Source organism: Pongo abelii, chromosome 14 (assembly GCF_028885655.2).
Source record: "Pongo abelii isolate AG06213 chromosome 14, NHGRI_mPonAbe1-v2.0_pri, whole genome shotgun sequence".
In the NCBI taxonomy this organism is placed as follows: domain Eukaryota; kingdom Metazoa; phylum Chordata; class Mammalia; order Primates; family Hominidae; genus Pongo; species Pongo abelii.
The window spans coordinates 1168776-1312954 of NC_071999.2; positions in this window are offsets into that span (position 1 = coordinate 1168776).

A 144179-nucleotide genomic window follows, 5' to 3' on the forward strand; every position below is an offset into this window, starting at 1 on the left:
GGCTGCAGGGACACGGGCGGGCGGGCGGGCGGGCGGCCGGGCGACGGTGGAGCGGAGGCGCAGAGGAGGCGAGCCGCCGCCGGAGGGATGGCGGGCCCGGACGCTGCGCGGGCCCGGTGTTTCGCGGGAAGGGGGTCTCCACCCAGCCCAGGGGAAGACTCATTTTCCGGGGGTAGGGATTGGGGGGTGGGGGTGGCGAGGGGTCGGTCAGGCCGTGGCGGAAAGGCATGAGAGCTCTGCCCGGGCTGCTCCCAGAGCCTAGGCGGCTGCCCGCGAACCCGCGCGTGCGCAGCAGACGGCCCACCTGCTGGTACCTGGGCCGGCGCTGGGATCCCCGGGATGCCCAGGAAAGAATGGCATCTCTCCGCTCTGTGGAGTGTCTCACCGGGCCTAGACCTGGAAGGCAGGAATCGCAGGCGGGTCGGCCCGGAGGGAAGACACGCCCATCCACGCCGACCCAGGTGTTCCCCGCGAAAGAGAGGCCACCGGCCACCGCCCTGCACCGACCCCGTCCCAGCCCCGCGTCCTTTTAAAGCTCCTCCAGCAGAGCCCGGTATTCTTCCTCGCTGAGGGGTGGTTCCAGCGAGGCGGCCTCTTCCGTGGCCTCCAGCTCCCCAGGGGCCTCCGTTTCTAGGAAAGGCTGCGCCCGCTGCAGAAACTCCGGGCTCGCCAGGAGCTCATCCAGCAGGCGTAGGGGAGTGCAGACGAGCGCTCCGGCTCCTGGAGGAGCCGCGCCTTGGGGGGCGCCCGGATGGCTTGCACCTGCCACTGCCGCGCGGAGGCCTCCGGGGGCGCGGGCTGGGGAGGTGGGGCTTCCCCGGCTTGGGGTTCCCACGCAGCCCCGGCGACCTGGGGACCCTGGCCCCAGCCCCAACACGGACTCCCCTGGGACGCGAGGGGAGGGAAATGCAGGGGGTATTTCAGAATTCAGTCTTCCTCACAGAATCGCAAAGTTCACGTTTCACAACCATAAAGAAACTATTTACGCTAAAAATGAGACTTTTTATGAAGTTGCACTTAGAAAACTTCAATGTCTGAGAAAAAAATATCTCTAACGCACAGGGAAACTGGTGGTTTATCCAATACTCTGAAAATAAAATGGGCTGGGTGAGGGGAATATGAAAATATTATTTCAATTTCATCTCATTTTATTTATTTATGTACTTATTGATTTATTTTTGAGACAGAGTGTCCCTCTGTCCCTCAGGCTGGATTACAGTGTCCTGAGCTCAGCTCACTGCAGCCTCCGCATCCTGGGCTCAAGGCATTCTCCTGCCTCAGCCTCCAGAGTAGCTGGGACTAAATGAGCACGCCACCACGCCAGGCAAATTTTTGTCTTTTTTTTTTAAAGTGTAGAGGAGGTTTCACCATTTGGGCCAGGGTGGTCTTCAACTGCCGACTTCAGGTGATCGGCCCCAACTTGCCTTCCCAAAGTGAAGGGACTATAGGCATGAGCCACTGCGCCCAGACTATGATAGTTTCACACTGAAGCCTGAAGCTGCTCTGCCTTAGGATTTTTCCTGAGTTTTACTTTCTTGTCATGATGAGTTGCTAGTTCATGTTTTCCCTTGTTTCTTTTCGAAAGGCATTACTGATGAGATTATGGCTTTCTCACAAAGAATACCACTTTGCTGAAACTATATTGAAATCAGGAGTACCTTATGTTTCCGATACTTATCAAGCACAATATTTGAACACGGCGTGGTAGGTGAAAGTGTAGGAAGCAGAATTTGGCAATCCCCATTTTTTTTCAATTTCGACGGTTTCAGGTTTTTGGTTTCAGCCAAACTGAAGAATGTCCTTATGAGCTGTCAATTCACAGGCCGTTACAGACAATTTTTGAAACTACATCACGGTGTAATTTAAGGAGTACGATTCTAAAGAAATTTGAACAATCTGGTGGTATTGCTAACACCAAACAAGGTTGTTCAGCTCTTTCATCTTTAAAAACAAACAAACAGAAACATGATGTGGAATTCTCTCATTTTACCAAACAGCCGTACGCTCCCTTGAATATGTGACTATGAAACCCAAGTAATTGGAAGAAGAAAAATAAAGGAAACACCTCATCAGTCTCATTAATAGTTTTGTTGAGAATAGTTTATTTTTGAAAAACTGCTGGCTATGTCTTGATATTTTTAGACACGGCTAAAGCTGAAATTGCATGAATCCTCTCTCTAACATTCATGCTACTAAAGAAACTTTTCCCAAGATTTGACTGCATTCATTTCATAAAAGCCCTGTCCTCTTCTCCCCTATATATCTATATTAGCACTCTGCCTTCTACCCTCTTCCATAGGAAACACAAATCCGTCAATTGATCACTTAAGCCTTTCCAGTTTGGGTACAACATTTTCTGTAGTTGTACTCCTGAGATTTGTCCTTTATACTTCTAAAGACTAGACCCTAGATAATACATGCTTGGGAATAGTGGAGCTAGCTTGCTTAAACTTTATTTAGGCGTATGCTAATTACTTGTGGGGGGCAAAGGCAGGCAGTGAGGATGTTAAGCTTATCCCAAAATAGTCAATTTTGGAAAAGACACAAGTACAGGCCGGGCGTGGTGGCTCAGACCTGTAATCCCGGCACCTTGGGAGGCCGAGGCGGCCGGTCACGAGGTCAGGAGATCGACACCATCCTGGCTAACACGGTGAAACCCCGTCTCTGGTAAACATACACAAATTAGCCGGGCGTGGTGGCAGGCGCTTGTAGTCTCAGCTACTCGGGAGGCTGAGGCAGGAGAAGAGCACGAACCCGGGAGGCGGAGCTGGCAGTGAGCCGAGATTGCGCCACTGCACTCCGGCCTGGGAGGCAGAGTGGGATTCTGCCTCAAAAAAGAAAGAAAAAAAACATCTTCATATATATGAATGTGTGTGTGTGTGTGTGTGTCTGTGTGTGTGTGTGTACTCAGGTACACTCACTTTACTTCTGAGTTATCTCGTCACCACTTAACCAGCACCAATCAGAGACCACATTTTTCTAGGCAGTCTCCAAATGTACATTACAAATAGTAACGTACTTTAAGGATAGTAATGAAGCTCCGGGAAAAATTGCTTGTCTGCACCTCAGCAGACCAACCTGCCTGGGCCAGCTTCTCTCTTCCTCTACTCTTCCGAAAGTGCTAGACCTGCAACATCTGACAGAATACAGCTTCCATGACTCCTCAGTGCCATGGAAATGGAACGAGCTGAGAGCAATCTAAAGACTGGGAGATATTAGGTCTCTTGGATCTTACTTCTTTTGGTTGCTCGAGCACTTTAATTCCCGAGAGAGCCCTCCCATCTCCATCAGTTCTTCCAGGAACCTGTACCCTCCTTGTGTCTCTAAGATACGCTGGTCTAACTTGTTACATGCCTTTACAAGAAAGTTGGTAAAAATAAAAGGAAAGCTGAACAACGTCACAATATGGAGGTATGAAACAGAATTTCCCCATACTTGGTAAATTTTAGAAATTTGTGTAATACCCGAAGGCAGATTCCATGTACAATAAGTCCTAGTTTAAGAACAAGAGCTGAGGGTATGAGGAAATAAAACTATATTTTCCGGGAGTATCTCTGGCTTCAGGAAGAAAGAGCACATGTTACTCTCCATTCAATATTAGGGCTGAACTATGGGGTCTTTTCGATCCTTTTTGCTTACCCTCTGCGATTCAGGGGGCACATGGCAAAGGTAAACAGACTGAAACAGCACCGTGGATAGCTGTGAGCTGTGCTGGGAAGATTCACGGTGATTCCATAATAAATCTCAGGTCTTTCTTCTGTAACAAAAAATTCCTCTTTTCCATCATCAAGGTAAAGCCGAGTATGTACAAGTAGAGTATGCGATAACTTTGTCACTCGTGACGAACCTAGTCGGTCCGATACTTTAACAACTTCTCCAATGTCTCTGCACTCAGGTTGGATATTCTGAGTGGGTCATCGGTAGAATGAATGAAATCAAGAATACTCTAAAGCAATGTTTGGAAGTCAATTTCAGTGTCTCCGGAAGCACTGGGAAAATCACCATGTGTAACGAACGTGAAGTATCCACAGGCTCTCTCTGTGTCTTTGAAACTGCCCATGTGTTCATTAGAAACGGCGGCTTGAGGAAAGGTGGTTTTGGAATTGGTTTCCCTCTAGTCTTACGTGATGCATCTCTACTATATTGCATTATAATAGAGCAAAGGGTCACTTGCTGACATAAAGCACAGGAGGCAGGAATGGAAGAGTCAACTTAGAGAAAAAAAGTGCTTTTCGGTTTTATTTTCATTTCTGCAGTTTGGAAAACAGTTTAACAGTTTAACAGATTTTGTGGCGGCTCACAAAAATACATATGAGCGTTGAAAATGTACAGAAGAACAACAATTGGGAGACATTTCCGGAAGCTTCAGTTTCTGAAACCCAGACATGAGCCTACAAGCTAAGACACGGCTACACCAGGCTTCAGCGTGAAACCATACAACTCCTGGGAAGGGCTTCCCTCTCTGAACGCAGCTACCTGTCCACAGGATGCTCTAGGCCCAGGCACCTTTATTCTTCCAACTAGAGAGACATAGAAAGATGCCTCCATATCCCATGAAGATGCCCAAGCATTTGGCCAAGGCTCCTATGAAACAGTCTGCTGTCTTCATCCAGGTAAGGGCAACTTCACATTTTCAGACACTAAGGTCGTGGGTAAATCCAGGGTGGACTGAGAGGCGGAAGCTCCAGCAAACACAGTCCTGTGGCTGGAAGATGAATGCAGTACTTATTCCTGCACCAACAGACCCTTGCCTCTGGCCTTGGGCCTAGAGCATGATTTTTTGGTAGTTGCTGTTGGGGAAGAGGCCCTTGGGCTTTAACCTGCGGACAGCCTCCCTTAAATGCTTGGGCTGCAGCGGGGGCGTTTCTCCCCACATCTCACACACGTCCAGGGCCTCTTCCACCACCTCTCCAACAAAGACCTTGGCGATTCCAGCCATGGCAATGGCGGCGTTCTCAGACACCGAACTGCCGGTGATAGACTTCATCAGACCTGCCATGCGTGCTTTTGGGAAAGCTGACCGGCGACACACTTCGTAGCGGGCCAGCTGCTCCTCAGACATGGCAGACAGCAGGGCTGTCATCCTCTGAGCCTCCTCTGCATCCACGGTGGGCTTCCTCTCCTTCTTTCCTTTGGTATGTCTTTTCCGTCTTTTGGCGGCAGGAGGAGCTGAGGCTGAGGCCTCCTTGTCCCCTTCTGTGAGGTCCATGACATCCTCACTCCTGAGCTCACCTCCCTGATCCCTGGGTTCTTCCAAGTTCCCACCTAGGTCCTCAGGGATTCCATCCTTCTTGCTGCCCTTCAGACCTCGGGGCATGGCGAACATCTCAGCAGACACACCTGTTTGCCTGCCCGTCTCCACGGGTGAGATTCAAGTCTGCCCCGTGACAGCAGCTGTAGAGGCAGAAGTTCTGGCTGGGGTGGTTTGATTACGGATCTGCAGCGAGAACCTTTCGAAGATTTTAGCTGCCGTGTTTCTGCTGAGCCACTTTAGCCATAACTGGACACAGCTCCCTGCCTCCCCTTCCCACACACAAACACACACGCTGAATTTTCTCACTTCCACAATGTGAAGAAACTTGTGGATGGAGAGTATATTAGTTTTACATCAATGCAGAATAAATTCTCACAAGTTTTGGACACTTAAAACAAACCCCAGCTCAGAGGTCAGAAGTTCTACCAGTCCAAGTGACTGCCACCTGCTCAGAGCCACACGAGGGACCTCCGGGATGGGTCTGGCTGTGTGGTCGCTGCCTTCACCTGAGAAGGGTCTGGCTTCGATCTGACTCGAGGTGGTGGCAGAATTCAATGCCTTCGGGTTGTGAGCCCCAGGCCCACTTGTCTGTTCTGCCTGCTGCCGTGAGGACGCTCTCGGCTCCTGCAAGTGTTGCCCAGGTCTGGGCTGTGAGGCTCCCTGGGTCTGCACGGCCAGTGCCGGGGAATCTCCCACAGGGCAATGTCATCTCAGGGAGCTCCAGTGCTCCCTTATAAAGAGCTCGGATGATTGAACTAGACCCAGCCCTTAGCAGCTATTGGCTCAGGATATCCCTAAGGAAATCAGGGATTTGGGCGGGCTCATCAATTCACGCTTCCGCCCACCCCCAAGGGAGGGGCAGACACAGGGCGAGTCTCCGAGGGGCGGGAAATGCAGGGGGTATTTCAGAATTCAGTCTTCCTCACAGAATCGCAAAGTTCACGTTTCACAACCATAAAGAAACTATTTACGCTAAAAATGAGACTTTTTAAGAAGTTGCACTTAGAAAACTTCAATGTCTGAGAAAAAAATATCCCTAACGCACAGGGAAACAGGTGGCTTATCCAATACTCTGGAAATAAAATGGGCTGGGTGAGGGGAATATGAAAATATTATTTCAATTTCATCTCATTTTATTTATTTATTTATGTACTTATTGATTTATTTTTGAGACAGAGTCTCCCTCTGTCCCTCAGGCTGGATTACAGTGTCCTGAGCTCAGCTCACTGCAGCCTCCGCATCCTGGGCCCAAGGCATTCTCCTGCCTCAGCCTCCAGAGTAGCTGGGACTAAATGAGTACGCCACCACGCCAGGCAAATTTTTGTCTTTTTTATAAAGTGTAGAGGAGGTTTCACCATTTGGGCCAGGGTGGTCTTCAACTGCCAACTTCAGATGATCTGCCCCAACTTGCCTTCCAAAGTGAAGGGACTATAGGCGTGAGCCACTGCGCCCAGACTATGATAGTTTCACACTGAGGCCTGAAGCTGCTCTGCCTTAGGATTTTTCCTGAGTTTTACGTTCTTGTCATGATGAGTTGCTGGTTCATATTTTCCGTTGGATCTTTTCGAAAGGGATTACTGATGAGATTATGGCTTTCTCACAAAGAATACCACTTTGGTGAAACTATACTGAAATCAGGAGTACCTTATGTTTCCGATACTTATCAAGCACAATATTTGAACACGGCGTGGTAGGTGAAAGTGTAGGAAGCAGAATTTGGCAAACCCCATTTTTTTTCAATTTCGACGGTTTCAGGTTTTTGGTTTCAGCCAAACTGAAGAATGTCCTAATGAGCTGTCAATTCACAGGCCATTACAGACAATTTTTGAAACTACATCACACTGTAATTTAAGGAGTACGATTCTAAAGAAATTTGAACAATCTGGTGGTATTGCTAACACCAAACAAGGTTGTTCAGCTCTTTCATCTTTAAAAACAAACAAACAAAAACATGATGTGGAATTCTCTCATTTTACCAAACAGCCGTACGCTCCCTTGAATATGTGACTATGAAACCCAAGTAATTGGAAGAAAAAAAATAAAGGAAACACCTCATCAGTCTCATTAATAGTTTTGTTGAGAATAGTTTATTTTTCAAAAACTGCTGGCTATGTCTTGATATTTTTAGACACGGCTAAAGTTGAAATTGCATGAATCCTCTCTCTAACATTCATGCTACTTAAGAATCTTTTCCCAAGATTTGACTGCATTCATTTCATAAAAGCCCTGTCCTCTTCTCCCCTATATATCTATATTAGCACTCTGCCTTCTACCCTCTTCCATAGGAAACACAAATCCGTCAATTGATCACTTAAGCCTTTCCAGTATGGGTACAACATTTTCTGTAGTTGTACTCCTGAGATTTGTCCTTTATACTTCTAAAGACTAGACCCTAGATAATACATGCTTGGGAATAGTGGAGCTAGCTTGCTTAAACTTTATTTAGGCGTATGCTAATTACTTGTGGGGGGCAAAGGCAGGCAGTGAGGATGTTAAGCTTATCCCAAAATAGTCAATTTTGGAAAAGACACAAGTACAGGCCGCGAGCGGTGGCTCAGACCTGAAATCCCAGCACCTTGGGAGGTCTTCTCGCAGAAGGCCAGAGCGAGACCCCGGGGAAAAGATGCATCCCAGGCGTGATGGCCTGACGATGGCTTCCTGTGTCCCGCAACATGGGGAGTCTGCAGTGTGGCCGGTTTGGAAACTGGCAAGGAGAGCGAAGAGACAACATGCTGGTCTTCCACCCTTCCCTGGATGCCCGTGGGTGCCCGCAGAGCTCCGGAAGCAAACAGTCAACATGCTCAGCCTTTCGGGGGCCGGAGAGACGTGAGCAACATGCCCCCTTGCAGAGGGCACAGCAGCGTGGAATCCCAAATCACGCTTCAGTCATCCTGAGGGTGGCTCCTCTGTGGTCGGGGCTGTCGGCCTGGCGCTCCGTTGCGAGGCTCAGCCTGGGGATGTGCGGTCTGTGAACCACGCGGTTGAAAACCCGAAGGCAACACGGGTCCCGGTCTTTTGTCTCTGAGGAAGCCGCCCGTTCCTTGGGCCACGGAATCGGGGCCAATGGGTGCCCCGCCGGCCCGACGCGGCGGCCGTGGGCCCAGCCCTCAGCCCGCGCCGGGCGCTTACCCTTTTCCCGGAGCGCGGGGGTCCCGTTGCTCCCGGAGGCCAAAGACCGTTTATTCTCTCTGCCTTCCTCCCTCTGTCCCTGGCTCCCTCCCGCCCGCCCTCTGTCCCTGCGTCGCTCTGTCTATCCCTCCGTTCCTAACTGCCTCCCTCTCTCTCCCTCCCTCCCTCCCTCCCAACTTCCCTCCGCCCATCCTTCGGCCCCTCTGGGTCTCCCGTTCGTCTCTCCATCTCTGCCCGCCTTCCCTCCCGCCTGGAACGGTCGGCATCGCCGGCGTGCGCGGGGCCTGGGGTCTGCGTTCAGCCGCCAGGCGCTCTACGGTGGCAGCTGGGAGGCTGCAGGGACACGGGCGGGCGGGCGGGCGGGCGGCCGGGCGACGGTGGAGCGGAGGCGCAGAGGAGGCGAGCCGCCGCCGGAGGGATGGCGGGCCCGGACGCTGCGCGGGCCCGGTGTTTCGCGGGAAGGGGGTCTCCACCCAGCCCAGGGGAAGACTCATTTTCCGGGGGTAGGGATTGGGGGGTGGGGGTGGCGAGGGGTCGGTCAGGCCGTGGCGGAAAGGCATGAGAGCTCTGCCCGGGCTGCTCCCAGAGCCTAGGCGGCTGCCCGCGAACCCGCGCGTGCGCAGCAGACGGCCCACCTGCTGGTACCTGGGCCGGCGCTGGGATCCCCGGGATGCCCAGGAAAGAATGGCATCTCTCCGCTCTGTGGAGTGTCTCACCGGGCCTAGACCTGGAAGGCAGGAATCGCAGGCGGGTCGGCCCGGAGGGAAGACACGCCCATCCACGCCGACCCAGGTGTTCCCCGCGAAAGAGAGGCCACCGGCCACCGCCCTGCACCGACCCCGTCCCAGCCCCGCGTCCTTTTAAAGCTCCTCCAGCAGAGCCCGGTATTCTTCCTCGCTGAGGGGTGGTTCCAGCGAGGCGGCCTCTTCCGTGGCCTCCAGCTCCCCAGGGGCCTCCGTTTCTAGGAAAGGCTGCGCCCGCTGCAGAAACTCCGGGCTCGCCAGGAGCTCATCCAGCAGGCGTAGGGGAGTGCAGACGAGCGCTCCGGCTCCTGGAGGAGCCGCGCCTGGGGGGGCGCCCGGATGGCTTGCACCTGCCACTGCCGCGCGGAGGCCTCCGGGGGCGCGGGCTGGGGAGGTGGGGCTTCCCCGGCTTGGGGTTCCCACGCAGCCCCGGCGACCTGGGGACCCTGGCCCCAGCCCCAACACGGACTCCCCTGGGACGCGAGGGGAGGGAAATGCAGGGGGTATTTCAGAATTCAGTCTTCCTCACAGAATCGCAAAGTTCACGTTTCACAACCATAAAGAAACTATTTACGCTAAAAATGAGACTTTTTATGAAGTTGCACTTAGAAAACTTCAATGTCTGAGAAAAAAATATCTCTAACGCACAGAGAAACTGGTGGTTTATCCAATACTCTGAAAATAAAATGGGCTGGGTGAGGGGAATATGAAAATATTATTTCAATTTCATCTCATTTTATTTATTTATGTACTTATTGATTTATTTTTGAGACAGAGTGTCCCTCTGTCCCTCAGGCTGGATTACAGTGTCCTGAGCTCAGCTCACTGCAGCCTCCGCATCCTGGGCTCAAGGCATTCTCCTGCCTCAGCCTCCAGAGTAGCTGGGACTAAATGAGCACGCCACCACGCCAGGCAAATTTTTGTCTTTTTTTTTTAAAGTGTAGAGGAGGTTTCACCATTTGGGCCAGGGTGGTCTTCAACTGCCGACTTCAGGTGATCGGCCCCAACTTGCCTTCCCAAAGTGAAGGGACTATAGGCATGAGCCACTGCGCCCAGACTATGATAGTTTCACACTGAAGCCTGAAGCTGCTCTGCCTTAGGATTTTTCCTGAGTTTTACTTTCTTGTCATGATGAGTTGCTAGTTCATGTTTTCCCTTGTTTCTTTTCGAAAGGCATTACTGATGAGATTATGGCTTTCTCACAAAGAATACCACTTTGGTGAAACTATATTGAAATCAGGAGTACCTTATGTTTCCGATACTTATCAAGCACAATATTTGAACACGGCGTGGTAGGTGAAAGTGTAGGAAGCAGAATTTGGCAATCCCCATTTTTTTTCAATTTCGACGGTTTCAGGTTTTTGGTTTCAGCCAAACTGAAGAATGTCCTTATGAGCTGTCAATTCACAGGCCGTTACAGACAATTTTTGAAACTACATCACGGTGTAATTTAAGGAGTACGATTCTAAAGAAATTTGAACAATCTGGTGGTATTGCTAACACCAAACAAGGTTGTTCAGCTCTTTCATCTTTAAAAACAAACAAACAGAAACATGATGTGGAATTCTCTCATTTTACCAAACAGCCGTACGCTCCCTTGAATATGTGACTATGAAACCCAAGTAATTGGAAGAAGAAAAATAAAGGAAACACCTCATCAGTCTCATTAATAGTTTTGTTGAGAATAGTTTATTTTTGAAAAACTGCTGGCTATGTCTTGATATTTTTAGACACGGCTAAAGCTGAAATTGCATGAATCCTCTCTCTAACATTCATGCTACTAAAGAAACTTTTCCCAAGATTTGACTGCATTCATTTCATAAAAGCCCTGTCCTCTTCTCCCCTATATATCTATATTAGCACTCTGCCTTCTACCCTCTTCCATAGGAAACACAAATCCGTCAATTGATCACTTAAGCCTTTCCAGTTTGGGTACAACATTTTCTGTAGTTGTACTCCTGAGATTTGTCCTTTATACTTCTAAAGACTAGACCCTAGATAATACATGCTTGGGAATAGTGGAGCTAGCTTGCTTAAACTTTATTTAGGCGTATGCTAATTACTTGTGGGGGGCAAAGGCAGGCAGTGAGGATGTTAAGCTTATCCCAAAATAGTCAATTTTGGAAAAGACACAAGTACAGGCCGGGCGTGGTGGCTCAGACCTGTAATCCCGGCACCTTGGGAGGCCGAGGCGGCCGGTCACGAGGTCAGGAGATCGACACCATCCTGGCTAACACGGTGAAACCCCGTCTCTGCTAAACATACACAAATTAGCCGGGCGTGGTGGCAGGCGCTTGTAGTCTCAGCTACTCGGGAGGCTGAGGCAGGAGAAGAGCACGAACCCGGGAGGCGGAGCTGGCAGTGAGCCGAGATTGCGCCACTGCACTCCGGCCTGGGCGGCAGAGTGGGATTCTGCCTCAAAAAAGAAAGAAAAAAAACATCTTCATATATATGAATGTGTGTGTGTGTGTGTGTGTGTGTCTGTGTGTGTGTGTGTACTCAGGTACACTCACTTTACTTCTGAGTTATCTCGTCACCACTTAACCAGCACCAATCAGAGACCACATTTTTCTAGGCAGTCTCCAAATGTACATTACAAATAGTAACGTACTTTAAGGATAGTAATGAAGCTCCGGGAAAAATTGCTTGTCTGCACCTCAGCAGACCAACCTGCCTGGGCCAGCTTCTCTCTTCCTCTACTCTTCAGAAAGTGCTAGACCTGCAACATCTGACAGAATACAGCTTCCATGACTCCTCAGTGCCATGGAAATGGAACGAGCTGAGAGCAATCTAAAGACTGGGAGATATTAGGTCTCTTGGATCTTACTTCTTTTGGTTGCTCGAGCACTTTAATTCCCGAGAGAGCCCTCCCATCTCCATCAGTTCTTCCAGGAACCTGTACCCTCCTTGTGTCTCTAAGATACGCTGGTCTAACTTGTTACATGCCTTTACAAGAAAGTTGGTAAAAATAAAAGGAAAGCTGAACAACGTCACAATATGGAGGTATGAAACAGAATTTCCCCATACTTGGTAAAGTTTAGAAATTTGTGTAATACCCGAAGGCAGATTCCATGTACAATAAGTCCTAGTTTAAGAACAAGAGCTGAGGGTATGAGGAAATAAAACTATATTTTCCGGGAGTATCTCTGGCTTCAGGAAGAAAGAGCACATGTTACTCTCCATTCAATATTAGGGCTGAACTATGGGGTCTTTTCGATCCTTTTTGCTTACCCTCTGCGATTCAGGGGGCACATGGCAAAGGTAAACAGACTGAAACAGCACCGTGGATAGCTGTGAGCTGTGCTGGGAAGATTCACGGTGATTCCATAATAAATCTCAGGTCTTTCTTCTGTAACAAAAAATTCCTCTTTTCCATCATCAAGGTAAAGCCGAGTATGTACAAGTAGAGTATGCGATAACTTTGTCACTCGTGACGAACCTAGTCGGTCCGATACTTTAACAACTTCTCCAATGTCTCTGCACTCAGGTTGGATATTCTGAGTGGGTCATCGGTAGAATGAATGAAATCAAGAATACTCTATAGCAATGTTTGGAAGTCAATTTCAGTGTCTCCGGAAGCACTGGGAAAATCACCATGTGTAACGAACGTGAAGTATCCACAGGCTCTCTCTGTGTCTTTGAAACTGCCCATGTGTTCATTAGAAACGGCGGCTTGAGGAAAGGTGGTTTTGGAATTGGTTTCCCTCTAGTCTTACGTGATGCATCTCTACTATATTGCATTATAATAGAGCAAAGGGTCACTTGCTGACATAAAGCACAGGAGGCCGGAATGGAAGAGTCAACTTAGAGAAAAAAAGTGCTTTTCGGTTTTATTTTCTTTTCTGCAGTTTGGAAAACAGTTTAACAGTTTAACTGATTTTGTGGCGGCTCACAAAAATACATATGAGCGTTGAAAATGTACAGAAGAACAACAATTGGGAGACATTTCCGGAAGCTTCAGTTTCTGAAACCCAGACACGAGCCTACAAGCTAAGACACGGCTACACCAGGCTTCAGCGTGAAACCATACAACTCCTGGGAAGGGCTGCCCTCTCTGAACGCAGCTACCTGTCCACAGGATGCTCTAGGCCCAGGCACCTTTATTCTTCCAACTAGAGAGACATAGAAAGATGCCTCCATATCCCATGAAGATGCCCAAGCATTTGGCCAAGGCTCCTATGAAACAGTCTGCTGTCTTCATCCAGGTAAGGGCAACTTCACATTTTCAGACACTAAGGTCGTGGGCAAATCCAGGGTGGACTGAGAGGCGGAAGCTCCAGCAAACAGAGTCCTGTGGCTGGAAGATGAATGCAGTACTTATTCCTGCACCAACAGACCCTTGCCTCTGGCCTTGGGCCTAGAGCATGATTTTTTGGTAGTTGCTGTTGGGGAAGAGGCCCTTGGGCTTTAACCTGCGGACAGCCTCCCTTAAATGCTTGGGCTGCAGCGGGGGCGTTTCTCCCCACATCTCACACACGTCCAGGGCCTCTTCCACCACCTCTCCAACAAAGACCTTGGCGATTCCAGCCATGGCAATGGCGGCGTTCTCAGACACCGAACTGCCGGTGATAGACTTCATCAGACCTGCCATGCGTGCTTTTGGGAAAGCTGACCGGCGACACACTTCGTAGCGGGCCAGCTGCTCCTCAGACATGGCAGACAGCAGGGCTGTCATCCTCTGAGCCTCCTCTGCATCCACGGTGGGCTTCCTCTCCTTCTTTCCTTTGGTATGTCTTTTCCGTCTTTTGGCGGCAGGAGGAGCTGAGGCTGAGGCCTCCTTGTCCCCTTCTGTGAGGTCCATGACATCCTCACTCCTGAGCTCACCTCCCTGATCCCTGGGTTCTTCCAAGTTCCCACCTAGGTCCTCAGGGATTCCATCCTTCTTGCTGCCCTTCAGACCTTGGGGCATGGCGAACATCTCAGCAGACACACCTGTTTGCCTGCCCGTCTCCACGGGTGAGATTCAAGTCTGCCCCGTGACAGCAGCTGTAGAGGCAGAAGTTCTGGCTGGGGTGGTTTGATTACGGATCTGCAGCGAGAACCTTTCGAAGATTTTAGCTGCCGTGTTTCTGCTGAGCCACTTTAGCCATAACTGGACACAGCTCCCTGCCTCCCCTTCCCACACACAAACACACACGCTGAATTTTCTCACTTCCACAATGTGAAGAAACTTGTGGATGGAGAGTATATTAGTTTTACATCAATGCAGAATAAATTCTCACAAGTTTTGGACACTTAAAACAAACCCCAGCTCAGAGGTCAGAAGTTCTACCAGTCCAAGTGACTGCCACCTGCTCAGAGCCACACGAGGGACCTCCGGGATGGGTCTGGCTGTGTGGTCGCTGCCTTCACCTGAGAAGGGTCTGGCTTCGATCTGACTCGAGGTGGTGGCAGAATTCAATGCCTTCGGGTTGTGAGCCCCAGGCCCACTTGTCTGTTCTGCCTGCTGCCGTGAGGACGCTCTCGGCTCCTGCAAGTGTTGCCCAGGTCTGGGCTGTGAGGCTCCCTGGGTCTGCACGGCCAGTGCCGGGGAATCTCCCACAGGGCAATGTCATCTCAGGGAGCTCCAGTGCTCCCTTATAAAGAGCTCGGATGATTGAACTAGACCCAGCCCTTAGCAGCTATTGGCTCAGGATATCCCTAAGGAAATCAGGGATTTGGGCGGGCTCATCAATTCACGCTTCCGCCCACCCCCAAGGGAGGGGCAGACACAGGGCGAGTCTCCGAGGGGCGGGAAATGCAGGGGGTATTTCAGAATTCAGTCTTCCTCACAGAATCGCAAAGTTCACGTTTCACAACCATAAAGAAACTATTTACGCTAAAAATGAGACTTTTTAAGAAGTTGCACTTAGAAAACTTCAATGTCTGAGAAAAAAATATCCCTAACGCACAGGGAAACAGGTGGCTTATCCAATACTCTGGAAATAAAATGGGCTGGGTGAGGGGAATATGAAAATATTATTTCAATTTCATCTCATTTTATTTATTTATTTATGTACTTATTGATTTATTTTTGAGACAGAGTCTCCCTCTGTCCCTCAGGCTGGATTACAGTGTCCTGAGCTCAGCTCACTGCAGCCTCCGCATCCTGGGCCCAAGGCATTCTCCTGCCTCAGCCTCCAGAGTAGCTGGGACTAAATGAGTACGCCACCACGCCAGGCAAATTTTTGTCTTTTTTATAAAGTGTAGAGGAGGTTTCACCATTTGGGCCAGGGTGGTCTTCAACTGCCAACTTCAGATGATCTGCCCCAACTTGCCTTCCAAAGTGAAGGGACTATAGGCGTGAGCCACTGCGCCCAGACTATGATAGTTTCACACTGAGGCCTGAAGCTGCTCTGCCTTAGGATTTTTCCTGAGTTTTACGTTCTTGTCATGATGAGTTGCTAGTTCATATTTTCCGTTGGATCTTTTCGAAAGGGATTACTGATGAGATTATGGCTTTCTCACAAAGAATACCACTTTGGTGAAACTATACTGAAATCAGGAGTACCTTATGTTTCCGATACTTATCAAGCACAATATTTGAACACGGCGTGGTAGGTGAAAGTGTAGGAAGCAGAATTTGGCAAACCCCATTTTTTTTCAATTTCGACGGTTTCAGGTTTTTGGTTTCAGCCAAACTGAAGAATGTCCTAATGAGCTGTCAATTCACAGGCCATTACAGACAATTTTTGAAACTACATCACACTGTAATTTAAGGAGTACGATTCTAAAGAAATTTGAACAATCTGGTGGTATTGCTAACACCAAACAAGGTTGTTCAGCTCTTTCATCTTTAAAAACAAACAAACAAAAACATGATGTGGAATTCTCTCATTTTACCAAACAGCCGTACGCTCCCTTGAATATGTGACTATGAAACCCAAGTAATTGGAAGAAAAAAAATAAAGGAAACACCTCATCAGTCTCATTAATAGTTTTGTTGAGAATAGTTTATTTTTCAAAAACTGCTGGCTATGTCTTGATATTTTTAGACACGGCTAAAGTTGAAATTGCATGAATCCTCTCTCTAACATTCATGCTACTTAAGAATCTTTTCCCAAGATTTGACTGCATTCATTTCATAAAAGCCCTGTCCTCTTCTCCCCTATATATCTATATTAGCACTCTGCCTTCTACCCTCTTCCATAGGAAACACAAATCCGTCAATTGATCACTTAAGCCTTTCCAGTATGGGTACAACATTTTCTGTAGTTGTACTCCTGAGATTTGTCCTTTATACTTCTAAAGACTAGACCCTAGATAATACATGCTTGGGAATAGTGGAGCTAGCTTGCTTAAACTTTATTTAGGCGTATGCTAATTACTTGTGGGGGGCAAAGGCAGGCAGTGAGGATGTTAAGCTTATCCCAAAATAGTCAATTTTGGAAAAGACACAAGTACAGGCCGCGAGCGGTGGCTCAGACCTGAAATCCCAGCACCTTGGGAGGTCTTCTCGCAGAAGGCCAGAGCGAGACCCCGGGGAAAAGATGCATCCCAGGCGTGATGGCCTGACGATGGCTTCCTGTGTCCCGCAACATGGGGAGTCTGCAGTGTGGCCGGTTTGGAAACTGGCAAGGAGAGCGAAGAGACAACATGCTGGTCTTCCACCCTTCCCTGGATGCCCGTGGGTGCCCGCAGAGCTCCGGAAGCAAACAGTCAACATGCTCAGCCTTTCGGGGGCCGGAGAGACGTGAGCAACATGCCCCCTTGCAGAGGGCACAGCAGCGTGGAATCCCAAATCACGCTTCAGTCATCCTGAGGGTGGCTCCTCTGTGGTCGGGGCTGTCGGCCTGGCGCTCCGTTGCGAGGCTCAGCCTGGGGATGTGCGGTCTGTGAACCACGCGGTTGAAAACCCGAAGGCAACACGGGTCCCGGTCTTTTGTCTCTGAGGAAGCCGCCCGTTCCTTGGGCCACGGAATCGGGGCCAATGGGTGCCCCGCCGGCCCGACGCGGCGGCCGTGGGCCCAGCCCTCAGCCCGCGCCGGGCGCTTACCCTTTTCCCGGAGCGCGGGGGTCCCGTTGCTCCCGGAGGCCAAAGACCGTTTATTCTCTCTGCCTTCCTCCCTCTGTCCCTGGCTCCCTCCCGCCCGCCCTCTGTCCCTGCGTCGCTCTGTCTATCCCTCCGTTCCTAACTGCCTCCCTCTCTCTCCCTCCCTCCCTCCCTCCCAACTTCCCTCCGCCCATCCTTCGGCCCCTCTGGGTCTCCCGTTCGTCTCTCCATCTCTGCCCGCCTTCCCTCCCGCCTGGAACGGTCGGCATCGCCGGCGTGCGCGGGGCCTGGGGTCTGCGTTCAGCCGCCAGGCGCTCTACGGTGGCAGCTGGGAGGCTGCAGGGACACGGGCGGGCGGGCGGGCGGGCGGCCGGGCGACGGTGGAGCGGAGGCGCAGAGGAGGCGAGCCGCCGCCGGAGGGATGGCGGGCCCGGACGCTGCGCGGGCCCGGTGTTTCGCGGGAAGGGGGTCTCCACCCAGCCCAGGGGAAGACTCATTTTCCGGGGGTAGGGATTGGGGGGTGGGGGTGGCGAGGGGTCGGTCAGGCCGTGGCGGAAAGGCATGAGAGCTCTGCCCGGGCTGCTCCCAGAGCCTAGGCGGCTGCCCGCGAACCCGCGCGTGCGCAGCAGACGGCCCACCTGCTGGTACCTGGGCCGGCGCTGGGATCCCCGGGATGCCCAGGAAAGAATGGCATCTCTCCGCTCTGTGGAGTGTCTCACCGGGCCTAGACCTGGAAGGCAGGAATCGCAGGCGGGTCGGCCCGGAGGGAAGACACGCCCATCCACGCCGACCCAGGTGTTCCCCGCGAAAGAGAGGCCACCGGCCACCGCCCTGCACCGACCCCGTCCCAGCCCCGCGTCCTTTTAAAGCTCCTCCAGCAGAGCCCGGTATTCTTCCTCGCTGAGGGGTGGTTCCAGCGAGGCGGCCTCTTCCGTGGCCTCCAGCTCCCCAGGGGCCTCCGTTTCTAGGAAAGGCTGCGCCCGCTGCAGAAACTCCGGGCTCGCCAGGAGCTCATCCAGCAGGCGTAGGGGAGTGCAGACGAGCGCTCCGGCTCCTGGAGGAGCCGCGCCTGGGGGGGCGCCCGGATGGCTTGCACCTGCCACTGCCGCGCGGAGGCCTCCGGGGGCGCGGGCTGGGGAGGTGGGGCTTCCCCGGCTTGGGGTTCCCACGCAGCCCCGGCGACCTGGGGACCCTGGCCCCAGCCCCAACACGGACTCCCCTGGGACGCGAGGGGAGGGAAATGCAGGGGGTATTTCAGAATTCAGTCTTCCTCACAGAATCGCAAAGTTCACGTTTCACAACCATAAAGAAACTATTTACGCTAAAAATGAGACTTTTTATGAAGTTGCACTTAGAAAACTTCAATGTCTGAGAAAAAAATATCTCTAACGCACAGGGAAACTGGTGGTTTATCCAATACTCTGAAAATAAAATGGGCTGGGTGAGGGGAATATGAAAATATTATTTCAATTTCATCTCATTTTATTTATTTATGTACTTATTGATTTATTTTTGAGACAGAGTGTCCCTCTGTCCCTCAGGCTGGATTACAGTGTCCTGAGCTCAGCTCACTGCAGCCTCCGCATCCTGGGCTCAAGGCATTCTCCTGCCTCAGCCTCCAGAGTAGCTGGGACTAAATGAGCACGCCACCACGCCAGGCAAATTTTTGTCTTTTTTTTTTAAAGTGTAGAGGAGGTTTCACCATTTGGGCCAGGGTGGTCTTCAACTGCCGACTTCAGGTGATCGGCCCCAACTTGCCTTCCCAAAGTGAAGGGACTATAGGCATGAGCCACTGCGCCCAGACTATGATAGTTTCACACTGAAGCCTGAAGCTGCTCTGCCTTAGGATTTTTCCTGAGTTTTACTTTCTTGTCATGATGAGTTGCTAGTTCATGTTTTCCCTTGTTTCTTTTCGAAAGGCATTACTGATGAGATTATGGCTTTCTCACAAAGAATACCACTTTGGTGAAACTATATTGAAATCAGGAGTACCTTATGTTTCCGATACTTATCAAGCACAATATTTGAACACGGCGTGGTAGGTGAAAGTGTAGGAAGCAGAATTTGGCAATCCCCATTTTTTTTCAATTTCGACGGTTTCAGGTTTTTGGTTTCAGCCAAACTGAAGAATGTCCTTATGAGCTGTCAATTCACAGGCCGTTACAGACAATTTTTGAAACTACATCACGGTGTAATTTAAGGAGTACGATTCTAAAGAAATTTGAACAATCTGGTGGTATTGCTAACACCAAACAAGGTTGTTCAGCTCTTTCATCTTTAAAAACAAACAAACAGAAACATGATGTGGAATTCTCTCATTTTACCAAACAGCCGTACGCTCCCTTGAATATGTGACTATGAAACCCAAGTAATTGGAAGAAGAAAAATAAAGGAAACACCTCATCAGTCTCATTAATAGTTTTGTTGAGAATAGTTTATTTTTGAAAAACTGCTGGCTATGTCTTGATATTTTTAGACACGGCTAAAGCTGAAATTGCATGAATCCTCTCTCTAACATTCATGCTACTAAAGAAACTTTTCCCAAGATTTGACTGCATTCATTTCATAAAAGCCCTGTCCTCTTCTCCCCTATATATCTATATTAGCACTCTGCCTTCTACCCTCTTCCATAGGAAACACAAATCCGTCAATTGATCACTTAAGCCTTTCCAGTTTGGGTACAACATTTTCTGTAGTTGTACTCCTGAGATTTGTCCTTTATACTTCTAAAGACTAGACCCTAGATAATACATGCTTGGGAATAGTGGAGCTAGCTTGCTTAAACTTTATTTAGGCGTATGCTAATTACTTGTGGGGGGCAAAGGCAGGCAGTGAGGATGTTAAGCTTATCCCAAAATAGTCAATTTTGGAAAAGACACAAGTACAGGCCGGGCGTGGTGGCTCAGACCTGTAATCCCGGCACCTTGGGAGGCCGAGGCGGCCGGTCACGAGGTCAGGAGATCGACACCATCCTGGCTAACACGGTGAAACCCCGTCTCTGCTAAACATACACAAATTAGCCGGGCGTGGTGGCAGGCGCTTGTAGTCTCAGCTACTCGGGAGGCTGAGGCAGGAGAAGAGCACGAACCCGGGAGGCGGAGCTGGCAGTGAGCCGAGATTGCGCCACTGCACTCCGGCCTGGGCGGCAGAGTGGGATTCTGCCTCAAAAAAGAAAGAAAAAAAACATCTTCATATATATGAATGTGTGTGTGTGTGTGTGTGTGTGTCTGTGTGTGTGTGTGTACTCAGGTACACTCACTTTACTTCTGAGTTATCTCGTCACCACTTAACCAGCACCAATCAGAGACCACATTTTTCTAGGCAGTCTCCAAATGTACATTACAAATAGTAACGTACTTTAAGGATAGTAATGAAGCTCCGGGAAAAATTGCTTGTCTGCACCTCAGCAGACCAACCTGCCTGGGCCAGCTTCTCTCTTCCTCTACTCTTCAGAAAGTGCTAGACCTGCAACATCTGACAGAATACAGCTTCCATGACTCCTCAGTGCCATGGAAATGGAACGAGCTGAGAGCAATCTAAAGACTGGGAGATATTAGGTCTCTTGGATCTTACTTCTTTTGGTTGCTCGAGCACTTTAATTCCCGAGAGAGCCCTCCCATCTCCATCAGTTCTTCCAGGAACCTGTACCCTCCTTGTGTCTCTAAGATACGCTGGTCTAACTTGTTACATGCCTTTACAAGAAAGTTGGTAAAAATAAAAGGAAAGCTGAACAACGTCACAATATGGAGGTATGAAACAGAATTTCCCCATACTTGGTAAAGTTTAGAAATTTGTGTAATACCCGAAGGCAGATTCCATGTACAATAAGTCCTAGTTTAAGAACAAGAGCTGAGGGTATGAGGAAATAAAACTATATTTTCCGGGAGTATCTCTGGCTTCAGGAAGAAAGAGCACATGTTACTCTCCATTCAATATTAGGGCTGAACTATGGGGTCTTTTCGATCCTTTTTGCTTACCCTCTGCGATTCAGGGGGCACATGGCAAAGGTAAACAGACTGAAACAGCACCGTGGATAGCTGTGAGCTGTGCTGGGAAGATTCACGGTGATTCCATAATAAATCTCAGGTCTTTCTTCTGTAACAAAAAATTCCTCTTTTCCATCATCAAGGTAAAGCCGAGTATGTACAAGTAGAGTATGCGATAACTTTGTCACTCGTGACGAACCTAGTCGGTCCGATACTTTAACAACTTCTCCAATGTCTCTGCACTCAGGTTGGATATTCTGAGTGGGTCATCGGTAGAATGAATGAAATCAAGAATACTCTATAGCAATGTTTGGAAGTCAATTTCAGTGTCTCCGGAAGCACTGGGAAAATCACCATGTGTAACGAACGTGAAGTATCCACAGGCTCTCTCTGTGTCTTTGAAACTGCCCATGTGTTCATTAGAAACGGCGGCTTGAGGAAAGGTGGTTTTGGAATTGGTTTCCCTCTAGTCTTACGTGATGCATCTCTACTATATTGCATTATAATAGAGCAAAGGGTCACTTGCTGACATAAAGCACAGGAGGCCGGAATGGAAGAGTCAACTTAGAGAAAAAAAGTGCTTTTCGGTTTTATTTTCTTTTCTGCAGTTTGGAAAACAGTTTAACAGTTTAACTGATTTTGTGGCGGCTCACAAAAATACATATGAGCGTTGAAAATGTACAGAAGAACAACAATTGGGAGACATTTCCGGAAGCTTCAGTTTCTGAAACCCAGACACGAGCCTACAAGCTAAGACACGGCTACACCAGGCTTCAGCGTGAAACCATACAACTCCTGGGAAGGGCTTCCCTCTCTGAACGCAGCTACCTGTCCACAGGATGCTCTAGGCCCAGGCACCTTTATTCTTCCAACTAGAGAGACATAGAAAGATGCCTCCATATCCCATGAAGATGCCCAAGCATTTGGCCAAGGCTCCTATGAAACAGTCTGCTGTCTTCATCCAGGTAAGGGCAACTTCACATTTTCAGACACTAAGGTCGTGGGCAAATCCAGGGTGGACTGAGAGGCGGAAGCTCCAGCAAACACAGTCCTGTGGCTGGAAGATGAATGCAGTACTTATTCCTGCACCAACAGACCCTTGCCTCTGGCCTTGGGCCTAGAGCATGATTTTTTGGTAGTTGCTGTTGGGGAAGAGGCCCTTGGGCTTTAACCTGCGGACAGCCTCCCTTAAATGCTTGGGCTGCAGCGGGGGCGTTTCTCCCCACATCTCACACACGTCCAGGGCCTCTTCCACCACCTCTCCAACAAAGACCTTGGCGATTCCAGCCATGGCAATGGCGGCGTTCTCAGACACCGAACTGCCGGTGATAGACTTCATCAGACCTGCAATGCGTGCTTTTGGGAAAGCTGACCGGCGACACACTTCGTAGCGGGCCAGCTGCTCCTCAGACATGGCAGACAGCAGGGCTGTCATCCTCTGAGCCTCCTCTGCATCCACGGTGGGCTTCCTCTCCTTCTTTCCTTTGGTATGTCTTTTCCGTCTTTTGGCGGCAGGAGGAGCTGAGGCTGAGGCCTCCTTGTCCCCTTCTGTGAGGTCCATGACATCCTCACTCCTGAGCTCACCTCCCTGATCCCTGGGTTCTTCCAAGTTCCCACCTAGGTCCTCAGGGATTCCATCCTTCTTGCTGCCCTTCAGACCTCGGGGCATGGCGAACATCTCAGCAGACACACCTGTTTGCCTGCCCGTCTCCACGGGTGAGATTCAAGTCTGCCCCGTGACAGCAGCTGTAGAGGCAGAAGTTCTGGCTGGGGTGGTTTGATTACGGATCTGCAGCGAGAACCTTTCGAAGATTTTAGCTGCCGTGTTTCTGCTGAGCCACTTTAGCCATAACTGGACACAGCTCCCTGCCACCCCTTCCCACACACAAACACACACGCTGAATTTTCTCACTTCCACAATGTGAAGAAACTTGTGGATGGAGAGTATATTAGTTTTACATCAATGCAGAATAAATTCTCACAAGTTTTGGACACTTAAAACAAACCCCAGCTCAGAGGTCAGAAGTTCTACCAGTCCAAGTGACTGCCACCTGCTCAGAGCCACACGAGGGACCTCCGGGATGGGTCTGGCTGTGTGGTCGCTGCCTTCACCTGAGAAGGGTCTGGCTTCGATCTGACTCGAGGTGGTGGCAGAATTCAATGCCTTCGGGTTGTGAGCCCCAGGCCCACTTGTCTGTTCTGCCTGCTGCCGTGAGGACGCTCTCGGCTCCTGCAAGTGTTGCCCAGGTCTGGGCTGTGAGGCTCCCTGGGTCTGCGGGGCCAGTGCCGGGGAATCTCCCACAGGGCAATGTCATCTCAGGGAGCTCCAGTCCTCCCTTATAAAGAGCTCGGATGATTGAACTAGACCCAGCCCTTAGCAGCTATTGGCTCAGGATATCCCTAAGGAAATCAGGGATTTGGGCGGGCTCATCAATTCACGCTTCCGCCCACCCCCAAGGGAGGGGCAGACACAGGGCGAGTCTCCGAGGGGCGGGAAATGCAGGGGGTATTTCAGAATTCAGTCTTCCTCACAGAATCGCAAAGTTCACGTTTCACAACCATAAAGAAACTATTTACGCTAAAAATGAGACTTTTTAAGAAGTTGCACTTAGAAAACTTCAATGTCTGAGAAAAAAATATCCCTAACGCACAGGGAAACAGGTGGCTTATCCAATACTCTGGAAATAAAATGGGCTGGGTGAGGGGAATATGAAAATATTATTTCAATTTCATCTCATTTTATTTATTTATTTATGTACTTATTGATTTATTTTTGAGACAGAGTCTCCCTCTGTCCCTCAGGCTGGATTACAGTGTCCTGAGCTCAGCTCACTGCAGCCTCCGCATCCTGGGCCCAAGGCATTCTCCTGCCTCAGCCTCCAGAGTAGCTGGGACTAAATGAGTACGCCACCACGCCAGGCAAATTTTTGTCTTTTTTATAAAGTGTAGAGGAGGTTTCACCATTTGGGCCAGGGTGGTCTTCAACTGCCAACTTCAGATGATCTGCCCCAACCTGCCTTCCAAAGTGAAGGGACTATAGGCGTGAGCCACTGCGCCCAGACTATGATAGTTTCACACTGAGGCCTGAAGCTGCTCTGCCTTAGGATTTTTCCTGAGTTTTACGTTCTTGTCATGATGAGTTGCTAGTTCATATTTTCCGTTGGATCTTTTCGAAAGGGATTACTGATGAGATTATGGCTTTCTCACAAAGAATACCACTTTGGTGAAACTATACTGAAATCAGGAGTACCTTATGTTTCCGATACTTATCAAGCACAATATTTGAACACGGCGTGGTAGGTGAAAGTGTAGGAAGCAGAATTTGGCAAACCCCATTTTTTTTCAATTTCGACGGTTTCAGGTTTTTGGTTTCAGCCAAACTGAAGAATGTCCTCATGAGCTGTCAATTCACAGGCCATTACAGACAATTTTTGAAACTACATCACACTGTAATTTAAGGAGTACGATTCTAAAGAAATTTGAACAATCTGGTGGTATTGCTAACACCAAACAAGGTTGTTCAGCTCTTTCATCTTTAAAAACAAACAAACAAAAACATGATGTGGAATTCTCTCATTTTACCAAACAGCCGTACGCTCCCTTGAATATGTGACTATGAAACCCAAGTAATTGGAAGAAAAAAAATAAAGGAAACACCTCATCAGTCTCATTAATAGTTTTGTTGAGAATAGTTTATTTTTCAAAAACTGCTGGCTATGTCTTGATATTTTTAGACACGGCTAAAGTTGAAATTGCATGAATCCTCTCTCTAACATTCATGCTACTTAAGAATCTTTTCCCAAGATTTGACTGCATTCATTTCATAAAAGCCCTGTCCTCTTCTCCCCTATATATCTATATTAGCACTCTGCCTTCTACCCTCTTCCATAGGAAACACAAATCCGTCAATTGATCACTTAAGCCTTTCCAGTATGGGTACAACATTTTCTGTAGTTGTACTCCTGAGATTTGTCCTTTATACTTCTAAAGACTAGACCCTAGATAATACATGCTTGGGAATAGTGGAGCTAGCTTGCTTAAACTTTATTTAGGCGTATGCTAATTACTTGTGGGGGGCAAAGGCAGGCAGTGAGGATGTTACGCTTATCCCAAAATAGTCAATTTTGGAAAAGACACAAGTACAGGCCGCGAGCGGTGGCTCAGACCTGAAATCCCAGCACCTTGGGAGGTCTTCTCGCAGAAGGCCAGAGCGAGACCCCGGGGAGAAGATGCATCCCAGGCGTGATGGCCTGACGATGGCTTCCTGTGTCCCGCAACATGGGGAGTCTGCAGTGTGGCCGGTTTGGAAACTGGCAAGGAGAGCGAAGAGACAACATGCTGGTCTTCCACCCTTCCCTGGATGCCCGTGGGTGCCCGCAGAGCTCCGGAAGCAAACAGTCAACATGCTCAGCCTTTCGGGGGCCGGAGAGACGTGAGCAACATGCCCCCTTGCAGAGGGCACAGCAGCGTGGAATCCCAAATCACGCTTCAGTCATCCTGAGGGTGGCTCCTCTGTGGTCGGGGCTGTCGGCCTGGCGCTCCGTTGCGAGGCTCAGCCTGGGGATGTGCGGTCTGTGAACCACGCGGTTGAAAACCCGAAGGCAACACGGGTCCCGGTCTTTTGTCTCTGAGGAAGCCGCCCGTTCCTTGGGCCACGGAATCGGGGCCAATGGGTGCCCCGCCGGCCCGACGCGGCGGCCGTGGGCCCAGCCCTCAGCCCGCGCCGGGCGCTTACCCTTTTCCCGGAGCGCGGGGGTCCCGTTGCTCCCGGAGGCCAAAGACCGTTTATTCTCTCTGCCTTCCTCCCTCTGTCCCTGGCTCCCTCCCGCCCGCCCTCTGTCCCTGCGTCGCTCTGTCTATCCCTCCGTTCCTAACTGCCTCCCTCTCTCTCCCTCCCTCCCTCCCTCCCAACTTCCCTCCGCCCATCCTTCGGCCCCTCTGGGTCTCCCGTTCGTCTCTCCATCTCTGCCCGCCTTCCCTCCCGCCTGGAACGGTCGGCATCGCCGGCGTGCGCGGGGCCTGGGGTCTGCGTTCAGCCGCCAGGCGCTCCACGGTGGCAGCTGGGAGGCTGCAGGGACACGGGCGGGCGGGCGGGCGGGCGGCCGGGCGACGGTGGAGCGGAGGCGCAGAGGAGGCGAGCCGCCGCCGGAGGGATGGCGGGCCCGGACCCTGCGCGGGCCCGGTGTTTCGCGGGAAGGGGGTCTCCACCCAGCCCAGGGGAAGACTCATTTTCCGGGGGTAGGGATTGGGGGGTGGGGGTGGCGAGGGGTCGGTCAGGCCGTGGCGGAAAGGCATGAGAGCTCTGCCCGGGCTGCTCCCAGAGCCTAGGCGGCTGCCCGCGAACCCGCGCGTGCGCAGCAGACGGCCCACCTGCTGGTACCTGGGCCGGCGCTGGGATCCCCGGGATGCCCAGGAAAGAATGGCATCTCTCCGCTCTGTGGAGTGTCTCACCGGGCCTAGACCTGGAAGGCAGGAATCGCAGGCGGGTCGGCCCGGAGGGAAGACACGCCCATCCACGCCGACCCAGGTGTTCCCCGCGAAAGAGAGGCCACCGGCCACCGCCCTGCACCGACCCCGTCCCAGCCCCGCGTCCTTTTAAAGCTCCTCCAGCAGAGCCCGGTATTCTTCCTCGCTGAGGGGTGGTTCCAGCGAGGCGGCCTCTTCCGTGGCCTCCAGCTCCCCAGGGGCCTCCGTTTCTAGGAAAGGCTGCGCCCGCTGCAGAAACTCCGGGCTCGCCAGGAGCTCATCCAGCAGGCGTAGGGGAGTGCAGACGAGCGCTCCGGCTCCTGGAGGAGCCGCGCCTGGGGGGGCGCCCGGATGGCTTGCACCTGCCACTGCCGCGCGGAGGCCTCCGGGGGCGCGGGCTGGGGAGGTGGGGCTTCCCCGGCTTGGGGTTCCCACGCAGCCCCGGCGACCTGGGGACCCTGGCCCCAGCCCCAACACGGACTCCCCTGGGACGCGAGGGGAGGGAAATGCAGGGGGTATTTCAGAATTCAGTCTTCCTCACAGAATCGCAAAGTTCACGTTTCACAACCATAAAGAAACTATTTACGCTAAAAATGAGACTTTTTATGAAGTTGCACTTAGAAAACTTCAATGTCTGAGAAAAAAATATCTCTAACGCACAGGGAAACTGGTGGTTTATCCAATACTCTGAAAATAAAATGGGCTGGGTGAGGGGAATATGAAAATATTATTTCAATTTCATCTCATTTTATTTATTTATGTACTTATTGATTTATTTTTGAGACAGAGTGTCCCTCTGTCCCTCAGGCTGGATTACAGTGTCCTGAGCTCAGCTCACTGCAGCCTCCGCATCCTGGGCTCAAGGCATTCTCCTGCCTCAGCCTCCAGGGTAGCTGGGACTAAATGAGCACGCCACCACGCCAGGCAAATTTTTGTCTTTTTTTTTTAAAGTGTAGTGGAGGTTTCACCATTTGGGCCAGGGTGGTCTTCAACTGCCGACTTCAGGTGATCTGCCCCAACTTGCCTTCCCAAAGTGAAGGGACTATAGGCATGAGCCACTGCGCCCAGACTATGGTAGTTTCACACTGAAGCCTGAAGCTGCTCTGCCTTAGGATTTTTCCTGAGTTTTACTTTCTTTTCATGATGAGTTGCTAGTTCATGTTTTCCCTTGTTTCTTTTCGAAAGGCATTACTGATGAGATTATGGCTTTCTCACAAAGAATACCACTTTGGTGAAACTATATTGAAATCAGGAGTACCTTATGTTTCCGATACTTATCAAGCACAATATTTGAACACGGCGTGGTAGGTGAAAGTGTAGGAAGCAGAATTTGGCAATCCCCATATTTTTTCAATTTCGACGGTTTCAGGTTTTTGGTTTCAGCCAAACTGAAGAATGTCCTTATGAGCTGTCAATTCACAGGCCGTTACAGACAATATTTGAAACTACATCACGGTGTAATTTAAGGAGTACGATTCTAAAGAAATTTGAACAATCTGGTGGTATTGCTAACACCAAACAAGGTTGTTCAGCTCTTTCATCTTTAAAAACTAACAAACAAAAACATGATGTGGAATTCTCTCATTTTACCAAACAGCCGTACGCTCCCTTGAATATGTGACTATGAAACCCAAGTAATTGGAAGAAGAAAAATAAAGGAAACACCTCATCAGTCTCATTAATAGTTTTGTTGAGAATAGTTTATTTTTGAAAAACTGCTGGCTATGTCTTGATATTTTTAGACACGGCTAAAGCTGAAATTGCATGAATCCTCTCTCTAACATTCATGCTACTAAAGAAACTTTTCCCAAGATTTGACTGCATTCATTTCATAAAAGCCCTGTCCTCTTCTCCCCTATATATCTATATTAGCACTCTGCCTTCTACCCTCTTCCATAGGAAACACAAATCCGTCAATTGATCACTTAAGCCTTTCCAGTTTGGGTACAACATTTTCTGTAGTTGTACTCCTGAGATTTGTCCTTTATACTTCTAAAGACTAGACCCTAGATAATACATGCTTGGGAATAGTGGAGCTAGCTTGCTTAAACTTTATTTAGGCGTATGCTAATTACTTGTGGGGGGCAAAGGCAGGCAGTGAGGATGTTAAGCTTATCCCAAAATAGTCAATTTTGGAAAAGACACAAGTACAGGCCGGGCGTGGTGGCTCAGACCTGTAATCCCGGCACCTTGGGAGGCCGAGGCGGCCGGTCACGAGGTCAGGAGATCGACACCATCCTGGCTAACACGGTGAAACCCCGTCTCTGCTAAACATACACAAATTAGCCGGGCGTGGTGGCAGGCGCTTGTAGTCTCAGCTACTCGGGAGGCTGAGGCAGGAGAAGAGCACGAACCCGGGAGGCGGAGCTGGCAGTGAGCCGAGATTGCGCCACTGCACTCCGGCCTGGGCGGCAGAGTGGGATTCTGCCTCAAAAAAGAAAGAAAAAAAACATCTTCATATATATGAATGTGTGTGTGTGTGTGTGTGTGTGTCTGTGTGTGTGTGTGTACTCAGGTACACTCACTTTACTTCTGAGTTATCTCGTCACCACTTAACCAGCACCAATCAGAGACCACATTTTTCTAGGCAGTCTCCAAATGTACATTACAAATAGTAACGTACTTTAAGGATAGTAATGAAGCTCCGGGAAAAATTGCTTGTCTGCACCTCAGCAGACCAACCTGCCTGGGCCAGCTTCTCTCTTCCTCTACTCTTCAGAAAGTGCTAGACCTGCAACATCTGACAGAATACAGCTTCCATGACTCCTCAGTGCCATGGAAATGGAACGAGCTGAGAGCAATCTAAAGACTGGGAGATATTAGGTCTCTTGGATCTTACTTCTTTTGGTTGCTCGAGCACTTTAATTCCCGAGAGAGCCCTCCCATCTCCATCAGTTCTTCCAGGAACCTGTACCCTCCTTGTGTCTCTAAGATACGCTGGTCTAACTTGTTACATGCCTTTACAAGAAAGTTGGTAAAAATAAAAGGAAAGCTGAACAACGTCACAATATGGAGGTATGAAACAGAATTTCCCCATACTTGGTAAAGTTTAGAAATTTGTGTAATACCCGAAGGCAGATTCCATGTACAATAAGTCCTAGTTTAAGAACAAGAGCTGAGGGTATGAGGAAATAAAACTATATTTTCCGGGAGTATCTCTGGCTTCAGGAAGAAAGAGCACATGTTACTCTCCATTCAATATTAGGGCTGAACTATGGGGTCTTTTCGATCCTTTTTGCTTACCCTCTGCGATTCAGGGGGCACATGGCAAAGGTAAACAGACTGAAACAGCACCGTGGATAGCTGTGAGCTGTGCTGGGAAGATTCACGGTGATTCCATAATAAATCTCAGGTCTTTCTTCTGTAACAAAAAATTCCTCTTTTCCATCATCAAGGTAAAGCCGAGTATGTACAAGTAGAGTATGCGATAACTTTGTCACTCGTGACGAACCTAGTCGGTCCGATACTTTAACAACTTCTCCAATGTCTCTGCACTCAGGTTGGATATTCTGAGTGGGTCATCGGTAGAATGAATGAAATCAAGAATACTCTATAGCAATGTTTGGAAGTCAATTTCAGTGTCTCCGGAAGCACTGGGAAAATCACCATGTGTAACGAACGTGAAGTATCCACAGGCTCTCTCTGTGTCTTTGAAACTGCCCATGTGTTCATTAGAAACGGCGGCTTGAGGAAAGGTGGTTTTGGAATTGGTTTCCCTCTAGTCTTACGTGATGCATCTCTACTATATTGCATTATAATAAAGCAAAGGGTCACTTGCTGACATAAAGCACAGGAGGCAGGAATGGAAGAGTCAACTTAGAGAAAAAAAGTGCTTTTCGGTTTTATTTTCATTTCTGCAGTTTGGAAAACAGTTTAACAGTTTAACTGATTTTGTGGCGGCTCACAAAAATACATATGAGCGTTGAAAATGTACAGAAGAACAACAATTGGGAGACATTTCCGGAAGCTTCAGTTTCTGAAACCCAGACACGAGCCTACAAGCTAAGACACGGCTACACCAGGCTTCAGCGTGAAACCATACAACTCCTGGGAAGGGCTGCCCTCTCTGAACGCAGCTACCTGTCCACAGGATGCTCTAGGCCCAGGCACCTTTATTCTTCCAACTAGAGAGACATAGAAAGATGCCTCCATATCCCATGAAGATGCCCAAGCATTTGGCCAAGGCTCCTATGAAACAGTCTGCTGTCTTCATCCAGGTAAGGGCAACTTCACATTTTCAGACACTAAGGTCGTGGGCAAATCCAGGGTGGACTGAGAGGCGGAAGCTCCAGCAAACAGAGTCCTGTGGCTGGAAGATGAATGCAGTACTTATTCCTGCACCAACAGACCCTTGCCTCTGGCCTTGGGCCTAGAGCATGATTTTTTGGTAGTTGCTGTTGGGGAAGAGGCCCTTGGGCTTTAACCTGCGGACAGCCTCCCTTAAATGCTTGGGCTGCAGCGGGGGCGTTTCTCCCCACATCTCACACACGTCCAGGGCCTCTTCCACCACCTCTCCAACAAAGACCTTGGCGATTCCAGCCATGGCAATGGCGGCGTTCTCAGACACCGAACTGCCGGTGATAGACTTCATCAGACCTGCCATGCGTGCTTTTGGGAAAGCTGACCGGCGACACACTTCGTAGCGGGCCAGCTGCTCCTCAGACATGGCAGACAGCAGGGCTGTCATCCTCTGAGCCTCCTCTGCATCCACGGTGGGCTTCCTCTCCTTCTTTCCTTTGGTATGTCTTTTCCGTCTTTTGGCGGCAGGAGGAGCTGAGGCTGAGGCCTCCTTGTCCCCTTCTGTGAGGTCCATGACATCCTCACTCCTGAGCTCACCTCCCTGATCCCTGGGTTCTTCCAAGTTCCCACCTAGGTCCTCAGGGATTCCATCCTTCTTGCTGCCCTTCAGACCTCGGGGCATGGCGAACATCTCAGCAGACACACCTGTTTGCCTGCCCGTCTCCACGGGTGAGATTCAAGTCTGCCCCGTGACAGCAGCTGTAGAGGCAGAAGTTCTGGCTGGGGTGGTTTGATTACGGATCTGCAGCGAGAACCTTTCGAAGATTTTAGCTGCCGTGTTTCTGCTGAGCCACTTTAGCCATAACTGGACACAGCTCCCTGCCTCCCCTTCCCACACACAAACACACACGCTGAATTTTCTCACTTCCACAATGTGAAGAAACTTGTGGATGGAGAGTATATTAGTTTTACATCAATGCAGAATAAATTCTCACAAGTTTTGGACACTTAAAACAAACCCCAGCTCAGAGGTCAGAAGTTCTACCAGTCCAAGTGACTGCCACCTGCTCAGAGCCACACGAGGGACCTCCGGGATGGGTCTGGCTGTGTGGTCGCTGCCTTCACCTGAGAAGGGTCTGGCTTCGATCTGACTCGAGGTGGTGGCAGAATTCAATGCCTTCGGGTTGTGAGCCCCAGGCCCACTTGTCTGTTCTGCCTGCTGCCGTGAGGACGCTCTCGGCTCCTGCAAGTGTTGCCCAGGTCTGGGCTGTGAGGCTCCCTGGGTCTGCACGGCCAGTGCCGGGGAATCTCCCACAGGGCAATGTCATCTCAGGGAGCTCCAGTGCTCCCTTATAAAGAGCTCGGATGATTGAACTAGACCCAGCCCTTAGCAGCTATTGGCTCAGGATATCCCTAAGGAAATCAGGGATTTGGGCGGGCTCATCAATTCACGCTTCCGCCCACCCCCAAGGGAGGGGCAGACACAGGGCGAGTCTCCGAGGGGCGGGAAATGCAGGGGGTATTTCAGAATTCAGTCTTCCTCACAGAATCGCAAAGTTCACGTTTCACAACCATAAAGAAACTATTTACGCTAAAAATGAGACTTTTTAAGAAGTTGCACTTAGAAAACTTCAATGTCTGAGAAAAAAATATCCCTAACGCACAGGGAAACAGGTGGCTTATCCAATACTCTGGAAATAAAATGGGCTGGGTGAGGGGAATATGAAAATATTATTTCAATTTCATCTCATTTTATTTATTTATTTATGTACTTATTGATTTATTTTTGAGACAGAGTCTCCCTCTGTCCCTCAGGCTGGATTACAGTGTCCTGAGCTCAGCTCACTGCAGCCTCCGCATCCTGGGCCCAAGGCATTCTCCTGCCTCAGCCTCCAGAGTAGCTGGGACTAAATGAGTACGCCACCACGCCAGGCAAATTTTTGTCTTTTTTATAAAGTGTAGAGGAGGTTTCACCATTTGGGCCAGGGTGGTCTTCAACTGCCAACTTCAGATGATCTGCCCCAACTTGCCTTCCAAAGTGAAGGGACTATAGGCGTGAGCCACTGCGCCCAGACTATGATAGTTTCACACTGAGGCCTGAAGCTGCTCTGCCTTAGGATTTTTCCTGAGTTTTACGTTCTTGTCATGATGAGTTGCTAGTTCATATTTTCCGTTGGATCTTTTCGAAAGGGATTACTGATGAGATTATGGCTTTCTCACAAAGAATACCACTTTGGTGAAACTATACTGAAATCAGGAGTACCTTATGTTTCCGATACTTATCAAGCACAATATTTGAACACGGCGTGGTAGGTGAAAGTGTAGGAAGCAGAATTTGGCAAACCCCATTTTTTTTCAATTTCGACGGTTTCAGGTTTTTGGTTTCAGCCAAACTGAAGAATGTCCTAATGAGCTGTCAATTCACAGGCCATTACAGACAATTTTTGAAACTACATCACACTGTAATTTAAGGAGTACGATTCTAAAGAAATTTGAACAATCTGGTGGTATTGCTAACACCAAACAAGGTTGTTCAGCTCTTTCATCTTTAAAAACAAACAAACAAAAACATGATGTGGAATTCTCTCATTTTACCAAACAGCCGTACGCTCCCTTGAATATGTGACTATGAAACCCAAGTAATTGGAAGAAAAAAAATAAAGGAAACACCTCATCAGTCTCATTAATAGTTTTGTTGAGAATAGTTTATTTTTCAAAAACTGCTGGCTATGTCTTGATATTTTTAGACACGGCTAAAGTTGAAATTGCATGAATCCTCTCTCTAACATTCATGCTACTTAAGAATCTTTTCCCAAGATTTGACTGCATTCATTTCATAAAAGCCCTGTCCTCTTCTCCCCTATATATCTATATTAGCACTCTGCCTTCTACCCTCTTCCATAGGAAACACAAATCCGTCAATTGATCACTTAAGCCTTTCCAGTATGGGTACAACATTTTCTGTAGTTGTACTCCTGAGATTTGTCCTTTATACTTCTAAAGACTAGACCCTAGATAATACATGCTTGGGAATAGTGGAGCTAGCTTGCTTAAACTTTATTTAGGCGTATGCTAATTACTTGTGGGGGGCAAAGGCAGGCAGTGAGGATGTTAAGCTTATCCCAAAATAGTCAATTTTGGAAAAGACACAAGTACAGGCCGCGAGCGGTGGCTCAGACCTGAAATCCCAGCACCTTGGGAGGTCTTCTCGCAGAAGGCCAGAGCGAGACCCCGGGGAAAAGATGCATCCCAGGCGTGATGGCCTGACGATGGCTTCCTGTGTCCCGCAACATGGGGAGTCTGCAGTGTGGCCGGTTTGGAAACTGGCAAGGAGAGCGAAGAGACAACATGCTGGTCTTCCACCCTTCCCTGGATGCCCGTGGGTGCCCGCAGAGCTCCGGAAGCAAACAGTCAACATGCTCAGCCTTTCGGGGGCCGGAGAGACGTGAGCAACATGCCCCCTTGCAGAGGGCACAGCAGCGTGGAATCCCAAATCACGCTTCAGTCATCCTGAGGGTGGCTCCTCTGTGGTCGGGGCTGTCGGCCTGGCGCTCCGTTGCGAGGCTCAGCCTGGGGATGTGCGGTCTGTGAACCACGCGGTTGAAAACCCGAAGGCAACACGGGTCCCGGTCTTTTGTCTCTGAGGAAGCCGCCCGTTCCTTGGGCCACGGAATCGGGGCCAATGGGTGCCCCGCCGGCCCGACGCGGCGGCCGTGGGCCCAGCCCTCAGCCCGCGCCGGGCGCTTACCCTTTTCCCGGAGCGCGGGGGTCCCGTTGCTCCCGGAGGCCAAAGACCGTTTATTCTCTCTGCCTTCCTCCCTCTGTCCCTGGCTCCCTCCCGCCCGCCCTCTGTCCCTGCGTCGCTCTGTCTATCCCTCCGTTCCTAACTGCCTCCCTCTCTCTCCCTCCCTCCCTCCCTCCCAACTTCCCTCCGCCCATCCTTCGGCCCCTCTGGGTCTCCCGTTCGTCTCTCCATCTCTGCCCGCCTTCCCTCCCGCCTGGAACGGTCGGCATCGCCGGCGTGCGCGGGGCCTGGGGTCTGCGTTCAGCCGCCAGGCGCTCCACGGTGGCAGCTGGGAGGCTGCAGGGACACGGGCGGGCGGGCGGGCGGGCGGCCGGGCGACGGTGGAGCGGAGGCGCAGAGGAGGCGAGCCGCCGCCGGAGGGATGGCGGGCCCGGACGCTGCGCGGGCCCGGTGTTTCGCGGGAAGGGGGTCTCCACCCAGCCCAGGGGAAGACTCATTTTCCGGGGGTAGGGATTGGGGGGTGGGGGTGGCGAGGGGTCGGTCAGGCCGTGGCGGAAAGGCATGAGAGCTCTGCCCGGGCTGCTCCCAGAGCCTAGGCGGCTGCCCGCGAACCCGCGCGTGCGCAGCAGACGGCCCACCTGCTGGTACCTGGGCCGGCGCTGGGATCCCCGGGATGCCCAGGAAAGAATGGCATCTCTCCGCTCTGTGGAGTGTCTCACCGGGCCTAGACCTGGAAGGCAGGAATCGCAGGCGGGTCGGCCCGGAGGGAAGACACGCCCATCCACGCCGACCCAGGTGTTCCCCGCGAAAGAGAGGCCACCGGCCACCGCCCTGCACCGACCCCGTCCCAGCCCCGCGTCCTTTTAAAGCTCCTCCAGCAGAGCCCGGTATTCTTCCTCGCTGAGGGGTGGTTCCAGCGAGGCGGCCTCTTCCGTGGCCTCCAGCTCCCCAGGGGCCTCCGTTTCTAGGAAAGGCTGCGCCCGCTGCAGAAACTCCGGGCTCGCCAGGAGCTCATCCAGCAGGCGTAGGGGAGTGCAGACGAGCGCTCCGGCTCCTGGAGGAGCCGCGCCTGGGGGGGCGCCCGGATGGCTTGCACCTGCCACTGCCGCGCGGAGGCCTCCGGGGGCGCGGGCTGGGGAGGTGGGGCTTCCCCGGCTTGGGGTTCCCACGCAGCCCCGGCGACCTGGGGACCCTGGCCCCAGCCCCAACACGGACTCCCCTGGGACGCGAGGGGAGGGAAATGCAGGGGGTATTTCAGAATTCAGTCTTCCTCACAGAATCGCAAAGTTCACGTTTCACAACCATAAAGAAACTATTTACGCTAAAAATGAGACTTTTTATGAAGTTGCACTTAGAAAACTTCAATGTCTGAGAAAAAAATATCTCTAACGCACAGGGAAACTGGTGGTTTATCCAATACTCTGAAAATAAAATGGGCTGGGTGAGGGGAATATGAAAATATTATTTCAATTTCATCTCATTTTATTTATTTATGTACTTATTGATTTATTTTTGAGACAGAGTGTCCCTCTGTCCCTCAGGCTGGATTACAGTGTCCTGAGCTCAGCTCACTGCAGCCTCCGCATCCTGGGCTCAAGGCATTCTCCTGCCTCAGCCTCCAGAGTAGCTGGGACTAAATGAGCACGCCACCACGCCAGGCAAATTTTTGTCTTTTTTTTTTAAAGTGTAGAGGAGGTTTCACCATTTGGGCCAGGGTGGTCTTCAACTGCCGACTTCAGGTGATCGGCCCCAACTTGCCTTCCCAAAGTGAAGGGACTATAGGCATGAGCCACTGCGCCCAGACTATGATAGTTTCACACTGAAGCCTGAAGCTGCTCTGCCTTAGGATTTTTCCTGAGTTTTACTTTCTTGTCATGATGAGTTGCTAGTTCATGTTTTCCCTTGTTTCTTTTCGAAAGGCATTACTGATGAGATTATGGCTTTCTCACAAAGAATACCACTTTGGTGAAACTATATTGAAATCAGGAGTACCTTATGTTTCCGATACTTATCAAGCACAATATTTGAACACGGCGTGGTAGGTGAAAGTGTAGGAAGCAGAATTTGGCAATCCCCATTTTTTTTCAATTTCGACGGTTTCAGGTTTTTGGTTTCAGCCAAACTGAAGAATGTCCTTATGAGCTGTCAATTCACAGGCCGTTACAGACAATTTTTGAAACTACATCACGGTGTAATTTAAGGAGTACGATTCTAAAGAAATTTGAACAATCTGGTGGTATTGCTAACACCAAACAAGGTTGTTCAGCTCTTTCATCTTTAAAAACAAACAAACAAAAACATGATGTGGAATTCTCTCATTTTACCAAACAGCCGTACGCTCCCTTGAATATGTGACTATGAAACCCAAGTAATTGGAAGAAGAAAAATAAAGGAAACACCTCATCAGTCTCATTAATAGTTTTGTTGAGAATAGTTTATTTTTCAAAAACTGCTGTCTATGTCTTGATATTTTTAGACACGGCTAAAGCTGAAATTGCATGAATCCTCTCTCTAACATTCATGCTACTAAAGAAACTTTTCCCAAGATTTGACTGCATTCATTTCATAAAAGCCCTGTCCTCTTCTCCCCTATATATCTATATTAGCACTCTGCCTTCTACTCTCTTCCATAGGAAACACAAATCCGTCAATTGATCACTTAAGCCTTTCCAGTTTGGGTACAACATTTTCTGTAGTTGTACTCCTGAGATTTGTCCTTTATACTTCTAAAGACTAGACCCTAGATAATACATGCTTGGGAATAGTGGCGCTAGCTTGCTTAAACTTTATTTAGGCGTATGCTAATTACTTGTGGGGGGCAAAGGCAGGCAGTGAGGATGTTAAGCTTATCCCAAAATAGTCAATTTTGGAAAAGACACAAGTACAGGCCGGGCGTGGTGGCTCAGACCTGTAATCCCGGCACCTTGGGAGGCCGAGGCGGCCGGTCACGAGGTCAGGAGATCGACACCATCCTGGCTAACACGGTGAAACCCCGTCTCTGCTAAACATACACAAATTAGCCGGGCGTGGTGGCAGGCGCTTGTAGTCTCAGCTACTCGGGAGGCTGAGGCAGGAGAAGAGCACGAACCCGGGAGGCGGAGCTGGCAGTGAGCCGAGATTGCGCCACTGCACTCCGGCCTGGGCGGCAGAGTGGGATTCTGCCTCAAAAAAGAAAGAAAAAAAACATCTTCATATATATGAATGTGTGTGTGTGTGTGTGTGTGTGTGTCTGTGTGTGTGCGTGTACTCAGGTACACTCACTTTACTTCTGAGTTATCTCGTCACCACTTAACCAGCACCAATCAGAGACCACATTTTTCTAGGCAGTCTCCAAATGTACATTACAAATAGTAACGTACTTTAAGGATAGTAATGAAGCTCCGGGAAAAATTGCTTGTCTGCACCTCAGCAGACCAACCTGCCTGGGCCAGCTTCTCTCTTCCTCTACTCTTCAGAAAGTGCTAGACCTGCAACATCTGACAGAATACAGCTTCCATGACTCCTCAGTGCCATGGAAATGGAACGAGCTGAGAGCAATCTAAAGACTGGGAGATATTAGGTCTCTTGGATCTTACTTCTTTTGGTTGCTCGAGCACTTTAATTCCCGAGAGAGCCCTCCCATCTCCATCAGTTCTTCCAGGAACCTGTACCCTCCTTGTGTCTCTAAGATACGCTGGTCTAACTTGTTACATGCCTTTACAAGAAAGTTGGTAAAAATAAAAGGAAAGCTGAACAACGTCACAATATGGAGGTATGAAACAGAATTTCCCCATACTTGGTAAAGTTTAGAAATTTGTGTAATACCCGAAGGCAGATTCCATGTACAATAAGTCCTAGTTTAAGAACAAGAGCTGAGGGTATGAGGAAATAAAACTATATTTTCCGGGAGTATCTCTGGCTTCAGGAAGAAAGAGCACATGTTACTCTCCATTCAATATTAGGGCTGAACTATGGGGTCTTTTCGATCCTTTTTGCTTACCCTCTGCGATTCAGGGGGCACATGGCAAAGGTAAACAGACTGAAACAGCACCGTGGATAGCTGTGAGCTGTGCTGGGAAGATTCACGGTGATTCCATAATAAATCTCAGGTCTTTCTTCTGTAACAAAAAATTCCTCTTTTCCATCATCAAGGTAAAGCCGAGTATGTACAAGTAGAGTATGCGATAACTTTGTCACTCGTGACGAACCTAGTCGGTCCGATACTTTAACAACTTCTCCAATGTCTCTGCACTCAGGTTGGATATTCTGAGTGGGTCATCGGTAGAATGAATGAAATCAAGAATACTCTATAGCAATGTTTGGAAGTCAATTTCAGTGTCTCCGGAAGCACTGGGAAAATCACCATGTGTAACGAACGTGAAGTATCCACAGGCTCTCTCTGTGTCTTTGAAACTGCCCATGTGTTCATTAGAAACGGCGGCTTGAGGAAAGGTGGTTTTGGAATTGGTTTCCCTCTAGTCTTACGTGATGCATCTCTACTATATTGCATTATAATAGAGCAAAGGGTCACTTGCTGACATAAAGCACAGGAGGCCGGAATGGAAGAGTCAACTTAGAGAAAAAAAGTGCTTTTCGGTTTTATTTTCATTTCTGCAGTTTGGAAAACAGTTTAACAGTTTAACTGATTTTGTGGCGGCTCACAAAAATACATATGAGCGTTGAAAATGTACAGAAGAACAACAATTGGGAGACATTTCCGGAAGCTTCAGTTTCTGAAACCCAGACACGAGCCTACAAGCTAAGACACGGCTACACCAGGCTTCAGCGTGAAACCATACAACTCCTGGGAAGGGCTGCCCTCTCTGAACGCAGCTACCTGTCCACAGGATGCTCTAGGCCCAGGCACCTTTATTCTTCCAACTAGAGAGACATAGAAAGATGCCTCCATATCCCATGAAGATGCCCAAGCATTTGGCCAAGGCTCCTATGAAACAGTCTGCTGTCTTCATCCAGGTAAGGGCAACTTCACATTTTCAGACACTAAGGTCGTGGGCAAATCCAGGGTGGACTGAGAGGCGGAAGCTCCAGCAAACAGAGTCCTGTGGCTGGAAGATGAATGCAGTACTTATTCCTGCACCAACAGACCCTTGCCTCTGGCCTTGGGCCTAGAGCATGATTTTTTGGTAGTTGCTGTTGGGGAAGAGGCCCTTGGGCTTTAACCTGCGGACAGCCTCCCTTAAATGCTTGGGCTGCAGCGGGGGCGTTTCTCCCCACATCTCACACACGTCCAGGGCCTCTTCCACCACCTCTCCAACAAAGACCTTGGCGATTCCAGCCATGGCAATGGCGGCGTTCTCAGACACCGAACTGCCGGTGATAGACTTCATCAGACCTGCCATGCGTGCTTTTGGGAAAGCTGACCGGCGACACACTTCGTAGCGGGCCAGCTGCTCCTCAGACATGGCAGACAGCAGGGCTGTCATCCTCTGAGCCTCCTCTGCATCCACGGTGGGCTTCCTCTCCTTCTTTCCTTTGGTATGTCTTTTCCGTCTTTTGGCGGCAGGAGGAGCTGAGGCTGAGGCCTCCTTGTCCCCTTCTGTGAGGTCCATGACATCCTCACTCCTGAGCTCACCTCCCTGATCCCTGGGTTCTTCCAAGTTCCCACCTAGGTCCTCAGGGATTCCATCCTTCTTGCTGCCCTTCAGACCTCGGGGCATGGCGAACATCTCAGCAGACACACCTGTTTGCCTGCCCGTCTCCACGGGTGAGATTCAAGTCTGCCCCGTGACAGCAGCTGTAGAGGCAGAAGTTCTGGCTGGGGTGGTTTGATTACGGATCTGCAGCGAGAACCTTTCGAAGATTTTAGCTGCCGTGTTTCTGCTGAGCCACTTTAGCCATAACTGGACACAGCTCCCTGCCACCCCTTCCCACACACAAACACACACGCTGAATTTTCTCACTTCCACAATGTGAAGAAACTTGTGGATGGAGAGTATATTAGTTTTACATCAATGCAGAATAAATTCTCACAAGTTTTGGACACTTAAAACAAACCCCAGCTCAGAGGTCAGAAGTTCTACCAGTCCAAGTGACTGCCACCTGCTCAGAGCCACACGAGGGACCTCCGGGATGGGTCTGGCTGTGTGGTCGCTGCCTTCACCTGAGAAGGGTCTGGCTTCGATCTGACTCGAGGTGGTGGCAGAATTCAATGCCTTCGGGTTGTGAGCCCCAGGCCCACTTGTCTGTTCTGCCTGCTGCCGTGAGGACGCTCTCGGCTCCTGCAAGTGTTGCCCAGGTCTGGGCTGTGAGGCTCCCTGGGTCTGCGGGGCCAGTGCCGGGGAATCTCCCACAGGGCAATGTCATCTCAGGGAGCTCCAGTCCTCCCTTATAAAGAGCTCGGATGATTGAACTAGACCCAGCCCTTAGCAGCTATTGGCTCAGGATATCCCTAAGGAAATCAGGGATTTGGGCGGGCTCATCAATTCACGCTTCCGCCCACCCCCAAGGGAGGGGCAGACACAGGGCGAGTCTCCGAGGGGCGGGAAATGCAGGGGGTATTTCAGAATTCAGTCTTCCTCACAGAATCGCAAAGTTCACGTTTCACAACCATAAAGAAACTATTTACGCTAAAAATGAGACTTTTTAAGAAGTTGCACTTAGAAAACTTCAATGTCTGAGAAAAAAATATCCCTAACGCACAGGGAAACAGGTGGCTTATCCAATACTCTGGAAATAAAATGGGCTGGGTGAGGGGAATATGAAAATATTATTTCAATTTCATCTCATTTTATTTATTTATTTATGTACTTATTGATTTATTTTTGAGACAGAGTCTCCCTCTGTCCCTCAGGCTGGATTACAGTGTCCTGAGCTCAGCTCACTGCAGCCTCCGCATCCTGGGCCCAAGGCATTCTCCTGCCTCAGCCTCCAGAGTAGCTGGGACTAAATGAGTACGCCACCACGCCAGGCAAATTTTTGTCTTTTTTATAAAGTGTAGAGGAGGTTTCACCATTTGGGCCAGGGTGGTCTTCAACTGCCAACTTCAGATGATCTGCCCCAACTTGCCTTCCAAAGTGAAGGGACTATAGGCGTGAGCCACTGCGCCCAGACTATGATAGTTTCACACTGAGGCCTGAAGCTGCTCTGCCTTAGGATTTTTCCTGAGTTTTACGTTCTTGTCATGATGAGTTGCTAGTTCATATTTTCCGTTGGATCTTTTCGAAAGGGATTACTGATGAGATTATGGCTTTCTCACAAAGAATACCACTTTGGTGAAACTATACTGAAATCAGGAGTACCTTATGTTTCCGATACTTATCAAGCACAATATTTGAACACGGCGTGGTAGGTGAAAGTGTAGGAAGCAGAATTTGGCAAACCCCATTTTTTTTCAATTTCGACGGTTTCAGGTTTTTGGTTTCAGCCAAACTGAAGAATGTCCTCATGAGCTGTCAATTCACAGGCCATTACAGACAATTTTTGAAACTACATCACACTGTAATTTAAGGAGTACGATTCTAAAGAAATTTGAACAATCTGGTGGTATTGCTAACACCAAACAAGGTTGTTCAGCTCTTTCATCTTTAAAAACAAACAAACAAAAACATGATGTGGAATTCTCTCATTTTACCAAACAGCCGTACGCTCCCTTGAATATGTGACTATGAAACCCAAGTAATTGGAAGAAAAAAAATAAAGGAAACACCTCATCAGTCTCATTAATAGTTTTGTTGAGAATAGTTTATTTTTCAAAAACTGCTGGCTATGTCTTGATATTTTTAGACACGGCTAAAGTTGAAATTGCATGAATCCTCTCTCTAACATTCATGCTACTTAAGAATCTTTTCCCAAGATTTGACTGCATTCATTTCATAAAAGCCCTGTCCTCTTCTCCCCTATATATCTATATTAGCACTCTGCCTTCTACCCTCTTCCATAGGAAACACAAATCCGTCAATTGATCACTTAAGCCTTTCCAGTATGGGTACAACATTTTCTGTAGTTGTACTCCTGAGATTTGTCCTTTATACTTCTAAAGACTAGACCCTAGATAATACATGCTTGGGAATAGTGGAGCTAGCTTGCTTAAACTTTATTTAGGCGTATGCTAATTACTTGTGGGGGGCAAAGGCAGGCAGTGAGGATGTTAAGCTTATCCCAAAATAGTCAATTTTGGAAAAGACACAAGTACAGGCCGCGAGCGGTGGCTCAGACCTGAAATCCCAGCACCTTGGGAGGTCTTCTCGCAGAAGGCCAGAGCGAGACCCCGGGGAAAAGATGCATCCCAGGCGTGATGGCCTGACGATGGCTTCCTGTGTCCCGCAACATGGGGAGTCTGCAGTGTGGCCGGTTTGGAAACTGGCAAGGAGAGCGAAGAGACAACATGCTGGTCTTCCACCCTTCCCTGGATGCCCGTGGGTGCCCGCAGAGCTCCGGAAGCAAACAGTCAACATGCTCAGCCTTTCGGGGGCCGGAGAGACGTGAGCAACATGCCCCCTTGCAGAGGGCACAGCAGCGTGGAATCCCAAATCACGCTTCAGTCATCCTGAGGGTAGCTCCTCTGTGGTCGGGGCTGTCGGCCTGGCGCTCCGTTGCGAGGCTCAGCCTGGGGATGTGCGGTCTGTGAACCACGCGGTTGAAAACCCGAAGGCAACACGGGTCCCGGTCTTTTGTCTCTGAGGAAGCCGCCCGTTCCTTGGGCCACGGAATCGGGGCCAATGGGTGCCCCGCCGGCCCGACGCGGCGGCCGTGGGCCCAGCCCTCAGCCCGCGCCGGGCGCTTACCCTTTTCCCGGAGCGCGGGGGTCCCGTTGCTCCCGGAGGCCAAAGACCGTTTATTCTCTCTGCCTTCCTCCCTCTGTCCCTGGCTCCCTCCCGCCCGCCCTCTGTCCCTGCGTCGCTCTGTCTATCCCTCCGTTCCTAACTGCCTCCCTCTCTCTCCCTCCCTCCCTCCCTCCCAACTTCCCTCCGCCCATCCTTCGGCCCCTCTGGGTCTCCCGTTCGTCTCTCCATCTCTGCCCGCCTTCCCTCCCGCCTGGAACGGTCGGCATCGCCGGCGTGCGCGGGGCCTGGGGTCTGCGTTCAGCCGCCAGGCGCTCCACGGTGGCAGCTGGGAGGCTGCAGGGACACGGGCGGGCGGGCGGGCGGGCGGCCGGGCGACGGTGGAGCGGAGGCGCAGAGGAGGCGAGCCGCCGCCGGAGGGATGGCGGGCCCGGACGCTGCGCGGGCCCGGTGTTTCGCGGGAAGGGGGTCTCCACCCAGCCCAGGGGAAGACTCATTTTCCGGGGGTAGGGATTGGGGGGTGGGGGTGGCGAGGGGTCGGTCAGGCCGTGGCGGAAAGGCATGAGAGCTCTGCCCGGGCTGCTCCCAGAGCCTAGGCGGCTGCCCGCGAACCCGCGCGTGCGCAGCAGACGGCCCACCTGCTGGTACCTGGGCCGGCGCTGGGATCCCCGGGATGCCCAGGAAAGAATGGCATCTCTCCGCTCTGTGGAGTGTCTCACCGGGCCTAGACCTGGAAGGCAGGAATCGCAGGCGGGTCGGCCCGGAGGGAAGACACGCCCATCCACGCCGACCCAGGTGTTCCCCGCGAAAGAGAGGCCACCGGCCACCGCCCTGCACCGACCCCGTCCCAGCCCCGCGTCCTTTTAAAGCTCCTCCAGCAGAGCCCGGTATTCTTCCTCGCTGAGGGGTGGTTCCAGCGAGGCGGCCTCTTCCGTGGCCTCCAGCTCCCCAGGGGCCTCCGTTTCTAGGAAAGGCTGCGCCCGCTGCAGAAACTCTGGGCTCGCCAGGAGCTCATCCAGCAGGCGTAGGGGAGTGCAGACGAGCGCTCCGGCTCCTGGAGGAGCCGCGCCTGGGGGGGCGCCCGGATGGCTTGCACCTGCCACTGCCGCGCGGAGGCCTCCGGGGGCGCGGGCTGGGGAGGTGGGGCTTCCCCGGCTTGGGGTTCCCACGCAGCCCCGGCGACCTGGGGACCCTGGCCCCAGCCCCAACACGGACTCCCCTGGGACGCGAGGGGAGGGAAATGCAGGGGGTATTTCAGAATTCAGTCTTCCTCACAGAATCGCAAAGTTCACGTTTCACAACCATAAAGAAACTATTTACGCTAAAAATGAGACTTTTTATGAAGTTGCACTTAGAAAACTTCAATGTCTGAGAAAAAAATATCTCTAACGCACAGGGAAACTGGTGGTTTATCCAATACTCTGAAAATAAAATGGGCTGGGTGAGGGGAATATGAAAATATTATTTCAATTTCATCTCATTTTATTTATTTATGTACTTATTGATTTATTTTTGAGACAGAGTGTCCCTCTGTCCCTCAGGCTGGATTACAGTGTCCTGAGCTCAGCTCACTGCAGCCTCCGCATCCTGGGCTCAAGGCATTCTCCTGCCTCAGCCTCCAGAGTAGCTGGGACTAAATGAGCACGCCACCACGCCAGGCAAATTTTTGTCTTTTTTTTTTAAAGTGTAGAGGAGGTTTCACCATTTGGGCCAGGGTGGTCTTCAACTGCCGACTTCAGGTGATCGGCCCCAACTTGCCTTCCCAAAGTGAAGGGACTATAGGCATGAGCCACTGCGCCCAGACTATGATAGTTTCACACTGAAGCCTGAAGCTGCTCTGCCTTAGGATTTTTCCTGAGTTTTACTTTCTTGTCATGATGAGTTGCTAGTTCATGTTTTCCCTTGTTTCTTTTCGAAAGGCATTACTGATGAGATTATGGCTTTCTCACAAAGAATACCACTTTGGTGAAACTATATTGAAATCAGGAGTACCTTATGTTTCCGATACTTATCAAGCACAATATTTGAACAAGGCGTGGTAGGTGAAAGTGTAGGAAGCAGAATTTGGCAATCCCCATTTTTTTTCAATTTCGACGGTTTCAGGTTTTTGGTTTCAGCCAAACTGAAGAATGTCCTTATGAGCTGTCAATTCACAGGCCGTTACAGACAATTTTTGAAACTACATCACGGTGTAATTTAAGGAGTACGATTCTAAAGAAATTTGAACAATCTGGTGGTATTGCTAACACCAAACAAGGTTGTTCAGCTCTTTCATCTTTAAAAACAAACAAACAGAAACATGATGTGGAATTCTCTCATTTTACCAAACAGCCGTACGCTCCCTTGAATATGTGACTATGAAACCCAAGTAATTGGAAGAAGAAAAATAAAGGAAACACCTCATCAGTCTCATTAATAGTTTTGTTGAGAATAGTTTATTTTTGAAAAACTGCTGGCTATGTCTTGATATTTTTAGACACGGCTAAAGCTGAAATTGCATGAATCCTCTCTCTAACATTCATGCTACTAAAGAAACTTTTCCCAAGATTTGACTGCATTCATTTCATAAAAGCCCTGTCCTCTTCTCCCCTATATATCTATATTAGCACTCTGCCTTCTACCCTCTTCCATAGGAAACACAAATCCGTCAATTGATCACTTAAGCCTTTCCAGTTTGGGTACAACATTTTCTGTAGTTGTACTCCTGAGATTTGTCCTTTATACTTCTAAAGACTAGACCCTAGATAATACATGCTTGGGAATAGTGGAGCTAGCTTGCTTAAACTTTATTTAGGCGTATGCTAATTACTTGTGGGGGGCAAAGGCAGGCAGTGAGGATGTTAAGCTTATCCCAAAATAGTCAATTTTGGAAAAGACACAAGTACAGGCCGGGCGTGGTGGCTCAGACCTGTAATCCCGGCACCTTGGGAGGCCGAGGCGGCCGGTCACGAGTTCAGGAGATCGACACCATCCTGGCTAACACGGTGAAACCCCGTCTCTGGTAAACATACACAAATTAGCCGGGCGTGGTGGCAGGCGCTTGTAGTCTCAGCTACTCGGGAGGCTGAGGCAGGAGAAGAGCACGAACCCGGGAGGCGGAGCTGGCAGTGAGCCGAGATTGCGCCACTGCACTCCGGCCTGGGAGGCAGAGTGGGATTCTGCCTCAAAAAAGAAAGAAAAAAAACATCTTCATATATATGAATGTGTGTGTGTGTGTGTGTGTGTCTGTGTGTGTGTGTGTACTCAGGTACACTCACTTTACTTCTGAGTTATCTCGTCACCACTTAACCAGCACCAATCAGAGACCACATTTTTCTAGGCAGTCTCCAAATGTACATTACAAATAGTAACGTACTTTAAGGATAGTAATGAAGCTCCGGGAAAAATTGCTTGTCTGCACCTCAGCAGACCAACCTGCCTGGGCCAGCTTCTCTCTTCCTCTACTCTTCCGAAAGTGCTAGACCTGCAACATCTGACAGAATACAGCTTCCATGACTCCTCAGTGCCATGGAAATGGAACGAGCTGAGAGCAATCTAAAGACTGGGAGATATTAGGTCTCTTGGATCTTACTTCTTTTGGTTGCTCGAGCACTTTAATTCCCGAGAGAGCCCTCCCATCTCCATCAGTTCTTCCAGGAACCTGTACCCTCCTTGTGTCTCTAAGATACGCTGGTCTAACTTGTTACATGCCTTTACAAGAAAGTTGGTAAAAATAAAAGGAAAGCTGAACAACGTCACAATATGGAGGTATGAAACAGAATTTCCCCATACTTGGTAAAGTTTAGAAATTTGTGTAATACCCGAAGGCAGATTCCATGTACAAAAAGTCCTAGTTTAAGAACAAGAGCTGAGGGTATCAGGAAATAAAACTATATTTTCCGGGAGTATCTCTGGCTTCAGGAAGAAAGAGCACATGTTACTCTCCATTCAATATTAGGGCTGAACTATGGGGTCTTTTCGATCCTTTTTGCTTACCCTCTGCGATTCAGGGGGCACATGGCAAAGGTAAACAGACTGAAACAGCACCGTGGATAGCTGTGAGCTGTGCTGGGAAGATTCACGGTGATTCCATAATAAATCTCAGGTCTTTCTTCTGTAACAAAAAATTCCTCTTTTCCATCATCAAGGTAAAGCCGAGTATGTACAAGTAGAGTATGCGATAACTTTGTCACTCGTGACGAACCTAGTCGGTCCGATACTTTAACAACTTCTCCAATGTCTCTGCACTCAGGTTGGATATTCTGAGTGGGTCATCGGTAGAATGAATGAAATCAAGAATACTCTAAAGCAATGTTTGGAAGTCAATTTCAGTGTCTCCGGAAGCACTGGGAAAATCACCATGTGTAACGAACGTGAAGTATCCACAGGCTCTCTCTGTGTCTTTGAAACTGCCCATGTGTTCATTAGAAACGGCGGCTTGAGGAAAGGTGGTTTTGGAATTGGTTTCCCTCTAGTCTTACGTGATGCATCTCTACTATATTGCATTATAATAGAGCAAAGGGTCACTTGCTGACATAAAGCACAGGAGGCAGGAATGGAAGAGTCAACTTAGAGAAAAAAAGTGCTTTTCGGTTTTATTTTCATTTCTGCAGTTTGGAAAACAGTTTAACAGTTTAACAGATTTTGTGGCGGCTCACAAAAATACATATGAGCGTTGAAAATGTACAGAAGAACAACAATTGGGAGACATTTCCGGAAGCTTCAGTTTCTGAAACCCAGACATGAGCCTACAAGCTAAGACACGGCTACACCAGGCTTCAGCGTGAAACCATACAACTCCTGGGAAGGGCTTCCCTCTCTGAACGCAGCTACCTGTCCACAGGATGCTCTAGGCCCAGGCACCTTTATTCTTCCAACTAGAGAGACATAGAAAGATGCCTCCATATCCCATGAAGATGCCCAAGCATTTGGCCAAGGCTCCTATGAAACAGTCTGCTGTCTTCATCCAGGTAAGGGCAACTTCACATTTTCAGACACTAAGGTCGTGGGTAAATCCAGGGTGGACTGAGAGGCGGAAGCTCCAGCAAACACAGTCCTGTGGCTGGAAGATGAATGCAGTACTTATTCCTGCACCAACAGACCCTTGCCTCTGGCCTTGGGCCTAGAGCATGATTTTTTGGTAGTTGCTGTTGGGGAAGAGGCCCTTGGGCTTTAACCTGCGGACAGCCTCCCTTAAATGCTTGGGCTGCAGCGGGGGCGTTTCTCCCCACATCTCACACACGTCCAGGGCCTCTTCCACCACCTCTCCAACAAAGACCTTGGCGATTCCAGCCATGGCAATGGCGGCGTTCTCAGACACCGAACTGCCGGTGATAGACTTCATCAGACCTGCCATGCGTGCTTTTGGGAAAGCTGACCGGCGACACACTTCGTAGCGGGCCAGCTGCTCCTCAGACATGGCAGACAGCAGGGCTGTCATCCTCTGAGCCTCCTCTGCATCCACGGTGGGCTTCCTCTCCTTCTTTCCTTTGGTATGTCTTTTCCGTCTTTTGGCGGCAGGAGGAGCTGAGGCTGAGGCCTCCTTGTCCCCTTCTGTGAGGTCCATGACATCCTCACTCCTGAGCTCACCTCCCTGATCCCTGGGTTCTTCCAAGTTCCCACCTAGGTCCTCAGGGATTCCATCCTTCTTGCTGCCCTTCAGACCTCGGGGCATGGCGAACATCTCAGCAGACACACCTGTTTGCCTGCCCGTCTCCACGGGTGAGATTCAAGTCTGCCCCGTGACAGCAGCTGTAGAGGCAGAAGTTCTGGCTGGGGTGGTTTGATTACGGATCTGCAGCGAGAACCTTTCGAAGATTTTAGCTGCCGTGTTTCTGCTGAGCCACTTTAGCCATAACTGGACACAGCTCCCTGCCACCCCTTCCCACACACAAACACACACGCTGAATTTTCTCACTTCCACAATGTGAAGAAACTTGTGGATGGAGAGTATATTAGTTTTACATCAATGCAGAATAAATTCTCACAAGTTTTGGACACTTAAAACAAACCCCAGCTCAGAGGTCAGAAGTTCTACCAGTCCAAGTGACTGCCACCTGCTCAGAGCCACACGAGGGACCTCCGGGATGGGTCTGGCTGTGTGGTCGCTGCCTTCACCTGAGAAGGGTCTGGCTTCGATCTGACTCGAGGTGGTGGCAGAATTCAATGCCTTCGGGTTGTGAGCCCCAGGCCCACTTGTCTGTTCTGCCTGCTGCCGTGAGGACGCTCTCGGCTCCTGCAAGTGTTGCCCAGGTCTGGGCTGTGAGGCTCCCTGGGTCTGCACGGCCAGTGCCGGGGAATCTCCCACAGGGCAATGTCATCTCAGGGAGCTCCAGTCCTCCCTTATAAAGAGCTCGGATGATTGAACTAGACCCAGCCCTTAGCAGCTATTGGCTCAGGATATCCCTAAGGAAATCAGGGATTTGGGCGGGCTCATCAATTCACGCTTCCGCCCACCCCCAAGGGAGGGGCAGACACAGGGCGAGTCTCCGAGGGGCGGGAAATGCAGGGGGTATTTCAGAATTCAGTCTTCCTCACAGAATCGCAAAGTTCACGTTTCACAACCATAAAGAAACTATTTACGCTAAAAATGAGACTTTTTAAGAAGTTGCACTTAGAAAACTTCAATGTCTGAGAAAAAAATATCCCTAACGCACAGGGAAACAGGTGGCTTATCCAATACTCTGGAAATAAAATGGGCTGGGTGAGGGGAATATGAAAATATTATTTCAATTTCATCTCATTTTATTTATTTATTTATGTACTTATTGATTTATTTTTGAGACAGAGTCTCCCTCTGTCCCTCAGGCTGGATTACAGTGTCCTGAGCTCAGCTCACTGCAGCCTCCGCATCCTGGGCCCAAGGCATTCTCCTGCCTCAGCCTCCAGAGTAGCTGGGACTAAATGAGTACGCCACCACGCCAGGCAAATTTTTGTCTTTTTTATAAAGTGTAGAGGAGGTTTCACCATTTGGGCCAGGGTGGTCTTCAACTGCCAACTTCAGATGATCTGCCCCAACTTGCCTTCCAAAGTGAAGGGACTATAGGCGTGAGCCACTGCGCCCAGACTATGATAGTTTCACACTGAGGCCTGAAGCTGCTCTGCCTTAGGATTTTTCCTGAGTTTTACGTTCTTGTCATGATGAGTTGCTAGTTCATATTTTCCGTTGGATCTTTTCGAAAGGGATTACTGATGAGATTATGGCTTTCTCACAAAGAATACCACTTTGGTGAAACTATACTGAAATCAGGAGTACCTTATGTTTCCGATACTTATCAAGCACAATATTTGAACACGGCGTGGTAGGTGAAAGTGTAGGAAGCAGAATTTGGCAAACCCCATTTTTTTTCAATTTCGACGGTTTCAGGTTTTTGGTTTCAGCCAAACTGAAGAATGTCCTCATGAGCTGTCAATTCACAGGCCATTACAGACAATTTTTGAAACTACATCACACTGTAATTTAAGGAGTACGATTCTAAAGAAATTTGAACAATCTGGTGGTATTGCTAACACCAAACAAGGTTGTTCAGCTCTTTCATCTTTAAAAACAAACAAACAAAAACATGATGTGGAATTCTCTCATTTTACCAAACAGCCGTACGCTCCCTTGAATATGTGACTATGAAACCCAAGTAATTGGAAGAAAAAAAATAAAGGAAACACCTCATCAGTCTCATTAATAGTTTTGTTGAGAATAGTTTATTTTTCAAAAACTGCTGGCTATGTCTTGATATTTTTAGACACGGCTAAAGTTGAAATTGCATGAATCCTCTCTCTAACATTCATGCTACTTAAGAATCTTTTCCCAAGATTTGACTGCATTCATTTCATAAAAGCCCTGTCCTCTTCTCCCCTATATATCTATATTAGCACTCTGCCTTCTACCCTCTTCCATAGGAAACACAAATCCGTCAATTGATCACTTAAGCCTTTCCAGTATGGGTACAACATTTTCTGTAGTTGTACTCCTGAGATTTGTCCTTTATACTTCTAAAGACTAGACCCTAGATAATACATGCTTGGGAATAGTGGAGCTAGCTTGCTTAAACTTTATTTAGGCGTATGCTAATTACTTGTGGGGGGCAAAGGCAGGCAGTGAGGATGTTAAGCTTATCCCAAAATAGTCAATTTTGGAAAAGACACAAGTACAGGCCGCGAGCGGTGGCTCAGACCTGAAATCCCAGCACCTTGGGAGGTCTTCTCGCAGAAGGCCAGAGCGAGACCCCGGGGAAAAGATGCATCCCAGGCGTGATGGCCTGACGATGGCTTCCTGTGTCCCGCAACATGGGGAGTCTGCAGTGTGGCCGGTTTGGAAACTGGCAAGGAGAGCGAAGAGACAACATGCTGGTCTTCCACCCTTCCCTGGATGCCCGTGGGTGCCCGCAGAGCTCCGGAAGCAAACAGTCAACATGCTCAGCCTTTCGGGGGCCGGAGAGACGTGAGCAACATGCCCCCTTGCAGAGGGCACAGCAGCGTGGAATCCCAAATCACGCTTCAGTCATCCTGAGGGTGGCTCCTCTGTGGTCGGGGCTGTCGGCCTGGCGCTCCGTTGCGAGGCTCAGCCTGGGGATGTGCGGTCTGTGAACCACGCGGTTGAAAACCCGAAGGCAACACGGGTCCCGGTCTTTTGTCTCTGAGGAAGCCGCCCGTTCCTTGGGCCACGGAATCGGGGCCAATGGGTGCCCCGCCGGCCCGACGCGGCGGCCGTGGGCCCAGCCCTCAGCCCGCGCCGGGCGCTTACCCTTTTCCCGGAGCGCGGGGGTCCCGTTGCTCCCGGAGGCCAAAGACCGTTTATTCTCTCTGCCTTCCTCCCTCTGTCCCTGGCTCCCTCCCGCCCGCCCTCTGTCCCTGCGTCGCTCTGTCTATCCCTCCGTTCCTAACTGCCTCCCTCTCTCTCCCTCCCTCCCTCCCTCCCAACTTCCCTCCGCCCATCCTTCGGCCCCTCTGGGTCTCCCGTTCGTCTCTCCATCTCTGCCCGCCTTCCCTCCCGCCTGGAACGGTCGGCATCGCCGGCGTGCGCGGGGCCTGGGGTCTGCGTTCAGCCGCCAGGCGCTCCACGGTGGCAGCTGGGAGGCTGCAGGGACACGGGCGGGCGGGCGGGCGGGCGGCCGGGCGACGGTGGAGCGGAGGCGCAGAGGAGGCGAGCCGCCGCCGGAGGGATGGCGGGCCCGGACGCTGCGCGGGCCCGGTGTTTCGCGGGAAGGGGGTCTCCACCCAGCCCAGGGGAAGACTCATTTTCCGGGGGTAGGGATTGGGGGGTGGGGGTGGCGAGGGGTCGGTCAGGCCGTGGCGGAAAGGCATGAGAGCTCTGCCCGGGCTGCTCCCAGAGCCTAGGCGGCTGCCCGCGAACCCGCGCGTGCGCAGCAGACGGCCCACCTGCTGGTACCTGGGCCGGCGCTGGGATCCCCGGGATGCCCAGGAAAGAATGGCATCTCTCCGCTCTGTGGAGTGTCTCACCGGGCCTAGACCTGGAAGGCAGGAATCGCAGGCGGGTCGGCCCGGAGGGAAGACACGCCCATCCACGCCGACCCAGGTGTTCCCCGCGAAAGAGAGGCCACCGGCCACCGCCCTGCACCGACCCCGTCCCAGCCCCGCGTCCTTTTAAAGCTCCTCCAGCAGAGCCCGGTATTCTTCCTCGCTGAGGGGTGGTTCCAGCGAGGCGGCCTCTTCCGTGGCCTCCAGCTCCCCAGGGGCCTCCGTTTCTAGGAAAGGCTGCGCCCGCTGCAGAAACTCTGGGCTCGCCAGGAGCTCATCCAGCAGGCGTAGGGGAGTGCAGACGAGCGCTCCGGCTCCTGGAGGAGCCGCGCCTGGGGGGGCGCCCGGATGGCTTGCACCTGCCACTGCCGCGCGGAGGCCTCCGGGGGCGCGGGCTGGGGAGGTGGGGCTTCCCCGGCTTGGGGTTCCCACGCAGCCCCGGCGACCTGGGGACCCTGGCCCCAGCCCCAACACGGACTCCCCTGGGACGCGAGGGGAGGGAAATGCAGGGGGTATTTCAGAATTCAGTCTTCCTCACAGAATCGCAAAGTTCACGTTTCACAACCATAAAGAAACTATTTACGCTAAAAATGAGACTTTTTATGAAGTTGCACTTAGAAAACTTCAATGTCTGAGAAAAAAATATCTCTAACGCACAGGGAAACTGGTGGTTTATCCAATACTCTGAAAATAAAATGGGCTGGGTGAGGGGAATATGAAAATATTATTTCAATTTCATCTCATTTTATTTATTTATGTACTTATTGATTTATTTTTGAGACAGAGTGTCCCTCTGTCCCTCAGGCTGGATTACAGTGTCCTGAGCTCAGCTCACTGCAGCCTCCGCATCCTGGGCTCAAGGCATTCTCCTGCCTCAGCCTCCAGAGTAGCTGGGACTAAATGAGCACGCCACCACGCCAGGCAAATTTTTGTCTTTTTTTTTTAAAGTGTAGAGGAGGTTTCACCATTTGGGCCAGGGTGGTCTTCAACTGCCGACTTCAGGTGATCGGCCCCAACTTGCCTTCCCAAAGTGAAGGGACTATAGGCATGAGCCACTGCGCCCAGACTATGATAGTTTCACACTGAAGCCTGAAGCTGCTCTGCCTTAGGATTTTTCCTGAGTTTTACTTTCTTGTCATGATGAGTTGCTAGTTCATGTTTTCCCTTGTTTCTTTTCGAAAGGCATTACTGATGAGATTATGGCTTTCTCACAAAGAATACCACTTTGGTGAAACTATATTGAAATCAGGAGTACCTTATGTTTCCGATACTTATCAAGCACAATATTTGAACAAGGCGTGGTAGGTGAAAGTGTAGGAAGCAGAATTTGGCAATCCCCATTTTTTTTCAATTTCGACGGTTTCAGGTTTTTGGTTTCAGCCAAACTGAAGAATGTCCTTATGAGCTGTCAATTCACAGGCCGTTACAGACAATTTTTGAAACTACATCACGGTGTAATTTAAGGAGTACGATTCTAAAGAAATTTGAACAATCTGGTGGTATTGCTAACACCAAACAAGGTTGTTCAGCTCTTTCATCTTTAAAAACAAACAAACAGAAACATGATGTGGAATTCTCTCATTTTACCAAACAGCCGTACGCTCCCTTGAATATGTGACTATGAAACCCAAGTAATTGGAAGAAGAAAAATAAAGGAAACACCTCATCAGTCTCATTAATAGTTTTGTTGAGAATAGTTTATTTTTGAAAAACTGCTGGCTATGTCTTGATATTTTTAGACACGGCTAAAGCTGAAATTGCATGAATCCTCTCTCTAACATTCATGCTACTAAAGAAACTTTTCCCAAGATTTGACTGCATTCATTTCATAAAAGCCCTGTCCTCTTCTCCCCTATATATCTATATTAGCACTCTGCCTTCTACCCTCTTCCATAGGAAACACAAATCCGTCAATTGATCACTTAAGCCTTTCCAGTTTGGGTACAACATTTTCTGTAGTTGTACTCCTGAGATTTGTCCTTTATACTTCTAAAGACTAGACCCTAGATAATACATGCTTGGGAATAGTGGAGCTAGCTTGCTTAAACTTTATTTAGGCGTATGCTAATTACTTGTGGGGGGCAAAGGCAGGCAGTGAGGATGTTAAGCTTATCCCAAAATAGTCAATTTTGGAAAAGACACAAGTACAGGCCGGGCGTGGTGGCTCAGACCTGTAATCCCGGCACCTTGGGAGGCCGAGGCGGCCGGTCACGAGTTCAGGAGATCGACACCATCCTGGCTAACACGGTGAAACCCCGTCTCTGGTAAACATACACAAATTAGCCGGGCGTGGTGGCAGGCGCTTGTAGTCTCAGCTACTCGGGAGGCTGAGGCAGGAGAAGAGCACGAACCCGGGAGGCGGAGCTGGCAGTGAGCCGAGATTGCGCCACTGCACTCCGGCCTGGGAGGCAGAGTGGGATTCTGCCTCAAAAAAGAAAGAAAAAAAACATCTTCATATATATGAATGTGTGTGTGTGTGTGTGTGTGTCTGTGTGTGTGTGTGTACTCAGGTACACTCACTTTACTTCTGAGTTATCTCGTCACCACTTAACCAGCACCAATCAGAGACCACATTTTTCTAGGCAGTCTCCAAATGTACATTACAAATAGTAACGTACTTTAAGGATAGTAATGAAGCTCCGGGAAAAATTGCTTGTCTGCACCTCAGCAGACCAACCTGCCTGGGCCAGCTTCTCTCTTCCTCTACTCTTCCGAAAGTGCTAGACCTGCAACATCTGACAGAATACAGCTTCCATGACTCCTCAGTGCCATGGAAATGGAACGAGCTGAGAGCAATCTAAAGACTGGGAGATATTAGGTCTCTTGGATCTTACTTCTTTTGGTTGCTCGAGCACTTTAATTCCCGAGAGAGCCCTCCCATCTCCATCAGTTCTTCCAGGAACCTGTACCCTCCTTGTGTCTCTAAGATACGCTGGTCTAACTTGTTACATGCCTTTACAAGAAAGTTGGTAAAAATAAAAGGAAAGCTGAACAACGTCACAATATGGAGGTATGAAACAGAATTTCCCCATACTTGGTAAAGTTTAGAAATTTGTGTAATACCCGAAGGCAGATTCCATGTACAAAAAGTCCTAGTTTAAGAACAAGAGCTGAGGGTATCAGGAAATAAAACTATATTTTCCGGGAGTATCTCTGGCTTCAGGAAGAAAGAGCACATGTTACTCTCCATTCAATATTAGGGCTGAACTATGGGGTCTTTTCGATCCTTTTTGCTTACCCTCTGCGATTCAGGGGGCACATGGCAAAGGTAAACAGACTGAAACAGCACCGTGGATAGCTGTGAGCTGTGCTGGGAAGATTCACGGTGATTCCATAATAAATCTCAGGTCTTTCTTCTGTAACAAAAAATTCCTCTTTTCCATCATCAAGGTAAAGCCGAGTATGTACAAGTAGAGTATGCGATAACTTTGTCACTCGTGACGAACCTAGTCGGTCCGATACTTTAACAACTTCTCCAATGTCTCTGCACTCAGGTTGGATATTCTGAGTGGGTCATCGGTAGAATGAATGAAATCAAGAATACTCTAAAGCAATGTTTGGAAGTCAATTTCAGTGTCTCCGGAAGCACTGGGAAAATCACCATGTGTAACGAACGTGAAGTATCCACAGGCTCTCTCTGTGTCTTTGAAACTGCCCATGTGTTCATTAGAAACGGCGGCTTGAGGAAAGGTGGTTTTGGAATTGGTTTCCCTCTAGTCTTACGTGATGCATCTCTACTATATTGCATTATAATAGAGCAAAGGGTCACTTGCTGACATAAAGCACAGGAGGCAGGAATGGAAGAGTCAACTTAGAGAAAAAAAGTGCTTTTCGGTTTTATTTTCATTTCTGCAGTTTGGAAAACAGTTTAACAGTTTAACAGATTTTGTGGCGGCTCACAAAAATACATATGAGCGTTGAAAATGTACAGAAGAACAACAATTGGGAGACATTTCCGGAAGCTTCAGTTTCTGAAACCCAGACATGAGCCTACAAGCTAAGACACGGCTACACCAGGCTTCAGCGTGAAACCATACAACTCCTGGGAAGGGCTTCCCTCTCTGAACGCAGCTACCTGTCCACAGGATGCTCTAGGCCCAGGCACCTTTATTCTTCCAACTAGAGAGACATAGAAAGATGCCTCCATATCCCATGAAGATGCCCAAGCATTTGGCCAAGGCTCCTATGAAACAGTCTGCTGTCTTCATCCAGGTAAGGGCAACTTCACATTTTCAGACACTAAGGTCGTGGGTAAATCCAGGGTGGACTGAGAGGCGGAAGCTCCAGCAAACACAGTCCTGTGGCTGGAAGATGAATGCAGTACTTATTCCTGCACCAACAGACCCTTGCCTCTGGCCTTGGGCCTAGAGCATGATTTTTTGGTAGTTGCTGTTGGGGAAGAGGCCCTTGGGCTTTAACCTGCGGACAGCCTCCCTTAAATGCTTGGGCTGCAGCGGGGGCGTTTCTCCCCACATCTCACACACGTCCAGGGCCTCTTCCACCACCTCTCCAACAAAGACCTTGGCGATTCCAGCCATGGCAATGGCGGCGTTCTCAGACACCGAACTGCCGGTGATAGACTTCATCAGACCTGCCATGCGTGCTTTTGGGAAAGCTGACCGGCGACACACTTCGTAGCGGGCCAGCTGCTCCTCAGACATGGCAGACAGCAGGGCTGTCATCCTCTGAGCCTCCTCTGCATCCACGGTGGGCTTCCTCTCCTTCTTTCCTTTGGTATGTCTTTTCCGTCTTTTGGCGGCAGGAGGAGCTGAGGCTGAGGCCTCCTTGTCCCCTTCTGTGAGGTCCATGACATCCTCACTCCTGAGCTCACCTCCCTGATCCCTGGGTTCTTCCAAGTTCCCACCTAGGTCCTCAGGGATTCCATCCTTCTTGCTGCCCTTCAGACCTCGGGGCATGGCGAACATCTCAGCAGACACACCTGTTTGCCTGCCCGTCTCCACGGGTGAGATTCAAGTCTGCCCCGTGACAGCAGCTGTAGAGGCAGAAGTTCTGGCTGGGGTGGTTTGATTACGGATCTGCAGCGAGAACCTTTCGAAGATTTTAGCTGCCGTGTTTCTGCTGAGCCACTTTAGCCATAACTGGACACAGCTCCCTGCCTCCCCTTCCCACACACAAACACACACGCTGAATTTTCTCACTTCCACAATGTGAAGAAACTTGTGGATGGAGAGTATATTAGTTTTACATCAATGCAGAATAAATTCTCACAAGTTTTGGACACTTAAAACAAACCCCAGCTCAGAGGTCAGAAGTTCTACCAGTCCAAGTGACTGCCACCTGCTCAGAGCCACACGAGGGACCTCCGGGATGGGTCTGGCTGTGTGGTCGCTGCCTTCACCTGAGAAGGGTCTGGCTTCGATCTGACTCGAGGTGGTGGCAGAATTCAATGCCTTCGGGTTGTGAGCCCCAGGCCCACTTGTCTGTTCTGCCTGCTGCCGTGAGGACGCTCTCGGCTCCTGCAAGTGTTGCCCAGGTCTGGGCTGTGAGGCTCCCTGGGTCTGCACGGCCAGTGCCGGGGAATCTCCCACAGGGCAATGTCATCTCAGGGAGCTCCAGTGCTCCCTTATAAAGAGCTCGGATGATTGAACTAGACCCAGCCCTTAGCAGCTATTGGCTCAGGATATCCCTAAGGAAATCAGGGATTTGGGCGGGCTCATCAATTCACGCTTCCGCCCACCCCCAAGGGAGGGGCAGACACAGGGCGAGTCTCCGAGGGGCGGGAAATGCAGGGGGTATTTCAGAATTCAGTCTTCCTCACAGAATCGCAAAGTTCACGTTTCACAACCATAAAGAAACTATTTACGCTAAAAATGAGACTTTTTAAGAAGTTGCACTTAGAAAACTTCAATGTCTGAGAAAAAAATATCCCTAACGCACAGGGAAACAGGTGGCTTATCCAATACTCTGGAAATAAAATGGGCTGGGTGAGGGGAATATGAAAATATTATTTCAATTTCATCTCATTTTATTTATTTATTTATGTACTTATTGATTTATTTTTGAGACAGAGTCTCCCTCTGTCCCTCAGGCTGGATTACAGTGTCCTGAGCTCAGCTCACTGCAGCCTCCGCATCCTGGGCCCAAGGCATTCTCCTGCCTCAGCCTCCAGATTAGCTGGGACTAAATGAGTACGCCACCACGCCAGGCAAATTTTTGTCTTTTTTATAAAGTGTAGAGGAGGTTTCACCATTTGGGCCAGGGTGGTCTTCAACTGCCAACTTCAGATGATCTGCCCCATCTTGCCTTCCAAAGTGAAGGGACTATAGGCGTGAGCCACTGCGCCCAGACTATGATAGTTTCACACTGAGGCCTGAAGCTGCTCTGCCTTAGGATTTTTCCTGAGTTTTACGTTCTTGTCATGATGAGTTGCTGGTTCATATTTTCCGTTGGATCTTTTCGAAAGGGATTACTGATGAGATTATGGCTTTCTCACAAAGAATACCACTTTGGTGAAACTATACTGAAATCAGGAGTACCTTATGTTTCCGATACTTATCAAGCACAATATTTGAACACGGCGTGGTAGGTGAAAGTGTAGGAAGCAGAATTTGGCAAACCCCATTTTTTTTCAATTTCGACGGTTTCAGGTTTTTGGTTTCAGCCAAACTGAAGAATGTCCTAATGAGCTGTCAATTCACAGGCCATTACAGACAATTTTTGAAACTACATCACACTGTAATTTAAGGAGTACGATTCTAAAGAAATTTGAACAATCTGGTGGTATTGCTAACACCAAACAAGGTTGTTCAGCTCTTTCATCTTTAAAAACAAACAAACAAAAACATGATGTGGAATTCTCTCATTTTACCAAACAGCCGTACGCTCCCTTGAATATGTGACTATGAAACCCAAGTAATTGGAAGAAAAAAAATAAAGGAAACACCTCATCAGTCTCATTAATAGTTTTGTTGAGAATAGTTTATTTTTCAAAAACTGCTGGCTATGTCTTGATATTTTTAGACACGGCTAAAGTTGAAATTGCATGAATCCTCTCTCTAACATTCATGCTACTTAAGAATCTTTTCCCAAGATTTGACTGCATTCATTTCATAAAAGCCCTGTCCTCTTCTCCCCTATATATCTATATTAGCACTCTGCCTTCTACCCTCTTCCATAGGAAACACAAATCCGTCAATTGATCACTTAAGCCTTTCCAGTATGGGTACAACATTTTCTGTAGTTGTACTCCTGAGATTTGTCCTTTATACTTCTAAAGACTAGACCCTAGATAATACATGCTTGGGAATAGTGGAGCTAGCTTGCTTAAACTTTATTTAGGCGTATGCTAATTACTTGTGGGGGGCAAAGGCAGGCAGTGAGGATGTTAAGCTTATCCCAAAATAGTCAATTTTGGAAAAGACACAAGTACAGGCCGCGAGCGGTGGCTCAGACCTGAAATCCCAGCACCTTGGGAGGTCTTCTCGCAGAAGGCCAGAGCGAGACCCCGGGGAGAAGATGCATCCCAGGCGTGATGGCCTGACGATGGCTTCCTGTGTCCCGCAACATGGGGAGTCTGCAGTGTGGCCGGTTTGGAAACTGGCAAGGAGAGCGAAGAGACAACATGCTGGTCTTCCACCCTTCCCTGGATGCCCGTGGGTGCCCGCAGAGCTCCGGAAGCAAACAGTCAACATGCTCAGCCTTTCGGGGGCCGGAGAGACGTGAGCAACATGCCCCCTTGCAGAGGGCACAGCAGCGTGGAATCCCAAATCACGCTTCAGTCATCCTGAGGGTGGCTCCTCTGTGGTCGGGGCTGTCGGCCTGGCGCTCCGTTGCGAGGCTCAGCCTGGGGATGTGCGGTCTGTGAACCACGCGGTTGAAAACCCGAAGGCAACACGGGTCCCGGTCTTTTGTCTCTGAGGAAGCCGCCCGTTCCTTGGGCCACGGAATCGGGGCCAATGGGTGCCCCGCCGGCCCGACGCGGCGGCCGTGGGCCCAGCCCTCAGCCCGCGCCGGGCGCTTACCCTTTTCCCGGAGCGCGGGGGTCCCGTTGCTCCCGGAGGCCAAAGACCGTTTATTCTCTCTGCCTTCCTCCCTCTGTCCCTGGCTCCCTCCCGCCCGCCCTCTGTCCCTGCGTCGCTCTGTCTATCCCTCCGTTCCTAACTGCCTCCCTCTCTCTCCCTCCCTCCCTCCCTCCCAACTTCCCTCCGCCCATCCTTCGGCCCCTCTGGGTCTCCCGTTCGTCTCTCCATCTCTGCCCGCCTTCCCTCCCGCCTGGAACGGTCGGCATCGCCGGCGTGCGCGGGGCCTGGGGTCTGCGTTCAGCCGCCAGGCGCTCCACGGTGGCAGCTGGGAGGCTGCAGGGACACGGGCGGGCGGGCGGGCGGGCGGCCGGGCGACGGTGGAGCGGAGGCGCAGAGGAGGCGAGCCGCCGCCGGAGGGATGGCGGGCCCGGACGCTGCGCGGGCCCGGTGTTTCGCGGGAAGGGGGTCTCCACCCAGCCCAGGGGAAGACTCATTTTCCGGGGGTAGGGATTGGGGGGTGGGGGTGGCGAGGGGTCGGTCAGGCCGTGGCGGAAAGGCATGAGAGCTCTGCCCGGGCTGCTCCCAGAGCCTAGGCGGCTGCCCGCGAACCCGCGCGTGCGCAGCAGACGGCCCACCTGCTGGTACCTGGGCCGGCGCTGGGATCCCCGGGATGCCCAGGAAAGAATGGCATCTCTCCGCTCTGTGGAGTGTCTCACCGGGCCTAGACCTGGAAGGCAGGAATCGCAGGCGGGTCGGCCCGGAGGGAAGACACGCCCATCCACGCCGACCCAGGTGTTCCCCGCGAAAGAGAGGCCACCGGCCACCGCCCTGCACCGACCCCGTCCCAGCCCCGCGTCCTTTTAAAGCTCCTCCAGCAGAGCCCGGTATTCTTCCTCGCTGAGGGGTGGTTCCAGCGAGGCGGCCTCTTCCGTGGCCTCCAGCTCCCCAGGGGCCTCCGTTTCTAGGAAAGGCTGCGCCCGCTGCAGAAACTCCGGGCTCGCCAGGAGCTCATCCAGCAGGCGTAGGGGAGTGCAGACGAGCGCTCCGGCTCCTGGAGGAGCCGCGCCTGGGGGGGCGCCCGGATGGCTTGCACCTGCCACTGCCGCGCGGAGGCCTCCGGGGGCGCGGGCTGGGGAGGTGGGGCTTCCCCGGCTTGGGGTTCCCACGCAGCCCCGGCGACCTGGGGACCCTGGCCCCAGCCCCAACACGGACTCCCCTGGGACGCGAGGGGAGGGAAATGCAGGGGGTATTTCAGAATTCAGTCTTCCTCACAGAATCGCAAAGTTCACGTTTCACAACCATAAAGAAACTATTTACGCTAAAAATGAGACTTTTTATGAAGTTGCACTTAGAAAACTTCAATGTCTGAGAAAAAAATATCTCTAACGCACAGGGAAACTGGTGGTTTATCCAATACTCTGAAAATAAAATGGGCTGGGTGAGGGGAATATGAAAATATTATTTCAATTTCATCTCATTTTATTTATTTATGTACTTATTGATTTATTTTTGAGACAGAGTGTCCCTCTGTCCCTCAGGCTGGATTACAGTGTCCTGAGCTCAGCTCACTGCAGCCTCCGCATCCTGGGCTCAAGGCATTCTCCTGCCTCAGCCTCCAGAGTAGCTGGGACTAAATGAGCACGCCACCACGCCAGGCAAATTTTTGTCTTTTTTTTTTAAAGTGTAGAGGAGGTTTCACCATTTGGGCCAGGGTGGTCTTCAACTGCCGACTTCAGGTGATCGGCCCCAACTTGCCTTCCCAAAGTGAAGGGACTATAGGCATGAGCCACTGCGCCCAGACTATGATAGTTTCACACTGAAGCCTGAAGCTGCTCTGCCTTAGGATTTTTCCTGAGTTTTACTTTCTTGTCATGATGAGTTGCTAGTTCATGTTTTCCCTTGTTTCTTTTCGAAAGGCATTACTGATGAGATTATGGCTTTCTCACAAAGAATACCACTTTGGTGAAACTATATTGAAATCAGGAGTACCTTATGTTTCCGATACTTATCAAGCACAATATTTGAACACGGCGTGGTAGGTGAAAGTGTAGGAAGCAGAATTTGGCAATCCCCATTTTTTTTCAATTTCGACGGTTTCAGGTTTTTGGTTTCAGCCAAACTGAAGAATGTCCTTATGAGCTGTCAATTCACAGGCCGTTACAGACAATTTTTGAAACTACATCACGGTGTAATTTAAGGAGTACGATTCTAAAGAAATTTGAACAATCTGGTGGTATTGCTAACACCAAACAAGGTTGTTCAGCTCTTTCATCTTTAAAAACAAACAAACAGAAACATGATGTGGAATTCTCTCATTTTACCAAACAGCCGTACGCTCCCTTGAATATGTGACTATGAAACCCAAGTAATTGGAAGAAGAAAAATAAAGGAAACACCTCATCAGTCTCATTAATAGTTTTGTTGAGAATAGTTTATTTTTGAAAAACTGCTGGCTATGTCTTGATATTTTTAGACACGGCTAAAGCTGAAATTGCATGAATCCTCTCTCTAACATTCATGCTACTAAAGAAACTTTTCCCAAGATTTGACTGCATTCATTTCATAAAAGCCCTGTCCTCTTCTCCCCTATATATCTATATTAGCACTCTGCCTTCTACCCTCTTCCATAGGAAACACAAATCCGTCAATTGATCACTTAAGCCTTTCCAGTTTGGGTACAACATTTTCTGTAGTTGTACTCCTGAGATTTGTCCTTTATACTTCTAAAGACTAGACCCTAGATAATACATGCTTGGGAATAGTGGAGCTAGCTTGCTTAAACTTTATTTAGGCGTATGCTAATTACTTGTGGGGGGCAAAGGCAGGCAGTGAGGATGTTAAGCTTATCCCAAAATAGTCAATTTTGGAAAAGACACAAGTACAGGCCGGGCGTGGTGGCTCAGACCTGTAATCCCGGCACCTTGGGAGGCCGAGGCGGCCGGTCACGAGGTCAGGAGATCGACACCATCCTGGCTAACACGGTGAAACCCCGTCTCTGCTAAACATACACAAATTAGCCGGGCGTGGTGGCAGGCGCTTGTAGTCTCAGCTACTCGGGAGGCTGAGGCAGGAGAAGAGCACGAACCCGGGAGGCGGAGCTGGCAGTGAGCCGAGATTGCGCCACTGCACTCCGGCCTGGGCGGCAGAGTGGGATTCTGCCTCAAAAAAGAAAGAAAAAAAACATCTTCATATATATGAATGTGTGTGTGTGTGTGTGTGTGTGTGTCTGTGTGTGTGTGTGTACTCAGGTACACTCACTTTACTTCTGAGTTATCTCGTCACCACTTAACCAGCACCAATCAGAGACCACATTTTTCTAGGCAGTCTCCAAATGTACATTACAAATAGTAACGTACTTTAAGGATAGTAATGAAGCTCCGGGAAAAATTGCTTGTCTGCACCTCAGCAGACCAACCTGCCTGGGCCAGCTTCTCTCTTCCTCTACTCTTCAGAAAGTGCTAGACCTGCAACATCTGACAGAATACAGCTTCCATGACTCCTCAGTGCCATGGAAATGGAACGAGCTGAGAGCAATCTAAAGACTGGGAGATATTAGGTCTCTTGGATCTTACTTCTTTTGGTTGCTCGAGCACTTTAATTCCCGAGAGAGCCCTCCCATCTCCATCAGTTCTTCCAGGAACCTGTACCCTCCTTGTGTCTCTAAGATACGCTGGTCTAACTTGTTACATGCCTTTACAAGAAAGTTGGTAAAAATAAAAGGAAAGCTGAACAACGTCACAATATGGAGGTATGAAACAGAATTTCCCCATACTTGGTAAAGTTTAGAAATTTGTGTAATACCCGAAGGCAGATTCCATGTACAATAAGTCCTAGTTTAAGAACAAGAGCTGAGGGTATGAGGAAATAAAACTATATTTTCCGGGAGTATCTCTGGCTTCAGGAAGAAAGAGCACATGTTACTCTCCATTCAATATTAGGGCTGAACTATGGGGTCTTTTCGATCCTTTTGGCTTACCCTCTGCGATTCAGGGGGCACATGGCAAAGGTAAACAGACTGAAACAGCACCGTGGATAGCTGTGAGCTGTGCTGGGAAGATTCACGGTGATTCCATAATAAATCTCAGGTCTTTCTTCTGTAACAAAAAATTCCTCTTTTCCATCATCAAGGTAAAGCCGAGTATGTACAAGTAGAGTATGCCATAACTTTGTCACTCGTGACGAACCTAGTCGGTCCGATACTTTAACAACTTCTCCAATGTCTCTGCACTCAGGTTGGATATTCTGAGTGGGTCATCGGTAGAATGAATGAAATCAAGAATACTCTAAAGCAATGTTTGGAAGTCAATTTCAGTGTCTCCGGAAGCACTGGGAAAATCACCATGTGTAACGAACGTGAAGTATCCACAGGCTCTCTCTGTGTCTTTGAAACTGCCCATGTGTTCATTAGAAACGGCGGCTTGAGGAAAGGTGGTTTTGGAATTGGTTTCCCTCTAGTCTTACGTGATGCATCTCTACTATATTGCATTATAATAGAGCAAAGGGTCACTTGCTGACATAAAGCACAGGAGGCAGGAATGGAAGAGTCAACTTAGAGAAAAAAAGTGCTTTTCGGTTTTATTTTCATTTCTGCAGTTTGGAAAACAGTTTAACAGTTTAACTGATTTTGTGGCGGCTCACAAAAATACATATGAGCGTTGAAAATGTACAGAAGAACAACAATTGGGAGACATTTCCGGAAGCTTCAGTTTCTGAAACCCAGACACGAGCCTACAAGCTAAGACACGGCTACACCAGGCTTCAGCGTGAAACCATACAACTCCTGGGAAGGGCTGCCCTCTCTGAACGCAGCTACCTGTCCACAGGATGCTCTAGGCCCAGGCACCTTTATTCTTCCAACTAGAGAGACATAGAAAGATGCCTCCATATCCCATGAAGATGCCCAAGCATTTGGCCAAGGCTCCTATGAAACAGTCTGCTGTCTTCATCCAGGTAAGGGCAACTTCACATTTTCAGACACTAAGGTCGTGGGCAAATCCAGGGTGGACTGAGAGGCGGAAGCTCCAGCAAACACAGTCCTGTGGCTGGAAGATGAATGCAGTACTTATTCCTGCACCAACAGACCCTTGCCTCTGGCCTTGGGCCTAGAGCATGATTTTTTGGTAGTTGCTGTTGGGGAAGAGGCCCTTGGGCTTTAACCTGCGGACAGCCTCCCTTAAATGCTTGGGCTGCAGCGGGGGCGTTTCTCCCCACATCTCACACACGTCCAGGGCCTCTTCCACCACCTCTCCAACAAAGACCTTGGCGATTCCAGCCATGGCAATGGCGGCGTTCTCAGACACCGAACTGCCGGTGATAGACTTCATCAGACCTGCCATGCGTGCTTTTGGGAAAGCTGACCGGCGACACACTTCGTAGCGGGCCAGCTGCTCCTCAGACATGGCAGACAGCAGGGCTGTCATCCTCTGAGCCTCCTCTGCATCCACGGTGGGCTTCCTCTCCTTCTTTCCTTTAGTATGTCTTTTCCGTCTTTTGGCGGCAGGAGGAGGTGAGGCTGAGGCCTCCTTGTCCCCTTCTGTGAGGTCCATGACATCCTCACTCCTGAGCTCACCTCCCTGATCCCTGGGTTCTTCCAAGTTCCCACCTAGGTCCTCAGGGATTCCATCCTTCTTGCTGCCCTTCAGACCTCGGGGCATGGCGAACATCTCAGCAGACACACCTGTTTGCCTGCCCGTCTCCACGGGTGAGATTCAAGTCTGCCCCGTGACAGCAGCTGTAGAGGCAGAAGTTCTGGCTGGGGTGGTTTGATTACGGATCTGCAGCGAGAACCTTTCGAAGATTTTAGCTGCCGTGTTTCTGCTGAGCCACTTTAGCCATAACTGGACACAGCTCCCTGCCTCCCCTTCCCACACACAAACACACACGCTGAATTTTCTCACTTCCACAATGTGAAGAAACTTGTGGATGGAGAGTATATTAGTTTTACATCAATGCAGAATAAATTCTCACAAGTTTTGGACACTTAAAACAAACCCCAGCTCAGAGGTCAGAAGTTCTACCAGTCCAAGTGACTGCCACCTGCTCAGAGCCACACGAGGGACCTCCGGGATGGGTCTGGCTGTGTGGTCGCTGCCTTCACCTGAGAAGGGTCTGGCTTCGATCTGACTCGAGGTGGTGGCAGAATTCAATGCCTTCGGGTTGTGAGCCCCAGGCCCACTTGTCTGTTCTGCCTGCTGCCGTGAGGACGCTCTCGGCTCCTGCAAGTGTTGCCCAGGTCTGGGCTGTGAGGCTCCCTGGGTCTGCACGGCCAGTGCCGGGGAATCTCCCACAGGGCAATGTCATCTCAGGGAGCTCCAGTGCTCCCTTATAAAGAGCTCGGATGATTGAACTAGACCCAGCCCTTAGCAGCTATTGGCTCAGGATATCCCTAAGGAAATCAGGGATTTGGGCGGGCTCATCAATTCACGCTTCCGCCCACCCCCAAGGGAGGGGCAGACACAGGGCGAGTCTCCGAGGGGCGGGAAATGCAGGGGGTATTTCAGAATTCAGTCTTCCTCACAGAATCGCAAAGTTCACGTTTCACAACCATAAAGAAACTATTTACGCTAAAAATGAGACTTTTTAAGAAGTTGCACTTAGAAAACTTCAATGTCTGAGAAAAAAATATCCCTAACGCACAGGGAAACAGGTGGCTTATCCAATACTCTGGAAATAAAATGGGCTGGGTGAGGGGAATATGAAAATATTATTTCAATTTCATCTCATTTTATTTATTTATTTATGTACTTATTGATTTATTTTTGAGACAGAGTCTCCCTCTGTCCCTCAGGCTGGATTACAGTGTCCTGAGCTCAGCTCACTGCAGCCTCCGCATCCTGGGCCCAAGGCATTCTCCTGCCTCAGCCTCCAGATTAGCTGGGACTAAATGAGTACGCCACCACGCCAGGCAAATTTTTGTCTTTTTTATAAAGTGTAGAGGAGGTTTCACCATTTGGGCCAGGGTGGTCTTCAACTGCCAACTTCAGATGATCTGCCCCATCTTGCCTTCCAAAGTGAAGGGACTATAGGCGTGAGCCACTGCGCCCAGACTATGATAGTTTCACACTGAGGCCTGAAGCTGCTCTGCCTTAGGATTTTTCCTGAGTTTTACGTTCTTGTCATGATGAGTTGCTGGTTCATATTTTCCGTTGGATCTTTTCGAAAGGGATTACTGATGAGATTATGGCTTTCTCACAAAGAATACCACTTTGGTGAAACTATACTGAAATCAGGAGTACCTTATGTTTCCGATACTTATCAAGCACAATATTTGAACACGGCGTGGTAGGTGAAAGTGTAGGAAGCAGAATTTGGCAAACCCCATTTTTTTTCAATTTCGACGGTTTCAGGTTTTTGGTTTCAGCCAAACTGAAGAATGTCCTAATGAGCTGTCAATTCACAGGCCATTACAGACAATTTTTGAAACTACATCACACTGTAATTTAAGGAGTACGATTCTAAAGAAATTTGAACAATCTGGTGGTATTGCTAACACCAAACAAGGTTGTTCAGCTCTTTCATCTTTAAAAACAAACAAACAAAAACATGATGTGGAATTCTCTCATTTTACCAAACAGCCGTACGCTCCCTTGAATATGTGACTATGAAACCCAAGTAATTGGAAGAAAAAAAATAAAGGAAACACCTCATCAGTCTCATTAATAGTTTTGTTGAGAATAGTTTATTTTTCAAAAACTGCTGGCTATGTCTTGATATTTTTAGACACGGCTAAAGTTGAAATTGCATGAATCCTCTCTCTAACATTCATGCTACTTAAGAATCTTTTCCCAAGATTTGACTGCATTCATTTCATAAAAGCCCTGTCCTCTTCTCCCCTATATATCTATATTAGCACTCTGCCTTCTACCCTCTTCCATAGGAAACACAAATCCGTCAATTGATCACTTAAGCCTTTCCAGTATGGGTACAACATTTTCTGTAGTTGTACTCCTGAGATTTGTCCTTTATACTTCTAAAGACTAGACCCTAGATAATACATGCTTGGGAATAGTGGAGCTAGCTTGCTTAAACTTTATTTAGGCGTATGCTAATTACTTGTGGGGGGCAAAGGCAGGCAGTGAGGATGTTAAGCTTATCCCAAAATAGTCAATTTTGGAAAAGACACAAGTACAGGCCGCGAGCGGTGGCTCAGACCTGAAATCCCAGCACCTTGGGAGGTCTTCTCGCAGAAGGCCAGAGCGAGACCCCGGGGAGAAGATGCATCCCAGGCGTGATGGCCTGACGATGGCTTCCTGTGTCCCGCAACATGGGGAGTCTGCAGTGTGGCCGGTTTGGAAACTGGCAAGGAGAGCGAAGAGACAACATGCTGGTCTTCCACCCTTCCCTGGATGCCCGTGGGTGCCCGCAGAGCTCCGGAAGCAAACAGTCAACATGCTCAGCCTTTCGGGGGCCGGAGAGACGTGAGCAACATGCCCCCTTGCAGAGGGCACAGCAGCGTGGAATCCCAAATCACGCTTCAGTCATCCTGAGGGTGGCTCCTCTGTGGTCGGGGCTGTCGGCCTGGCGCTCCGTTGCGAGGCTCAGCCTGGGGATGTGCGGTCTGTGAACCACGCGGTTGAAAACCCGAAGGCAACACGGGTCCCGGTCTTTTGTCTCTGAGGAAGCCGCCCGTTCCTTGGGCCACGGAATCGGGGCCAATGGGTGCCCCGCCGGCCCGACGCGGCGGCCGTGGGCCCAGCCCTCAGCCCGCGCCGGGCGCTTACCCTTTTCCCGGAGCGCGGGGGTCCCGTTGCTCCCGGAGGCCAAAGACCGTTTATTCTCTCTGCCTTCCTCCCTCTGTCCCTGGCTCCCTCCCGCCCGCCCTCTGTCCCTGCGTCGCTCTGTCTATCCCTCCGTTCCTAACTGCCTCCCTCTCTCTCCCTCCCTCCCTCCCTCCCAACTTCCCTCCGCCCATCCTTCGGCCCCTCTGGGTCTCCCGTTCGTCTCTCCATCTCTGCCCGCCTTCCCTCCCGCCTGGAACGGTCGGCATCGCCGGCGTGCGCGGGGCCTGGGGTCTGCGTTCAGCCGCCAGGCGCTCCACGGTGGCAGCTGGGAGGCTGCAGGGACACGGGCGGGCGGGCGGGCGGGCGGCCGGGCGACGGTGGAGCGGAGGCGCAGAGGAGGCGAGCCGCCGCCGGAGGGATGGCGGGCCCGGACGCTGCGCGGGCCCGGTGTTTCGCGGGAAGGGGGTCTCCACCCAGCCCAGGGGAAGACTCATTTTCCGGGGGTAGGGATTGGGGGGTGGGGGTGGCGAGGGGTCGGTCAGGCCGTGGCGGAAAGGCATGAGAGCTCTGCCCGGGCTGCTCCCAGAGCCTAGGCGGCTGCCCGCGAACCCGCGCGTGCGCAGCAGACGGCCCACCTGCTGGTACCTGGGCCGGCGCTGGGATCCCCGGGATGCCCAGGAAAGAATGGCATCTCTCCGCTCTGTGGAGTGTCTCACCGGGCCTAGACCTGGAAGGCAGGAATCGCAGGCGGGTCGGCCCGGAGGGAAGACACGCCCATCCACGCCGACCCAGGTGTTCCCCGCGAAAGAGAGGCCACCGGCCACCGCCCTGCACCGACCCCGTCCCAGCCCCGCGTCCTTTTAAAGCTCCTCCAGCAGAGCCCGGTATTCTTCCTCGCTGAGGGGTGGTTCCAGCGAGGCGGCCTCTTCCGTGGCCTCCAGCTCCCCAGGGGCCTCCGTTTCTAGGAAAGGCTGCGCCCGCTGCAGAAACTCCGGGCTCGCCAGGAGCTCATCCAGCAGGCGTAGGGGAGTGCAGACGAGCGCTCCGGCTCCTGGAGGAGCCGCGCCTGGGGGGGCGCCCGGATGGCTTGCACCTGCCACTGCCGCGCGGAGGCCTCCGGGGGCGCGGGCTGGGGAGGTGGGGCTTCCCCGGCTTGGGGTTCCCACGCAGCCCCGGCGACCTGGGGACCCTGGCCCCAGCCCCAACACGGACTCCCCTGGGACGCGAGGGGAGGGAAATGCAGGGGGTATTTCAGAATTCAGTCTTCCTCACAGAATCGCAAAGTTCACGTTTCACAACCATAAAGAAACTATTTACGCTAAAAATGAGACTTTTTATGAAGTTGCACTTAGAAAACTTCAATGTCTGAGAAAAAAATATCTCTAACGCACAGGGAAACTGGTGGTTTATCCAATACTCTGAAAATAAAATGGGCTGGGTGAGGGGAATATGAAAATATTATTTCAATTTCATCTCATTTTATTTATTTATGTACTTATTGATTTATTTTTGAGACAGAGTGTCCCTCTGTCCCTCAGGCTGGATTACAGTGTCCTGAGCTCAGCTCACTGCAGCCTCCGCATCCTGGGCTCAAGGCATTCTCCTGCCTCAGCCTCCAGAGTAGCTGGGACTAAATGAGCACGCCACCACGCCAGGCAAATTTTTGTCTTTTTTTTTTAAAGTGTAGAGGAGGTTTCACCATTTGGGCCAGGGTGGTCTTCAACTGCCGACTTCAGGTGATCGGCCCCAACTTGCCTTCCCAAAGTGAAGGGACTATAGGCATGAGCCACTGCGCCCAGACTATGATAGTTTCACACTGAAGCCTGAAGCTGCTCTGCCTTAGGATTTTTCCTGAGTTTTACTTTCTTGTCATGATGAGTTGCTAGTTCATGTTTTCCCTTGTTTCTTTTCGAAAGGCATTACTGATGAGATTATGGCTTTCTCACAAAGAATACCACTTTGGTGAAACTATATTGAAATCAGGAGTACCTTATGTTTCCGATACTTATCAAGCACAATATTTGAACACGGCGTGGTAGGTGAAAGTGTAGGAAGCAGAATTTGGCAATCCCCATTTTTTTTCAATTTCGACGGTTTCAGGTTTTTGGTTTCAGCCAAACTGAAGAATGTCCTTATGAGCTGTCAATTCACAGGCCGTTACAGACAATTTTTGAAACTACATCACGGTGTAATTTAAGGAGTACGATTCTAAAGAAATTTGAACAATCTGGTGGTATTGCTAACACCAAACAAGGTTGTTCAGCTCTTTCATCTTTAAAAACAAACAAACAGAAACATGATGTGGAATTCTCTCATTTTACCAAACAGCCGTACGCTCCCTTGAATATGTGACTATGAAACCCAAGTAATTGGAAGAAGAAAAATAAAGGAAACACCTCATCAGTCTCATTAATAGTTTTGTTGAGAATAGTTTATTTTTGAAAAACTGCTGGCTATGTCTTGATATTTTTAGACACGGCTAAAGCTGAAATTGCATGAATCCTCTCTCTAACATTCATGCTACTAAAGAAACTTTTCCCAAGATTTGACTGCATTCATTTCATAAAAGCCCTGTCCTCTTCTCCCCTATATATCTATATTAGCACTCTGCCTTCTACCCTCTTCCATAGGAAACACAAATCCGTCAATTGATCACTTAAGCCTTTCCAGTTTGGGTACAACATTTTCTGTAGTTGTACTCCTGAGATTTGTCCTTTATACTTCTAAAGACTAGACCCTAGATAATACATGCTTGGGAATAGTGGAGCTAGCTTGCTTAAACTTTATTTAGGCGTATGCTAATTACTTGTGGGGGGCAAAGGCAGGCAGTGAGGATGTTAAGCTTATCCCAAAATAGTCAATTTTGGAAAAGACACAAGTACAGGCCGGGCGTGGTGGCTCAGACCTGTAATCCCGGCACCTTGGGAGGCCGAGGCGGCCGGTCACGAGGTCAGGAGATCGACACCATCCTGGCTAACACGGTGAAACCCCGTCTCTGCTAAACATACACAAATTAGCCGGGCGTGGTGGCAGGCGCTTGTAGTCTCAGCTACTCGGGAGGCTGAGGCAGGAGAAGAGCACGAACCCGGGAGGCGGAGCTGGCAGTGAGCCGAGATTGCGCCACTGCACTCCGGCCTGGGCGGCAGAGTGGGATTCTGCCTCAAAAAAGAAAGAAAAAAAACATCTTCATATATATGAATGTGTGTGTGTGTGTGTGTGTGTGTGTCTGTGTGTGTGTGTGTACTCAGGTACACTCACTTTACTTCTGAGTTATCTCGTCACCACTTAACCAGCACCAATCAGAGACCACATTTTTCTAGGCAGTCTCCAAATGTACATTACAAATAGTAACGTACTTTAAGGATAGTAATGAAGCTCCGGGAAAAATTGCTTGTCTGCACCTCAGCAGACCAACCTGCCTGGGCCAGCTTCTCTCTTCCTCTACTCTTCAGAAAGTGCTAGACCTGCAACATCTGACAGAATACAGCTTCCATGACTCCTCAGTGCCATGGAAATGGAACGAGCTGAGAGCAATCTAAAGACTGGGAGATATTAGGTCTCTTGGATCTTACTTCTTTTGGTTGCTCGAGCACTTTAATTCCCGAGAGAGCCCTCCCATCTCCATCAGTTCTTCCAGGAACCTGTACCCTCCTTGTGTCTCTAAGATACGCTGGTCTAACTTGTTACATGCCTTTACAAGAAAGTTGGTAAAAATAAAAGGAAAGCTGAACAACGTCACAATATGGAGGTATGAAACAGAATTTCCCCATACTTGGTAAAGTTTAGAAATTTGTGTAATACCCGAAGGCAGATTCCATGTACAATAAGTCCTAGTTTAAGAACAAGAGCTGAGGGTATGAGGAAATAAAACTATATTTTCCGGGAGTATCTCTGGCTTCAGGAAGAAAGAGCACATGTTACTCTCCATTCAATATTAGGGCTGAACTATGGGGTCTTTTCGATCCTTTTGGCTTACCCTCTGCGATTCAGGGGGCACATGGCAAAGGTAAACAGACTGAAACAGCACCGTGGATAGCTGTGAGCTGTGCTGGGAAGATTCACGGTGATTCCATAATAAATCTCAGGTCTTTCTTCTGTAACAAAAAATTCCTCTTTTCCATCATCAAGGTAAAGCCGAGTATGTACAAGTAGAGTATGCCATAACTTTGTCACTCGTGACGAACCTAGTCGGTCCGATACTTTAACAACTTCTCCAATGTCTCTGCACTCAGGTTGGATATTCTGAGTGGGTCATCGGTAGAATGAATGAAATCAAGAATACTCTAAAGCAATGTTTGGAAGTCAATTTCAGTGTCTCCGGAAGCACTGGGAAAATCACCATGTGTAACGAACGTGAAGTATCCACAGGCTCTCTCTGTGTCTTTGAAACTGCCCATGTGTTCATTAGAAACGGCGGCTTGAGGAAAGGTGGTTTTGGAATTGGTTTCCCTCTAGTCTTACGTGATGCATCTCTACTATATTGCATTATAATAGAGCAAAGGGTCACTTGCTGACATAAAGCACAGGAGGCAGGAATGGAAGAGTCAACTTAGAGAAAAAAAGTGCTTTTCGGTTTTATTTTCATTTCTGCAGTTTGGAAAACAGTTTAACAGTTTAACTGATTTTGTGGCGGCTCACAAAAATACATATGAGCGTTGAAAATGTACAGAAGAACAACAATTGGGAGACATTTCCGGAAGCTTCAGTTTCTGAAACCCAGACACGAGCCTACAAGCTAAGACACGGCTACACCAGGCTTCAGCGTGAAACCATACAACTCCTGGGAAGGGCTGCCCTCTCTGAACGCAGCTACCTGTCCACAGGATGCTCTAGGCCCAGGCACCTTTATTCTTCCAACTAGAGAGACATAGAAAGATGCCTCCATATCCCATGAAGATGCCCAAGCATTTGGCCAAGGCTCCTATGAAACAGTCTGCTGTCTTCATCCAGGTAAGGGCAACTTCACATTTTCAGACACTAAGGTCGTGGGCAAATCCAGGGTGGACTGAGAGGCGGAAGCTCCAGCAAACACAGTCCTGTGGCTGGAAGATGAATGCAGTACTTATTCCTGCACCAACAGACCCTTGCCTCTGGCCTTGGGCCTAGAGCATGATTTTTTGGTAGTTGCTGTTGGGGAAGAGGCCCTTGGGCTTTAACCTGCGGACAGCCTCCCTTAAATGCTTGGGCTGCAGCGGGGGCGTTTCTCCCCACATCTCACACACGTCCAGGGCCTCTTCCACCACCTCTCCAACAAAGACCTTGGCGATTCCAGCCATGGCAATGGCGGCGTTCTCAGACACCGAACTGCCGGTGATAGACTTCATCAGACCTGCCATGCGTGCTTTTGGGAAAGCTGACCGGCGACACACTTCGTAGCGGGCCAGCTGCTCCTCAGACATGGCAGACAGCAGGGCTGTCATCCTCTGAGCCTCCTCTGCATCCACGGTGGGCTTCCTCTCCTTCTTTCCTTTAGTATGTCTTTTCCGTCTTTTGGCGGCAGGAGGAGGTGAGGCTGAGGCCTCCTTGTCCCCTTCTGTGAGGTCCATGACATCCTCACTCCTGAGCTCACCTCCCTGATCCCTGGGTTCTTCCAAGTTCCCACCTAGGTCCTCAGGGATTCCATCCTTCTTGCTGCCCTTCAGACCTCGGGGCATGGCGAACATCTCAGCAGACACACCTGTTTGCCTGCCCGTCTCCACGGGTGAGATTCAAGTCTGCCCCGTGACAGCAGCTGTAGAGGCAGAAGTTCTGGCTGGGGTGGTTTGATTACGGATCTGCAGCGAGAACCTTTCGAAGATTTTAGCTGCCGTGTTTCTGCTGAGCCACTTTAGCCATAACTGGACACAGCTCCCTGCCTCCCCTTCCCACACACAAACACACACGCTGAATTTTCTCACTTCCACAATGTGAAGAAACTTGTGGATGGAGAGTATATTAGTTTTACATCAATGCAGAATAAATTCTCACAAGTTTTGGACACTTAAAACAAACCCCAGCTCAGAGGTCAGAAGTTCTACCAGTCCAAGTGACTGCCACCTGCTCAGAGCCACACGAGGGACCTCCGGGATGGGTCTGGCTGTGTGGTCGCTGCCTTCACCTGAGAAGGGTCTGGCTTCGATCTGACTCGAGGTGGTGGCAGAATTCAATGCCTTCGGGTTGTGAGCCCCAGGCCCACTTGTCTGTTCTGCCTGCTGCCGTGAGGACGCTCTCGGCTCCTGCAAGTGTTGCCCAGGTCTGGGCTGTGAGGCTCCCTGGGTCTGCACGGCCAGTGCCGGGGAATCTCCCACAGGGCAATGTCATCTCAGGGAGCTCCAGTGCTCCCTTATAAAGAGCTCGGATGATTGAACTAGACCCAGCCCTTAGCAGCTATTGGCTCAGGATATCCCTAAGGAAATCAGGGATTTGGGCGGGCTCATCAATTCACGCTTCCGCCCACCCCCAAGGGAGGGGCAGACACAGGGCGAGTCTCCGAGGGGCGGGAAATGCAGGGGGTATTTCAGAATTCAGTCTTCCTCACAGAATCGCAAAGTTCACGTTTCACAACCATAAAGAAACTATTTACGCTAAAAATGAGACTTTTTAAGAAGTTGCACTTAGAAAACTTCAATGTCTGAGAAAAAAATATCCCTAACGCACAGGGAAACAGGTGGCTTATCCAATACTCTGGAAATAAAATGGGCTGGGTGAGGGGAATATGAAAATATTATTTCAATTTCATCTCATTTTATTTATTTATTTATGTACTTATTGATTTATTTTTGAGACAGAGTCTCCCTCTGTCCCTCAGGCTGGATTACAGTGTCCTGAGCTCAGCTCACTGCAGCCTCCGCATCCTGGGCCCAAGGCATTCTCCTGCCTCAGCCTCCAGAGTAGCTGGGACTAAATGAGTACGCCACCACGCCAGGCAAATTTTTGTCTTTTTTATAAAGTGTAGAGGAGGTTTCACCATTTGGGCCAGGGTGGTCTTCAACTGCCAACTTCAGATGATCTGCCCCAACTTGCCTTCCAAAGTGAAGGGACTATAGGCGTGAGCCACTGCGCCCAGACTATGATAGTTTCACACTGAGGCCTGAAGCTGCTCTGCCTTAGGATTTTTCCTGAGTTTTACGTTCTTGTCATGATGAGTTGCTAGTTCATATTTTCCGTTGGATCTTTTCGAAAGGGATTACTGATGAGATTATGGCTTTCTCACAAAGAATACCACTTTGGTGAAACTATACTGAAATCAGGAGTACCTTATGTTTCCGATACTTATCAAGCACAATATTTGAACACGGCGTGGTAGGTGAAAGTGTAGGAAGCAGAATTTGGCAAACCCCATTTTTTTTCAATTTCGACGGTTTCAGGTTTTTGGTTTCAGCCAAACTGAAGAATGTCCTAATGAGCTGTCAATTCACAGGCCATTACAGACAATTTTTGAAACTACATCACACTGTAATTTAAGGAGTACGATTCTAAAGAAATTTGAACAATCTGGTGGTATTGCTAACACCAAACAAGGTTGTTCAGCTCTTTCATCTTTAAAAACAAACAAACAAAAACATGATGTGGAATTCTCTCATTTTACCAAACAGCCGTACGCTCCCTTGAATATGTGACTATGAAACCCAAGTAATTGGAAGAAAAAAAATAAAGGAAACACCTCATCAGTCTCATTAATAGTTTTGTTGAGAATAGTTTATTTTTCAAAAACTGCTGGCTATGTCTTGATATTTTTAGACACGGCTAAAGTTGAAATTGCATGAATCCTCTCTCTAACATTCATGCTACTTAAGAATCTTTTCCCAAGATTTGACTGCATTCATTTCATAAAAGCCCTGTCCTCTTCTCCCCTATATATCTATATTAGCACTCTGCCTTCTACCCTCTTCCATAGGAAACACAAATCCGTCAATTGATCACTTAAGCCTTTCCAGTATGGGTACAACATTTTCTGTAGTTGTACTCCTGAGATTTGTCCTTTATACTTCTAAAGACTAGACCCTAGATAATACATGCTTGGGAATAGTGGAGCTAGCTTGCTTAAACTTTATTTAGGCGTATGCTAATTACTTGTGGGGGGCAAAGGCAGGCAGTGAGGATGTTAAGCTTATCCCAAAATAGTCAATTTTGGAAAAGACACAAGTACAGGCCGCGAGCGGTGGCTCAGACCTGAAATCCCAGCACCTTGGGAGGTCTTCTCGCAGAAGGCCAGAGCGAGACCCCGGGGAAAAGATGCATCCCAGGCGTGATGGCCTGACGATGGCTTCCTGTGTCCCGCAACATGGGGAGTCTGCAGTGTGGCCGGTTTGGAAACTGGCAAGGAGAGCGAAGAGACAACATGCTGGTCTTCCACCCTTCCCTGGATGCCCGTGGGTGCCCGCAGAGCTCCGGAAGCAAACAGTCAACATGCTCAGCCTTTCGGGGGCCGGAGAGACGTGAGCAACATGCCCCCTTGCAGAGGGCACAGCAGCGTGGAATCCCAAATCACGCTTCAGTCATCCTGAGGGTGGCTCCTCTGTGGTCGGGGCTGTCGGCCTGGCGCTCCGTTGCGAGGCTCAGCCTGGGGATGTGCGGTCTGTGAACCACGCGGTTGAAAACCCGAAGGCAACACGGGTCCCGGTCTTTTGTCTCTGAGGAAGCCGCCCGTTCCTTGGGCCACGGAATCGGGGCCAATGGGTGCCCCGCCGGCCCGACGCGGCGGCCGTGGGCCCAGCCCTCAGCCCGCGCCGGGCGCTTACCCTTTTCCCGGAGCGCGGGGGTCCCGTTGCTCCCGGAGGCCAAAGACCGTTTATTCTCTCTGCCTTCCTCCCTCTGTCCCTGGCTCCCTCCCGCCCGCCCTCTGTCCCTGCGTCGCTCTGTCTATCCCTCCGTTCCTAACTGCCTCCCTCTCTCTCCCTCCCTCCCTCCCTCCCAACTTCCCTCCGCCCATCCTTCGGCCCCTCTGGGTCTCCCGTTCGTCTCTCCATCTCTGCCCGCCTTCCCTCCCGCCTGGAACGGTCGGCATCGCCGGCGTGCGCGGGGCCTGGGGTCTGCGTTCAGCCGCCAGGCGCTCCACGGTGGCAGCTGGGAGGCTGCAGGGACACGGGCGGGCGGGCGGGCGGGCGGCCGGGCGACGGTGGAGCGGAGGCGCAGAGGAGGCGAGCCGCCGCCGGAGGGATGGCGGGCCCGGACGCTGCGCGGGCCCGGTGTTTCGCGGGAAGGGGGTCTCCACCCAGCCCAGGGGAAGACTCATTTTCCGGGGGTAGGGATTGGGGGGTGGGGGTGGCGAGGGGTCGGTCAGGCCGTGGCGGAAAGGCATGAGAGCTCTGCCCGGGCTGCTCCCAGAGCCTAGGCGGCTGCCCGCGAACCCGCGCGTGCGCAGCAGACGGCCCACCTGCTGGTACCTGGGCCGGCGCTGGGATCCCCGGGATGCCCAGGAAAGAATGGCATCTCTCCGCTCTGTGGAGTGTCTCACCGGGCCTAGACCTGGAAGGCAGGAATCGCAGGCGGGTCGGCCCGGAGGGAAGACACGCCCATCCACGCCGACCCAGGTGTTCCCCGCGAAAGAGAGGCCACCGGCCACCGCCCTGCACCGACCCCGTCCCAGCCCCGCGTCCTTTTAAAGCTCCTCCAGCAGAGCCCGGTATTCTTCCTCGCTGAGGGGTGGTTCCAGCGAGGCGGCCTCTTCCGTGGCCTCCAGCTCCCCAGGGGCCTCCGTTTCTAGGAAAGGCTGCGCCCGCTGCAGAAACTCCGGGCTCGCCAGGAGCTCATCCAGCAGGCGTAGGGGAGTGCAGACGAGCGCTCCGGCTCCTGGAGGAGCCGCGCCTGGGGGGGCGCCCGGATGGCTTGCACCTGCCACTGCCGCGCGGAGGCCTCCGGGGGCGCGGGCTGGGGAGGTGGGGCTTCCCCGGCTTGGGGTTCCCACGCAGCCCCGGCGACCTGGGGACCCTGGCCCCAGCCCCAACACGGACTCCCCTGGGACGCGAGGGGAGGGAAATGCAGGGGGTATTTCAGAATTCAGTCTTCCTCACAGAATCGCAAAGTTCACGTTTCACAACCATAAAGAAACTATTTACGCTAAAAATGAGACTTTTTATGAAGTTGCACTTAGAAAACTTCAATGTCTGAGAAAAAAATATCTCTAACGCACAGGGAAACTGGTGGTTTATCCAATACTCTGAAAATAAAATGGGCTGGGTGAGGGGAATATGAAAATATTATTTCAATTTCATCTCATTTTATTTATTTATGTACTTATTGATTTATTTTTGAGACAGAGTGTCCCTCTGTCCCTCAGGCTGGATTACAGTGTCCTGAGCTCAGCTCACTGCAGCCTCCGCATCCTGGGCTCAAGGCATTCTCCTGCCTCAGCCTCCAGAGTAGCTGGGACTAAATGAGCACGCCACCACGCCAGGCAAATTTTTGTCTTTTTTTTTTAAAGTGTAGAGGAGGTTTCACCATTTGGGCCAGGGTGGTCTTCAACTGCCGACTTCAGGTGATCGGCCCCAACTTGCCTTCCCAAAGTGAAGGGACTATAGGCATGAGCCACTGCGCCCAGACTATGATAGTTTCACACTGAAGCCTGAAGCTGCTCTGCCTTAGGATTTTTCCTGAGTTTTACTTTCTTGTCATGATGAGTTGCTAGTTCATGTTTTCCCTTGTTTCTTTTCGAAAGGCATTACTGATGAGATTATGGCTTTCTCACAAAGAATACCACTTTGGTGAAACTATATTGAAATCAGGAGTACCTTATGTTTCCGATACTTATCAAGCACAATATTTGAACACGGCGTGGTAGGTGAAAGTGTAGGAAGCAGAATTTGGCAATCCCCATTTTTTTTCAATTTCGACGGTTTCAGGTTTTTGGTTTCAGCCAAACTGAAGAATGTCCTTATGAGCTGTCAATTCACAGGCCGTTACAGACAATTTTTGAAACTACATCACGGTGTAATTTAAGGAGTACGATTCTAAAGAAATTTGAACAATCTGGTGGTATTGCTAACACCAAACAAGGTTGTTCAGCTCTTTCATCTTTAAAAACAAACAAACAGAAACATGATGTGGAATTCTCTCATTTTACCAAACAGCCGTACGCTCCCTTGAATATGTGACTATGAAACCCAAGTAATTGGAAGAAGAAAAATAAAGGAAACACCTCATCAGTCTCATTAATAGTTTTGTTGAGAATAGTTTATTTTTGAAAAACTGCTGGCTATGTCTTGATATTTTTAGACACGGCTAAAGCTGAAATTGCATGAATCCTCTCTCTAACATTCATGCTACTAAAGAAACTTTTCCCAAGATTTGACTGCATTCATTTCATAAAAGCCCTGTCCTCTTCTCCCCTATATATCTATATTAGCACTCTGCCTTCTACCCTCTTCCATAGGAAACACAAATCCGTCAATTGATCACTTAAGCCTTTCCAGTTTGGGTACAACATTTTCTGTAGTTGTACTCCTGAGATTTGTCCTTTATACTTCTAAAGACTAGACCCTAGATAATACATGCTTGGGAATAGTGGAGCTAGCTTGCTTAAACTTTATTTAGGCGTATGCTAATTACTTGTGGGGGGCAAAGGCAGGCAGTGAGGATGTTAAGCTTATCCCAAAATAGTCAATTTTGGAAAAGACACAAGTACAGGCCGGGCGTGGTGGCTCAGACCTGTAATCCCGGCACCTTGGGAGGCCGAGGCGGCCGGTCACGAGTTCAGGAGATCGACACCATCCTGGCTAACACGGTGAAACCCCGTCTCTGGTAAACATACACAAATTAGCCGGGCGTGGTGGCAGGCGCTTGTAGTCTCAGCTACTCGGGAGGCTGAGGCAGGAGAAGAGCACGAACCCGGGAGGCGGAGCTGGCAGTGAGCCGAGATTGCGCCACTGCACTCCGGCCTGGGAGGCAGAGTGGGATTCTGCCTCAAAAAAGAAAGAAAAAAAACATCTTCATATATATGAATGTGTGTGTGTGTGTGTGTGTGTGTCTGTGTGTGTGTGTGTACTCAGGTACACTCACTTTACTTCTGAGTTATCTCGTCACCACTTAACCAGCACCAATCAGAGACCACATTTTTCTAGGCAGTCTCCAAATGTACATTACAAATAGTAACGTACTTTAAGGATAGTAATGAAGCTCCGGGAAAAATTGCTTGTCTGCACCTCAGCAGACCAACCTGCCTGGGCCAGCTTCTCTCTTCCTCTACTCTTCCGAAAGTGCTAGACCTGCAACATCTGACAGAATACAGCTTCCATGACTCCTCAGTGCCATGGAAATGGAACGAGCTGAGAGCAATCTAAAGACTGGGAGATATTAGGTCTCTTGGATCTTACTTCTTTTGGTTGCTCGAGCACTTTAATTCCCGAGAGAGCCCTCCCATCTCCATCAGTTCTTCCAGGAACCTGTACCCTCCTTGTGTCTCTAAGATACGCTGGTCTAACTTGTTACATGCCTTTACAAGAAAGTTGGTAAAAATAAAAGGAAAGCTGAACAACGTCACAATATGGAGGTATGAAACAGAATTTCCCCATACTTGGTAAAGTTTAGAAATTTGTGTAATACCCGAAGGCAGATTCCATGTACAATAAGTCCTAGTTTAAGAACAAGAGCTGAGGGTATGAGGAAATAAAACTATATTTTCCGGGAGTATCTCTGGCTTCAGGAAGAAAGAGCACATGTTACTCTCCATTCAATATTAGGGCTGAACTATGGGGTCTTTTCGATCCTTTTTGCTTACCCTCTGCGATTCAGGGGGCACATGGCAAAGGTAAACAGACTGAAACAGCACCGTGGATAGCTGTGAGCTGTGCTGGGAAGATTCACGGTGATTCCATAATAAATCTCAGGTCTTTCTTCTGTAACAAAAAATTCCTCTTTTCCATCATCAAGGTAAAGCCGAGTATGTACAAGTAGAGTATGCGATAACTTTGTCACTCGTGACGAACCTAGTCGGTCCGATACTTTAACAACTTCTCCAATGTCTCTGCACTCAGGTTGGATATTCTGAGTGGGTCATCGGTAGAATGAATGAAATCAAGAATACTCTAAAGCAATGTTTGGAAGTCAATTTCAGTGTCTCCGGAAGCACTGGGAAAATCACCATGTGTAACGAACGTGAAGTATCCACAGGCTCTCTCTGTGTCTTTGAAACTGCCCATGTGTTCATTAGAAACGGCGGCTTGAGGAAAGGTGGTTTTGGAATTGGTTTCCCTCTAGTCTTACGTGATGCATCTCTACTATATTGCATTATAATAGAGCAAAGGGTCACTTGCTGACATAAAGCACAGGAGGCAGGAATGGAAGAGTCAACTTAGAGAAAAAAAGTGCTTTTCGGTTTTATTTTCATTTCTGCAGTTTGGAAAACAGTTTAACAGTTTAACAGATTTTGTGGCGGCTCACAAAAATACATATGAGCGTTGAAAATGTACAGAAGAACAACAATTGGGAGACATTTCCGGAAGCTTCAGTTTCTGAAACCCAGACATGAGCCTACAAGCTAAGACACGGCTACACCAGGCTTCAGCGTGAAACCATACAACTCCTGGGAAGGGCTTCCCTCTCTGAACGCAGCTACCTGTCCACAGGATGCTCTAGGCCCAGGCACCTTTATTCTTCCAACTAGAGAGACATAGAAAGATGCCTCCATATCCCATGAAGATGCCCAAGCATTTGGCCAAGGCTCCTATGAAACAGTCTGCTGTCTTCATCCAGGTAAGGGCAACTTCACATTTTCAGACACTAAGGTCGTGGGTAAATCCAGGGTGGACTGAGAGGCGGAAGCTCCAGCAAACACAGTCCTGTGGCTGGAAGATGAATGCAGTACTTATTCCTGCACCAACAGACCCTTGCCTCTGGCCTTGGGCCTAGAGCATGATTTTTTGGTAGTTGCTGTTGGGGAAGAGGCCCTTGGGCTTTAACCTGCGGACAGCCTCCCTTAAATGCTTGGGCTGCAGCGGGGGCGTTTCTCCCCACATCTCACACACGTCCAGGGCCTCTTCCACCACCTCTCCAACAAAGACCTTGGCGATTCCAGCCATGGCAATGGCGGCGTTCTCAGACACCGAACTGCCGGTGATAGACTTCATCAGACCTGCCATGCGTGCTTTTGGGAAAGCTGACCGGCGACACACTTCGTAGCGGGCCAGCTGCTCCTCAGACATGGCAGACAGCAGGGCTGTCATCCTCTGAGCCTCCTCTGCATCCACGGTGGGCTTCCTCTCCTTCTTTCCTTTGGTATGTCTTTTCCGTCTTTTGGCGGCAGGAGGAGGTGAGGCTGAGGCCTCCTTGTCCCCTTCTGTGAGGTCCATGACATCCTCACTCCTGAGCTCACCTCCCTGATCCCTGGGTTCTTCCAAGTTCCCACCTAGGTCCTCAGGGATTCCATCCTTCTTGCTGCCCTTCAGACCTCGGGGCATGGCGAACATCTCAGCAGACACACCTGTTTGCCTGCCCGTCTCCACGGGTGAGATTCAAGTCTGCCCCGTGACAGCAGCTGTAGAGGCAGAAGTTCTGGCTGGGGTGGTTTGATTACGGATCTGCAGCGAGAACCTTTCGAAGATTTTAGCTGCCGTGTTTCTGCTGAGCCACTTTAGCCATAACTGGACACAGCTCCCTGCCTCCCCTTCCCACACACAAACACACACGCTGAATTTTCTCACTTCCACAATGTGAAGAAACTTGTGGATGGAGAGTATATTAGTTTTACATCAATGCAGAATAAATTCTCACAAGTTTTGGACACTTAAAACAAACCCCAGCTCAGAGGTCAGAAGTTCTACCAGTCCAAGTGACTGCCACCTGCTCAGAGCCACACGAGGGACCTCCGGGATGGGTCTGGCTGTGTGGTCTGGCTTCGATCTGACTCGAGGTGGTGGCAGAATTCAATGCCTTCGGGTTGTGAGCCCCAGGCCCACTTGTCTGTTCTGCCTGCTGCCGTGAGGACGCTCTCGGCTCCTGCAAGTGTTGCCCAGGTCTGGGCTGTGAGGCTCCCTGGGTCTGCACGGCCAGTGCCGGGGAATCTCCCACAGGGCAATGTCATCTCAGGGAGCTCCAGTGCTCCCTTATAAAGAGCTCGGATGATTGAACTAGACCCAGCCCTTAGCAGCTATTGGCTCAGGATATCCCTAAGGAAATCAGGGATTTGGGCGGGCTCATCAATTCACGCTTCCGCCCACCCCCAAGGGAGGGGCAGACACAGGGCGAGTCTCCGAGGGGCGGGAAATGCAGGGGGTATTTCAGAATTCAGTCTTCCTCACAGAATCGCAAAGTTCACGTTTCACAACCATAAAGAAACTATTTACGCTAAAAATGAGACTTTTTAAGAAGTTGCACTTAGAAAACTTCAATGTCTGAGAAAAAAATATCCCTAACGCACAGGGAAACAGGTGGCTTATCCAATACTCTGGAAATAAAATGGGCTGGGTGAGGGGAATATGAAAATATTATTTCAATTTCATCTCATTTTATTTATTTATTTATGTACTTATTGATTTATTTTTGAGACAGAGTCTCCCTCTGTCCCTCAGGCTGGATTACAGTGTCCTGAGCTCAGCTCACTGCAGCCTCCGCATCCTGGGCCCAAGGCATTCTCCTGCCTCAGCCTCCAGAGTAGCTGGGACTAAATGAGTACGCCACCACGCCAGGCAAATTTTTGTCTTTTTTATAAAGTGTAGAGGAGGTTTCACCATTTGGGCCAGGGTGGTCTTCAACTGCCAACTTCAGATGATCTGCCCCAACTTGCCTTCCAAAGTGAAGGGACTATAGGCGTGAGCCACTGCGCCCAGACTATGATAGTTTCACACTGAGGCCTGAAGCTGCTCTGCCTTAGGATTTTTCCTGAGTTTTACGTTCTTGTCATGATGAGTTGCTAGTTCATATTTTCCGTTGGATCTTTTCGAAAGGGATTACTGATGAGATTATGGCTTTCTCACAAAGAATACCACTTTGGTGAAACTATACTGAAATCAGGAGTACCTTATGTTTCCGATACTTATCAAGCACAATATTTGAACACGGCGTGGTAGGTGAAAGTGTAGGAAGCAGAATTTGGCAAACCCCATTTTTTTTCAATTTCGACGGTTTCAGGTTTTTGGTTTCAGCCAAACTGAAGAATGTCCTAATGAGCTGTCAATTCACAGGCCATTACAGACAATTTTTGAAACTACATCACACTGTAATTTAAGGAGTACGATTCTAAAGAAATTTGAACAATCTGGTGGTATTGCTAACACCAAACAAGGTTGTTCAGCTCTTTCATCTTTAAAAACAAACAAACAAAAACATGATGTGGAATTCTCTCATTTTACCAAACAGCCGTACGCTCCCTTGAATATGTGACTATGAAACCCAAGTAATTGGAAGAAAAAAAATAAAGGAAACACCTCATCAGTCTCATTAATAGTTTTGTTGAGAATAGTTTATTTTTCAAAAACTGCTGGCTATGTCTTGATATTTTTAGACACGGCTAAAGTTGAAATTGCATGAATCCTCTCTCTAACATTCATGCTACTTAAGAATCTTTTCCCAAGATTTGACTGCATTCATTTCATAAAAGCCCTGTCCTCTTCTCCCCTATATATCTATATTAGCACTCTGCCTTCTACCCTCTTCCATAGGAAACACAAATCCGTCAATTGATCACTTAAGCCTTTCCAGTATGGGTACAACATTTTCTGTAGTTGTACTCCTGAGATTTGTCCTTTATACTTCTAAAGACTAGACCCTAGATAATACATGCTTGGGAATAGTGGAGCTAGCTTGCTTAAACTTTATTTAGGCGTATGCTAATTACTTGTGGGGGGCAAAGGCAGGCAGTGAGGATGTTAAGCTTATCCCAAAATAGTCAATTTTGGAAAAGACACAAGTACAGGCCGCGAGCGGTGGCTCAGATCTGAAATCCCAGCACCTTGGGAGGTCTTCTCGCAGAAGGCCAGAGCGAGACCCCGGGGAAAAGATGCATCCCAGGCGTGATGGCCTGACGATGGCTTCCTGTGTCCCGCAACATGGGGAGTCTGCAGTGTGGCCGGTTTGGAAACTGGCAAGGAGAGCGAAGAGACAACATGCTGGTCTTCCACCCTTCCCTGGATGCCCGTGGGTGCCCGCAGAGCTCCGGAAGCAAACAGTCAACATGCTCAGCCTTTCGGGGGCCGGAGAGACGTGAGCAACATGCCCCCTTGCAGAGGGCACAGCAGCGTGGAATCCCAAATCACGCTTCAGTCATCCTGAGGGTGGCTCCTCTGTGGTCGGGGCTGTCGGCCTGGCGCTCCGTTGCGAGGCTCAGCCTGGGGATGTGCGGTCTGTGAACCACGCGGTTGAAAACCCGAAGGCAACACGGGTCCCGGTCTTTTGTCTCTGAGGAAGCCGCCCGTTCCTTGGGCCACGGAATCGGGGCCAATGGGTGCCCCGCCGGCCCGACGCGGCGGCCGTGGGCCCAGCCCTCAGCCCGCGCCGGGCGCTTACCCTTTTCCCGGAGCGCGGGGGTCCCGTTGCTCCCGGAGGCCAAAGACCGTTTATTCTCTCTGCCTTCCTCCCTCTGTCCCTGGCTCCCTCCCGCCCGCCCTCTGTCCCTGCGTCGCTCTGTCTATCCCTCCGTTCCTAACTGCCTCCCTCTCTCTCCCTCCCTCCCTCCCTCCCAACTTCCCTCCGCCCATCCTTCGGCCCCTCTGGGTCTCCCGTTCGTCTCTCCATCTCTGCCCGCCTTCCCTCCCGCCTGGAACGGTCGGCATCGCCGGCGTGCGCGGGGCCTGGGGTCTGCGTTCAGCCGCCAGGCGCTCCACGGTGGCAGCTGGGAGGCTGCAGGGACACGGGCGGGCGGGCGGGCGGGCGGCCGGGCGACGGTGGAGCGGAGGCGCAGAGGAGGCGAGCCGCCGCCGGAGGGATGGCGGGCCCGGACGCTGCGCGGGCCCGGTGTTTCGCGGGAAGGGGGTCTCCACCCAGCCCAGGGGAAGACTCATTTTCCGGGGGTAGGGATTGGGGGGTGGGGGTGGCGAGGGGTCGGTCAGGCCGTGGCGGAAAGGCATGAGAGCTCTGCCCGGGCTGCTCCCAGAGCCTAGGCGGCTGCCCGCGAACCCGCGCGTGCGCAGCAGACGGCCCACCTGCTGGTACCTGGGCCGGCGCTGGGATCCCCGGGATGCCCAGGAAAGAATGGCATCTCTCCGCTCTGTGGAGTGTCTCACCGGGCCTAGACCTGGAAGGCAGGAATCGCAGGCGGGTCGGCCCGGAGGGAAGACACGCCCATCCACGCCGACCCAGGTGTTCCCCGCGAAAGAGAGGCCACCGGCCACCGCCCTGCACCGACCCCGTCCCAGCCCCGCGTCCTTTTAAAGCTCCTCCAGCAGAGCCCGGTATTCTTCCTCGCTGAGGGGTGGTTCCAGCGAGGCGGCCTCTTCCGTGGCCTCCAGCTCCCCAGGGGCCTCCGTTTCTAGGAAAGGCTGCGCCCGCTGCAGAAACTCCGGGCTCGCCAGGAGCTCATCCAGCAGGCGTAGGGGAGTGCAGACGAGCGCTCCGGCTCCTGGAGGAGCCGCGCCTGGGGGGGCGCCCTGATGGCTTGCACCTGCCACTGCCGCGCGGAGGCCTCCGGGGGCGCGGGCTGGGGAGGTGGGGCTTCCCCGGCTTGGGGTTCCCACGCAGCCCCGGCGACCTGGGGACCCTGGCCCCAGCCCCAACACGGACTCCCCTGGGACGCGAGGGGAGGGAAATGCAGGGGGTATTTCAGAATTCAGTCTTCCTCACAGAATCGCAAAGTTCACGTTTCACAACCATAAAGAAACTATTTACGCTAAAAATGAGACTTTTTATGAAGTTGCACTTAGAAAACTTCAATGTCTGAGAAAAAAATATCTCTAACGCACAGGGAAACTGGTGGTTTATCCAATACTCTGAAAATAAAATGGGCTGGGTGAGGGGAATATGAAAATATTATTTCAATTTCATCTCATTTTATTTATTTATGTACTTATTGATTTATTTTTGAGACAGAGTGTCCCTCTGTCCCTCAGGCTGGATTACAGTGTCCTGAGCTCAGCTCACTGCAGCCTCCGCATCCTGGGCTCAAGGCATTCTCCTGCCTCAGCCTCCAGAGTAGCTGGGACTAAATGAGCACGCCACCACGCCAGGCAAATTTTTGTCTTTTTTTTTTAAAGTGTAGAGGAGGTTTCACCATTTGGGCCAGGGTGGTCTTCAACTGCCGACTTCAGGTGATCGGCCCCAACTTGCCTTCCCAAAGTGAAGGGACTATAGGCATGAGCCACTGCGCCCAGACTATGATAGTTTCACACTGAAGCCTGAAGCTGCTCTGCCTTAGGATTTTTCCTGAGTTTTACTTTCTTGTCATGATGAGTTGCTAGTTCATGTTTTCCCTTGTTTCTTTTCGAAAGGCATTACTGATGAGATTATGGCTTTCTCACAAAGAATACCACTTTGGTGAAACTATATTGAAATCAGGAGTACCTTATGTTTCCGATACTTATCAAGCACAATATTTGAACACGGCGTGGTAGGTGAAAGTGTAGGAAGCAGAATTTGGCAATCCCCATTTTTTTTCAATTTCGACGGTTTCAGGTTTTTGGTTTCAGCCAAACTGAAGAATGTCCTTATGAGCTGTCAATTCACAGGCCGTTACAGACAATTTTTGAAACTACATCACGGTGTAATTTAAGGAGTACGATTCTAAAGAAATTTGAACAATCTGGTGGTATTGCTAACACCAAACAAGGTTGTTCAGCTCTTTCATCTTTAAAAACAAACAAACAGAAACATGATGTGGAATTCTCTCATTTTACCAAACAGCCGTACGCTCCCTTGAATATGTGACTATGAAACCCAAGTAATTGGAAGAAGAAAAATAAAGGAAACACCTCATCAGTCTCATTAATAGTTTTGTTGAGAATAGTTTATTTTTGAAAAACTGCTGGCTATGTCTTGATATTTTTAGACACGGCTAAAGCTGAAATTGCATGAATCCTCTCTCTAACATTCATGCTACTAAAGAAACTTTTCCCAAGATTTGACTGCATTCATTTCATAAAAGCCCTGTCCTCTTCTCCCCTATATATCTATATTAGCACTCTGCCTTCTACCCTCTTCCATAGGAAACACAAATCCGTCAATTGATCACTTAAGCCTTTCCAGTTTGGGTACAACATTTTCTGTAGTTGTACTCCTGAGATTTGTCCTTTATACTTCTAAAGACTAGACCCTAGATAATACATGCTTGGGAATAGTGGAGCTAGCTTGCTTAAACTTTATTTAGGCGTATGCTAATTACTTGTGGGGGGCAAAGGCAGGCAGTGAGGATGTTAAGCTTATCCCAAAATAGTCAATTTTGGAAAAGACACAAGTACAGGCCGGGCGTGGTGGCTCAGACCTGTAATCCCGGCACCTTGGGAGGCCGAGGCGGCCGGTCACGAGGTCAGGAGATCGACACCATCCTGGCTAACACGGTGAAACCCCGTCTCTGCTAAACATACACAAATTAGCCGGGCGTGGTGGCAGGCGCTTGTAGTCTCAGCTACTCGGGAGGCTGAGGCAGGAGAAGAGCACGAACCCGGGAGGCGGAGCTGGCAGTGAGCCGAGATTGCGCCACTGCACTCCGGCCTGGGAGGCAGAGTGGGATTCTGCCTCAAAAAAGAAAGAAAAAAAACATCTTCATATATATGAATGTGTGTGTGTTTGTGTGTGTCTGTGTGTGTGTGTGTACTCAGGTACACTCACTTTACTTCTGAGTTATCTCGTCACCACTTAACCAGCACCAATCAGAGACCACATTTTTCTAGGCAGTCTCCAAATGTACATTACAAATAGTAACGTACTTTAAGGATAGTAATGAAGCTCCGGGAAAAATTGCTTGTCTGCACCTCAGCAGACCAACCTGCCTGGGCCAGCTTCTCTCTTCCTCTACTCTTCCGAAAGTGCTAGACCTGCAACATCTGACAGAATACAGCTTCCATGACTCCTCAGTGCCATGGAAATGGAACGAGCTGAGAGCAATCTAAAGACTGGGAGATATTAGGTCTCTTGGATCTTACTTCTTTTGGTTGCTCGAGCACTTTAATTCCCGAGAGAGCCCTCCCATCTCCATCAGTTCTTCCAGGAACCTGTACCCTCCTTGTGTCTCTAAGATACGCTGGTCTAACTTGTTACATGCCTTTACAAGAAAGTTGGTAAAAATAAAAGGAAAGCTGAACAACGTCACAATATGGAGGTATGAAACAGAATTTCCCCATACTTGGTAAAGTTTAGAAATTTGTGTAATACCCGAAGGCAGATTCCATGTACAATAAGTCCTAGTTTAAGAACAAGAGCTGAGGGTATGAGGAAATAAAACTATATTTTCCGGGAGTATCTCTGGCTTCAGGAAGAAAGAGCACATGTTACTCTCCATTCAATATTAGGGCTGAACTATGGGGTCTTTTCGATCCTTTTTGCTTACCCTCTGCGATTCAGGGGGCACATGGCAAAGGTAAACAGACTGAAACAGCACCGTGGATAGCTGTGAGCTGTGCTGGGAAGATTCACGGTGATTCCATAATAAATCTCAGGTCTTTCTTCTGTAACAAAAAATTCCTCTTTTCCATCATCAAGGTAAAGCCGAGTATGTACAAGTAGAGTATGCGATAACTTTGTCACTCGTGACGAACCTAGTCGGTCCGATACTTTAACAACTTCTCCAATGTCTCTGCACTCAGGTTGGATATTCTGAGTGGGTCATCGGTAGAATGAATGAAATCAAGAATACTCTAAAGCAATGTTTGGAAGTCAATTTCAGTGTCTCCGGAAGCACTGGGAAAATCACCATGTGTAACGAACGTGAAGTATCCACAGGCTCTCTCTGTGTCTTTGAAACTGCCCATGTGTTCATTAGAAACGGCGGCTTGAGGAAAGGTGGTTTTGGAATTGGTTTCCCTCTAGTCTTACGTGATGCATCTCTACTATATTGCATTATAATAGAGCAAAGGGTCACTTGCTGACATAAAGCACAGGAGGCAGGAATGGAAGAGTCAACTTAGAGAAAAAAAGTGCTTTTCGGTTTTATTTTCATTTCTGCAGTTTGGAAAACAGTTTAACAGTTTAACAGATTTTGTGGCGGCTCACAAAAATACATATGAGCGTTGAAAATGTACAGAAGAACAACAATTGGGAGACATTTCCGGAAGCTTCAGTTTCTGAAACCCAGACATGAGCCTACAAGCTAAGACACGGCTACACCAGGCTTCAGCGTGAAACCATACAACTCCTGGGAAGGGCTTCCCTCTCTGAACGCAGCTACCTGTCCACAGGATGCTCTAGGCCCAGGCACCTTTATTCTTCCAACTAGAGAGACATAGAAAGATGCCTCCATATCCCATGAAGATGCCCAAGCATTTGGCCAAGGCTCCTATGAAACAGTCTGCTGTCTTCATCCAGGTAAGGGCAACTTCACATTTTCAGACACTAAGGTCGTGGGTAAATCCAGGGTGGACTGAGAGGCGGAAGCTCCAGCAAACACAGTCCTGTGGCTGGAAGATGAATGCAGTACTTATTCCTGCACCAACAGACCCTTGCCTCTGGCCTTGGGCCTAGAGCATGATTTTTTGGTAGTTGCTGTTGGGGAAGAGGCCCTTGGGCTTTAACCTGCGGACAGCCTCCCTTAAATGCTTGGGCTGCAGCGGGGGCGTTTCTCCCCACATCTCACACACGTCCAGGGCCTCTTCCACCACCTCTCCAACAAAGACCTTGGCGATTCCAGCCATGGCAATGGCGGCGTTCTCAGACACCGAACTGCCGGTGATAGACTTCATCAGACCTGCCATGCGTGCTTTTGGGAAAGCTGACCGGCGACACACTTCGTAGCGGGCCAGCTGCTCCTCAGACATGGCAGACAGCAGGGCTGTCATCCTCTGAGCCTCCTCTGCATCCACGGTGGGCTTCCTCTCCTTCTTTCCTTTGGTATGTCTTTTCCGTCTTTTGGCGGCAGGAGGAGGTGAGGCTGAGGCCTCCTTGTCCCCTTCTGTGAGGTCCATGACATCCTCACTCCTGAGCTCACCTCCCTGATCCCTGGGTTCTTCCAAGTTCCCACCTAGGTCCTCAGGGATTCCATCCTTCTTGCTGCCCTTCAGACCTCGGGGCATGGCGAACATCTCAGCAGACACACCTGTTTGCCTGCCCGTCTCCACGGGTGAGATTCAAGTCTGCCCCGTGACAGCAGCTGTAGAGGCAGAAGTTCTGGCTGGGGTGGTTTGATTACGGATCTGCAGCGAGAACCTTTCGAAGATTTTAGCTGCCGTGTTTCTGCTGAGCCACTTTAGCCATAACTGGACACAGCTCCCTGCCTCCCCTTCCCACACACAAACACACACGCTGAATTTTCTCACTTCCACAATGTGAAGAAACTTGTGGATGGAGAGTATATTAGTTTTACATCAATGCAGAATAAATTCTCACAAGTTTTGGACACTTAAAACAAACCCCAGCTCAGAGGTCAGAAGTTCTACCAGTCCAAGTGACTGCCACCTGCTCAGAGCCACACGAGGGACCTCCGGGATGGGTCTGGCTGTGTGGTCGCTGCCTTCACCTGAGAAGGGTCTGGCTTCGATCTGACTCGAGGTGGTGGCAGAATTCAATGCCTTCGGGTTGTGAGCCCCAGGCCCACTTGTCTGTTCTGCCTGCTGCCGTGAGGACGCTCTCGGCTCCTGCAAGTGTTGCCCAGGTCTGGGCTGTGAGGCTCCCTGGGTCTGCACGGCCAGTGCCGGGGAATCTCCCACAGGGCAATGTCATCTCAGGGAGCTCCAGTGCTCCCTTATAAAGAGCTCGGATGATTGAACTAGACCCAGCCCTTAGCAGCTATTGGCTCAGGATATCCCTAAGGAAATCAGGGATTTGGGCGGGCTCATCAATTCACGCTTCCGCCCACCCCCAAGGGAGGGGCAGACACAGGGCGAGTCTCCGAGGGGCGGGAAATGCAGGGGGTATTTCAGAATTCAGTCTTCCTCACAGAATCGCAAAGTTCACGTTTCACAACCATAAAGAAACTATTTACGCTAAAAATGAGACTTTTTAAGAAGTTGCACTTAGAAAACTTCAATGTCTGAGAAAAAAATATCCCTAACGCACAGGGAAACAGGTGGCTTATCCAATACTCTGGAAATAAAATGGGCTGGGTGAGGGGAATATGAAAATATTATTTCAATTTCATCTCATTTTATTTATTTATTTATGTACTTATTGATTTATTTTTGAGACAGAGTCTCCCTCTGTCCCTCAGGCTGGATTACAGTGTCCTGAGCTCAGCTCACTGCAGCCTCCGCATCCTGGGCCCAAGGCATTCTCCTGCCTCAGCCTCCAGAGTAGCTGGGACTAAATGAGTACGCCACCACGCCAGGCAAATTTTTGTCTTTTTTATAAAGTGTAGAGGAGGTTTCACCATTTGGGCCAGGGTGGTCTTCAACTGCCAACTTCAGATGATCTGCCCCAACTTGCCTTCCAAAGTGAAGGGACTATAGGCGTGAGCCACTGCGCCCAGACTATGATAGTTTCACACTGAGGCCTGAAGCTGCTCTGCCTTAGGATTTTTCCTGAGTTTTACGTTCTTGTCATGATGAGTTGCTGGTTCATATTTTCCGTTGGATCTTTTCGAAAGGGATTACTGATGAGATTATGGCTTTCTCACAAAGAATACCACTTTGGTGAAACTATACTGAAATCAGGAGTACCTTATGTTTCCGATACTTATCAAGCACAATATTTGAACACGGCGTGGTAGGTGAAAGTGTAGGAAGCAGAATTTGGCAAACCCCATTTTTTTTCAATTTCGACGGTTTCAGGTTTTTGGTTTCAGCCAAACTGAAGAATGTCCTAATGAGCTGTCAATTCACAGGCCATTACAGACAATTTTTGAAACTACATCACACTGTAATTTAAGGAGTACGATTCTAAAGAAATTTGAACAATCTGGTGGTATTGCTAACACCAAACAAGGTTGTTCAGCTCTTTCATCTTTAAAAACAAACAAACAAAAACATGATGTGGAATTCTCTCATTTTACCAAACAGCCGTACGCTCCCTTGAATATGTGACTATGAAACCCAAGTAATTGGAAGAAAAAAAATAAAGGAAACACCTCATCAGTCTCATTAATAGTTTTGTTGAGAATAGTTTATTTTTCAAAAACTGCTGGCTATGTCTTGATATTTTTAGACACGGCTAAAGTTGAAATTGCATGAATCCTCTCTCTAACATTCATGCTACTTAAGAATCTTTTCCCAAGATTTGACTGCATTCATTTCATAAAAGCCCTGTCCTCTTCTCCCCTATATATCTATATTAGCACTCTGCCTTCTACCCTCTTCCATAGGAAACACAAATCCGTCAATTGATCACTTAAGCCTTTCCAGTATGGGTACAACATTTTCTGTAGTTGTACTCCTGAGATTTGTCCTTTATACTTCTAAAGACTAGACCCTAGATAATACATGCTTGGGAATAGTGGAGCTAGCTTGCTTAAACTTTATTTAGGCGTATGCTAATTACTTGTGGGGGGCAAAGGCAGGCAGTGAGGATGTTAAGCTTATCCCAAAATAGTCAATTTTGGAAAAGACACAAGTACAGGCCGCGAGCGGTGGCTCAGACCTGAAATCCCAGCACCTTGGGAGGTCTTCTCGCAGAAGGCCAGAGCGAGACCCCGGGGAAAAGATGCATCCCAGGCGTGATGGCCTGACGATGGCTTCCTGTGTCCCGCAACATGGGGAGTCTGCAGTGTGGCCGGTTTGGAAACTGGCAAGGAGAGCGAAGAGACAACATGCTGGTCTTCCACCCTTCCCTGGATGCCCGTGGGTGCCCGCAGAGCTCCGGAAGCAAACAGTCAACATGCTCAGCCTTTCGGGGGCCGGAGAGACGTGAGCAACATGCCCCCTTGCAGAGGGCACAGCAGCGTGGAATCCCAAATCACGCTTCAGTCATCCTGAGGGTGGCTCCTCTGTGGTCGGGGCTGTCGGCCTGGCGCTCCGTTGCGAGGCTCAGCCTGGGGATGTGCGGTCTGTGAACCATGCGGTTGAAAACCCGAAGGCAACACGGGTCCCGGTCTTTTGTCTCTGAGGAAGCCGCCCGTTCCTTGGGCCACGGAATCGGGGCCAATGGGTGCCCCGCCGGCCCGACGCGGCGGCCGTGGGCCCAGCCCTCAGCCCGCGCCGGGCGCTTACCCTTTTCCCGGAGCGCGGGGGTCCCGTTGCTCCCGGAGGCCAAAGACCGTTTATTCTCTCTGCCTTCCTCCCTCTGTCCCTGGCTCCCTCCCGCCCGCCCTCTGTCCCTGCGTCGCTCTGTCTATCCCTCCGTTCCTAACTGCCTCCCTCTCTCTCCCTCCCTCCCTCCCTCCCAACTTCCCTCCGCCCATCCTTCGGCCCCTCTGGGTCTCCCGTTCGTCTCTCCATCTCTGCCCGCCTTCCCTCCCGCCTGGAACGGTCGGCATCGCCGGCGTGCGCGGGGCCTGGGGTCTGCGTTCAGCCGCCAGGCGCTCCACGGTGGCAGCTGGGAGGCTGCAGGGACACGGGCGGGCGGGCGGGCGGGCGGCCGGGCGACGGTGGAGCGGAGGCGCAGAGGAGGCGAGCCGCCGCCGGAGGGATGGCGGGCCCGGACGCTGCGCGGGCCCGGTGTTTCGCGGGAAGGGGGTCTCCACCCAGCCCAGGGGAAGACTCATTTTCCGGGGGTAGGGATTGGGGGGTGGGGGTGGCGAGGGGTCGGTCAGGCCGTGGCGGAAAGGCATGAGAGCTCTGCCCGGGCTGCTCCCAGAGCCTAGGCGGCTGCCCGCGAACCCGCGCGTGCGCAGCAGACGGCCCACCTGCTGGTACCTGGGCCGGCGCTGGGATCCCCGGGATGCCCAGGAAAGAATGGCATCTCTCCGCTCTGTGGAGTGTCTCACCGGGCCTAGACCTGGAAGGCAGGAATCGCAGGCGGGTCGGCCCGGAGGGAAGACACGCCCATCCACGCCGACCCAGGTGTTCCCCGCGAAAGAGAGGCCACCGGCCACCGCCCTGCACCGACCCCGTCCCAGCCCCGCGTCCTTTTAAAGCTCCTCCAGCAGAGCCCGGTATTCTTCCTCGCTGAGGGGTGGTTCCAGCGAGGCGGCCTCTTCCGTGGCCTCCAGCTCCCCAGGGGCCTCCGTTTCTAGGAAAGGCTGCGCCCGCTGCAGAAACTCCGGGCTCGCCAGGAGCTCATCCAGCAGGCGTAGGGGAGTGCAGACGAGCGCTCCGGCTCCTGGAGGAGCCGCGCCTGGGGGGGCGCCCGGATGGCTTGCACCTGCCACTGCCGCGCGGAGGCCTCCGGGGGCGCGGGCTGGGGAGGTGGGGCTTCCCCGGCTTGGGGTTCCCACGCAGCCCCGGCGACCTGGGGACCCTGGCCCCAGCCCCAACACGGACTCCCCTGGGACGCGAGGGGAGGGAAATGCAGGGGGTATTTCAGAATTCAGTCTTCCTCACAGAATCGCAAAGTTCACGTTTCACAACCATAAAGAAACTATTTACGCTAAAAATGAGACTTTTTATGAAGTTGCACTTAGAAAACTTCAATGTCTGAGAAAAAAATATCTCTAACGCACAGGGAAACTGGTGGTTTATCCAATACTCTGAAAATAAAATGGGCTGGGTGAGGGGAATATGAAAATATTATTTCAATTTCATCTCATTTTATTTATTTATGTACTTATTGATTTATTTTTGAGACAGAGTGTCCCTCTGTCCCTCAGGCTGGATTACAGTGTCCTGAGCTCAGCTCACTGCAGCCTCCGCATCCTGGGCTCAAGGCATTCTCCTGCCTCAGCCTCCAGAGTAGCTGGGACTAAATGAGCACGCCACCACGCCAGGCAAATTTTTGTCTTTTTTTTTTAAAGTGTAGAGGAGGTTTCACCATTTGGGCCAGGGTGGTCTTCAACTGCCGACTTCAGGTGATCGGCCCCAACTTGCCTTCCCAAAGTGAAGGGACTATAGGCATGAGCCACTGCGCCCAGACTATGATAGTTTCACACTGAAGCCTGAAGCTGCTCTGCCTTAGGATTTTTCCTGAGTTTTACTTTCTTGTCATGATGAGTTGCTAGTTCATGTTTTCCCTTGTTTCTTTTCGAAAGGCATTACTGATGAGATTATGGCTTTCTCACAAAGAATACCACTTTGGTGAAACTATATTGAAATCAGGAGTACCTTATGTTTCCGATACTTATCAAGCACAATATTTGAACACGGCGTGGTAGGTGAAAGTGTAGGAAGCAGAATTTGGCAATCCCCATTTTTTTTCAATTTCGACGGTTTCAGGTTTTTGGTTTCAGCCAAACTGAAGAATGTCCTTATGAGCTGTCAATTCACAGGCCGTTACAGACAATTTTTGAAACTACATCACGGTGTAATTTAAGGAGTACGATTCTAAAGAAATTTGAACAATCTGGTGGTATTGCTAACACCAAACAAGGTTGTTCAGCTCTTTCATCTTTAAAAACAAACAAACAGAAACATGATGTGGAATTCTCTCATTTTACCAAACAGCCGTACGCTCCCTTGAATATGTGACTATGAAACCCAAGTAATTGGAAGAAGAAAAATAAAGGAAACACCTCATCAGTCTCATTAATAGTTTTGTTGAGAATAGTTTATTTTTGAAAAACTGCTGGCTATGTCTTGATATTTTTAGACACGGCTAAAGCTGAAATTGCATGAATCCTCTCTCTAACATTCATGCTACTAAAGAAACTTTTCCCAAGATTTGACTGCATTCATTTCATAAAAGCCCTGTCCTCTTCTCCCCTATATATCTATATTAGCACTCTGCCTTCTACCCTCTTCCATAGGAAACACAAATCCGTCAATTGATCACTTAAGCCTTTCCAGTTTGGGTACAACATTTTCTGTAGTTGTACTCCTGAGATTTGTCCTTTATACTTCTAAAGACTAGACCCTAGATAATACATGCTTGGGAATAGTGGAGCTAGCTTGCTTAAACTTTATTTAGGCGTATGCTAATTACTTGTGGGGGGCAAAGGCAGGCAGTGAGGATGTTAAGCTTATCCCAAAATAGTCAATTTTGGAAAAGACACAAGTACAGGCCGGGCGTGGTGGCTCAGACCTGTAATCCCGGCACCTTGGGAGGCCGAGGCGGCCGGTCACGAGGTCAGGAGATCGACACCATCCTGGCTAACACGGTGAAACCCCGTCTCTGCTAAACATACACAAATTAGCCGGGCGTGGTGGCAGGCGCTTGTAGTCTCAGCTACTCGGGAGGCTGAGGCAGGAGAAGAGCACGAACCCGGGAGGCGGAGCTGGCAGTGAGCCGAGATTGCGCCACTGCACTCCGGCCTGGGCGGCAGAGTGGGATTCTGCCTCAAAAAAGAAAGAAAAAAAACATCTTCATATATATGAATGTGTGTGTGTGTGTGTGTGTGTGTCTGTGTGTGTGTGTGTACTCAGGTACACTCACTTTACTTCTGAGTTATCTCGTCACCACTTAACCAGCACCAATCAGAGACCACATTTTTCTAGGCAGTCTCCAAATGTACATTACAAATAGTAACGTACTTTAAGGATAGTAATGAAGCTCCGGGAAAAATTGCTTGTCTGCACCTCAGCAGACCAACCTGCCTGGGCCAGCTTCTCTCTTCCTCTACTCTTCAGAAAGTGCTAGACCTGCAACATCTGACAGAATACAGCTTCCATGACTCCTCAGTGCCATGGAAATGGAACGAGCTGAGAGCAATCTAAAGACTGGGAGATATTAGGTCTCTTGGATCTTACTTCTTTTGGTTGCTCGAGCACTTTAATTCCCGAGAGAGCCCTCCCATCTCCATCAGTTCTTCCAGGAACCTGTACCCTCCTTGTGTCTCTAAGATACGCTGGTCTAACTTGTTACATGCCTTTACAAGAAAGTTGGTAAAAATAAAAGGAAAGCTGAACAACGTCACAATATGGAGGTATGAAACAGAATTTCCCCATACTTGGTAAAGTTTAGAAATTTGTGTAATACCCGAAGGCAGATTCCATGTACAATAAGTCCTAGTTTAAGAACAAGAGCTGAGGGTATGAGGAAATAAAACTATATTTTCCGGGAGTATCTCTGGCTTCAGGAAGAAAGAGCACATGTTACTCTCCATTCAATATTAGGGCTGAACTATGGGGTCTTTTCGATCCTTTTTGCTTACCCTCTGCGATTCAGGGGGCACATGGCAAAGGTAAACAGACTGAAACAGCACCGTGGATAGCTGTGAGCTGTGCTGGGAAGATTCACGGTGATTCCATAATAAATCTCAGGTCTTTCTTCTGTAACAAAAAATTCCTCTTTTCCATCATCAAGGTAAAGCCGAGTATGTACAAGTAGAGTATGCGATAACTTTGTCACTCGTGACGAACCTAGTCGGTCCGATACTTTAACAACTTCTCCAATGTCTCTGCACTCAGGTTGGATATTCTGAGTGGGTCATCGGTAGAATGAATGAAATCAAGAATACTCTATAGCAATGTTTGGAAGTCAATTTCAGTGTCTCCGGAAGCACTGGGAAAATCACCATGTGTAACGAACGTGAAGTATCCACAGGCTCTCTCTGTGTCTTTGAAACTGCCCATGTGTTCATTAGAAACGGCGGCTTGAGGAAAGGTGGTTTTGGAATTGGTTTCCCTCTAGTCTTACGTGATGCATCTCTACTATATTGCATTATAATAGAGCAAAGGGTCACTTGCTGACATAAAGCACAGGAGGCCGGAATGGAAGAGTCAACTTAGAGAAAAAAAGTGCTTTTCGGTTTTATTTTCTTTTCTGCAGTTTGGAAAACAGTTTAACAGTTTAACTGATTTTGTGGCGGCTCACAAAAATACATATGAGCGTTGAAAATGTACAGAAGAACAACAATTGGGAGACATTTCCGGAAGCTTCAGTTTCTGAAACCCAGACACGAGCCTACAAGCTAAGACACGGCTACACCAGGCTTCAGCGTGAAACCATACAACTCCTGGGAAGGGCTTCCCTCTCTGAACGCAGCTACCTGTCCACAGGATGCTCTAGGCCCAGGCACCTTTATTCTTCCAACTAGAGAGACATAGAAAGATGCCTCCATATCCCATGAAGATGCCCAAGCATTTGGCCAAGGCTCCTATGAAACAGTCTGCTGTCTTCATCCAGGTAAGGGCAACTTCACATTTTCAGACACTAAGGTCGTGGGCAAATCCAGGGTGGACTGAGAGGCGGAAGCTCCAGCAAACACAGTCCTGTGGCTGGAAGATGAATGCAGTACTTATTCCTGCACCAACAGACCCTTGCCTCTGGCCTTGGGCCTAGAGCATGATTTTTTGGTAGTTGCTGTTGGGGAAGAGGCCCTTGGGCTTTAACCTGCGGACAGCCTCCCTTAAATGCTTGGGCTGCAGCGGGGGCGTTTCTCCCCACATCTCACACACGTCCAGGGCCTCTTCCACCACCTCTCCAACAAAGACCTTGGCGATTCCAGCCATGGCAATGGCGGCGTTCTCAGACACCGAACTGCCGGTGATAGACTTCATCAGACCTGCAATGCGTGCTTTTGGGAAAGCTGACCGGCGACACACTTCGTAGCGGGCCAGCTGCTCCTCAGACATGGCAGACAGCAGGGCTGTCATCCTCTGAGCCTCCTCTGCATCCACGGTGGGCTTCCTCTCCTTCTTTCCTTTGGTATGTCTTTTCCGTCTTTTGGCGGCAGGAGGAGCTGAGGCTGAGGCCTCCTTGTCCCCTTCTGTGAGGTCCATGACATCCTCACTCCTGAGCTCACCTCCCTGATCCCTGGGTTCTTCCAAGTTCCCACCTAGGTCCTCAGGGATTCCATCCTTCTTGCTGCCCTTCAGACCTCGGGGCATGGCGAACATCTCAGCAGACACACCTGTTTGCCTGCCCGTCTCCACGGGTGAGATTCAAGTCTGCCCCGTGACAGCAGCTGTAGAGGCAGAAGTTCTGGCTGGGGTGGTTTGATTACGGATCTGCAGCGAGAACCTTTCGAAGATTTTAGCTGCCGTGTTTCTGCTGAGCCACTTTAGCCATAACTGGACACAGCTCCCTGCCACCCCTTCCCACACACAAACACACACGCTGAATTTTCTCACTTCCACAATGTGAAGAAACTTGTGGATGGAGAGTATATTAGTTTTACATCAATGCAGAATAAATTCTCACAAGTTTTGGACACTTAAAACAAACCCCAGCTCAGAGGTCAGAAGTTCTACCAGTCCAAGTGACTGCCACCTGCTCAGAGCCACACGAGGGACCTCCGGGATGGGTCTGGCTGTGTGGTCGCTGCCTTCACCTGAGAAGGGTCTGGCTTCGATCTGACTCGAGGTGGTGGCAGAATTCAATGCCTTCGGGTTGTGAGCCCCAGGCCCACTTGTCTGTTCTGCCTGCTGCCGTGAGGACGCTCTCGGCTCCTGCAAGTGTTGCCCAGGTCTGGGCTGTGAGGCTCCCTGGGTCTGCGGGGCCAGTGCCGGGGAATCTCCCACAGGGCAATGTCATCTCAGGGAGCTCCAGTCCTCCCTTATAAAGAGCTCGGATGATTGAACTAGACCCAGCCCTTAGCAGCTATTGGCTCAGGATATCCCTAAGGAAATCAGGGATTTGGGCGGGCTCATCAATTCACGCTTCCGCCCACCCCCAAGGGAGGGGCAGACACAGGGCGAGTCTCCGAGGGGCGGGAAATGCAGGGGGTATTTCAGAATTCAGTCTTCCTCACAGAATCGCAAAGTTCACGTTTCACAACCATAAAGAAACTATTTACGCTAAAAATGAGACTTTTTAAGAAGTTGCACTTAGAAAACTTCAATGTCTGAGAAAAAAATATCCCTAACGCACAGGGAAACAGGTGGCTTATCCAATACTCTGGAAATAAAATGGGCTGGGTGAGGGGAATATGAAAATATTATTTCAATTTCATCTCATTTTATTTATTTATTTATGTACTTATTGATTTATTTTTGAGACAGAGTCTCCCTCTGTCCCTCAGGCTGGATTACAGTGTCCTGAGCTCAGCTCACTGCAGCCTCCGCATCCTGGGCCCAAGGCATTCTCCTGCCTCAGCCTCCAGAGTAGCTGGGACTAAATGAGTACGCCACCACGCCAGGCAAATTTTTGTCTTTTTTATAAAGTGTAGAGGAGGTTTCACCATTTGGGCCAGGGTGGTCTTCAACTGCCAACTTCAGATGATCTGCCCCAACCTGCCTTCCAAAGTGAAGGGACTATAGGCGTGAGCCACTGCGCCCAGACTATGATAGTTTCACACTGAGGCCTGAAGCTGCTCTGCCTTAGGATTTTTCCTGAGTTTTACGTTCTTGTCATGATGAGTTGCTAGTTCATATTTTCCGTTGGATCTTTTCGAAAGGGATTACTGATGAGATTATGGCTTTCTCACAAAAAATACCACTTTGGTGAAACTATACTGAAATCAGGAGTACCTTATGTTTCCGATACTTATCAAGCACAATATTTGAACACGGCGTGGTAGGTGAAAGTGTAGGAAGCAGAATTTGGCAAACCCCATTTTTTTTCAATTTCGACGGTTTCAGGTTTTTGGTTTCAGCCAAACTGAAGAATGTCCTCATGAGCTGTCAATTCACAGGCCATTACAGACAATTTTTGAAACTACATCACACTGTAATTTAAGGAGTACGATTCTAAAGAAATTTGAACAATCTGGTGGTATTGCTAACACCAAACAAGGTTGTTCAGCTCTTTCATCTTTAAAAACAAACAAACAAAAACATGATGTGGAATTCTCTCATTTTACCAAACAGCCGTACGCTCCCTTGAATATGTGACTATGAAACCCAAGTAATTGGAAGAAAAAAAATAAAGGAAACACCTCATCAGTCTCATTAATAGTTTTGTTGAGAATAGTTTATTTTTCAAAAACTGCTGGCTATGTCTTGATATTTTTAGACACGGCTAAAGTTGAAATTGCATGAATCCTCTCTCTAACATTCATGCTACTTAAGAATCTTTTCCCAAGATTTGACTGCATTCATTTCATAAAAGCCCTGTCCTCTTCTCCCCTATATATCTATATTAGCACTCTGCCTTCTACCCTCTTCCATAGGAAACACAAATCCGTCAATTGATCACTTAAGCCTTTCCAGTATGGGTACAACATTTTCTGTAGTTGTACTCCTGAGATTTGTCCTTTATACTTCTAAAGACTAGACCCTAGATAATACATGCTTGGGAATAGTGGAGCTAGCTTGCTTAAACTTTATTTAGGCGTATGCTAATTACTTGTGGGGGGCAAAGGCAGGCAGTGAGGATGTTACGCTTATCCCAAAATAGTCAATTTTGGAAAAGACACAAGTACAGGCCGCGAGCGGTGGCTCAGACCTGAAATCCCAGCACCTTGGGAGGTCTTCTCGCAGAAGGCCAGAGCGAGACCCCGGGGAGAAGATGCATCCCAGGCGTGATGGCCTGACGATGGCTTCCTGTGTCCCGCAACATGGGGAGTCTGCAGTGTGGCCGGTTTGGAAACTGGCAAGGAGAGCGAAGAGACAACATGCTGGTCTTCCACCCTTCCCTGGATGCCCGTGGGTGCCCGCAGAGCTCCGGAAGCAAACAGTCAACATGCTCAGCCTTTCGGGGGCCGGAGAGACGTGAGCAACATGCCCCCTTGCAGAGGGCACAGCAGCGTGGAATCCCAAATCACGCTTCAGTCATCCTGAGGGTGGCTCCTCTGTGGTCGGGGCTGTCGGCCTGGCGCTCCGTTGCGAGGCTCAGCCTGGGGATGTGCGGTCTGTGAACCACGCGGTTGAAAACCCGAAGGCAACACGGGTCCCGGTCTTTTGTCTCTGAGGAAGCCGCCCGTTCCTTGGGCCACGGAATCGGGGCCAATGGGTGCCCCGCCGGCCCGACGCGGCGGCCGTGGGCCCAGCCCTCAGCCCGCGCCGGGCGCTTACCCTTTTCCCGGAGCGCGGGGGTCCCGTTGCTCCCGGAGGCCAAAGACCGTTTATTCTCTCTGCCTTCCTCCCTCTGTCCCTGGCTCCCTCCCGCCCGCCCTCTGTCCCTGCGTCGCTCTGTCTATCCCTCCGTTCCTAACTGCCTCCCTCTCTCTCCCTCCCTCCCTCCCTCCCAACTTCCCTCCGCCCATCCTTCGGCCCCTCTGGGTCTCCCGTTCGTCTCTCCATCTCTGCCCGCCTTCCCTCCCGCCTGGAACGGTCGGCATCGCCGGCGTGCGCGGGGCCTGGGGTCTGCGTTCAGCCGCCAGGCGCTCCACGGTGGCAGCTGGGAGGCTGCAGGGACACGGGCGGGCGGGCGGGCGGGCGGCCGGGCGACGGTGGAGCGGAGGCGCAGAGGAGGCGAGCCGCCGCCGGAGGGATGGCGGGCCCGGACGCTGCGCGGGCCCGGTGTTTCGCGGGAAGGGGGTCTCCACCCAGCCCAGGGGAAGACTCATTTTCCGGGGGTAGGGATTGGGGGGTGGGGGTGGCGAGGGGTCGGTCAGGCCGTGGCGGAAAGGCATGAGAGCTCTGCCCGGGCTGCTCCCAGAGCCTAGGCGGCTGCCCGCGAACCCGCGCGTGCGCAGCAGACGGCCCACCTGCTGGTACCTGGGCCGGCGCTGGGATCCCCGGGATGCCCAGGAAAGAATGGCATCTCTCCGCTCTGTGGAGTGTCTCACCGGGCCTAGACCTGGAAGGCAGGAATCGCAGGCGGGTCGGCCCGGAGGGAAGACACGCCCATCCACGCCGACCCAGGTGTTCCCCGCGAAAGAGAGGCCACCGGCCACCGCCCTGCACCGACCCCGTCCCAGCCCCGCGTCCTTTTAAAGCTCCTCCAGCAGAGCCCGGTATTCTTCCTCGCTGAGGGGTGGTTCCAGCGAGGCGGCCTCTTCCGTGGCCTCCAGCTCCCCAGGGGCCTCCGTTTCTAGGAAAGGCTGCGCCCGCTGCAGAAACTCCGGGCTCGCCAGGAGCTCATCCAGCAGGCGTAGGGGAGTGCAGACGAGCGCTCCGGCTCCTGGAGGAGCCGCGCCTGGGGGGGCGCCCGGATGGCTTGCACCTGCCACTGCCGCGCGGAGGCCTCCGGGGGCGCGGGCTGGGGAGGTGGGGCTTCCCCGGCTTGGGGTTCCCACGCAGCCCCGGCGACCTGGGGACCCTGGCCCCAGCCCCAACACGGACTCCCCTGGGACGCGAGGGGAGGGAAATGCAGGGGGTATTTCAGAATTCAGTCTTCCTCACAGAATCGCAAAGTTCACGTTTCACAACCATAAAGAAACTATTTACGCTAAAAATGAGACTTTTTATGAAGTTGCACTTAGAAAACTTCAATGTCTGAGAAAAAAATATCTCTAACGCACAGGGAAACTGGTGGTTTATCCAATACTCTGAAAATAAAATGGGCTGGGTGAGGGGAATATGAAAATATTATTTCAATTTCATCTCATTTTATTTATTTATGTACTTATTGATTTATTTTTGAGACAGAGTGTCCCTCTGTCCCTCAGGCTGGATTACAGTGTCCTGAGCTCAGCTCACTGCAGCCTCCGCATCCTGGGCTCAAGGCATTCTCCTGCCTCAGCCTCCAGGGTAGCTGGGACTAAATGAGCACGCCACCACGCCAGGCAAATTTTTGTCTTTTTTTTTTAAAGTGTAGTGGAGGTTTCACCATTTGGGCCAGGGTGGTCTTCAACTGCCGACTTCAGGTGATCTGCCCCAACTTGCCTTCCCAAAGTGAAGGGACTATAGGCATGAGCCACTGCGCCCAGACTATGGTAGTTTCACACTGAAGCCTGAAGCTGCTCTGCCTTAGGATTTTTCCTGAGTTTTACTTTCTTTTCATGATGAGTTGCTAGTTCATGTTTTCCCTTGTTTCTTTTCGAAAGGCATTACTGATGAGATTATGGCTTTCTCACAAAGAATACCACTTTGGTGAAACTATATTGAAATCAGGAGTACCTTATGTTTCCGATACTTATCAAGCACAATATTTGAACACGGCGTGGTAGGTGAAAGTGTAGGAAGCAGAATTTGGCAATCCCCATATTTTTTCAATTTCGACGGTTTCAGGTTTTTGGTTTCAGCCAAACTGAAGAATGTCCTTATGAGCTGTCAATTCACAGGCCGTTACAGACAATATTTGAAACTACATCACGGTGTAATTTAAGGAGTACGATTCTAAAGAAATTTGAACAATCTGGTGGTATTGCTAACACCAAACAAGGTTGTTCAGCTCTTTCATCTTTAAAAACTAACAAACAAAAACATGATGTGGAATTCTCTCATTTTACCAAACAGCCGTACGCTCCCTTGAATATGTGACTATGAAACCCAAGTAATTGGAAGAAGAAAAATAAAGGAAACACCTCATCAGTCTCATTAATAGTTTTGTTGAGAATAGTTTATTTTTGAAAAACTGCTGGCTATGTCTTGATATTTTTAGACACGGCTAAAGCTGAAATTGCATGAATCCTCTCTCTAACATTCATGCTACTAAAGAAACTTTTCCCAAGATTTGACTGCATTCATTTCATAAAAGCCCTGTCCTCTTCTCCCCTATATATCTATATTAGCACTCTGCCTTCTACCCTCTTCCATAGGAAACACAAATCCGTCAATTGATCACTTAAGCCTTTCCAGTTTGGGTACAACATTTTCTGTAGTTGTACTCCTGAGATTTGTCCTTTATACTTCTAAAGACTAGACCCTAGATAATACATGCTTGGGAATAGTGGAGCTAGCTTGCTTAAACTTTATTTAGGCGTATGCTAATTACTTGTGGGGGGCAAAGGCAGGCAGTGAGGATGTTAAGCTTATCCCAAAATAGTCAATTTTGGAAAAGACACAAGTACAGGCCGGGCGTGGTGGCTCAGACCTGTAATCCCGGCACCTTGGGAGGCCGAGGCGGCCGGTCACGAGGTCAGGAGATCGACACCATCCTGGCTAACACGGTGAAACCCCGTCTCTGCTAAACATACACAAATTAGCCGGGCGTGGTGGCAGGCGCTTGTAGTCTCAGCTACTCGGGAGGCTGAGGCAGGAGAAGAGCACGAACCCGGGAGGCGGAGCTGGCAGTGAGCCGAGATTGCGCCACTGCACTCCGGCCTGGGCGGCAGAGTGGGATTCTGCCTCAAAAAAGAAAGAAAAAAAACATCTTCATATATATGAATGTGTGTGTGTGTGTGTGTGTGTGTCTGTGTGTGTGTGTGTACTCAGGTACACTCACTTTACTTCTGAGTTATCTCGTCACCACTTAACCAGCACCAATCAGAGACCACATTTTTCTAGGCAGTCTCCAAATGTACATTACAAATAGTAACGTACTTTAAGGATAGTAATGAAGCTCCGGGAAAAATTGCTTGTCTGCACCTCAGCAGACCAACCTGCCTGGGCCAGCTTCTCTCTTCCTCTACTCTTCAGAAAGTGCTAGACCTGCAACATCTGACAGAATACAGCTTCCATGACTCCTCAGTGCCATGGAAATGGAACGAGCTGAGAGCAATCTAAAGACTGGGAGATATTAGGTCTCTTGGATCTTACTTCTTTTGGTTGCTCGAGCACTTTAATTCCCGAGAGAGCCCTCCCATCTCCATCAGTTCTTCCAGGAACCTGTACCCTCCTTGTGTCTCTAAGATACGCTGGTCTAACTTGTTACATGCCTTTACAAGAAAGTTGGTAAAAATAAAAGGAAAGCTGAACAACGTCACAATATGGAGGTATGAAACAGAATTTCCCCATACTTGGTAAAGTTTAGAAATTTGTGTAATACCCGAAGGCAGATTCCATGTACAATAAGTCCTAGTTTAAGAACAAGAGCTGAGGGTATGAGGAAATAAAACTATATTTTCCGGGAGTATCTCTGGCTTCAGGAAGAAAGAGCACATGTTACTCTCCATTCAATATTAGGGCTGAACTATGGGGTCTTTTCGATCCTTTTTGCTTACCCTCTGCGATTCAGGGGGCACATGGCAAAGGTAAACAGACTGAAACAGCACCGTGGATAGCTGTGAGCTGTGCTGGGAAGATTCACGGTGATTCCATAATAAATCTCAGGTCTTTCTTCTGTAACAAAAAATTCCTCTTTTCCATCATCAAGGTAAAGCCGAGTATGTACAAGTAGAGTATGCGATAACTTTGTCACTCGTGACGAACCTAGTCGGTCCGATACTTTAACAACTTCTCCAATGTCTCTGCACTCAGGTTGGATATTCTGAGTGGGTCATCGGTAGAATGAATGAAATCAAGAATACTCTATAGCAATGTTTGGAAGTCAATTTCAGTGTCTCCGGAAGCACTGGGAAAATCACCATGTGTAACGAACGTGAAGTATCCACAGGCTCTCTCTGTGTCTTTGAAACTGCCCATGTGTTCATTAGAAACGGCGGCTTGAGGAAAGGTGGTTTTGGAATTGGTTTCCCTCTAGTCTTACGTGATGCATCTCTACTATATTGCATTATAATAAAGCAAAGGGTCACTTGCTGACATAAAGCACAGGAGGCAGGAATGGAAGAGTCAACTTAGAGAAAAAAAGTGCTTTTCGGTTTTATTTTCATTTCTGCAGTTTGGAAAACAGTTTAACAGTTTAACTGATTTTGTGGCGGCTCACAAAAATACATATGAGCGTTGAAAATGTACAGAAGAACAACAATTGGGAGACATTTCCGGAAGCTTCAGTTTCTGAAACCCAGACACGAGCCTACAAGCTAAGACACGGCTACACCAGGCTTCAGCGTGAAACCATACAACTCCTGGGAAGGGCTGCCCTCTCTGAACGCAGCTACCTGTCCACAGGATGCTCTAGGCCCAGGCACCTTTATTCTTCCAACTAGAGAGACATAGAAAGATGCCTCCATATCCCATGAAGATGCCCAAGCATTTGGCCAAGGCTCCTATGAAACAGTCTGCTGTCTTCATCCAGGTAAGGGCAACTTCACATTTTCAGACACTAAGGTCGTGGGCAAATCCAGGGTGGACTGAGAGGCGGAAGCTCCAGCAAACAGAGTCCTGTGGCTGGAAGATGAATGCAGTACTTATTCCTGCACCAACAGACCCTTGCCTCTGGCCTTGGGCCTAGAGCATGATTTTTTGGTAGTTGCTGTTGGGGAAGAGGCCCTTGGGCTTTAACCTGCGGACAGCCTCCCTTAAATGCTTGGGCTGCAGCGGGGGCGTTTCTCCCCACATCTCACACACGTCCAGGGCCTCTTCCACCACCTCTCCAACAAAGACCTTGGCGATTCCAGCCATGGCAATGGCGGCGTTCTCAGACACCGAACTGCCGGTGATAGACTTCATCAGACCTGCCATGCGTGCTTTTGGGAAAGCTGACCGGCGACACACTTCGTAGCGGGCCAGCTGCTCCTCAGACATGGCAGACAGCAGGGCTGTCATCCTCTGAGCCTCCTCTGCATCCACGGTGGGCTTCCTCTCCTTCTTTCCTTTGGTATGTCTTTTCCGTCTTTTGGCGGCAGGAGGAGCTGAGGCTGAGGCCTCCTTGTCCCCTTCTGTGAGGTCCATGACATCCTCACTCCTGAGCTCACCTCCCTGATCCCTGGGTTCTTCCAAGTTCCCACCTAGGTCCTCAGGGATTCCATCCTTCTTGCTGCCCTTCAGACCTCGGGGCATGGCGAACATCTCAGCAGACACACCTGTTTGCCTGCCCGTCTCCACGGGTGAGATTCAAGTCTGCCCCGTGACAGCAGCTGTAGAGGCAGAAGTTCTGGCTGGGGTGGTTTGATTACGGATCTGCAGCGAGAACCTTTCGAAGATTTTAGCTGCCGTGTTTCTGCTGAGCCACTTTAGCCATAACTGGACACAGCTCCCTGCCTCCCCTTCCCACACACAAACACACACGCTGAATTTTCTCACTTCCACAATGTGAAGAAACTTGTGGATGGAGAGTATATTAGTTTTACATCAATGCAGAATAAATTCTCACAAGTTTTGGACACTTAAAACAAACCCCAGCTCAGAGGTCAGAAGTTCTACCAGTCCAAGTGACTGCCACCTGCTCAGAGCCACACGAGGGACCTCCGGGATGGGTCTGGCTGTGTGGTCTGGCTTCGATCTGACTCGAGGTGGTGGCAGAATTCAATGCCTTCGGGTTGTGAGCCCCAGGCCCACTTGTCTGTTCTGCCTGCTGCCGTGAGGACGCTCTCGGCTCCTGCAAGTGTTGCCCAGGTCTGGGCTGTGAGGCTCCCTGGGTCTGCACGGCCAGTGCCGGGGAATCTCCCACAGGGCAATGTCATCTCAGGGAGCTCCAGTGCTCCCTTATAAAGAGCTCGGATGATTGAACTAGACCCAGCCCTTAGCAGCTATTGGCTCAGGATATCCCTAAGGAAATCAGGGATTTGGGCGGGCTCATCAATTCACGCTTCCGCCCACCCCCAAGGGAGGGGCAGACACAGGGCGAGTCTCCGAGGGGCGGGAAATGCAGGGGGTATTTCAGAATTCAGTCTTCCTCACAGAATCGCAAAGTTCACGTTTCACAACCATAAAGAAACTATTTACGCTAAAAATGAGACTTTTTAAGAAGTTGCACTTAGAAAACTTCAATGTCTGAGAAAAAAATATCCCTAACGCACAGGGAAACAGGTGGCTTATCCAATACTCTGGAAATAAAATGGGCTGGGTGAGGGGAATATGAAAATATTATTTCAATTTCATCTCATTTTATTTATTTATTTATGTACTTATTGATTTATTTTTGAGACAGAGTCTCCCTCTGTCCCTCAGGCTGGATTACAGTGTCCTGAGCTCAGCTCACTGCAGCCTCCGCATCCTGGGCCCAAGGCATTCTCCTGCCTCAGCCTCCAGAGTAGCTGGGACTAAATGAGTACGCCACCACGCCAGGCAAATTTTTGTCTTTTTTATAAAGTGTAGAGGAGGTTTCACCATTTGGGCCAGGGTGGTCTTCAACTGCCAACTTCAGATGATCTGCCCCAACTTGCCTTCCAAAGTGAAGGGACTATAGGCGTGAGCCACTGCGCCCAGACTATGATAGTTTCACACTGAGGCCTGAAGCTGCTCTGCCTTAGGATTTTTCCTGAGTTTTACGTTCTTGTCATGATGAGTTGCTAGTTCATATTTTCCGTTGGATCTTTTCGAAAGGGATTACTGATGAGATTATGGCTTTCTCACAAAGAATACCACTTTGGTGAAACTATACTGAAATCAGGAGTACCTTATGTTTCCGATACTTATCAAGCACAATATTTGAACACGGCGTGGTAGGTGAAAGTGTAGGAAGCAGAATTTGGCAAACCCCATTTTTTTTCAATTTCGACGGTTTCAGGTTTTTGGTTTCAGCCAAACTGAAGAATGTCCTAATGAGCTGTCAATTCACAGGCCATTACAGACAATTTTTGAAACTACATCACACTGTAATTTAAGGAGTACGATTCTAAAGAAATTTGAACAATCTGGTGGTATTGCTAACACCAAACAAGGTTGTTCAGCTCTTTCATCTTTAAAAACAAACAAACAAAAACATGATGTGGAATTCTCTCATTTTACCAAACAGCCGTACGCTCCCTTGAATATGTGACTATGAAACCCAAGTAATTGGAAGAAAAAAAATAAAGGAAACACCTCATCAGTCTCATTAATAGTTTTGTTGAGAATAGTTTATTTTTCAAAAACTGCTGGCTATGTCTTGATATTTTTAGACACGGCTAAAGTTGAAATTGCATGAATCCTCTCTCTAACATTCATGCTACTTAAGAATCTTTTCCCAAGATTTGACTGCATTCATTTCATAAAAGCCCTGTCCTCTTCTCCCCTATATATCTATATTAGCACTCTGCCTTCTACCCTCTTCCATAGGAAACACAAATCCGTCAATTGATCACTTAAGCCTTTCCAGTATGGGTACAACATTTTCTGTAGTTGTACTCCTGAGATTTGTCCTTTATACTTCTAAAGACTAGACCCTAGATAATACATGCTTGGGAATAGTGGAGCTAGCTTGCTTAAACTTTATTTAGGCGTATGCTAATTACTTGTGGGGGGCAAAGGCAGGCAGTGAGGATGTTAAGCTTATCCCAAAATAGTCAATTTTGGAAAAGACACAAGTACAGGCCGCGAGCGGTGGCTCAGACCTGAAATCCCAGCACCTTGGGAGGTCTTCTCGCAGAAGGCCAGAGCGAGACCCCGGGGAAAAGATGCATCCCAGGCGTGATGGCCTGACGATGGCTTCCTGTGTCCCGCAACATGGGGAGTCTGCAGTGTGGCCGGTTTGGAAACTGGCAAGGAGAGCGAAGAGACAACATGCTGGTCTTCCACCCTTCCCTGGATGCCCGTGGGTGCCCGCAGAGCTCCGGAAGCAAACAGTCAACATGCTCAGCCTTTCGGGGGCCGGAGAGACGTGAGCAACATGCCCCCTTGCAGAGGGCACAGCAGCGTGGAATCCCAAATCACGCTTCAGTCATCCTGAGGGTGGCTCCTCTGTGGTCGGGGCTGTCGGCCTGGCGCTCCGTTGCGAGGCTCAGCCTGGGGATGTGCGGTCTGTGAACCACGCGGTTGAAAACCCGAAGGCAACACGGGTCCCGGTCTTTTGTCTCTGAGGAAGCCGCCCGTTCCTTGGGCCACGGAATCGGGGCCAATGGGTGCCCCGCCGGCCCGACGCGGCGGCCGTGGGCCCAGCCCTCAGCCCGCGCCGGGCGCTTACCCTTTTCCCGGAGCGCGGGGGTCCCGTTGCTCCCGGAGGCCAAAGACCGTTTATTCTCTCTGCCTTCCTCCCTCTGTCCCTGGCTCCCTCCCGCCCGCCCTCTGTCCCTGCGTCGCTCTGTCTATCCCTCCGTTCCTAACTGCCTCCCTCTCTCTCCCTCCCTCCCTCCCTCCCAACTTCCCTCCGCCCATCCTTCGGCCCCTCTGGGTCTCCCGTTCGTCTCTCCATCTCTGCCCGCCTTCCCTCCCGCCTGGAACGGTCGGCATCGCCGGCGTGCGCGGGGCCTGGGGTCTGCGTTCAGCCGCCAGGCGCTCCACGGTGGCAGCTGGGAGGCTGCAGGGACACGGGCGGGCGGGCGGGCGGGCGGCCGGGCGACGGTGGAGCGGAGGCGCAGAGGAGGCGAGCCGCCGCCGGAGGGATGGCGGGCCCGGACGCTGCGCGGGCCCGGTGTTTCGCGGGAAGGGGGTCTCCACCCAGCCCAGGGGAAGACTCATTTTCCGGGGGTAGGGATTGGGGGGTGGGGGTGGCGAGGGGTCGGTCAGGCCGTGGCGGAAAGGCATGAGAGCTCTGCCCGGGCTGCTCCCAGAGCCTAGGCGGCTGCCCGCGAACCCGCGCGTGCGCAGCAGACGGCCCACCTGCTGGTACCTGGGCCGGCGCTGGGATCCCCGGGATGCCCAGGAAAGAATGGCATCTCTCCGCTCTGTGGAGTGTCTCACCGGGCCTAGACCTGGAAGGCAGGAATCGCAGGCGGGTCGGCCCGGAGGGAAGACACGCCCATCCACGCCGACCCAGGTGTTCCCCGCGAAAGAGAGGCCACCGGCCACCGCCCTGCACCGACCCCGTCCCAGCCCCGCGTCCTTTTAAAGCTCCTCCAGCAGAGCCCGGTATTCTTCCTCGCTGAGGGGTGGTTCCAGCGAGGCGGCCTCTTCCGTGGCCTCCAGCTCCCCAGGGGCCTCCGTTTCTAGGAAAGGCTGCGCCCGCTGCAGAAACTCCGGGCTCGCCAGGAGCTCATCCAGCAGGCGTAGGGGAGTGCAGACGAGCGCTCCGGCTCCTGGAGGAGCCGCGCCTGGGGGGGCGCCCGGATGGCTTGCACCTGCCACTGCCGCGCGGAGGCCTCCGGGGGCGCGGGCTGGGGAGGTGGGGCTTCCCCGGCTTGGGGTTCCCACGCAGCCCCGGCGACCTGGGGACCCTGGCCCCAGCCCCAACACGGACTCCCCTGGGACGCGAGGGGAGGGAAATGCAGGGGGTATTTCAGAATTCAGTCTTCCTCACAGAATCGCAAAGTTCACGTTTCACAACCATAAAGAAACTATTTACGCTAAAAATGAGACTTTTTATGAAGTTGCACTTAGAAAACTTCAATGTCTGAGAAAAAAATATCTCTAACGCACAGGGAAACTGGTGGTTTATCCAATACTCTGAAAATAAAATGGGCTGGGTGAGGGGAATATGAAAATATTATTTCAATTTCATCTCATTTTATTTATTTATGTACTTATTGATTTATTTTTGAGACAGAGTGTCCCTCTGTCCCTCAGGCTGGATTACAGTGTCCTGAGCTCAGCTCACTGCAGCCTCCGCATCCTGGGCTCAAGGCATTCTCCTGCCTCAGCCTCCAGAGTAGCTGGGACTAAATGAGCACGCCACCACGCCAGGCAAATTTTTGTCTTTTTTTTTTAAAGTGTAGAGGAGGTTTCACCATTTGGGCCAGGGTGGTCTTCAACTGCCGACTTCAGGTGATCGGCCCCAACTTGCCTTCCCAAAGTGAAGGGACTATAGGCATGAGCCACTGCGCCCAGACTATGATAGTTTCACACTGAAGCCTGAAGCTGCTCTGCCTTAGGATTTTTCCTGAGTTTTACTTTCTTGTCATGATGAGTTGCTAGTTCATGTTTTCCCTTGTTTCTTTTCGAAAGGCATTACTGATGAGATTATGGCTTTCTCACAAAGAATACCACTTTGGTGAAACTATATTGAAATCAGGAGTACCTTATGTTTCCGATACTTATCAAGCACAATATTTGAACACGGCGTGGTAGGTGAAAGTGTAGGAAGCAGAATTTGGCAATCCCCATTTTTTTTCAATTTCGACGGTTTCAGGTTTTTGGTTTCAGCCAAACTGAAGAATGTCCTTATGAGCTGTCAATTCACAGGCCGTTACAGACAATTTTTGAAACTACATCACGGTGTAATTTAAGGAGTACGATTCTAAAGAAATTTGAACAATCTGGTGGTATTGCTAACACCAAACAAGGTTGTTCAGCTCTTTCATCTTTAAAAACAAACAAACAGAAACATGATGTGGAATTCTCTCATTTTACCAAACAGCCGTACGCTCCCTTGAATATGTGACTATGAAACCCAAGTAATTGGAAGAAGAAAAATAAAGGAAACACCTCATCAGTCTCATTAATAGTTTTGTTGAGAATAGTTTATTTTTGAAAAACTGCTGGCTATGTCTTGATATTTTTAGACACGGCTAAAGCTGAAATTGCATGAATCCTCTCTCTAACATTCATGCTACTAAAGAAACTTTTCCCAAGATTTGACTGCATTCATTTCATAAAAGCCCTGTCCTCTTCTCCCCTATATATCTATATTAGCACTCTGCCTTCTACCCTCTTCCATAGGAAACACAAATCCGTCAATTGATCACTTAAGCCTTTCCAGTTTGGGTACAACATTTTCTGTAGTTGTACTCCTGAGATTTGTCCTTTATACTTCTAAAGACTAGACCCTAGATAATACATGCTTGGGAATAGTGGAGCTAGCTTGCTTAAACTTTATTTAGGCGTATGCTAATTACTTGTGGGGGGCAAAGGCAGGCAGTGAGGATGTTAAGCTTATCCCAAAATAGTCAATTTTGGAAAAGACACAAGTACAGGCCGGGCGTGGTGGCTCAGACCTGTAATCCCGGCACCTTGGGAGGCCGAGGCGGCCGGTCACGAGTTCAGGAGATCGACACCATCCTGGCTAACACGGTGAAACCCCGTCTCTGGTAAACATACACAAATTAGCCGGGCGTGGTGGCAGGCGCTTGTAGTCTCAGCTACTCGGGAGGCTGAGGCAGGAGAAGAGCACGAACCCGGGAGGCGGAGCTGGCAGTGAGCCGAGATTGCGCCACTGCACTCCGGCCTGGGAGGCAGAGTGGGATTCTGCCTCAAAAAAGAAAGAAAAAAAACATCTTCATATATATGAATGTGTGTGTGTGTGTGTGTGTGTCTGTGTGTGTGTGTGTACTCAGGTACACTCACTTTACTTCTGAGTTATCTCGTCACCACTTAACCAGCACCAATCAGAGACCACATTTTTCTAGGCAGTCTCCAAATGTACATTACAAATAGTAACGTACTTTAAGGATAGTAATGAAGCTCCGGGAAAAATTGCTTGTCTGCACCTCAGCAGACCAACCTGCCTGGGCCAGCTTCTCTCTTCCTCTACTCTTCCGAAAGTGCTAGACCTGCAACATCTGACAGAATACAGCTTCCATGACTCCTCAGTGCCATGGAAATGGAACGAGCTGAGAGCAATCTAAAGACTGGGAGATATTAGGTCTCTTGGATCTTACTTCTTTTGGTTGCTCGAGCACTTTAATTCCCGAGAGAGCCCTCCCATCTCCATCAGTTCTTCCAGGAACCTGTACCCTCCTTGTGTCTCTAAGATACGCTGGTCTAACTTGTTACATGCCTTTACAAGAAAGTTGGTAAAAATAAAAGGAAAGCTGAACAACGTCACAATATGGAGGTATGAAACAGAATTTCCCCATACTTGGTAAAGTTTAGAAATTTGTGTAATACCCGAAGGCAGATTCCATGTACAAAAAGTCCTAGTTTAAGAACAAGAGCTGAGGGTATGAGGAAATAAAACTATATTTTCCGGGAGTATCTCTGGCTTCAGGAAGAAAGAGCACATGTTACTCTCCATTCAATATTAGGGCTGAACTATGGGGTCTTTTCGATCCTTTTTGCTTACCCTCTGCGATTCAGGGGGCACATGGCAAAGGTAAACAGACTGAAACAGCACCGTGGATAGCTGTGAGCTGTGCTGGGAAGATTCACGGTGATTCCATAATAAATCTCAGGTCTTTCTTCTGTAACAAAAAATTCCTCTTTTCCATCATCAAGGTAAAGCCGAGTATGTACAAGTAGAGTATGCGATAACTTTGTCACTCGTGACGAACCTAGTCGGTCCGATACTTTAACAACTTCTCCAATGTCTCTGCACTCAGGTTGGATATTCTGAGTGGGTCATCGGTAGAATGAATGAAATCAAGAATACTCTATAGCAATGTTTGGAAGTCAATTTCAGTGTCTCCGGAAGCACTGGGAAAATCACCATGTGTAACGAACGTGAAGTATCCACAGGCTCTCTCTGTGTCTTTGAAACTGCCCATGTGTTCATTAGAAACGGCGGCTTGAGGAAAGGTGGTTTTGGAATTGGTTTCCCTCTAGTCTTACGTGATGCATCTCTACTATATTGCATTATAATAAAGCAAAGGGTCACTTGCTGACATAAAGCACAGGAGGCAGGAATGGAAGAGTCAACTTAGAGAAAAAAAGTGCTTTTCGGTTTTATTTTCATTTCTGCAGTTTGGAAAACAGTTTAACAGTTTAACTGATTTTGTGGCGGCTCACAAAAATACATATGAGCGTTGAAAATGTACAGAAGAACAACAATTGGGAGACATTTCCGGAAGCTTCAGTTTCTGAAACCCAGACACGAGCCTACAAGCTAAGACACGGCTACACCAGGCTTCAGCGTGAAACCATACAACTCCTGGGAAGGGCTGCCCTCTCTGAACGCAGCTACCTGTCCACAGGATGCTCTAGGCCCAGGCACCTTTATTCTTCCAACTAGAGAGACATAGAAAGATGCCTCCATATCCCATGAAGATGCCCAAGCATTTGGCCAAGGCTCCTATGAAACAGTCTGCTGTCTTCATCCAGGTAAGGGCAACTTCACATTTTCAGACACTAAGGTCGTGGGCAAATCCAGGGTGGACTGAGAGGCGGAAGCTCCAGCAAACAGAGTCCTGTGGCTGGAAGATGAATGCAGTACTTATTCCTGCACCAACAGACCCTTGCCTCTGGCCTTGGGCCTAGAGCATGATTTTTTGGTAGTTGCTGTTGGGGAAGAGGCCCTTGGGCTTTAACCTGCGGACAGCCTCCCTTAAATGCTTGGGCTGCAGCGGGGGCGTTTCTCCCCACATCTCACACACGTCCAGGGCCTCTTCCACCACCTCTCCAACAAAGACCTTGGCGATTCCAGCCATGGCAATGGCGGCGTTCTCAGACACCGAACTGCCGGTGATAGACTTCATCAGACCTGCCATGCGTGCTTTTGGGAAAGCTGACCGGCGACACACTTCGTAGCGGGCCAGCTGCTCCTCAGACATGGCAGACAGCAGGGCTGTCATCCTCTGAGCCTCCTCTGCATCCACGGTGGGCTTCCTCTCCTTCTTTCCTTTGGTATGTCTTTTCCGTCTTTTGGCGGCAGGAGGAGCTGAGGCTGAGGCCTCCTTGTCCCCTTCTGTGAGGTCCATGACATCCTCACTCCTGAGCTCACCTCCCTGATCCCTGGGTTCTTCCAAGTTCCCACCTAGGTCCTCAGGGATTCCATCCTTCTTGCTGCCCTTCAGACCTCGGGGCATGGCGAACATCTCAGCAGACACACCTGTTTGCCTGCCCGTCTCCACGGGTGAGATTCAAGTCTGCCCCGTGACAGCAGCTGTAGAGGCAGAAGTTCTGGCTGGGGTGGTTTGATTACGGATCTGCAGCGAGAACCTTTCGAAGATTTTAGCTGCCGTGTTTCTGCTGAGCCACTTTAGCCATAACTGGACACAGCTCCCTGCCTCCCCTTCCCACACACAAACACACACGCTGAATTTTCTCACTTCCACAATGTGAAGAAACTTGTGGATGGAGAGTATATTAGTTTTACATCAATGCAGAATAAATTCTCACAAGTTTTGGACACTTAAAACAAACCCCAGCTCAGAGGTCAGAAGTTCTACCAGTCCAAGTGACTGCCACCTGCTCAGAGCCACACGAGGGACCTCCGGGATGGGTCTGGCTGTGTGGTCTGGCTTCGATCTGACTCGAGGTGGTGGCAGAATTCAATGCCTTCGGGTTGTGAGCCCCAGGCCCACTTGTCTGTTCTGCCTGCTGCCGTGAGGACGCTCTCGGCTCCTGCAAGTGTTGCCCAGGTCTGGGCTGTGAGGCTCCCTGGGTCTGCACGGCCAGTGCCGGGGAATCTCCCACAGGGCAATGTCATCTCAGGGAGCTCCAGTGCTCCCTTATAAAGAGCTCGGATGATTGAACTAGACCCAGCCCTTAGCAGCTATTGGCTCAGGATATCCCTAAGGAAATCAGGGATTTGGGCGGGCTCATCAATTCACGCTTCCGCCCACCCCCAAGGGAGGGGCAGACACAGGGCGAGTCTCCGAGGGGCGGGAAATGCAGGGGGTATTTCAGAATTCAGTCTTCCTCACAGAATCGCAAAGTTCACGTTTCACAACCATAAAGAAACTATTTACGCTAAAAATGAGACTTTTTAAGAAGTTGCACTTAGAAAACTTCAATGTCTGAGAAAAAAATATCCCTAACGCACAGGGAAACAGGTGGCTTATCCAATACTCTGGAAATAAAATGGGCTGGGTGAGGGGAATATGAAAATATTATTTCAATTTCATCTCATTTTATTTATTTATTTATGTACTTATTGATTTATTTTTGAGACAGAGTCTCCCTCTGTCCCTCAGGCTGGATTACAGTGTCCTGAGCTCAGCTCACTGCAGCCTCCGCATCCTGGGCCCAAGGCATTCTCCTGCCTCAGCCTCCAGAGTAGCTGGGACTAAATGAGTACGCCACCACGCCAGGCAAATTTTTGTCTTTTTTATAAAGTGTAGAGGAGGTTTCACCATTTGGGCCAGGGTGGTCTTCAACTGCCAACTTCAGATGATCTGCCCCAACTTGCCTTCCAAAGTGAAGGGACTATAGGCGTGAGCCACTGCGCCCAGACTATGATAGTTTCACACTGAGGCCTGAAGCTGCTCTGCCTTAGGATTTTTCCTGAGTTTTACGTTCTTGTCATGATGAGTTGCTAGTTCATATTTTCCGTTGGATCTTTTCGAAAGGGATTACTGATGAGATTATGGCTTTCTCACAAAGAATACCACTTTGGTGAAACTATACTGAAATCAGGAGTACCTTATGTTTCCGATACTTATCAAGCACAATATTTGAACACGGCGTGGTAGGTGAAAGTGTAGGAAGCAGAATTTGGCAAACCCCATTTTTTTTCAATTTCGACGGTTTCAGGTTTTTGGTTTCAGCCAAACTGAAGAATGTCCTAATGAGCTGTCAATTCACAGGCCATTACAGACAATTTTTGAAACTACATCACACTGTAATTTAAGGAGTACGATTCTAAAGAAATTTGAACAATCTGGTGGTATTGCTAACACCAAACAAGGTTGTTCAGCTCTTTCATCTTTAAAAACAAACAAACAAAAACATGATGTGGAATTCTCTCATTTTACCAAACAGCCGTACGCTCCCTTGAATATGTGACTATGAAACCCAAGTAATTGGAAGAAAAAAAATAAAGGAAACACCTCATCAGTCTCATTAATAGTTTTGTTGAGAATAGTTTATTTTTCAAAAACTGCTGGCTATGTCTTGATATTTTTAGACACGGCTAAAGTTGAAATTGCATGAATCCTCTCTCTAACATTCATGCTACTTAAGAATCTTTTCCCAAGATTTGACTGCATTCATTTCATAAAAGCCCTGTCCTCTTCTCCCCTATATATCTATATTAGCACTCTGCCTTCTACCCTCTTCCATAGGAAACACAAATCCGTCAATTGATCACTTAAGCCTTTCCAGTATGGGTACAACATTTTCTGTAGTTGTACTCCTGAGATTTGTCCTTTATACTTCTAAAGACTAGACCCTAGATAATACATGCTTGGGAATAGTGGAGCTAGCTTGCTTAAACTTTATTTAGGCGTATGCTAATTACTTGTGGGGGGCAAAGGCAGGCAGTGAGGATGTTAAGCTTATCCCAAAATAGTCAATTTTGGAAAAGACACAAGTACAGGCCGCGAGCGGTGGCTCAGACCTGAAATCCCAGCACCTTGGGAGGTCTTCTCGCAGAAGGCCAGAGCGAGACCCCGGGGAAAAGATGCATCCCAGGCGTGATGGCCTGACGATGGCTTCCTGTGTCCCGCAACATGGGGAGTCTGCAGTGTGGCCGGTTTGGAAACTGGCAAGGAGAGCGAAGAGACAACATGCTGGTCTTCCACCCTTCCCTGGATGCCCGTGGGTGCCCGCAGAGCTCCGGAAGCAAACAGTCAACATGCTCAGCCTTTCGGGGGCCGGAGAGACGTGAGCAACATGCCCCCTTGCAGAGGGCACAGCAGCGTGGAATCCCAAATCACGCTTCAGTCATCCTGAGGGTGGCTCCTCTGTGGTCGGGGCTGTCGGCCTGGCGCTCCGTTGCGAGGCTCAGCCTGGGGATGTGCGGTCTGTGAACCACGCGGTTGAAAACCCGAAGGCAACACGGGTCCCGGTCTTTTGTCTCTGAGGAAGCCGCCCGTTCCTTGGGCCACGGAATCGGGGCCAATGGGTGCCCCGCCGGCCCGACGCGGCGGCCGTGGGCCCAGCCCTCAGCCCGCGCCGGGCGCTTACCCTTTTCCCGGAGCGCGGGGGTCCCGTTGCTCCCGGAGGCCAAAGACCGTTTATTCTCTCTGCCTTCCTCCCTCTGTCCCTGGCTCCCTCCCGCCCGCCCTCTGTCCCTGCGTCGCTCTGTCTATCCCTCCGTTCCTAACTGCCTCCCTCTCTCTCCCTCCCTCCCTCCCTCCCAACTTCCCTCCGCCCATCCTTCGGCCCCTCTGGGTCTCCCGTTCGTCTCTCCATCTCTGCCCGCCTTCCCTCCCGCCTGGAACGGTCGGCATCGCCGGCGTGCGCGGGGCCTGGGGTCTGCGTTCAGCCGCCAGGCGCTCCACGGTGGCAGCTGGGAGGCTGCAGGGACACGGGCGGGCGGGCGGGCGGGCGGCCGGGCGACGGTGGAGCGGAGGCGCAGAGGAGGCGAGCCGCCGCCGGAGGGATGGCGGGCCCGGACGCTGCGCGGGCCCGGTGTTTCGCGGGAAGGGGGTCTCCACCCAGCCCAGGGGAAGACTCATTTTCCGGGGGTAGGGATTGGGGGGTGGGGGTGGCGAGGGGTCGGTCAGGCCGTGGCGGAAAGGCATGAGAGCTCTGCCCGGGCTGCTCCCAGAGCCTAGGCGGCTGCCCGCGAACCCGCGCGTGCGCAGCAGACGGCCCACCTGCTGGTACCTGGGCCGGCGCTGGGATCCCCGGGATGCCCAGGAAAGAATGGCATCTCTCCGCTCTGTGGAGTGTCTCACCGGGCCTAGACCTGGAAGGCAGGAATCGCAGGCGGGTCGGCCCGGAGGGAAGACACGCCCATCCACGCCGACCCAGGTGTTCCCCGCGAAAGAGAGGCCACCGGCCACCGCCCTGCACCGACCCCGTCCCAGCCCCGCGTCCTTTTAAAGCTCCTCCAGCAGAGCCCGGTATTCTTCCTCGCTGAGGGGTGGTTCCAGCGAGGCGGCCTCTTCCGTGGCCTCCAGCTCCCCAGGGGCCTCCGTTTCTAGGAAAGGCTGCGCCCGCTGCAGAAACTCCGGGCTCGCCAGGAGCTCATCCAGCAGGCGTAGGGGAGTGCAGACGAGCGCTCCGGCTCCTGGAGGAGCCGCGCCTGGGGGGGCGCCCGGATGGCTTGCACCTGCCACTGCCGCGCGGAGGCCTCCGGGGGCGCGGGCTGGGGAGGTGGGGCTTCCCCGGCTTGGGGTTCCCACGCAGCCCCGGCGACCTGGGGACCCTGGCCCCAGCCCCAACACGGACTCCCCTGGGACGCGAGGGGAGGGAAATGCAGGGGGTATTTCAGAATTCAGTCTTCCTCACAGAATCGCAAAGTTCACGTTTCACAACCATAAAGAAACTATTTACGCTAAAAATGAGACTTTTTATGAAGTTGCACTTAGAAAACTTCAATGTCTGAGAAAAAAATATCTCTAACGCACAGGGAAACTGGTGGTTTATCCAATACTCTGAAAATAAAATGGGCTGGGTGAGGGGAATATGAAAATATTATTTCAATTTCATCTCATTTTATTTATTTATGTACTTATTGATTTATTTTTGAGACAGAGTGTCCCTCTGTCCCTCAGGCTGGATTACAGTGTCCTGAGCTCAGCTCACTGCAGCCTCCGCATCCTGGGCTCAAGGCATTCTCCTGCCTCAGCCTCCAGAGTAGCTGGGACTAAATGAGCACGCCACCACGCCAGGCAAATTTTTGTCTTTTTTTTTTAAAGTGTAGAGGAGGTTTCACCATTTGGGCCAGGGTGGTCTTCAACTGCCGACTTCAGGTGATCGGCCCCAACTTGCCTTCCCAAAGTGAAGGGACTATAGGCATGAGCCACTGCGCCCAGACTATGATAGTTTCACACTGAAGCCTGAAGCTGCTCTGCCTTAGGATTTTTCCTGAGTTTTACTTTCTTGTCATGATGAGTTGCTAGTTCATGTTTTCCCTTGTTTCTTTTCGAAAGGCATTACTGATGAGATTATGGCTTTCTCACAAAGAATACCACTTTGGTGAAACTATATTGAAATCAGGAGTACCTTATGTTTCCGATACTTATCAAGCACAATATTTGAACACGGCGTGGTAGGTGAAAGTGTAGGAAGCAGAATTTGGCAATCCCCATTTTTTTTCAATTTCGACGGTTTCAGGTTTTTGGTTTCAGCCAAACTGAAGAATGTCCTTATGAGCTGTCAATTCACAGGCCGTTACAGACAATTTTTGAAACTACATCACGGTGTAATTTAAGGAGTACGATTCTAAAGAAATTTGAACAATCTGGTGGTATTGCTAACACCAAACAAGGTTGTTCAGCTCTTTCATCTTTAAAAACAAACAAACAGAAACATGATGTGGAATTCTCTCATTTTACCAAACAGCCGTACGCTCCCTTGAATATGTGACTATGAAACCCAAGTAATTGGAAGAAGAAAAATAAAGGAAACACCTCATCAGTCTCATTAATAGTTTTGTTGAGAATAGTTTATTTTTGAAAAACTGCTGGCTATGTCTTGATATTTTTAGACACGGCTAAAGCTGAAATTGCATGAATCCTCTCTCTAACATTCATGCTACTAAAGAAACTTTTCCCAAGATTTGACTGCATTCATTTCATAAAAGCCCTGTCCTCTTCTCCCCTATATATCTATATTAGCACTCTGCCTTCTACCCTCTTCCATAGGAAACACAAATCCGTCAATTGATCACTTAAGCCTTTCCAGTTTGGGTACAACATTTTCTGTAGTTGTACTCCTGAGATTTGTCCTTTATACTTCTAAAGACTAGACCCTAGATAATACATGCTTGGGAATAGTGGAGCTAGCTTGCTTAAACTTTATTTAGGCGTATGCTAATTACTTGTGGGGGGCAAAGGCAGGCAGTGAGGATGTTAAGCTTATCCCAAAATAGTCAATTTTGGAAAAGACACAAGTACAGGCCGGGCGTGGTGGCTCAGACCTGTAATCCCGGCACCTTGGGAGGCCGAGGCGGCCGGTCACGAGTTCAGGAGATCGACACCATCCTGGCTAACACGGTGAAACCCCGTCTCTGGTAAACATACACAAATTAGCCGGGCGTGGTGGCAGGCGCTTGTAGTCTCAGCTACTCGGGAGGCTGAGGCAGGAGAAGAGCACGAACCCGGGAGGCGGAGCTGGCAGTGAGCCGAGATTGCGCCACTGCACTCCGGCCTGGGAGGCAGAGTGGGATTCTGCCTCAAAAAAGAAAGAAAAAAAACATCTTCATATATATGAATGTGTGTGTGTGTGTGTGTGTGTCTGTGTGTGTGTGTGTACTCAGGTACACTCACTTTACTTCTGAGTTATCTCGTCACCACTTAACCAGCACCAATCAGAGACCACATTTTTCTAGGCAGTCTCCAAATGTACATTACAAATAGTAACGTACTTTAAGGATAGTAATGAAGCTCCGGGAAAAATTGCTTGTCTGCACCTCAGCAGACCAACCTGCCTGGGCCAGCTTCTCTCTTCCTCTACTCTTCCGAAAGTGCTAGACCTGCAACATCTGACAGAATACAGCTTCCATGACTCCTCAGTGCCATGGAAATGGAACGAGCTGAGAGCAATCTAAAGACTGGGAGATATTAGGTCTCTTGGATCTTACTTCTTTTGGTTGCTCGAGCACTTTAATTCCCGAGAGAGCCCTCCCATCTCCATCAGTTCTTCCAGGAACCTGTACCCTCCTTGTGTCTCTAAGATACGCTGGTCTAACTTGTTACATGCCTTTACAAGAAAGTTGGTAAAAATAAAAGGAAAGCTGAACAACGTCACAATATGGAGGTATGAAACAGAATTTCCCCATACTTGGTAAAGTTTAGAAATTTGTGTAATACCCGAAGGCAGATTCCATGTACAAAAAGTCCTAGTTTAAGAACAAGAGCTGAGGGTATGAGGAAATAAAACTATATTTTCCGGGAGTATCTCTGGCTTCAGGAAGAAAGAGCACATGTTACTCTCCATTCAATATTAGGGCTGAACTATGGGGTCTTTTCGATCCTTTTTGCTTACCCTCTGCGATTCAGGGGGCACATGGCAAAGGTAAACAGACTGAAACAGCACCGTGGATAGCTGTGAGCTGTGCTGGGAAGATTCACGGTGATTCCATAATAAATCTCAGGTCTTTCTTCTGTAACAAAAAATTCCTCTTTTCCATCATCAAGGTAAAGCCGAGTATGTACAAGTAGAGTATGCGATAACTTTGTCACTCGTGACGAACCTAGTCGGTCCGATACTTTAACAACTTCTCCAATGTCTCTGCACTCAGGTTGGATATTCTGAGTGGGTCATCGGTAGAATGAATGAAATCAAGAATACTCTAAAGCAATGTTTGGAAGTCAATTTCAGTGTCTCCGGAAGCACTGGGAAAATCACCATGTGTAACGAACGTGAAGTATCCACAGGCTCTCTCTGTGTCTTTGAAACTGCCCATGTGTTCATTAGAAACGGCGGCTTGAGGAAAGGTGGTTTTGGAATTGGTTTCCCTCTAGTCTTACGTGATGCATCTCTACTATATTGCATTATAATAGAGCAAAGGGTCACTTGCTGACATAAAGCACAGGAGGCAGGAATGGAAGAGTCAACTTAGAGAAAAAAAGTGCTTTTCGGTTTTATTTTCATTTCTGCAGTTTGGAAAACAGTTTAACAGTTTAACAGATTTTGTGGCGGCTCACAAAAATACATATGAGCGTTGAAAATGTACAGAAGAACAACAATTGGGAGACATTTCCGGAAGCTTCAGTTTCTGAAACCCAGACATGAGCCTACAAGCTAAGACACGGCTACACCAGGCTTCAGCGTGAAACCATACAACTCCTGGGAAGGGCTTCCCTCTCTGAACGCAGCTACCTGTCCACAGGATGCTCTAGGCCCAGGCACCTTTATTCTTCCAACTAGAGAGACATAGAAAGATGCCTCCATATCCCATGAAGATGCCCAAGCATTTGGCCAAGGCTCCTATGAAACAGTCTGCTGTCTTCATCCAGGTAAGGGCAACTTCACATTTTCAGACACTAAGGTCGTGGGTAAATCCAGGGTGGACTGAGAGGCGGAAGCTCCAGCAAACACAGTCCTGTGGCTGGAAGATGAATGCAGTACTTATTCCTGCACCAACAGACCCTTGCCTCTGGCCTTGGGCCTAGAGCATGATTTTTTGGTAGTTGCTGTTGGGGAAGAGGCCCTTGGGCTTTAACCTGCGGACAGCCTCCCTTAAATGCTTGGGCTGCAGCGGGGGCGTTTCTCCCCACATCTCACACACGTCCAGGGCCTCTTCCACCACCTCTCCAACAAAGACCTTGGCGATTCCAGCCATGGCAATGGCGGCGTTCTCAGACACCGAACTGCCGGTGATAGACTTCATCAGACCTGCCATGCGTGCTTTTGGGAAAGCTGACCGGCGACACACTTCGTAGCGGGCCAGCTGCTCCTCAGACATGGCAGACAGCAGGGCTGTCATCCTCTGAGCCTCCTCTGCATCCACGGTGGGCTTCCTCTCCTTCTTTCCTTTGGTATGTCTTTTCCGTCTTTTGGCGGCAGGAGGAGCTGAGGCTGAGGCCTCCTTGTCCCCTTCTGTGAGGTCCATGACATCCTCACTCCTGAGCTCACCTCCCTGATCCCTGGGTTCTTCCAAGTTCCCACCTAGGTCCTCAGGGATTCCATCCTTCTTGCTGCCCTTCAGACCTCGGGGCATGGCGAACATCTCAGCAGACACACCTGTTTGCCTGCCCGTCTCCACGGGTGAGATTCAAGTCTGCCCCGTGACAGCAGCTGTAGAGGCAGAAGTTCTGGCTGGGGTGGTTTGATTACGGATCTGCAGCGAGAACCTTTCGAAGATTTTAGCTGCCGTGTTTCTGCTGAGCCACTTTAGCCATAACTGGACACAGCTCCCTGCCTCCCCTTCCCACACACAAACACACACGCTGAATTTTCTCACTTCCACAATGTGAAGAAACTTGTGGATGGAGAGTATATTAGTTTTACATCAATGCAGAATAAATTCTCACAAGTTTTGGACACTTAAAACAAACCCCAGCTCAGAGGTCAGAAGTTCTACCAGTCCAAGTGACTGCCACCTGCTCAGAGCCACACGAGGGACCTCCGGGATGGGTCTGGCTGTGTGGTCGCTGCCTTCACCTGAGAAGGGTCTGGCTTCGATCTGACTCGAGGTGGTGGCAGAATTCAATGCCTTCGGGTTGTGAGCCCCAGGCCCACTTGTCTGTTCTGCCTGCTGCCGTGAGGACGCTCTCGGCTCCTGCAAGTGTTGCCCAGGTCTGGGCTGTGAGGCTCCCTGGGTCTGCACGGCCAGTGCCGGGGAATCTCCCACAGGGCAATGTCATCTCAGGGAGCTCCAGTGCTCCCTTATAAAGAGCTCGGATGATTGAACTAGACCCAGCCCTTAGCAGCTATTGGCTCAGGATATCCCTAAGGAAATCAGGGATTTGGGCGGGCTCATCAATTCACGCTTCCGCCCACCCCCAAGGGAGGGGCAGACACAGGGCGAGTCTCCGAGGGGCGGGAAATGCAGGGGGTATTTCAGAATTCAGTCTTCCTCACAGAATCGCAAAGTTCACGTTTCACAACCATAAAGAAACTATTTACGCTAAAAATGAGACTTTTTAAGAAGTTGCACTTAGAAAACTTCAATGTCTGAGAAAAAAATATCCCTAACGCACAGGGAAACAGGTGGCTTATCCAATACTCTGGAAATAAAATGGGCTGGGTGAGGGGAATATGAAAATATTATTTCAATTTCATCTCATTTTATTTATTTATTTATGTACTTATTGATTTATTTTTGAGACAGAGTCTCCCTCTGTCCCTCAGGCTGGATTACAGTGTCCTGAGCTCAGCTCACTGCAGCCTCCGCATCCTGGGCCCAAGGCATTCTCCTGCCTCAGCCTCCAGAGTAGCTGGGACTAAATGAGTACGCCACCACGCCAGGCAAATTTTTGTCTTTTTTATAAAGTGTAGAGGAGGTTTCACCATTTGGGCCAGGGTGGTCTTCAACTGCCAACTTCAGATGATCTGCCCCAACTTGCCTTCCAAAGTGAAGGGACTATAGGCGTGAGCCACTGCGCCCAGACTATGATAGTTTCACACTGAGGCCTGAAGCTGCTCTGCCTTAGGATTTTTCCTGAGTTTTACGTTCTTGTCATGATGAGTTGCTAGTTCATATTTTCCGTTGGATCTTTTCGAAAGGGATTACTGATGAGATTATGGCTTTCTCACAAAGAATACCACTTTGGTGAAACTATACTGAAATCAGGAGTACCTTATGTTTCCGATACTTATCAAGCACAATATTTGAACACGGCGTGGTAGGTGAAAGTGTAGGAAGCAGAATTTGGCAAACCCCATTTTTTTTCAATTTCGACGGTTTCAGGTTTTTGGTTTCAGCCAAACTGAAGAATGTCCTAATGAGCTGTCAATTCACAGGCCATTACAGACAATTTTTGAAACTACATCACACTGTAATTTAAGGATTACGATTCTAAAGAAATTTGAACAATCTGGTGGTATTGCTAACACCAAACAAGGTTGTTCAGCTCTTTCATCTTTAAAAACAAACAAACAAAAACATGATGTGGAATTCTCTCATTTTACCAAACAGCCGTACGCTCCCTTGAATATGTGACTATGAAACCCAAGTAATTGGAAGAAAAAAAATAAAGGAAACACCTCATCAGTCTCATTAATAGTTTTGTTGAGAATAGTTTATTTTTCAAAAACTGCTGGCTATGTCTTGATATTTTTAGACACGGCTAAAGTTGAAATTGCATGAATCCTCTCTCTAACATTCATGCTACTTAAGAATCTTTTCCCAAGATTTGACTGCATTCATTTCATAAAAGCCCTGTCCTCTTCTCCCCTATATATCTATATTAGCACTCTGCCTTCTACCCTCTTCCATAGGAAACACAAATCCGTCAATTGATCACTTAAGCCTTTCCAGTTTGGGTACAACATTTTCTGTAGTTGTACTCCTGAGATTTGTCCTTTATACTTCTAAAGACTAGACCCTAGATAATACATGCTTGGGAATAGTGGAGCTAGCTTGCTTAAACTTTATTTAGGCGTATGCTAATTACTTGTGGGGGGCAAAGGCAGGCAGTGAGGATGTTAAGCTTATCCCAAAATAGTCAATTTTGGAAAAGACACAAGTACAGGCCGGGCGTGGTGGCTCAGACCTGTAATCCCGGCACCTTGGGAGGCCGAGGCGGCCGGTCACGAGGTCAGGAGATCGACACCATCCTGGCTAACACGGTGAAACCCCGTCTCTGCTAAACATACACAAATTAGCCGGGCGTGGTGGCAGGCGCTTGTAGTCTCAGCTACTCGGGAGGCTGAGGCAGGAGAAGAGCACGAACCCGGGAGGCGGAGCTGGCAGTGAGCCGAGATTGCGCCACTGCACTCCGGCCTGGGCGGCAGAGTGGGATTCTGCCTCAAAAAAGAAAGAAAAAAAACATCTTCATATATATGAATGTGTGTGTGTGTGTGTGTGTGTGTCTGTGTGTGTGTGTGTACTCAGGTACACTCACTTTACTTCTGAGTTATCTCGTCACCACTTAACCAGCACCAATCAGAGACCACATTTTTCTAGGCAGTCTCCAAATGTACATTACAAATAGTAACGTACTTTAAGGATAGTAATGAAGCTCCGGGAAAAATTGCTTGTCTGCACCTCAGCAGACCAACCTGCCTGGGCCAGCTTCTCTCTTCCTCTACTCTTCAGAAAGTGCTAGACCTGCAACATCTGACAGAATACAGCTTCCATGACTCCTCAGTGCCATGGAAATGGAACGAGCTGAGAGCAATCTAAAGACTGGGAGATATTAGGTCTCTTGGATCTTACTTCTTTTGGTTGCTCGAGCACTTTAATTCCCGAGAGAGCCCTCCCATCTCCATCAGTTCTTCCAGGAACCTGTACCCTCCTTGTGTCTCTAAGATACGCTGGTCTAACTTGTTACATGCCTTTACAAGAAAGTTGGTAAAAATAAAAGGAAAGCTGAACAACGTCACAATATGGAGGTATGAAACAGAATTTCCCCATACTTGGTAAAGTTTAGAAATTTGTGTAATACCCGAAGGCAGATTCCATGTACAATAAGTCCTAGTTTAAGAACAAGAGCTGAGGGTATGAGGAAATAAAACTATATTTTCCGGGAGTATCTCTGGCTTCAGGAAGAAAGAGCACATGTTACTCTCCATTCAATATTAGGGCTGAACTATGGGGTCTTTTCGATCCTTTTTGCTTACCCTCTGCGATTCAGGGGGCACATGGCAAAGGTAAACAGACTGAAACAGCACCGTGGATAGCTGTGAGCTGTGCTGGGAAGATTCACGGTGATTCCATAATAAATCTCAGGTCTTTCTTCTGTAACAAAAAATTCCTCTTTTCCATCATCAAGGTAAAGCCGAGTATGTACAAGTAGAGTATGCGATAACTTTGTCACTCGTGACGAACCTAGTCGGTCCGATACTTTAACAACTTCTCCAATGTCTCTGCACTCAGGTTGGATATTCTGAGTGGGTCATCGGTAGAATGAATGAAATCAAGAATACTCTATAGCAATGTTTGGAAGTCAATTTCAGTGTCTCCGGAAGCACTGGGAAAATCACCATGTGTAACGAACGTGAAGTATCCACAGGCTCTCTCTGTGTCTTTGAAACTGCCCATGTGTTCATTAGAAACGGCGGCTTGAGGAAAGGTGGTTTTGGAATTGGTTTCCCTCTAGTCTTACGTGATGCATCTCTACTATATTGCATTATAATAAAGCAAAGGGTCACTTGCTGACATAAAGCACAGGAGGCAGGAATGGAAGAGTCAACTTAGAGAAAAAAAGTGCTTTTCGGTTTTATTTTCATTTCTGCAGTTTGGAAAACAGTTTAACAGTTTAACTGATTTTGTGGCGGCTCACAAAAATACATATGAGCGTTGAAAATGTACAGAAGAACAACAATTGGGAGACATTTCCGGAAGCTTCAGTTTCTGAAACCCAGACACGAGCCTACAAGCTAAGACACGGCTACACCAGGCTTCAGCGTGAAACCATACAACTCCTGGGAAGGGCTGCCCTCTCTGAACGCAGCTACCTGTCCACAGGATGCTCTAGGCCCAGGCACCTTTATTCTTCCAACTAGAGAGACATAGAAAGATGCCTCCATATCCCATGAAGATGCCCAAGCATTTGGCCAAGGCTCCTATGAAACAGTCTGCTGTCTTCATCCAGGTAAGGGCAACTTCACATTTTCAGACACTAAGGTCGTGGGCAAATCCAGGGTGGACTGAGAGGCGGAAGCTCCAGCAAACAGAGTCCTGTGGCTGGAAGATGAATGCAGTACTTATTCCTGCACCAACAGACCCTTGCCTCTGGCCTTGGGCCTAGAGCATGATTTTTTGGTAGTTGCTGTTGGGGAAGAGGCCCTTGGGCTTTAACCTGCGGACAGCCTCCCTTAAATGCTTGGGCTGCAGCGGGGGCGTTTCTCCCCACATCTCACACACGTCCAGGGCCTCTTCCACCACCTCTCCAACAAAGACCTTGGCGATTCCAGCCATGGCAATGGCGGCGTTCTCAGACACCGAACTGCCGGTGATAGACTTCATCAGACCTGCCATGCGTGCTTTTGGGAAAGCTGACCGGCGACACACTTCGTAGCGGGCCAGCTGCTCCTCAGACATGGCAGACAGCAGGGCTGTCATCCTCTGAGCCTCCTCTGCATCCACGGTGGGCTTCCTCTCCTTCTTTCCTTTGGTATGTCTTTTCCGTCTTTTGGCGGCAGGAGGAGCTGAGGCTGAGGCCTCCTTGTCCCCTTCTGTGAGGTCCATGACATCCTCACTCCTGAGCTCACCTCCCTGATCCCTGGGTTCTTCCAAGTTCCCACCTAGGTCCTCAGGGATTCCATCCTTCTTGCTGCCCTTCAGACCTCGGGGCATGGCGAACATCTCAGCAGACACACCTGTTTGCCTGCCCGTCTCCACGGGTGAGATTCAAGTCTGCCCCGTGACAGCAGCTGTAGAGGCAGAAGTTCTGGCTGGGGTGGTTTGATTACGGATCTGCAGCGAGAACCTTTCGAAGATTTTAGCTGCCGTGTTTCTGCTGAGCCACTTTAGCCATAACTGGACACAGCTCCCTGCCTCCCCTTCCCACACACAAACACACACGCTGAATTTTCTCACTTCCACAATGTGAAGAAACTTGTGGATGGAGAGTATATTAGTTTTACATCAATGCAGAATAAATTCTCACAAGTTTTGGACACTTAAAACAAACCCCAGCTCAGAGGTCAGAAGTTCTACCAGTCCAAGTGACTGCCACCTGCTCAGAGCCACACGAGGGACCTCCGGGATGGGTCTGGCTGTGTGGTCGCTGCCTTCACCTGAGAAGGGTCTGGCTTCGATCTGACTCGAGGTGGTGGCAGAATTCAATGCCTTCGGGTTGTGAGCCCCAGGCCCACTTGTCTGTTCTGCCTGCTGCCGTGAGGACGCTCTCGGCTCCTGCAAGTGTTGCCCAGGTCTGGGCTGTGAGGCTCCCTGGGTCTGCGGGGCCAGTGCCGGGGAATCTCCCACAGGGCAATGTCATCTCAGGGAGCTCCAGTCCTCCCTTATAAAGAGCTCGGATGATTGAACTAGACCCAGCCCTTAGCAGCTATTGGCTCAGGATATCCCTAAGGAAATCAGGGATTTGGGCGGGCTCATCAATTCACGCTTCCGCCCACCCCCAAGGGAGGGGCAGACACAGGGCGAGTCTCCGAGGGGCGGGAAATGCAGGGGGTATTTCAGAATTCAGTCTTCCTCACAGAATCGCAAAGTTCACGTTTCACAACCATAAAGAAACTATTTACGCTAAAAATGAGACTTTTTAAGAAGTTGCACTTAGAAAACTTCAATGTCTGAGAAAAAAATATCCCTAACGCACAGGGAAACAGGTGGCTTATCCAATACTCTGGAAATAAAATGGGCTGGGTGAGGGGAATATGAAAATATTATTTCAATTTCATCTCATTTTATTTATTTATTTATGTACTTATTGATTTATTTTTGAGACAGAGTCTCCCTCTGTCCCTCAGGCTGGATTACAGTGTCCTGAGCTCAGCTCACTGCAGCCTCCGCATCCTGGGCCCAAGGCATTCTCCTGCCTCAGCCTCCAGAGTAGCTGGGACTAAATGAGTACGCCACCACGCCAGGCAAATTTTTGTCTTTTTTATAAAGTGTAGAGGAGGTTTCACCATTTGGGCCAGGGTGGTCTTCAACTGCCAACTTCAGATGATCTGCCCCAACTTGCCTTCCAAAGTGAAGGGACTATAGGCGTGAGCCACTGCGCCCAGACTATGATAGTTTCACACTGAGGCCTGAAGCTGCTCTGCCTTAGGATTTTTCCTGAGTTTTACGTTCTTGTCATGATGAGTTGCTAGTTCATATTTTCCGTTGGATCTTTTCGAAAGGGATTACTGATGAGATTATGGCTTTCTCACAAAGAATACCACTTTGGTGAAACTATACTGAAATCAGGAGTACCTTATGTTTCCGATACTTATCAAGCACAATATTTGAACACGGCGTGGTAGGTGAAAGTGTAGGAAGCAGAATTTGGCAAACCCCATTTTTTTTCAATTTCGACGGTTTCAGGTTTTTGGTTTCAGCCAAACTGAAGAATGTCCTAATGAGCTGTCAATTCACAGGCCATTACAGACAATTTTTGAAACTACATCACACTGTAATTTAAGGATTACGATTCTAAAGAAATTTGAACAATCTGGTGGTATTGCTAACACCAAACAAGGTTGTTCAGCTCTTTCATCTTTAAAAACAAACAAACAAAAACATGATGTGGAATTCTCTCATTTTACCAAACAGCCGTACGCTCCCTTGAATATGTGACTATGAAACCCAAGTAATTGGAAGAAAAAAAATAAAGGAAACACCTCATCAGTCTCATTAATAGTTTTGTTGAGAATAGTTTATTTTTCAAAAACTGCTGGCTATGTCTTGATATTTTTAGACACGGCTAAAGTTGAAATTGCATGAATCCTCTCTCTAACATTCATGCTACTTAAGAATCTTTTCCCAAGATTTGACTGCATTCATTTCATAAAAGCCCTGTCCTCTTCTCCCCTATATATCTATATTAGCACTCTGCCTTCTACCCTCTTCCATAGGAAACACAAATCCGTCAATTGATCACTTAAGCCTTTCCAGTTTGGGTACAACATTTTCTGTAGTTGTACTCCTGAGATTTGTCCTTTATACTTCTAAAGACTAGACCCTAGATAATACATGCTTGGGAATAGTGGAGCTAGCTTGCTTAAACTTTATTTAGGCGTATGCTAATTACTTGTGGGGGGCAAAGGCAGGCAGTGAGGATGTTAAGCTTATCCCAAAATAGTCAATTTTGGAAAAGACACAAGTACAGGCCGGGCGTGGTGGCTCAGACCTGTAATCCCGGCACCTTGGGAGGCCGAGGCGGCCGGTCACGAGGTCAGGAGATCGACACCATCCTGGCTAACACGGTGAAACCCCGTCTCTGCTAAACATACACAAATTAGCCGGGCGTGGTGGCAGGCGCTTGTAGTCTCAGCTACTCGGGAGGCTGAGGCAGGAGAAGAGCACGAACCCGGGAGGCGGAGCTGGCAGTGAGCCGAGATTGCGCCACTGCACTCCGGCCTGGGCGGCAGAGTGGGATTCTGCCTCAAAAAAGAAAGAAAAAAAACATCTTCATATATATGAATGTGTGTGTGTGTGTGTGTGTGTGTCTGTGTGTGTGTGTGTACTCAGGTACACTCACTTTACTTCTGAGTTATCTCGTCACCACTTAACCAGCACCAATCAGAGACCACATTTTTCTAGGCAGTCTCCAAATGTACATTACAAATAGTAACGTACTTTAAGGATAGTAATGAAGCTCCGGGAAAAATTGCTTGTCTGCACCTCAGCAGACCAACCTGCCTGGGCCAGCTTCTCTCTTCCTCTACTCTTCAGAAAGTGCTAGACCTGCAACATCTGACAGAATACAGCTTCCATGACTCCTCAGTGCCATGGAAATGGAACGAGCTGAGAGCAATCTAAAGACTGGGAGATATTAGGTCTCTTGGATCTTACTTCTTTTGGTTGCTCGAGCACTTTAATTCCCGAGAGAGCCCTCCCATCTCCATCAGTTCTTCCAGGAACCTGTACCCTCCTTGTGTCTCTAAGATACGCTGGTCTAACTTGTTACATGCCTTTACAAGAAAGTTGGTAAAAATAAAAGGAAAGCTGAACAACGTCACAATATGGAGGTATGAAACAGAATTTCCCCATACTTGGTAAAGTTTAGAAATTTGTGTAATACCCGAAGGCAGATTCCATGTACAATAAGTCCTAGTTTAAGAACAAGAGCTGAGGGTATGAGGAAATAAAACTATATTTTCCGGGAGTATCTCTGGCTTCAGGAAGAAAGAGCACATGTTACTCTCCATTCAATATTAGGGCTGAACTATGGGGTCTTTTCGATCCTTTTTGCTTACCCTCTGCGATTCAGGGGGCACATGGCAAAGGTAAACAGACTGAAACAGCACCGTGGATAGCTGTGAGCTGTGCTGGGAAGATTCACGGTGATTCCATAATAAATCTCAGGTCTTTCTTCTGTAACAAAAAATTCCTCTTTTCCATCATCAAGGTAAAGCCGAGTATGTACAAGTAGAGTATGCGATAACTTTGTCACTCGTGACGAACCTAGTCGGTCCGATACTTTAACAACTTCTCCAATGTCTCTGCACTCAGGTTGGATATTCTGAGTGGGTCATCGGTAGAATGAATGAAATCAAGAATACTCTATAGCAATGTTTGGAAGTCAATTTCAGTGTCTCCGGAAGCACTGGGAAAATCACCATGTGTAACGAACGTGAAGTATCCACAGGCTCTCTCTGTGTCTTTGAAACTGCCCATGTGTTCATTAGAAACGGCGGCTTGAGGAAAGGTGGTTTTGGAATTGGTTTCCCTCTAGTCTTACGTGATGCATCTCTACTATATTGCATTATAATAAAGCAAAGGGTCACTTGCTGACATAAAGCACAGGAGGCAGGAATGGAAGAGTCAACTTAGAGAAAAAAAGTGCTTTTCGGTTTTATTTTCATTTCTGCAGTTTGGAAAACAGTTTAACAGTTTAACTGATTTTGTGGCGGCTCACAAAAATACATATGAGCGTTGAAAATGTACAGAAGAACAACAATTGGGAGACATTTCCGGAAGCTTCAGTTTCTGAAACCCAGACACGAGCCTACAAGCTAAGACACGGCTACACCAGGCTTCAGCGTGAAACCATACAACTCCTGGGAAGGGCTGCCCTCTCTGAACGCAGCTACCTGTCCACAGGATGCTCTAGGCCCAGGCACCTTTATTCTTCCAACTAGAGAGACATAGAAAGATGCCTCCATATCCCATGAAGATGCCCAAGCATTTGGCCAAGGCTCCTATGAAACAGTCTGCTGTCTTCATCCAGGTAAGGGCAACTTCACATTTTCAGACACTAAGGTCGTGGGCAAATCCAGGGTGGACTGAGAGGCGGAAGCTCCAGCAAACAGAGTCCTGTGGCTGGAAGATGAATGCAGTACTTATTCCTGCACCAACAGACCCTTGCCTCTGGCCTTGGGCCTAGAGCATGATTTTTTGGTAGTTGCTGTTGGGGAAGAGGCCCTTGGGCTTTAACCTGCGGACAGCCTCCCTTAAATGCTTGGGCTGCAGCGGGGGCGTTTCTCCCCACATCTCACACACGTCCAGGGCCTCTTCCACCACCTCTCCAACAAAGACCTTGGCGATTCCAGCCATGGCAATGGCGGCGTTCTCAGACACCGAACTGCCGGTGATAGACTTCATCAGACCTGCCATGCGTGCTTTTGGGAAAGCTGACCGGCGACACACTTCGTAGCGGGCCAGCTGCTCCTCAGACATGGCAGACAGCAGGGCTGTCATCCTCTGAGCCTCCTCTGCATCCACGGTGGGCTTCCTCTCCTTCTTTCCTTTGGTATGTCTTTTCCGTCTTTTGGCGGCAGGAGGAGCTGAGGCTGAGGCCTCCTTGTCCCCTTCTGTGAGGTCCATGACATCCTCACTCCTGAGCTCACCTCCCTGATCCCTGGGTTCTTCCAAGTTCCCACCTAGGTCCTCAGGGATTCCATCCTTCTTGCTGCCCTTCAGACCTCGGGGCATGGCGAACATCTCAGCAGACACACCTGTTTGCCTGCCCGTCTCCACGGGTGAGATTCAAGTCTGCCCCGTGACAGCAGCTGTAGAGGCAGAAGTTCTGGCTGGGGTGGTTTGATTACGGATCTGCAGCGAGAACCTTTCGAAGATTTTAGCTGCCGTGTTTCTGCTGAGCCACTTTAGCCATAACTGGACACAGCTCCCTGCCTCCCCTTCCCACACACAAACACACACGCTGAATTTTCTCACTTCCACAATGTGAAGAAACTTGTGGATGGAGAGTATATTAGTTTTACATCAATGCAGAATAAATTCTCACAAGTTTTGGACACTTAAAACAAACCCCAGCTCAGAGGTCAGAAGTTCTACCAGTCCAAGTGACTGCCACCTGCTCAGAGCCACACGAGGGACCTCCGGGATGGGTCTGGCTGTGTGGTCGCTGCCTTCACCTGAGAAGGGTCTGGCTTCGATCTGACTCGAGGTGGTGGCAGAATTCAATGCCTTCGGGTTGTGAGCCCCAGGCCCACTTGTCTGTTCTGCCTGCTGCCGTGAGGACGCTCTCGGCTCCTGCAAGTGTTGCCCAGGTCTGGGCTGTGAGGCTCCCTGGGTCTGCGGGGCCAGTGCCGGGGAATCTCCCACAGGGCAATGTCATCTCAGGGAGCTCCAGTCCTCCCTTATAAAGAGCTCGGATGATTGAACTAGACCCAGCCCTTAGCAGCTATTGGCTCAGGATATCCCTAAGGAAATCAGGGATTTGGGCGGGCTCATCAATTCACGCTTCCGCCCACCCCCAAGGGAGGGGCAGACACAGGGCGAGTCTCCGAGGGGCGGGAAATGCAGGGGGTATTTCAGAATTCAGTCTTCCTCACAGAATCGCAAAGTTCACGTTTCACAACCATAAAGAAACTATTTACGCTAAAAATGAGACTTTTTAAGAAGTTGCACTTAGAAAACTTCAATGTCTGAGAAAAAAATATCCCTAACGCACAGGGAAACAGGTGGCTTATCCAATACTCTGGAAATAAAATGGGCTGGGTGAGGGGAATATGAAAATATTATTTCAATTTCATCTCATTTTATTTATTTATTTATGTACTTATTGATTTATTTTTGAGACAGAGTCTCCCTCTGTCCCTCAGGCTGGATTACAGTGTCCTGAGCTCAGCTCACTGCAGCCTCCGCATCCTGGGCCCAAGGCATTCTCCTGCCTCAGCCTCCAGAGTAGCTGGGACTAAATGAGTACGCCACCACGCCAGGCAAATTTTTGTCTTTTTTATAAAGTGTAGAGGAGGTTTCACCATTTGGGCCAGGGTGGTCTTCAACTGCCAACTTCAGATGATCTGCCCCAACCTGCCTTCCAAAGTGAAGGGACTATAGGCGTGAGCCACTGCGCCCAGACTATGATAGTTTCACACTGAGGCCTGAAGCTGCTCTGCCTTAGGATTTTTCCTGAGTTTTACGTTCTTGTCATGATGAGTTGCTAGTTCATATTTTCCGTTGGATCTTTTCGAAAGGGATTACTGATGAGATTATGGCTTTCTCACAAAAAATACCACTTTGGTGAAACTATACTGAAATCAGGAGTACCTTATGTTTCCGATACTTATCAAGCACAATATTTGAACACGGCGTGGTAGGTGAAAGTGTAGGAAGCAGAATTTGGCAAACCCCATTTTTTTTCAATTTCGACGGTTTCAGGTTTTTGGTTTCAGCCAAACTGAAGAATGTCCTAATGAGCTGTCAATTCACAGGCCATTACAGACAATTTTTGAAACTACATCACACTGTAATTTAAGGAGTACGATTCTAAAGAAATTTGAACAATCTGGTGGTATTGCTAACACCAAACAAGGTTGTTCAGCTCTTTCATCTTTAAAAACAAACAAACAAAAACATGATGTGGAATTCTCTCATTTTACCAAACAGCCGTACGCTCCCTTGAATATGTGACTATGAAACCCAAGTAATTGGAAGAAAAAAAATAAAGGAAACACCTCATCAGTCTCATTAATAGTTTTGTTGAGAATAGTTTATTTTTCAAAAACTGCTGGCTATGTCTTGATATTTTTAGACACGGCTAAAGTTGAAATTGCATGAATCCTCTCTCTAACATTCATGCTACTTAAGAATCTTTTCCCAAGATTTGACTGCATTCATTTCATAAAAGCCCTGTCCTCTTCTCCCCTATATATCTATATTAGCACTCTGCCTTCTACCCTCTTCCATAGGAAACACAAATCCGTCAATTGATCACTTAAGCCTTTCCAGTATGGGTACAACATTTTCTGTAGTTGTACTCCTGAGATTTGTCCTTTATACTTCTAAAGACTAGACCCTAGATAATACATGCTTGGGAATAGTGGAGCTAGCTTGCTTAAACTTTATTTAGGCGTATGCTAATTACTTGTGGGGGGCAAAGGCAGGCAGTGAGGATGTTAAGCTTATCCCAAAATAGTCAATTTTGGAAAAGACACAAGTACAGGCCGCGAGCGGTGGCTCAGACCTGAAATCCCAGCACCTTGGGAGGTCTTCTCGCAGAAGGCCAGAGCGAGACCCCGGGGAGAAGATGCATCCCAGGCGTGATGGCCTGACGATGGCTTCCTGTGTCCCGCAACATGGGGAGTCTGCAGTGTGGCCGGTTTGGAAACTGGCAAGGAGAGCGAAGAGACAACATGCTGGTCTTCCACCCTTCCCTGGATGCCCGTGGGTGCCCGCAGAGCTCCGGAAGCAAACAGTCAACATGCTCAGCCTTTCGGGGGCCGGAGAGACGTGAGCAACATGCCCCCTTGCAGAGGGCACAGCAGCGTGGAATCCCAAATCACGCTTCAGTCATCCTGAGGGTGGCTCCTCTGTGGTCGGGGCTGTCGGCCTGGCGCTCCGTTGCGAGGCTCAGCCTGGGGATGTGCGGTCTGTGAACCACGCGGTTGAAAACCCGAAGGCAACACGGGTCCCGGTCTTTTGTCTCTGAGGAAGCCGCCCGTTCCTTGGGCCACGGAATCGGGGCCAATGGGTGCCCCGCCGGCCCGACGCGGCGGCCGTGGGCCCAGCCCTCAGCCCGCGCCGGGCGCTTACCCTTTTCCCGGAGCGCGGGGGTCCCGTTGCTCCCGGAGGCCAAAGACCGTTTATTCTCTCTGCCTTCCTCCCTCTGTCCCTGGCTCCCTCCCGCCCGCCCTCTGTCCCTGCGTCGCTCTGTCTATCCCTCCGTTCCTAACTGCCTCCCTCTCTCTCCCTCCCTCCCTCCCTCCCAACTTCCCTCCGCCCATCCTTCGGCCCCTCTGGGTCTCCCGTTCGTCTCTCCATCTCTGCCCGCCTTCCCTCCCGCCTGGAACGGTCGGCATCGCCGGCGTGCGCGGGGCCTGGGGTCTGCGTTCAGCCGCCAGGCGCTCCACGGTGGCAGCTGGGAGGCTGCAGGGACACGGGCGGGCGGGCGGGCGGGCGGCCGGGCGACGGTGGAGCGGAGGCGCAGAGGAGGCGAGCCGCCGCCGGAGGGATGGCGGGCCCGGACGCTGCGCGGGCCCGGTGTTTCGCGGGAAGGGGGTCTCCACCCAGCCCAGGGGAAGACTCATTTTCCGGGGGTAGGGATTGGGGGGTGGGGGTGGCGAGGGGTCGGTCAGGCCGTGGCGGAAAGGCATGAGAGCTCTGCCCGGGCTGCTCCCAGAGCCTAGGCGGCTGCCCGCGAACCCGCGCGTGCGCAGCAGACGGCCCACCTGCTGGTACCTGGGCCGGCGCTGGGATCCCCGGGATGCCCAGGAAAGAATGGCATCTCTCCGCTCTGTGGAGTGTCTCACCGGGCCTAGACCTGGAAGGCAGGAATCGCAGGCGGGTCGGCCCGGAGGGAAGACACGCCCATCCACGCCGACCCAGGTGTTCCCCGCGAAAGAGAGGCCACCGGCCACCGCCCTGCACCGACCCCGTCCCAGCCCCGCGTCCTTTTAAAGCTCCTCCAGCAGAGCCCGGTATTCTTCCTCGCTGAGGGGTGGTTCCAGCGAGGCGGCCTCTTCCGTGGCCTCCAGCTCCCCAGGGGCCTCCGTTTCTAGGAAAGGCTGCGCCCGCTGCAGAAACTCCGGGCTCGCCAGGAGCTCATCCAGCAGGCGTAGGGGAGTGCAGACGAGCGCTCCGGCTCCTGGAGGAGCCGCGCCTGGGGGGGCGCCCGGATGGCTTGCACCTGCCACTGCCGCGCGGAGGCCTCCGGGGGCGCGGGCTGGGGAGGTGGGGCTTCCCCGGCTTGGGGTTCCCACGCAGCCCCGGCGACCTGGGGACCCTGGCCCCAGCCCCAACACGGACTCCCCTGGGACGCGAGGGGAGGGAAATGCAGGGGGTATTTCAGAATTCAGTCTTCCTCACAGAATCGCAAAGTTCACGTTTCACAACCATAAAGAAACTATTTACGCTAAAAATGAGACTTTTTATGAAGTTGCACTTAGAAAACTTCAATGTCTGAGAAAAAAATATCTCTAACGCACAGGGAAACTGGTGGTTTATCCAATACTCTGAAAATAAAATGGGCTGGGTGAGGGGAATATGAAAATATTATTTCAATTTCATCTCATTTTATTTATTTATGTACTTATTGATTTATTTTTGAGACAGAGTGTCCCTCTGTCCCTCAGGCTGGATTACAGTGTCCTGAGCTCAGCTCACTGCAGCCTCCGCATCCTGGGCTCAAGGCATTCTCCTGCCTCAGCCTCCAGGGTAGCTGGGACTAAATGAGCACGCCACCACGCCAGGCAAATTTTTGTCTTTTTTTTTTAAAGTGTAGTGGAGGTTTCACCATTTGGGCCAGGGTGGTCTTCAACTGCCGACTTCAGGTGATCTGCCCCAACTTGCCTTCCCAAAGTGAAGGGACTATAGGCATGAGCCACTGCGCCCAGACTATGGTAGTTTCACACTGAAGCCTGAAGCTGCTCTGCCTTAGGATTTTTCCTGAGTTTTACTTTCTTTTCATGATGAGTTGCTAGTTCATGTTTTCCCTTGTTTCTTTTCGAAAGGCATTACTGATGAGATTATGGCTTTCTCACAAAGAATACCACTTTGGTGAAACTATATTGAAATCAGGAGTACCTTATGTTTCCGATACTTATCAAGCACAATATTTGAACACGGCGTGGTAGGTGAAAGTGTAGGAAGCAGAATTTGGCAATCCCCATATTTTTTCAATTTCGACGGTTTCAGGTTTTTGGTTTCAGCCAAACTGAAGAATGTCCTTATGAGCTGTCAATTCACAGGCCGTTACAGACAATATTTGAAACTACATCACGGTGTAATTTAAGGAGTACGATTCTAAAGAAATTTGAACAATCTGGTGGTATTGCTAACACCAAACAAGGTTGTTCAGCTCTTTCATCTTTAAAAACTAACAAACAAAAACATGATGTGGAATTCTCTCATTTTACCAAACAGCCGTACGCTCCCTTGAATATGTGACTATGAAACCCAAGTAATTGGAAGAAGAAAAATAAAGGAAACACCTCATCAGTCTCATTAATAGTTTTGTTGAGAATAGTTTATTTTTGAAAAACTGCTGGCTATGTCTTGATATTTTTAGACACGGCTAAAGCTGAAATTGCATGAATCCTCTCTCTAACATTCATGCTACTAAAGAAACTTTTCCCAAGATTTGACTGCATTCATTTCATAAAAGCCCTGTCCTCTTCTCCCCTATATATCTATATTAGCACTCTGCCTTCTACCCTCTTCCATAGGAAACACAAATCCGTCAATTGATCACTTAAGCCTTTCCAGTTTGGGTACAACATTTTCTGTAGTTGTACTCCTGAGATTTGTCCTTTATACTTCTAAAGACTAGACCCTAGATAATACATGCTTGGGAATAGTGGAGCTAGCTTGCTTAAACTTTATTTAGGCGTATGCTAATTACTTGTGGGGGGCAAAGGCAGGCAGTGAGGATGTTAAGCTTATCCCAAAATAGTCAATTTTGGAAAAGACACAAGTACAGGCCGGGCGTGGTGGCTCAGACCTGTAATCCCGGCACCTTGGGAGGCCGAGGCGGCCGGTCACGAGGTCAGGAGATCGACACCATCCTGGCTAACACGGTGAAACCCCGTCTCTGCTAAACATACACAAATTAGCCGGGCGTGGTGGCAGGCGCTTGTAGTCTCAGCTACTCGGGAGGCTGAGGCAGGAGAAGAGCACGAACCCGGGAGGCGGAGCTGGCAGTGAGCCGAGATTGCGCCACTGCACTCCGGCCTGGGCGGCAGAGTGGGATTCTGCCTCAAAAAAGAAAGAAAAAAAACATCTTCATATATATGAATGTGTGTGTGTGTGTGTGTGTGTGTCTGTGTGTGTGTGTGTACTCAGGTACACTCACTTTACTTCTGAGTTATCTCGTCACCACTTAACCAGCACCAATCAGAGACCACATTTTTCTAGGCAGTCTCCAAAT